Raw genomic sequence first — 121896 nt, 5'->3', positions numbered from 1 at the left:
GCTACAGCGACGTAGGACCCGCAGGAAGAGTGGTGGGCAGAGGCCAGAACACGCGGGCTTCCCCCGCTCCCCCTGGGAGAGCAGTAGAACACCAGGCGCCAGGGCCAGCTGGCCCGAGTCTTACTTAACTGCCTCTGCTCTTCATCTAGACGTTGGGGAGACCAGTAGCACTCAAGGACTGTGCACATTAAACGCGCTAAAACCTATTAGCACGAACGGGGACGACCCTACTTGCCAGGAGCTCGCGCTTCCCGGATCGCCTCCCAAGCGCCGGCAGTCGCTATGGTAACGGCCGCCCACTTCCGGAAGGAGTACGGCGCGCGGTGAGGCTCATTCCCGTCGCAGCCCCAGCCTGTTGACTGAGGGACTGCACCCTGGCGAGTTGCGGGCGCTATAGAGGCCAGCTTCAGTATTTCTCGCCGTGTCGCCCGCTTCAGCGTCCCCGTGGCCGCCCGGAGCCTACTCTTCGGGCCTGGACGCCAGGCCTGAGGCCGTGGCGCCATGGACTTCTCCAAGTTCCTGGCCGACGACTTCGACGTGAAAGAGTGGATCAATGCGGCCTTCAGGGCTGGCCCGAAAGACTCGGCCGCCGGGAAGGCGGACGGCCACGCAGCCACCCTGGTGATGAAGCTGCAGCTGTTCATCCAGGAGGTGAACCACGCCGTGGAGGGTGAGTCGCGCGGGGGCCCGGCCCCCCAGCCCCTCCCCTGAGCCCGGCTGGCAGAGCTGGGCTGGGGTGCCCTGGCCGTGCCCGGATTGGGCAGTAAATAGCCCTGCAGACCCAGATCCAGGAGGAAGCCTCAGCCTGCTGCTGCACTGTCTTTAACACTTGCAAATTTTGCACATTGGTTTTCTTTCTTTTTTTTTTTAGGGGGGTATTGGGGGTACCCGGTATTGAACCCAAGGGCGCCTAACCACTGAACCACACCCCCAGCCCTTTTTTTGTGTGTGTTTTATTTAGAGACAGGGTCTCACTGAGTTGCTTAGGGTCTCGCTAATATGCTGAGGCTGGCTTTGAACTCAGGATCCTCCTGCCTCGGCCTCCTGAGCCGCCGGGATGAAATAATATTTTAATGGATCTTTATGTTAATGGGAGAAGATAGGCTGGCCAGAATGGAAACTTCAGCCATTTTTTAAAGGATAGTTAGTTATAAAAAATAATATCCATCAGTAGCCACGTCAAATACTTCCTCTGTTTGACTTTATTTTGCTCTGTGTTGATTCAGTACATTCCGCACACCAGCCCTCTGCTAGGCTTTGTTGGAAAAAGCAAACACATTGCTTCCGCTGAAACTGAATAGTAAATAGAACTTTGTTTTATAGATAAGCTCATTGTTTAAGGAAAGGAACTAGAGGTTTTCTTTCAGTGCAGATTCTTTATTGTACTTTGCATTTTTTTTTTTTTTTTTTTTTTTTTTTTTTTTTTTTTTTTTTAGTAATTAGGGAGCATCTCCTGTCTTGTATCAAGAAATGGGTCCTGGGGAGGAAAAGTTAACTCTCTGCAGCTTGCTGCCTGTGGGGAAAGTATGTAAATAGTTAAATTTTAATGAAGGGTGGCTTTAAGGAGACTAGAACCTGGAGCCCTGAGAGCTGGCGGAAAAGTGCAGTTATCTCTTGTCTGGGAGAATCATAAAGGGCTTTCCCTGCAGTAGGCCTTGAATGAGAACTTCCTAGGGCAAAGGGAGGACATGAATAATAGTATAATAACAGACACTTGAGGACTTGGTATATCACATGACGTTCTAAGTGCTTTATATGTGTTAAGGAAGTGGGAAAGTGGACTACAAAACCATTTCTTCCACTTTGCCCTCATCTTTGGGAATATTTGGAAATTTGTGAGAGCCTTTTTAATTGTGGGGAGGTAGCTCTGTGATAAAGAGCCCCTGAACAGCTGGGCATGGTGGCACACATCTGTAATTCCAGTGGCTTGGGAGGCTGAGGCAGGGGGATTGCAAATTCAAAGCCAGGCTCAGTCATTTAGCAAGGCAATAAGCAAATTATTGAGATCCTGACTCAAAATTAAAAAAAAAAATCAAAAATTAAAAAACCTGGGGATGTGGATCAGTGGTTAAGCACCTCTGGGTTCAATCTGGTACCAAACAACAAACAAAAACATTGCTGGGTCCTTCCACTGAATGTTCATGATTGTGAAAGAGAGATGATAATGAGGCTCCAACTAGGGTAATGGCAGTGAACATAGTGAGAGGTAGGAACTTCAGGATATTTTTAGGAGCAAGAAAGGGGAGAATTTGCTGATGGATTCTGGAATGAGGGATAAGAGGGAGAGAAAATGAAGGATTATAGCAGATTCTTGAACTAAGCCACGGTGAAGTGGACATCCATAAACTCACCATCTAGATTATGCAATTAACATTTTACTGTTCCTGCTTTACCACGGATCTGTCCATTGATCCATTCCCTCTATTCATTGATCCATCTAATTTTTTTGGTGTATTTCAAAATCAGTTGTAGGTATATATATTGGTATGTTTCATTTCTTGAAGTTTCAGTTAGAACCCGAAACAGTAGAGTTCAATATTTATTTACCGTTTTCTTTTAGCTAAAGTTTACATAGGTGAGATGCATGGGTCTTATCTGACGAGTTTGCCAAGTTTGGGCAAGTGTATTCAACGACTATAACTTAGACTGACCCCAAAACATAGAATGTTGCTGACACTCCAGAAAATGCCCTGACCCTTCAAGAGGGAGGCAACCACTGGAAGAGAGAGGTTTTTTTCCTCTTTCCACATATTTTATTGGTATATTATAGTTGTACATAATGATGGGATTTGTTTTACATTTGTACATGCACACATATAAGAATATGATTTGCCCAATATCACTCCCCAGCACTTCCCCCAAAGACAGAGTTTTTTTCTTTGTTGTTGTCGTTGTTGTTTTTGTTTTTGGTACAAGGAATTGAACCCAGGGACACTTAACCACCGAGCCACATTCCCAGACCTTTTTTATTTTGCTTTGAGACAGTCTCACTAATTTGCTTAGGGCTTCAAGTTGTTGAGGCTGGCCTCAAACTTGCATTCTTCCTGCCTCAGCTTCCCAAGTGTCTGGGATAACAGGTGTGTGCTACCATCTGTCAGAAATAATTTTTAAGATAGATATAGGAATCAGCTAAATTTGGGGATGCTAAGGAGAGGGAAAAAGAGGTTCACAGGAGGTCAGCAGGACCTGAAGAGTGACTGAGGTTTAGCCAATGGGAGACGTGGCTGAGGCCATGTCAGCCCTGTTGAGTCAGTTGAAGAAACCTTCACATGTTCTGACCCTGGTCCCTCAGCCTTAGACCCGTACTTGGGTCAGTATTGCTATTTTGTGGCAGAGTTGAATGAGCAGGTTTCTACAGCACGTCATCAGGATATTAAGGTTCCATTCAGTGCACGGGTGGAGCAGGAGACTGTGGACTCCTTTGCTTGATTCCCAAGTGAATTGCTCTTCAAGGGCTAAAGGGTTCTGCTGGTGACCTCCCAATCCAGATTACACATCATGGTCTGCAAAGATTTTCAAATTGTATTCTATACTTGGAATATTCATTATAAAACACAGATTCTTTGATCTCAAACCAAACCTACTAAATAAAAGTCTCTGGCCCATGGTCCCGGGACCTGCATTTTAACCATATCCTTTGACACTGGTGCTCGGTGGACTACATTTTGGAATGACCATGAATCAGCATTGCTACTTTCTCATAATACTTTTGACTATTTCATAAAATTGTTTAAGTGGTAAAGCACCATCACCTGGTCATGGATGACATCATTTTTGAAAGGACTGCCTGAAGAAACCAGTCATGTCCCTGGCATGTCCCTGTGTAGACCACAGAGTGGCCACCTAGACTCTGGTGCCATAGTTCTAGGGGTACAATTTGCCTTCTCAGTCTGATGAGGGGAGCAGAAGGAGCAGGCTAGTGGTTCTTATGTGTGGTCCTGGGGCCAGCATTGTTGTTTGAAGATGGATTAGAAATGCAGATCTTGGGTCTACCCCACACCTACTGAGAGAGAAACTGGGTAATTCTGAAACAGGTTCAGGTTTGAGAACCACTGGATTAACTAGAGACTCCCCACTATTTATCTGCTGCAACCTGGTTGCCGTGGACTCCGCTCGTCAACTAGGGTCACCCTTGACCTTCATAATCCCTCAAACTTATAAAATACCTGGATTCAGTATGTGACTCACTTTGTTTTCAGGGTCTGCAATATGGCAGCCATGGTACCTAGGAAAGTGTTACTTATCCTAAGAATTGCCAAAAGTTACTGGGCGTGGTGGCACATGCCTGTAATCCAAGATACTTAGGACACTGAGGCAGGAGGGGGACATGGACCTTACTAAGGCCTCCTCCCCTCCCATCCTGTCTCCTGCCTGACACTTGGCGCAGGCTCTAAAAGCTGTGTGATTTGTATTGCTTCAGGCAGTTTTCTCTCTGTTGTCTCTCATATTTCAAAGTTATCACTGGTGATTGCTCCAATTTTTACCTTTTGTGCATGTTGCTGTTCTTGATTTGTGCTACAGAAACAAGTCACCAGGCCCTTCAGAACATGCCCAAAGTGCTCCGTGATGTTGAAGCTCTTAAACAGGAGGCATCTTTTCTAAAAGAACAAATGATTCTTGTCAAGGAAGACATTAAAAAATTTGAACAGGACACATCGCAGTCGATGCAGGTATTTCGGCTCCTGCCCTATGTGGGGATTCTGGTTTTTGGAAGGTGTTCACTCTCACAGGGGATGGTGGACAGCACAGCATTGCCAAAGGCCAGCCTGAACTCAGAATTCTAGCTGTCACTTTAGTCACCTTCCAGCTTCGTCCTTTCCACTTACGTATCTCTTCAGCATGCTGAGTAAAATTGACTATGTGATTGGTGCTTTGGGGTACAGAAACTACCCGAAGAAGGAGCATGCCACGAGACTCATGCTTCAGGTCACTGGGGGAAGGTAGAGGAAAAGGAACCCTGCTTCATTTTTGCTTCATTTCCTTTTAGGTATTGGTGGAAATCGACCAGGTGAAGTCCAGGATGCAGCTTGCTGCTGAATCTCTTCAAGAAGCGGACAAGTGGAGCACGCTGAGCGCTGATATTGAGGAGACATTTAAGACTCAAGTAGGCATCTTATTTAGGGGATGTTGGAAATTCATTTAGGTGAGAGCTTGAGATTTGGGGAAAGCAAGTGCGATAGCCTCTCATCAGAATATCCCCAACCTCCAGGGATGTCATTCGCAGCAGACAGAAATGTTCAGACGTCCTGTAGGGAAAATCTGAAACTGCTCTCAGTTCTCCCTCCGCACACTTTGTACACCTTGCCTGATGAAGCCTCTTGGTCATGGAGAGTGAGTGGAGGAGAAGCCTCAGCCAACATGCCCCCGCCAGGGGTGGTGTGCACAGCTGCAGTTCAGCTACTTGGAGGCTGACACTGGGGGATGGCAAGTGTGGGACCAGCTGGACAACTTAGACCCTGTCTCAAAAGGAAAAAGAAGGCCTGGAAATGCGGCTGAGTGGTAGAGTGCTTGCCTAACGGGCATGGGGCTCAGTCCCCAAGGACTACAATAAATAAATAAATAAATAAGGTTTCTGGTTGTAATAATTAACATTAGTGGTTTACTATTTTAACTACTAATGTCAATTAGTCGTTTAAATACATCTTGTTTTTCTGCCCTTCACTCTCCTGATACTTGAAACTTAACTGCCCACAAGACCAGCAATATCCAGCTGGACTCTCCTTAGCATTTGGCATTTCAAAAACTGAATTCTGTTTTTATTTTTATTTTTTTCAGAATTAGGCATAGACCCCAGGGCCTATGCATGCTAGGCCAGTGCTCTACCACGGAGCTACATCTCCAGCCCTTTTTATTTTTTATTTTGAGACATGATCTTTTTAAGTTACCAGGCTGACCTTGAACTTAAGATCTTCCTGCCTTAGCCCCCTGAGTAGTTGGGATTACAGGGGTGCACCACCATGCCCGGCTGAATTGTTTATTTCTCTCCAAAGCCATAAACCATCACTCTTTCCTGTGTTCCCCATCCTGGTTAATAGGGCCATTTTCCATCCAAGCATTTAGCCTAGAAACGCCAGAAGCCTTAACTGCTCCTTCTTTCCTGTTCAGTTATATCTGTTCTTTATATCTCTGCTAGGATTCTAGTCATGCTTTTAATCATTTGTTCCTGGACCATTACGACAGCTGTCCATTGGTCTCTTTGCCACACTAATTTATCTTCCACATGTGACCAGGGGGATATCCTAAAGTATAAATTGGCACCTGCCATTTCCTTGTCTCCCTCCCCTCCATTTTAACTTTCAGTGATTTCCCATTCTCTTCTGGATAGATTTTGAGCCCCTAATAGGGCAGCCTATTTCAGGACAGGTTGTGGCTTGCCTTTCAGCGTTTCCCTGGCTGCCCCCTCCATGTCTGTCCACCCACCCCGTGACTGTTCCAGACCAACGTGCCATCTCCTTCCACTCTTCAGTTCTCTGCCTGAACTGTCCTTCTGCTTTTCTTTGTATCAGAGTGGACCTCCGCTCGTCCCTCTAGGTCCAGTCAGAGCACCACCCTTCACAGCTCTGCCCTACGACGGCTCCTTGACTCTCCAAGGCAAAACTGATTGCTCCTGTAACACGTGAGCCATTGTTCTGAAGTTGCATCAGAATCTTTCTATCCCACTGAGTTGTGAGCACATCTTTGTAATGCGACCTTACTCATCTGGGAGTCTCAGATGTCTGATACAGTGTCTGATACATCACAGCTCATTGAATGCTGGAATACTATCACGTAGTACTTTCTTAATTATTTTTCTAATTAAAAAACTCATTTATGTGTATCTTACAAGATTTGAGGAATTCAGTACACAAGGAAGGAAAGAAAATGTTTCATATTTCTAGACCCCAGAAATATACTTTTTAAGTCTGTAAAGGATTTTTTAAAAATAATTTTTATAACTTGATTTATTTATTTATTATGTGGTTTGAAGATCAAACCCAGTGCCTCACCCATACTATGCAAGCACTCTACCACTGAGCTCCAGCTCCAGCCCCTATTAGGTATTTTTTATACATGTTTGTACACTTTTTTACTTAGGTATGTATTTTTGTATGTATGCAGATGTAATGACTGTGTACATTCAGTTATACCTGTGTATGACTAATATATATGTATGTATTACATATATTACATTGATGTATATGAAACAAAATTGGGACTCGTGTCTATATACTTTTTTATAGTGTTTATTTCATTTAATAGTAAGTTGTAAGTTTTTTTTTAATATTTATTTTTTAGTTGTAGTTGGACACAATACCTTTATTTAGTACATTTCAAAAACATAATTTTGGGTGGCTGTACAGTATTCCATATACCATTATGAGTGACCCATAATTTATATTTTATTTGTTATAATAGAAGATTTATGTTGCTTCTAGGCTTTGTTATTTTAACACTACAATCACATTAATTATAATACAGCGATATCTCTATATCCTTTAAAGAAATAATCATTTCTGGAAGAGAAAATACCAAGTTAAATGATGTGAGTATTTTTAAGACTCTTGTCACGTTGCTGTTGGAGTAAGTCAGCAGACATGTATAACACCAGAGTGTCTTTTTTTTTGGCATCTTCACCAAACAATAGCTATCATAATTTTTTAAAAACTTTCCCAGTTTTTTAGAGAAAAATGGCACATTCTTGTTTTAATTTGCAGTTATTTGAGTACTAATAATGTTGAACATAATGTCTATTGGCCATTTTATTATATTAAGAGTTGCCTTTTCCTGTATTTTATTCAGTCCCAATTGAGGTAGCTGGAGTCTTTTAAAATAAATACCCTCTATTCTCATTTTTTTACAGGATATCACTGTGATTTCTGCCAAGCTAACCGGCATGCAGAACAGCTTGACAATGCTTGTGGATACACCAGACTACTCAGAAAAATGTGTGCACTTAGAGGCCTTGAAGAACAGACTGGAGGCCCTGGCCAGTCCTCAGATTGTAGCAGCATTCACTTCTCAGTCTGTAGGTGAGTATGGCTCTTTCTTGTGTCTGCACATTTCTTTATAAAGGTAAGACTTTCTGAGTCTTCAGTCTTGAAAATGTCTTGATGTTGATTATATTATAAGACTGGAAGTAGCTACGCACCATGGCACATGTCTCAAGAGGCTGAGGCAGGGGGATCACAAGTTTGAGGCCAGCCTCAGCAACTTAGTGAGACCCTATCTCAAATGAAAAAAAATTAAAAGGGCCGAGGATATAGCTCAGTGGTAAAGCACCCCTGAGTTAAATTCTCAGTACTAAAAAAAATTTTAAAAAGGGTGAGGGGTATAGCTCAGTTGTATAGCTCTTGGGTACTATGTGTAAAACCCTGGGTTCAATAACCAGTACTACAAAGGGAAAAAAATGGAACTAAATTATAACTTATGATGCTTATATGTTTTGAACATCTTATGTGAAATTTTCAAACATACAGAAAAGTTGAAACAAATGTCGTGAACATACTCTCTGGATTCCAGCATTAGCATTATGCTGCAGTTTGCTTTATCACGTGTCTACCTACCATCCATCAACCCATCTTAGTCTTTCTGATGCCATTTCAAAGTTGCAAACATTAGTACACTTCAGTCCTAAATACTTCAGTATTCATATCAATAAGTACAGTTCAAAATTAGATTATAATTATTAAAGTTTATATTTAGAGAAATGTACAAATCTTAAATGTGACATTGGAATAAGTTTTGACCCTTATCAAGAATACTGTGATGTTATATTATTTTTCAGCAGTTGAGTTCTCTGGTAGAATTGTGTATATTTATATATGCAATATGAGGATTTGATACCTAGGTAGTGTATCCATCACCTCACATAGTGTTTTAGTCAGCTTTTTCACTGCTGTGACTAAAAGACCCAACCAGAACAGTTGTAGAGGAAGAAAAGTTGATTTGAAGGTTCACAGTTTCAGAGGTCTTAGTCTATAGATGGTGGCTCCATTCCTCGAAGCTTGAGGTCAGGTGGAACACCATGGCAGAAAAGTATGGTAGAGGGAAGCAGCTCACATGGTGATCAGGAAGCAGAGAGACCACTTGCCAGAGAAAAATAGATACCCCAAAGCCAGGCTCCCACTGCCCCACCTCCTCCCAGCCACACCCACCACTTCAGTTGCCACTCAGTTAATCCCTATCAGGGATTAGGTTAAAGATATAACCCAATCATTTCTCCTCCAAACCTTGTATTGTGTCACATGAGCTTTTGGGGGACACCATGTCTAAACTGCTACACATAGTTACTACTTTTTCTTTCTGTGCTGAGAACACTTCAGATTTACTGTTAGCAAATTTCAATTACACAGCACATTGTTAGTAGCTGTATATTCACCATGCTGTGTATTAGATCCCCAGAACTGACTCATCTGTTGACAGTGTGTACCCTTTGACCAACATCCTCTATTTCCCCCACCTCCTGTCCCGGCAGCTACCATTCCGCTGTCCTTCACTAAGTTCAGCTTTCATAGATTCCACACACAGAAGTCGTCATGCGTTGTTTGTATTTCGTTGCCTGGCGTATTTCACTTAACATGATGCCCACCAGGGTCATCTGTGTTGCTGCAGATGAACACTTTTTTATGACTGAAGGGAGAGCTTTCCTAATTAATCTGGGACAACATAAACCAGGACTGTCCAGGGCCAGTTGGGACAAAACTCTTGGAGAAGGGCCCTCTGGATAGTTGATAAGCAGTGTGGATGAGTGAGCTTAGCCTCCTGTGCCCGTGGTCACACTGCTCCCCTAGAAGGCAGTTTCTCCCCTCTCTTGGCTCCAGAGGTAAAGCCTGGAAGGTCTGGCCCCCTTCCGGGTAGTGAAGCCTTATCAAATTGCTGTCCCTTCACTTCAGCTCTGGAGAACTGTGTGCCTCTGTTTCCACTGTGAATCTTTCTCTTTAGTTCCTGGGTTATGCAGTAACTCCAGAGGCAGCAACAAGGCACTGTTGTGTTAGGTAAGATTTATTTATTATACCATCAAGTGAGCACTTAGATAATTTTTAAAAAATAAAAATTATTACCAAATTTATTAAGTGCCTTTTCAGCATCTATCAGGATTAATTTGTTATTTTTATTTCCACTCACCTACTAACTGATAAATCATAAATAACATTTCGAGTATGACTTCATTCTTGCATTTTAAGAACAAACCTTGCGTGTTTACTCTGTGTGTGTATGTGTATAAATGTACTGCTAGATATTTGTTAATCTTATTTAGATTTTTTTTTATTGAGATACCATAAGTGAATATCTATGCTGGGTTGTGGTATCATGATTGTGTTGGCTTCTTGGAAGCCACCTTGGAAAACTTTCATTTTTTTCCTTCTTGCTCTATTAGTATTTAAATAGCATTTTTATTAAATTTTGCCATGGCCCCATTGAATGACTTCTATCTCAGTTCAACTTGGGTATTAAATATTATGAGTTCTGCTTTCTTTTTGTTTCTATTTGCTTTAGTATGTCTTTGCCTTGTTTATAATCTTCAGACTTTCTGAGATATTTTATTTTAGAGTGGTCTATTACAAATGACACATAGTTGAATTTTACTTTTTTTTTCTAATATATATAGTTTTTAGTTGTCAATGGATCTTTTATATTATATATCTATGTGGTCCTGAGGATCAAACCCAGGGCCTCACACATGCCAGGCAAGTGCTGTACCACTGAGCCACACTCCAGTCCAAATTTTGTTTTTAAGTCTAGTCCTTGTATGTCTTTTAATAATAATTTTCATCCCATCTAGGTTTTATTTTTTTAAACAGAAATTTCCAGTCTTTTATGTGTCTATTTTTATATTTTTTGCTTGTATGTTTCTTTCCATTCCTTTGTTCTCTATGCTGTATGATTTCTTTATAATTTTTCTCAAAGATAATTTGAAATACATATATATATATATATATATATATATATATATATATATATATATAACTTCATTTTAGTTTTACTTGTGATGTTTAACTTCAAAAAGTAAGATGAAAATTTTTCCCAGTTTGTCAACTTCATACATGCAGTAATATCTGATTCCCCTACTCTGTGTACTTATGTTCCTCTTTCTGCCTCTTGCCCTTCCCTGTCTCCCCTATCAGATAATGATTTGCAAATATTTTCTCTCATTCTGTGGGATTAGTTCTTTCCCTCAGCCCTGGGGACTGAACGCAGGTCCTTGTGCTTGCTAGATAAGTTGCTCTACCATTGAGTTATATTACTAGCCTCTGCTTTTTTTTATACATATAATTTTTAAAGTCTGAGGGTTTGGCTCAGTTGCTCACACAGGCCTCAAACTTGGGATTCTCCTGCTTTAGCCTCCTGAATATCTTATTTTTGTAAGAGTCCATCTTTTTTCTTATGGATATCCAGTTTTCTGAGCTGAAAAATTTTCCTTTCTCCTTTGAATGATCTTGGCATTCTTTTTTTTTTTTTTTTTTGGCACGAGGGTACCAGGGATTGAACTCAGGGGCGCTTAACAACCATTGTGAGCCACATCCTAAGCCCTTTCTTGTATTTTATTTAGAGACAGGGTCTCACTGAATTGCTTAGTGCCTCGCTTTTTGCTGAGGCTGTTTGAACTTGTGATCCTCCTGCCTCAGCCTCCCGAGCTGCTGGTGTTACAGGCATGTGCCACCGTGCCTGACTGATCTGGCACTCTTGTTGAAAATCATTTGACCATGTATATGGGGGTTTGTTTCTGGTTCCACTGTTGATCTGAATCCACAGAATATAGTCTATATATAAACTATATAAAGACACATAGTTTGTATGTCTATACTTATGTTAGAACTACACTGTTTTCATTGTTGTAACTTTATAGTAAGTTTTTTTTTTTAATTAATTAATTTTTTTAGTTGTAGCTGCACACAATACCTTTATTTATATGTGGTGCTGAGGATCGAAACCAGGGCCTTGCACATGCTAGGTGAGCATTCTACCACTGAGCCACTACCCCAGCCCCTTAGTAAGTTTTGAAGTCAGGAAGTATGAGACTTTCATTTTGTTTTCAAAATGATTTGATTATTCAGGGACCCTTGAGATTTCATATAAATTTGAGGATGGATTTTTTGTTTATGCAAAAATTGTGAGATTTGGGGAGGAATTGCATTAAATCTGTAGATCACTTTGACTAGTATTGACATCTTAATGATATTAAGTCTTCCAATCCATAAACATGAGATGTCTCTCTGTTTATTTGTGTCTTTAATTTCTTTCAGCGGTGCTTTGTAGTTTTCAGTGTATGTCTTTTAGCTATTTGGTCAAGTTTATTACTAAGTATTTTATTCTTTTTGATGTTAGTGTAATTGAAATTTTTTAAAAAATATTTTTTTAAATTTTAAAAATATTTAATAATGCTCATTATTAAATGTAAAGAAACAACTTGGTTTTATGTATTGATTTGATTTTGCATCCTGCAACTTTGCTAAACTTATTATTTCTAATAGGTTTTTTTTTTTTTTTTGGTGGTACTGGGGGTTGGACTACCTACTACTGAGCTATGTTCTCAGCCCTTTTTATTTATTTTTATTTTGAGACACGGTCTTGCTAGGTTTCCCAGGTTGACCTCAAACCTGTGATCCTCCCAACCTCAGACTCCTGAGTAGCTGGGATTACAAGTGTGCATTACTGTACTCAGCTCTAAGAGGATTTTTGCGGAATCTTTAGGGTTTTCTATATATAAGATTTTGCCTGCAAACAGAGATAATTCTTTTTTCCTATTTGAATTATTTTAATTGTCCTTGCTAACTACTCTGATTAATACTTCCCTTAATACATTCAGTAGCATTGGAGAGAGTGGACATCCTTTTCTTGTTTCTAATTTTAGAGGAAAGACTTGGAATAATCTTCACCATTGAATATTTTGTTAGCTGTGAGCTTTACAAAATTATATGGGCAGCCGGGCACAGTGACACACGAAATCCCAGCTGCTTGGAAGACTGAGGCAGGAGGATCACAAGTTCAAGACTAGCCTGGGCAACTTAGCCAGACCCTATATCAAAATAAAAAGGGATGGGAATGTAAACCCAGGGGTGTTCTTGGTGGTACAGTGCCCCTGGGCTCAATCCTCAGTGCCCCAAAAATGTAATGAATTGAAAAGAGAAAGTATATGGTTTTCATTATGTTAAGGTAGTTTCCATGTATTTCTAGTCTGTTGAGTGTTTTAACATGAGAGAGTATTGAATTGCATTAAATGCCTTGTCTACATCAATTAAGGAGATCACCCCCCCCCCCTTCATTTTGTTACTGTGGAATAGTAATTAATTCTTGCATTGTTAAACCATCCTGGCACACAGGAATAAATTCCACTTGGTCATGGTGTATAATCCTTTTTTTAAAAAAATATGTTTTTAGTTGTAGATGGACACAATATCTCTGTTTCATTTATTTATTTTTTTATGTGGTGCTTAGGATTGAACCCAGTGCCTCACACATGTGAGCCAAGCACTCAACCACTGAGCTACAACCCTAGCCCACTGAGCTACAACCACAGCCCTGTATAATCCTTTTAATGTTATCAAGATTTCATTGAGAATTTTTGTGTCAATATTTATCAGGGATATTGGTCTATAGTTTTATTGTAGTTCTTTGTCTGTTTTTGGCATCATGGTAGTGCTAGTCTCAAAATAAATTAGGAAGTGTTCCTCTGTAATTTTTTTGGAAGAACTTGAAAAAAATTGGTGTTAATTCTTTTTTAAATGTATAAAAGAATTCACCAAGAAAACCATCCAGTTCTGAGCTTTTTGTTTTCAAGAGACTTCTGATCACTGATTCAATCTTCTTATTAGTTGTAAGTCTATTCAGAGTTTTTCTATTTCTATAAAGTTTATTTTTTTAAGAATCATCCATTTTATCTAGGCTATTCAGTGTGTTGATATATAATTATTTAAAGTACTCAGTGTGATCCTTTTTATTTCTGTGGCAATGGTAGTAATGCTTTCTGTTTCATTTCTGGTTTTAGTTGTCTTAAGTCCTTTCTCTTTTTCATAGTGAATCTAAATAAAGATTTGTCAAAGATTCCTTTTCAAAGAATCATTGATTTTTCTCTTTATTTTCTTATTCTCTATTTTATTTATCTCTGCTTTAATCTTTATTTTTTCTTTCCTTTTGCTGTCTTTGGTTTTAGTTTATCTTGTTTCTTCTTAAGATTTAGAGTTAGGTTGTTATTATTATTATTATTATTTTGTGGTGCTGGGAGTGGAACCCAGGGCCTGTGCATGCTGAGCAAGTGCTTTACCATTGATCTACATCCCAGCTGAGGTCTTTTTGGATGTGTTTATAGCTATGAATTACTTTGCTTAGTTGCTTTCACTGCATCCCATAAATTTGGTATATTGTGTTTTCATTTCCATCTGTCTACAAGCATTTTCTAATTTTCCTCAGAATTTCTTCTTTAACCTAATTGCTGTTTAAAAGCTTGTTGTTTAATTTTCACATATTTTTAATTTTCTAATTCTCTCTCTACTGTTGATCTCTAGTTTATTTCTGTTGTGATGAGAAAAGATGCTGTATGATTTCCATGGTTTCCACCTTTTAAAATTTATTAGCACTTATTTTATGGTCTGACTTATGGTCTGTCCTGGAGAATATTCCCTGTTTACTGGGAAGAACATATTTTGCTGTTTGTGGCTCTCGGGTCTAATTGGTTTAGATTGTGGTTCAATTCCTGTTTCCTTATTGATCTTCTCTATCTTGATATAACTTCTTTTTTTTTCTTTTTTAGAGAGAGTGAGAGAGGAGAGAGAGAGAGAGAGAGAGAGAGAGAGAGAGAGAGAGAGAGAGAGAGAGAATTTTTAATATTTATTTTTTAGTTCTCGGCGGACACAACATCTTTGTTTGTATGTGGTGCTGAGGATCGAATCCGGGCCGCACGCATGCCAGGCGAGCGCGCTACCACTTGAGCCACATCCCCAGCCTTGATATAACTTCTGCACGTGCCATTTGCTGTTTTGGCAAATTCTGCTTTATTATTCATTTAAAGAAATTCTACTCTATAGGGTAGATATTTTGAAAGTTGTGATTATACCTTGAGACAAGGCACACACTGTAGCAGTGTTGTTTAAATGTCCATCTAAACGTTAGTATGTCAGAGTGTGATGGTATTATCAGTAGATTTTTTCTTCTTATTCTGTTTTCCACTTTTTCTTCCATGAACATGTTTCTGATAATGCTGAAAAACAATGCTATTTCAACAGACTTCAACTTAGTGCAGTTATTGAGTGTCTACTGTGTGTGGTGCTAATTTCTGGGGACAATGAAACACGATAGGAAATGTTACAGCTTTCCTTGGAGCTTGTGTTCGTGGATGAGAAAGACAGATATTATATAAGTAATAAATAAAACAATGTAGACTGAGATTATTTCTGTGAAGGGAAGGCATGACAGGACTGCAGGAGGAACCTAGTCTAGGTTGGCTGAGGAGAAACCAGAAGATCGTCTTAGATACAGTAAGTACAGAGACCCTGAGGCAGTTAAGAGCTAGGTTTGTTCTTGGCACCTGACAGACAGCCTGCTTGTTTCAGTGTTTTTCAGTTCATATAAATACTGGATTGACACGCCAGATGAAATCGCTGCTTTTGTAGGCCAGAACATTGGATGCCACCACTTCAACCTCTGCTATAGTTTGCAGTCCTGCAAGTCACTAAAACTCTCTGGGCGCAGTTTTCTTGCCTACAAAATGAGGTCAATTATCAGTTATTTTAGGTACTTGTCGCTAATAGTTTGTGATTCAAATCAGGGCCAGGACTAGGTGAGGCAAGTGGTTGTGTGCTTGCACAACCCTGAGAGTGATAGCTTCTTTAAATTTCATACCCCAGGCTTGCCCCCCAGCCCAGTGCCAACCCTGATTCTAGTTCATTTTACTGTTCAGATGTGCTGATTGATTTGCTGATGTATAATGTCAGCTCTATTTGTGATGCTTGTCAGGGATGCTTGTTCAACCACTGAACTATAACCCCAGCCCTAGAACCTATGAAATTTAACCTAGTGAATTATTTCTCTTGGCTATACCAGAAAACCTGGTAACAGTCTTGTATGTGTTTTATGTTGTTCTTTAGATCAGTCCAAAATATTTGTGAAAGTTTTTACTGAAATTGACCGGATGCCCCAGCTCCTTGCATACTATTACAAGTGTCACAAGGTAAGAAGCTGCAAACCATTACAATTGTGGAGTGCTCATAGCTCTGGCAACAGCAGTTTTAGACTTAAGGGCTGTTTTTCTTCCCGTTAACCAGAAGGGGGCACTCTTGGTCCAGCGTATGGACACATCTAATTGCCAGTTGGAAAACATTTCATTAGTTTTCATCCTCTTTTGTATTTACAGCTGGATTCATTTAGATGGATTCAAACAGACTTGAAAAATTGTTTTAATTTATTCCCATTTTTGTATCTTAAGGGAGATTCATGTCTTAAGCTTTATTGTGCCTTTCAGCAAACTGTAAGACTTTTTTAAGTTTTGTGGGGTTGATGAAACTAGGTTACCAAAACACTCAGCAGCTTCCTGGGCTGACCTCCAGTCCTTGAAGCCCAGTCCTTCAAGCCCCTGTGTCCTGAAGCAGTAAGGAGAGGACATGAAGCTTTAGCACCAACTCACAGCCACCTCTAAGGTCTCTTCTGAAGAGCGCAGCGCACTGGGTGGAGCACCCTGGCGTGTCTTTGGGGCAGGGTAAAAGGAGAGAGGTACTTGGAGGTGACAGATTCAAGGTTTGGATGATTATTAGAGGAGATTACTGTTTTTGTTTGTTTTCTGCCTTTTTAGGAAAAAAAAAGTGAATGGATTCAGTGGGCACTTGGCTCGGGACAGCAGGCAGCAGTGCTCACTGGGGTGGTGGAAGGGAAGGGCAGTTGGAGCAGGCCGCTTATTCAGTGTACCCAGCAAGGTCCTCTCTGTTGTGCCTCTGCAGGTGCAGCTTTTGGCAGCCTGGCAAGAGCTGTGCCAGAGTGACCTGCCCCTGGACCGCCAGCTCACCGGCCTCTATGACGCCTTGCTCGCTGCTTGGCACACGCAAATCCAGTGGGCCACGCAGGTAACAGCTTACTTGGTTTTTAGGGGAATGGGTAACTGGCTGGGAGCACCTGCTCTCAGCTGCAGAGCCCCACGGGAAACGTCCCCATCTGTCACCATCACCCAAGGGGTTAAAAGACAGGCTTGGAAACCCAGGGCAGTGAAGTTCTTAGGTTTTTATCACTCTTATCCGTATCTTAAGTGGAATCTAATGTGACAGTGCTGCCTATGGTTCAGCAAGGGAGCCTTTGGAATTCCTGGAAGCCGTTATCTTCACATCTGAAGGCAGGAGGCCCCTAGTCAGGCGGTGGTGGGGTGAACCAGCTGTTCATATCTTAACCTCAGGTAAAGCTTACCTGGCCTGCAGTCACTTTCCCTTCTCTCGTGAGACATCAAGAGTTAGAGGAAGAGTATAGTGTTGAGGGCACCCTCTGAGCAGGGGCAATGAAGCAGAGGGTTCAGGAGGAAACTTCCCATCCCTTACCCTCCCCAGGTCTCTAGGCGTTTCCACACGGAGGGGAATGGAGCGTCACTGGTTCGTCCGCAGGCCAGGAGGGCAGCAGACCCTCTTCTAGAAGGGGAGCAGCCCGAGTACTTGGGGTGATGACGGACTGGGCTTATTGGTGGTGTGGCTTATTATTTTTCTTGTCATTAGTTGTGGATTGCTCTTTAGATGTTCATCAGTCATTTGGTGGAATAAACTCAAATGTACCCGAGAGATTCCCTGCACAGGGTCATGGCGTTGAGGATGGCTAAAGCCCTTTTCTCCATCCTGGCCTCTTCTTCCTTGAACTAACCTAATTCAAACTTCGGTAGGTTTTGTTTGCTTGTTTTTTTAAGGAGAAAAAGAACCTCAGTGTTTTTTGTGTGATCACGAGTTTTCAGCAGGCCTATCTGCTCACACCCGTTTACCACCCGGGCCTCTTCTACCACTTCTCAAACCACAGGAGAAAAACGGCTCGTGCCTGTACATACAAATGCCCTTCCTCATCTGAGAATCATCTAGGAGAAAGAACTGGGGCTTCTCAGACTTCTGCTTGGTCCTCACTGTTGGTTTTGAAGGCATAAGTTTATGCTTATTTATACCTTTGGCCGTGGCCTGTTTTCTTTACAGGATGTGAGCATGTCAGGTGGGCTTTCATCTCCAGAAGCTCAGCAGAGTGCAGGTGAGGCCAAGGGCTGCAGGGTCTGTAGGTGTGTCTCCTCCACATTTCTGTTCCCCTAGGTTTTAAATGAACCTTTTCCCGCCTGTTGCTGGGGATCAAACGAGGGCCTTGCACATACTAAGCAGGTGCTCTAACTGAACTGCACCCCTGGCCCTCCCCCAGTATTTTAGTATGAAAAATACCCAACATATAAAAAGGCTGAAATAATTCTACAGTGAATACCTGTGTACCTACCTCACAGCTGGACAGTGAACATTTTGCTGTTTGCTTTGTCACAGATTTATCCTTCTATCCATCGTCTTATCTACTCATCAAACCTTATTTTTTGATTCATTTCAAAACAAGTTGGGATATAACATTCATTTAAGAACACGTATATGTATATATATATGTGTGTGTATTATTAACTAGAGTTCAAGTATTTTTTTTTGAATTTTTTTGAATTATGAAATGCAGTGATCTTAAATATACCATTTGATTAATTCAAACAAATGCAAATTGATGTGACCTTATCCTCTTTCTAGACACGAATCATTACCATCCACCTAGAAAGTTCTCTCACACTTCTTCCCCGGGCAGCTATTGCTCTGATGTTCCCCCCACATAAATTAATTTAGCCTGCTGTGGGATTTCCCGCAGATGGAAGACACCCTGTGACAAGGCATCTTTATTGTTGTGGCAAGGTTTCTTTCATCTGGTGGGTTTTTGAGACTTACTCATTTGTATGTATTGCTAGTTTGTTCCCTTTTATTGCTGAATTCTGTTACATTCTGTTACATGATGTGAATAGACATCATTTAAAAAAATTTTCTTTAGATGTTGATGAACCTTTATTTTATTCATTTATTCATATGCAGTGCTGAGAATTGAACCCAGTGCCTCACACATGCTAGGCAAGAGCTCTACCACTGAGACATCGTTTTGTTTGCACATTTTCTTATTGATGGACACTTGATCTACTTGATCTCATTCTAGTTTGGGACTATTATGAATAAAGCTGATATGAACATTGTTCTATAAGTGTTTTTTTTTTTTTAAGACACATATCTTCATATCTCCTGAGTAAACACCTAGGAGTGGAATTCTGAGATCACAGGACAGGTGTATATTTGGATTTATAGGAAACTGCCAGGCCTTTTTCTAAAGTAGTCATCCTTATTGCACTCCCACACAGTGTGAGAGTTCTGATTGCTTCCTGTGCTTGCTAACATGAGGTGTTGTCTTTCTTCTTAATTTTAGCCATTCTGCTGGGTGTGCAGTAGTGTTCCATTGTGGTTTTAATTTGCATTTCCCTGATGACTAAGGGCGCTAAGCACCTATTCATGTGCTTCATGGCCATTTGGATGTCTTCCTTTGTGAAGTGTCTATTCAAGTCCTTTGCCCATGTGAAACATTGGGTTGTTTGCCTTTTTGTTATTTAGTTGTAGGAGTTCTTTATGTATTCTGGGCACAAGTCCTTTGTCAGATATGTTCGTAGACATTTGCACATTTTCTTCCAGTCTGTGGCTTGAAAGAGGTTTTTATTTTTAATTTTTTAACTTTTTTGCAATGTTGGGGATCAAACTCAGGCCCTTGCAGGTGCTGGGCAGGCACTGTGCAAGCACTCCATCACCGAACTACATCCCAGCCCTGAGTAGAAGTTTCGATTTTGATGAAGCCTATCATTTTGTTTTTTCTTTTATGGTTGTTGCTTTCTGTATCCTAAGAAGTCATTGCTAGTCCTCAAGTTTCAAGGATATTCTTCCATGTTTTCTTCTAGGAGTTTGTTTAGCTTTTAACATTTAGATCTGTGGTCCATCCTGAATTAGCTTTTGTGTGTAGTGAATGCAGCTCTGGACTATCTTTCTGTGGCCCAGGTTGATAAGACTGGTTTAACTTAAATGTCTTGGGGGGTGGGGGCGAAGTTAGACTATGGTTGTATTCCACAGAGTTCTCATTGGTTGGTCGATATGTGAAGTCATGTTCTAGACCTCTAGTGGCATTTTTTTAAAATGCATATTTCAATTAAGACCCCTAAACTCCTTATGTTTAGAGGTTTCCCCTTTTTTTTAAAGTAACTGGACAGGGGCTGGGGATGTGGCTCAAGCGGTAGCGCGCTCGCCTGGCATGCGTGCGGCCCGGGTTCGATCCTCAGCACCACATACCAACAAAGATGTTGTGTCCGCCGAGAACTAAAATAAACAAATAAATTCTCTCTTTCTCTCTCTCTCTCTCTCTCCCCCTCTCCTCTCTCTTTAAAAAAAAAATAAAAAATAAAAAAAAATAAAGTAACTGGACAAAAAAGATTCTGTGGCCATTTCGAAAGAACAACAGAAGTTTACAGACTTGGAACTTGGGGGCTCAGTGATGACCCTTAGCTGTAGAAAATAGTAACTAGATATGGAAAAACTGGGCTGGAGGTGTAGCTAAGTGGTAGGGCATTTGCATAGCATGTGTGAGGCCCTGGGTTGGATCCCCAGCACTGCAAAAACCAGACCAGAACAAACCAAACCTGATGAATTAAGTTTCATCAAAATTAGAACCTCTGCTTAAGTCATAGACTGGAAGAAAACATCTACAAACATATCTGACAAAGACTTATATCCATAATATATAAAGTACTCCTACAATTAAAAAACAAAAAGGCAAACAACCCAGTTTTTTAAATGGGCAAAAGACTTGAATAGACACTTCACAAAGGAAGATATATGAATGGCCAGTAAGCCCACAAATAGGTGCTCAGTGCCCTTAGTCATCAGGGAAATGCAAATTAAAACGACAGTGGGATACTGCTGCACACACCCACCAGAATGGCTATAATAAAAAAGAGTAACAATACCAAACTATGAATAATGGCAAATCTCGCAATATTTAAAAATATAAAATATAAGAGAACTTTTGAAGTAAATTTAAAATAAAGAATTTGGTGGACCTGGGCGTGGTGGAGCACGCCTATAATCCCAGTGGCTCAGGAGCCTGAGTCAGGAGAATCGAGAGTTCAGAGCCAGCCTCCGCAAAAGTGAGGCACTAAGCAGCTCAGTGAGACCCTGTCTCTAAATAAAATACCAAATAGGGCTGGGGATGGGGCTCAGTGGTCGAGTGCCCCTGAGTTCAATCCCTGGTACTGCCCCCCACCCCTACCCCCACCCCACAAAAAAAGAATTTGGTGGTGATACATAGGATGAATTGCTAAGGAGAGTTGGGAGACAGACAGCCTTTGCCTGGTAGGGATGATGCTGGTGTTCAAGTTGATGAAGGAACAATCGTTGAAACAATTGTTAGTAACCAATAAAGGGATTCAAAGAAAGGAAAGTCAAAAGGGAGATTTTCATCCTGGTGAGTGGAGACATTATTGACAGAAGTAGGAAGTTGAAGGGAACACCTGTGGAGTTCAGTGGGGACATGATGGATTCTAATTTTGGGTGCTTTTAAGTTCCCAAATGTCAGTCTAACCGTGACTTCCAGTAGATGGCTGGATGACTGCCTCAGGAAATACAGATTGGAGCATCTGCCACAAGTTGGTCATTTTATAATTTATTGGATTTGATTGTTTCTTTCCCCCTATTTCTTTGTCCCAGACTCTAGCAGGGTGGCACTATGTGGAGTCTAATGTAGGATGTATCATGGGAAACAAATGTTCTTTGCAGTTTTGTAAATTCTCTGAGAATTAAAAAAATATATACATATTTTGGACCATGTGCATGGCCATCCTATAACCAGTTGCTAAGGTTCTTTAATCCTTCTCAGGTTAACTTTTTACACAGTGTAAGATCCGGGGCCTGCCTTGTTCTTTTGCATGTGGACATCCAGTTTTCTGAGAACCATTTGTTGCCATGATTATGCTTTTCCTATGAAATGGCCTTGGCACCCAGGTTTAAATCAATTGGCCTTAGATGTCTGGGTTTGCTTCTGGGCTTTCTGTTCTATTCCACTGGTCTGTGTGTCTGTCCTTATGCTATCATTATACTTTTGAAGAAGTTTTCAGCCACACTTGAGGTATTGGGATTAGGACTTTACTTATAAATTTTAGGGGGACACAGTTCAGACCATAATATTCCCCTTTCTTCATGAAGCCAAACAGGGCGAGTCTTTTAACTTTGCTCTCCTTTTTCAAGACGATCTTGATTACTTGGTGTACCTTGAGCTTCCAGATGAGTTGTTTTTGTGGTTGTTCCTTTTATGCACTGTGCAACCCACTTCAGTGCCAGCAGCCTGTGGACACAGAGGCCAGGCAACGGTTTGGGGGCATAGTTTGCTCTGGCATGGGACACTATGAGAGGCCCCAGGGACAAGCCTACATAAATCCAAACCCATGCATTCAAATGAATTTTTGAATGGATTTTTCTATTCCTCAAAAAAAAAAAAATACTATTGGTGTTTTGATCAGTGCTTGCATTCCATCTGAAGGTGACTTTGGGTTGTGTTGACATCTTAAGAACACTAGGTCTTCAGATTCATGAACATGGGATGTCTTCACTTATTTGTCTTCTTTCATTTCTTGCTGTTTTGTAGTTTTCAGTGTATAGTTGTTCAGCTTTTTGGTTAAGTTTATTCCTAAATACTTGGTTCTTTTTGATGCTATTGCAAATGGACTTGTTTTTATTAATTTCCTTTTCAGATTGTTCATTGTTAGTGTGTTGACAGACAACTGATTTTGTGTGTTGATATTATTACCTGCAACATAGCTGAATTTTAACTCTTAACAGTATTTTGTGGATTATTTTGGATTTTCTACACATAAAACCATGTCATCTGTAAACAGAGATCACTCTGTTTTCAATTTGGACACCTTTTATTTCTTGTTCTTGTTCTTTTCCAGTTGCTCTGGCAAGAATTTCCAGTACTATGTTGGATAGAGTGGCAAAAGCAGGCTTCTTTGACTTGTTCCTGAACTTAGAAGGAAAAGCTTTCAGTCTTTCACCATTGAGTCTGATGTGAGCTGGGTTTTCACCTATGGCCCTAGCATCTGGAAGAAGTTTCCTTCTATCCCTAGTTTGTTGTATGTTTTGTCATGAAAGGGTATTTTGTTAAATGGATTTTCTGCATTAATTGAGGTGGTCATATGTATTTTCCCCTCATTCTGTTGGCATGATATATTAAATTGATTAATTTTATACATTGAACTGTTCCTGCATTCCAGGAGTAAATCTCACTTCACGACAGTGCATACTCCTTTTAATGTGCTGCTGAATTCAGTTTCTAGTACTTTGTTGAGGATTTTTGCTTATACATTTACAAGGGATATTGGTCTGTGGTTTTCTTGCAGTGTTTCTGTAAGACGCCGCACCGCACTAGGAATGGGAGACACCACACGACACAGATCACCAGAGAGGTTCTGCTTTATTACCAAAGGCTGTGGGTTTATATAGGTCTAAGGAGAGGTAGCAGGGCTGAGGTAGATAATGGGTCGCCCGTTTATTGGCAAGCTCTTCCATATGTCAGTTCCAGAGCCCAAGAAGTTAATTCTTATTGGGGCTAAGGTTTCCCACCCGCAGGATTTGAACATTGGCGCCGGCGGGAACGTTTCGCGCCAGTGAAAGAAAAAAAGAGGAGAAAGAGGGTCGTTAGGCACCATGTTGGGGTTTTTCTCTGGGGTGCTGCTGCCGTTATATGTTTTCCCAACAGTTTCTATCTGCTTTTCATATTGGGTTGATGCTGACCACACAGAACGAGTTAGGAAGTGTTCTGTATTAATTGTAAGGGAGTATCTTGGACTGGCAAGTTTAAGCAACAGAAATTGATCTCCTCATGGCCCTCCCTCCAGTCTCATTTCTTCATAGCCCTCCCTCCAGTCAATTTCTGGTACCATGTAAACACCGCAGGAAAGCATTTAGTAAATTTGTAAATAGGAAGGCACTGGTGGGAGGGGGTGACATTGTCCATCATTCCAGACACCTTCCAGGTCCTGCAGATTTGCTGTGCTTTCTGAGCACGTTCACTCTGCAGTGAGGGGACCTTTGGGCTTATAGCTCTTGACTAGTCACTTTTTACCTGTTAAGGGGATTTCTTTGAGTGATCCAGAAAACAGCTTCTTTAAGAACTCTGTCCTGTTGGTGGCGCGAGCTGACACAGCTGCCTGTTTCCCACTGCAGGTTTTCAAGAACCCTCACGAGGTTGTGACAGTGCTGCTGATCCAGACCCTGGGGGCCTTGGTGCCCTCCCTGCCTATCTGCCTCAGCGCTGGCGTGGAGAGGGCGGGACCCGAGCTGGAGCTCACCAAACTGCTGGAGTTCTACGACACCACTGCCCACTTTGCCAAGGGGTTGGAGGTGGCACTGCTCCCCCACCTACGTAGGCATTCCTTCCTCCCTTCACCGACTTGTCTTTACTTGCTGTTTTGCAGCTTCTGGGGCCTGGGTTTGTTTCTTTTTCAGGGGACTGTGCAGAAAGGGGAGGATTCCAACACAAATGGAAGGCTGTCCATGGAAACTGCCCTTAGGGAAGTGGCTGTAATATACTTGTCTAGTATCCCGGGTATTGTCTAGTGCTTTCTCGGCTCTGGGAACTGATGGACCTTCTGCTGTGGCTTAGCATGTGAAAGAGGCAGGTAGACGCAGGTGGCAGGAACTGGCAACAGGCTTCCTGGGAGGATAGTGTTCTCTTCATTTGAGTCACGAAACCTTAGTTCAACCTCAAAAGTAAGTTTGAGGGGACACTTAGGTTGTAGGGGCTTCTGAAGGGGCAACAGCAGGTTTGTCGTGACAGCGGAGCCGTGTTAGGACTACGGGTAGCTGTGTGGAAAAGGGCTCTCTTGGTGGCTGAGAGAAAAGCACTCACTCCTCATTCCCTTTGGGGGGATGATGCATGGGATGGTGCGTTTTCCCAGCTGTTTTCCGTCTGTGTTAAAACCATTGTAAATTTTTAGATATCATAGACCTCGTGACACATGCTGCTGTCAAATCAGGAAGTTGCTTGAGGAAGGCCTTGTTCTGCCATGTGGCTGCTGTGTGTCACTCACTTCGTTTATTTAATAGTTATTCTCTTTAATGACATTTGTGCTTAATTGCCTGGACATTCCAGGGAGTGTGTTTGTTGTTCAGGTTCCTGATGAGTCAGAGGTGTTTTTGGCACACTCGCCTTAGGTGTGGGAGAGGCACGGTGGATGTGGGTGGCTTCCAGAGGACCACGCTGCCCTGGCAGGTGGCTACAGAGTGTGCAGGCCGTGGATCCTGCTGGAGCAGAGTGGGATGAAGGCAGGGCAGGGGACAGGTTGCATTCCGCCCACGGCCATGGACTTTCCTAAGCGAGGAGAACCACCCTCTGCAGAGTCAGATAGAGGAGTGCTTTGTCATCGGCCATGGGAGTTCAGATTTCTGACAATGGCTGTGGAAGGTTTCAAAATAATGTTTTGTTTTACTTTTAATTGAAAAATACTTTGGAAACAAAAAATAAAAGAGAGGCTAAAAGTGACCCATAGCTTCATCACTCGGAGTCACTGACAGCATTGCATTTCTTCCTAGTAATTCAAATGTAAATGCAGGTTGTTTTAAGCATTAATAAAAATATTTAGCATGTGCTATATATTTTTATGGTGCTGGGAATTGAACTCAGGGCCTTGTACATGTGAGGCAAGCACTCTACCAACTGCCCCAGCCCAAGACCTGTTTTTTTTAATCTATATTTTTTTAGTTGTGGATGGACACAATACCTTTATTATACACACACACACACACACACATATTTTTAAATTTTTTAAAAATTATATATTTAATTATAAACAATTATATTTAATTGTTTTTTAAATTAATCTTTTTTTGTACAGGGGATTGGACCCATCTGTACTTTACCACTGAGCTATATCCCCAACCCTTTTAAAATGTTTCCTTCTGAGGCAGGGTCTCACTAGTTGTTGAAGCTGGCCTTGAACTTATGATCCTCCTGTCTCAACCTCCCGAGTTACTGGGATCACAGGCGTGCACCACCGCACTTGGCAGTGGCTTATAATTTTTTAGCCACTATTAGAAGTACAACTGTTATGAACTATATTACCCATTAATGTTTAAACCTAATTCTGATTGGTCCTTAGGATAAATTTTAAATTGTAGTCATGAAGAAGTGGAAAAATTGAAACATGTTTTTCCTACTTTGCTCTTTAGAAAGTTTCTGCCAATTTTTGTATAGTAGTGAATAAAGGCACCAGGTCGTTCCTGCCTCTTCCATCGTTGTCAGATTCTTATACAGTTAATAATATATCATTTTAATTTACTTCAGCATTAGCAAGTTTGAAAATTATATTATAAAAATGATCTCTTTTTCTTTTTTGGTTGCTTATTTGCCTGTTCTGCTTGGAGTTTTAATCTATTTCTTGTTAATATCTTAGAGTAATTTATTTAAAATAGTGTTATTAAATATGTTTGTAAAAAGCAACAAAAATATATGTTACATAGTCTCCTATATTCCTATTTGCTAGAAATAACCATGTTTAAAATTTTGACATGCTCCTAAAAGATTCTTATGTAGTGGACTTTTTCCTATTGTTTATCAAATATATTTCAGATATATTTTCTAACTTTTATTTTACCTTTAACATGTTTCTGTTATTTTACTAACAAATACCCATACATGATATAATTTAAAATATAAAAGATATGGAAAAGAAAGCAAATTTTTAAAATGTAACTTAAGTTGATTTTATAGTTAACAAGCAATATGTATTTATTATAGATAAATCCTGAAAATACAAGGAAGGGGAAAAAAATCATCCTCAACCTGCCTTCTAAAACAGCATTTTGGGATTACATATATGTGCAGATTTTGTGTATGAGTATCCGTATGTTTATATTCTTAAATTTGGTTTCAGTAGAATATTATTATCACACCCAAGAACTTAATTTTGATTTCATATTGTCAGCTAACGTGCAGTGGGTGCTCGGGTTTCCCCAGTTCCACAGGTGTCTGCATAGCGGCTTCCCCACCTCTGCCTCACACTGACCTCCAGTTCACGTACATACATTGCCTCGATTGTCCTGTTTCTGTAGATTAAAATCTCTTTTAATCTACAACAGTCATTTCATTTTTCTTTTGTTTTTCATGACATGGACGTTTTTGAAGAAGAAAAAGTCGTTTTCTTATGGAATGCCCCACATTCCAGGCTTTTATTAGTATATTTATCTCAAACATTTTTAGCAAAACTGTTGCATTGATGCTGATGTGACTTCCCATTGCATCACCTCAGGAAACACATAATGTCGAATTGCCGGTGACAGGTTAGATTAATCACATTGTAAATGTATCCTCCAGATCTCCCCATTGTCGTTACCTTTTCCTCTTTGTAATTATTAGGTAATTTGTGGGGTGATACTGTGAGCTCATAGGAATATGCCATTCCCCAAGAAACAATTGCCCAGTGATATCAGCACCCATCCATGAGCCTTGCCTTAATGAATTCTTACAGTGCTGATTGTAAAATAGTGATTTCGTAATTATATCATTCATTCTACAATTATCTGCTGGCATTCTCTTATGAAGAAGAATTTCCCTTTCTGCCTCTTTTTTTAAAAATATTTATTATTTAAGTTTTTTTAGGTGGACACAATGTCTTTATTTTACATTTATGTGGTGCTCAGGATCAAACCCAGTGCCTCATGCATGCTAGGCAAGCACTCTACCACTGAGCCCCACCCAGCCCCCCTTTCTGCCTCTTTGATGTCACTATAAATTCATGGATTTTTAAAAATATTTTATTATTTTTTTAATACTTACAAAGAAGCCCACTTGATGGACAAAAATTCATGGATTTTAAAAAATCCAGTGTGTTATGATTTAATTGTTACCATTCTTTTTTTTTTTTTTTTGGCAATACTGGGGATTGAACTCAGGGCCTTGTGCATTTGAGGCAAGCACTTTTCCACCTGAGCTATATCCCCAGCCTCCTCATTGTTACCAATCATTTTGATGTCCAAATTATTTCATTTTTGGACTGTGGGTCCCCATTCAGCTGACTCTCATATCTTTTTGGCATGTCTCTAATCAGTCTTTGAATGCTTCCTTGCTTTTTGGCACAGACTATTCCAGAAGCACCTGTGCTTTCCTTTACCCCTCACCTGGAGTCAGCTGTTTTTCCAGGGAGACTAGTTTCTTCTGGTGAAAATTGGTATTTAGAAATGAGAGTCTGAACACCATGGCTGTTCATTGTTGCTGAGGTATCATTACTTCTAGGCTCTTTTGGTGGACAGAGCTAGGAAATACATATTTTTAAAAAATTGGCAATTTATACTGATATTTCCCAGTCAAATTTAATGCTATAAAATTTTTACTTTTTGCTCTTTCAAGCCCACTTACATCTCCCATTTCCTGCAGTGAGAATCCTGGTTCCCAATCAGGATACACACATACACAAATATATATGTAATTATTTTTCATGACCACATTCTGGATAGGTCAACATATTTTTAACTTACTCATTCAAACACCAGAGGACTGTACTGAAGTTTAGACGCTGAGGATGCAAAGATGAACAAAAGCAGACACCGTCCCTAGAGTACGCAGTGGGAGAGAATCAGGTCGTCACACTTGACGAATGTATGATTACAAAGTGAGATGAGCACTATCAAGAAAACAGGTGGTCCTAAGCATTTATAAACAAAGAAAGATAATTGAGTCCAACAGAATCAAGCTGGTTGAGTATTGAAGGAATTAGCTGATGAAAAGAGGTAGGGAAGCAGAGGGTCCTTCCACACAGGAGGCTCAGCGTGGGACCAGAAGTTCCTATGAGGCTGGAAGCCAGGGGAAGAGTGAAGGAGGAGGTGGCAATAGAATTAATATTAAAGATGTGGCATGTGGCACATTTTATCTACTCAACAAAAGCCTTTTAAGATTGTTGGTATCAGTTCCCTCATTTTGTCATTGAGGGAACGGGCATCTGAATGCATAACCAGGGCCTTCACTCCTAATTGCCACCATCTTCCACTTCCTGAGGTCAGGCTTTGCAGCTGAAGAGCAGTAGAGATCTTTGGGAAGAGGCGAGTAGGGCAGAGATGTGGCCAGGCTTCTGTTGGGGAGTGCTCTGCCTTCGGTGTGGAGGACAGGTTGGAGGGGAGCAGAGATTGTGAGGAATCAGTCAGCAGGCTGCTGCACTTACTCATCGTCTTCAGATCGCTTCCACAGCCCTGTCCTGGCAGTGTGTTCGTGAACATTCTTGCTTGTACACTGTGTTCCTGCACTATTGTTTGCTTCTTGGGTGTAATCCTTAGAAGTTGAATTGCTGCACTGTAGAATAAGCACATGTACACTTTGGATACAAACATGTTTTAAATTTGTATGTAACTGAACTTGGGCTCTCCTGTTTCCCTAAAGTCCAAGGACACTTGGAAGAGTAAGACGGACTTCCTTCAGAACCTCTCTCTGCAGCAGAACCTAACCCTGACCAGAGTTTTCACTGAAGGGATCCTCAACTACCAAGGGTTGTAGGATTAAGGGGATGGGTGTCTTAATTGTCCTTTCAATTGTACTTTCAGCACACAATGCACAAAACCCAAATGTATCCAAATATTTACTGAAATGAGGTTGAAGAAGCTACCTGGAATGATCAAAGCAGATTAACAAAATGTAGACACCCCTGAAGATAAAACAAGAAGAGTTCCAGTAGTGTACCTCTCTCCCGTTGCTCTGTAGCAATTAATTCAGATCCTTTGTTCATTATTGTTTTTAATTTCCGATTCCCTAAAGAGGAGCACAACCTGGTGAAAGTCGTGGAGCTGGTGGATGCCGTGTACGGACCCTATAGACCCTACCAGCTGAAGTACGGCGAGATGGAGGAGAGCAACCTCCTCATCCAGATCAGCGCTGTGCCCTTGGTAACGTGGCAGTGCCACCACTGGCCATTTGGGAAGCATTCTGTGCGCCGATCTTTCGGCCAAGTCTGGCAGAGGGTTGGGGGGTGAGGTCAAGTATACAAAGAATGAGCTGAGCGGGGAGATGGCTTTCAATCCTTACGGGCTCTTGCCATCCAAATGTAAAATGAGGCCGCAAATATGCTACCAGTGTTCCATTTCAAATCCCTCATAGAGATCTAGTAAAATGAGAGGCCTAAATTCTTTGGAAAGCTTACTCTGATTTAGTAACTTTTTTTTTTTAATAGTTGTAAATGGACACAATACCTTTATTTTATGTATTTATTTTTATGTGGTGCTGAGGATCGAACCCAGTGCCTCACATGTGCTAGGCAAGTGCTCTACCACTGAGCTGAGACCCTAGCCCCCTAGTAACTTATTTTTAAGGGGGACTTCTGTTTATGGAAGATGATGTGGATGGCACAGGAGCTTAACATCCATGGACAGTGCTTTCAGGGGACTGTGTGGGCAGGAGAGAGGGGATCAAGCACCTCTCCTTTTAAAGGTGATTTTGTTTTCATGTCACTTGAGGTTGTCCAGCATGAAGTGCGTTGACATTTAGGAACTGATCTTACAGAAGTTAAAATCTGCTACCTCTTGCTATTTCCCCATTTTACCTAGAAAGTTCCTTCTGCTTCAGTTACTTTCATGCTTTTGAGGGAAACATTTTCCTTCTGCTACCTTTTTATTTAGAGTGACTGATGTGGAGAATTAGAGTCCTAGCTTGAGAGCCAGAGAAGGAAGTACTATCTTAATAATCACAGGAAAAGGGGAAAGAGATGTAAAATGTAGGGACAGCCTAGACATTTGGTCATACTTTTCTGCCGTGAGTTATTTCTGTGGTGTCACTGGCCATATCAACTGTCCTTCTCCATGGGGCTCGGGCTCTAGAAGAGCTGTCCTGGTTGAGGACAGTATTTCCGATAACCTCAAGTGATTTTTTCCAGAGAGGAGAGGGCTGGGTGGGCTGCCTGCTTCGTGTTGTCTGTCATGGTATTCTTGAGTCTCATGTGGCTCTTGCTTGTCCACCTCTGACCAGGAGCACGGGGAAGTGATGGACTGTGTGCAGGAGCTGAGCCACTCCGTGAACAAGCTCTTCAGTCTCGCATCTGCAGCTGTTGACAGATGTGCCAGGTTCACCAACGGCTTGGGGACCTGCGGCCTGCTGACAGCCCTGAAATCCCTCTTTGCCAAGTAAGGTTGGGGAAACTAAAACAGGGTAGGCCATGTTGGAAGGCACTGTCTGTCCCAATTAAAAATACACGTGTTCTTTATCCCTGTTGTAAACACTGGAGAAACACTTGTACCTGGGCCCAAGAGGATGTTCTTAAGGATGTTCATTGCAGCATCATTAGTAAAGGCGGAACATTTGAAGAAACCTAAATGACCATCCATTAGGCAGTGGCTAGATAAGATGCGGTATATTCGCGAGGTAACCCTGTGTGGCAAAGTAGGAATTAGACCTACACATATCAACATGGACAGATCTCAAAACAGTATTCAGTGAAAAAAAGCAAGTTGCAGAATCATGTAGAAAGTTAATATATTATGCAAAAAGAACACACAAAATGTAGGGTCCATTTTCTAGAGCAAGATTGCAGTTTTTCTAAAAAGAAGCAGATAGTGAATATTTCAGTCTTTTGGGGTCTTGCAGTCTCTGCTGTAATAGAGACCTTTGCAGCATAGTCCTTTTTGGAGGCACTGGGGATTGAACTCAGGACCTTGCATATGCTGGGCAAGTGCTCTACCACTGAGCCACATCCCCAGCCCTGCACAGTCTTAAATAATGCAGAAAAAATGGATGTGGTTTTGTTCCAATCAAACTTTACTTACAAAAAACCAGAAGTGCTGTCCTAGTTCCTTTTTTTTTTTTTTTTTTTTGGTGATTATAGATGGACAGAATGCCTTTATTTTATTTGTTTATTTTTATGTGGTGCTGATGATTGAACCCAGTGCCTCATGCATGCTAGGCTAGCGTTCTACCACTGAGCCCCAGCCCCAGCCCCCTTGGTCCTTTTTTTAATACTTTAAAAATGTATCTCATATTCCTATCAAATAGTAGTGGACAGACTACAGCTCATGAATCAAATCTGCTCTGCCATCTGTTTTTATAAATAAAGTTTTATTGGAACACATCCATGCCATTCACTTGCCTGGGACATTTGGCTCCTTCCCACTGTGAAGGCAGAGCTGAGTAGCTGGGACAGAGACCTTGTGACTCAAAAGTCCAAAAGTATTTCCTGTCTGGGAGCTGGTGATGTAGCCCAGTGGTAGAGGCATGCCTAGCATGTGCAAGGCCCAGGATTTAATCCCCAGCGTAGAGAAAATAACAACAACAAATTTACCATCTGGATCTTAATAGAAAAAGTTTGCTGAACTTTTACCCCGTGTTAGGCAAGACACTCCAAACAGTGGTTATCTCTGGGGAAACTGAGACTGTAGTCATAGGAGATTTAGCTTTTTTAGTTATTTTTTATTTTTTAAAATCAATGAGCACAAACATATATTCCAATATAATTAAAAATATAAAATAAGCAACATAAGCATCATTCTGAGTGACAGAAGCCAATCACAAAAGTCCATATTATGTCCTTCCATCTATATGAAATGCCCGGGGTAGTCAAGTCTGTAAATAAGATTTAAAAAAGTAGATTTGTGGTTTCTTGAGGCCAGGGGAACTGAGAGAAGACAGCAGATGGTTGCTAAATGGTGTGGGTTTCTTTTTGGGCTGAGGAAAACGGTTTAAAGTGTGGCCGTGGTTTTACAACTTTGGGAATACACTAAAAACTTGTTGGATTGTGTTCTTTAAAATGGGTGAGTTCTGTTGTGTGTGAGTTATATCACAGTAAAGCTGTTACTGAAGGGTCTGTGGGTGTGGCTCAGTGGTAGACTGTATGCTTTACATGTGCAAAGCTCAGTGTGCATGCCTGCGTGTGTATGTGCTTAGGCACACACACACACACACACACACACACACACACACACACACATGCTGTTTCCCAAAGGAAAGGAAAATAAAGGGAAAGTTAAATTTCATTTTGTCAGAAAGAAGAAAAAGAAAGCTGTATAAGGCTGGATCCTCTGACCTGTTTAATTGAGGTACAAGGGTCCTCAGGAAGTTACAGGCTCCAGTCTTAGTTCATAGACAAGTACGTTTTTATGCTCTCCGAGGGACCTTCCCTCGGCAGTGTGTTCCACAAGGAAGTTGCCCTGAGTCTCAGAACTCCCCGTATTGAACTGAAGCAGTTTTGCTGGGGGAGTTTAGAAAGCTCTTGTCATTCCAGAAATACCAAGCTCACCCCTGGGAGATCTAAGGGCTGTTGAGCCAGAGCGCTCGGTCACTGCCGTGAGCTGTCACCACCTTCACAGGGCAGCTCCAAGTGTCGGCATTAAGGCTGGAACTGTGCCCAGATGAGCCCAGATGTGTTCCCAGAAAAAGAGAAGCAGCAGCAACAGCAGCAAATTTAATCAAAGTTTTAACTCTTTCGTGTCACTATCAGGATTTTGTGAATGGAAAGTTTTTTTTTTTTAATATTTATTTATTTATTAGTTATTGGCGGACACAACATCTTTGTTTGTATGTGGTGCTGGAGGATTGAACCTGGGCCGCACGCATGCCAGGCGAGTGCGCTACCGCTTGAGCCACATCCCCAGCCCTGGAAAGATTTTTTTTTTTAAATTTTTTTAGTTGCCAATGGATTTTTCACTTTATTTGTTTATTCATATGTGGTCCTGAGGATTGAACCCAGGGCCTCACACTTGCTAGGCAAGTGCTCTACCACTGAGCCACAGCCCCAGTCCTGGAAAGATTTTTTAAAAAATATTTTTAGTTGTAGATGGACACAAGACCTTTATTGAGTTCCTTTAGCTTTTTATGTGGTGCTGGGGATTGAACCCAGTGCCTCATGCATGCTAGGCAAATGCTCTACCACTGAGCCACAACCCTAGCCCTGAAAGATTTTTTTAATTTTGATCTAAGAATTTTATTACGAAATAGCAGAAATGATGCTTTTAGAAATAATTCCCCCTAAAATATGAAAAGACATAAAAATGTAAAAGTCTTCTCCCTTCCTAATCACTTTTTAGACCTCATGAGTAACTAAGTTTTGAACATTTTGCTTTTAATTTTCTGATTCTTCCCTACGAACTTTAAGGAAAAAAAAATTTTAACAAACTTTAAATGTTGTCTCCACATGAAAGGTGAGGTCTTGAGATTTCTTAAGGCTGTTGCTCTAACTCCTGCTTCTCTGAGCTTTTGCTTCTTACAATTTTGCTTTTAGTTCTTCTGTTCATTATTTGTTTACTTTGTTTTAAAAAATAATATCCATATTAAAAATTCAAACTGTATGGTGAAATCAGGTCATCTCCTCTAGGAGGGAAGATTTACTAAAATAGCTAAAGTTTATACAATTAGTCAGGAAAACCAGGTTGAAGCTAACTCGAGCAGGGTTCAGATGGGACGTGGTTCACTGGTGAGGTGGGCTTGGGAGGGTGTTAGGGGCGCAGGGGGAGGGAGGAGCAGACGGGCCTGGCTTGAACTAGAGGGAAACTGTAGAATACAGCAGGCCATGTACTGGCCACAGAACGAGGGACTTGGCAGCTGTGGTGGGTGGGAGGGCCCTGGAATGGGACCAGCCTGGGCTCAGGTCCTGGCACTTACTGGTTAGGATCTTGAGCATGTCACCAGTCTTTTCTGAGTCTTAATATCTTCCTTCTGAGTAAATTGATGATAATAATACCTTCTTTCCATGGTGGTTTTGATATTAAGCAAAGCTTGTAATTAAAATCCCGAACAGAGCAACTCTGTGTGTAGACATTTGGAAATGTGCATAGTGAGAGAGAGTTGGAGAGTTTGAAGACAAAAATAATGTGGTAAAGGCTACCCTTTCATCTGAGATTTCATGATAAACCCATTTTGAGTTCCAGATGGAAGGATAATGAGATATCCTGTCTGCTCACCTTCCCCCGGGACGCTGTTAGGAACTTCTGCAGAGCGTGGGGACTGTGCATGGCATATTCTCCTAATGCATGCTTGTCATAGTTGCAGGGTGTGACACAGTTGTTTACCCTCCCACAGCTGAAGCTGGTGTTCCTGGGCATTGCCCTGCTAATTTGCCCTTGAGGCCCAGGCCCCGCCCCCTAACAACTAATTCCCTCAGGGAGCTGTCCCCTCTCTTGATGGGTAGGGAAGGTGCCATCCCTGGAACATGAGTTTTGTAGCTTTCTGCTTTAAAGCCCGAAGCCTGTGTGGAGGGAGGAGCAGTGTGGCTTGCAGGTGGGGTCGTGGTCTGAGGTACTTCCTTCCATTGGCACCTTGAAAGGCCTTTCTCTCCACTGCACACACATACTCTTCAGGCCCTGGGCTTCATGTTCTACCTCCCTCACTCAGAGCTTTTGATTTAGAGGGCAGAGAGGGAAAGCTGCTTGCGATGTACCCAAAGTCACAAGTTTTTTGGTTTCCAAAGGTCAGAACCCTCACTTTATCCTTGCCACCACCAAACCCGCCCAAGGACATGAACTGATGTGTTAATGTTCCAAGAAATTTAAATCCTTAGAAACACCACCCATTCCGCATCAACAGTCATTTTATTCTTTCCAGAGAATGTATATTATGTCATTTATTTAATTTTATCACCACAACAACTGTGTGAGGTGATACAGAAGACATCATTAAATCCACTTTAAGGATGAGGAAACTGAGGCCCAATGACCCAGAGGCGCTTGTCCAGCAGTGCCATGCAAGTCTGTCATTCATTCAGGAACTATTTCCAGTGTCTCCTTTATGCTCTGCCCAGTGCTAGTTCGTCAGGACCCATCATAAATTATAGAGGCACAGTCCCTGATCTTACAGACCTCACAGGCCCCCACAGCAACACGCACTGAGCAAACACACACTAACTGAGTTGTTTGATTATAGTGTGGAGGGTGCAAGGAAAGAAGCTTGTTCACTCAGTGAGGGCAGGCTGTGGTCCATGAGGGAGGGTCTTCCGTTTACCATCCTGTGCTGATGAAGCCGGGCCCTTGCCTGCTGTGGAGGTGTGGTCATCTGCTGTGGCCTTGGGTCTAAATTCAGGGGATTTGCTTGCAAAAGTACCCTGAATGTCCGCAGCTACCCCGCAGTGTCCTGCGTCACATTTGGTTATTACAGTAGACACATGGCTTTCAAAATAGTTCTTCAAATCTGCTTCCAAAGACATGCATCTGTTAGAATGAGGGGAATTTACCAGCATCGTCTCTTGTCTGAATGTCATTGGAGTTGACTTAGTGGCTGTCGCCTTCCTCTTCATCTTGAGCATCTCTCAAGGCTGCCCTGCCAGGTGGTTAGGATGGTCTTGCCACAATGAGAAGGCATTTTTGTGGTCAGAGGTTTGTTAGTGATCTCCTCCCATGGTGGGAGCCACTCGCAGACATTCTCAAGGTAATCAGCAATTTGTCCAAAGCTGTGGAATTGCAGGCGTCTTTGGAGTGGCGGAGTTTATTCACATACCTGTCATTTTTCCGCTTCCCTCTAGGTATGTGTCTGATTTCACCAGTGCTCTCCAGTCGATACGAAAGAAGTGCAAACTGGACGATATTCCTCCCAACTCCCTTTTTCAAGAAGACTGGACAGCTTTTCAGAACTCCATTAGGTAACGTGGGGGTTGCAATTTAAGCATGGGCCTAATTGTACAATAAATGTGTTTATCAGGTGTTTTTTTTTTTTAATCTCACTGCCTCTTTTATGTATTTATTTTTCTAAGATTACTAGGGATTGAATCCAGGAGTGCTCTACATCCCCAACCCTTTTAATTTTATTTTGAGATAGGGTCTTGCTAAATTGCCCAGGTGACCTCCTGCCTTGGTCTCCTGAGTAGCTGGGATTACAGATGGGCGCCACCAAACTCGGCTTTTCAACTGCCTTTTTAAAAAAGCTAGTACTTTGGATTCCAAAAACAAGTCAATAAACAAAAAACAAACCAAACCAACCAACAGCAGCAACAAAACACCAAAAGGACTCCTCCACTCATAAATTAAAGTTCTTAGGAAAGCTTTGTCTTCCCTTTTGTGAGGGGTGCTGGGGATTGAACCCGGGGGCCCTCCACCACTGAGCTACACCCCAGCCCTTTTCATCTGTTATTTTGAGAAGGGGTTAACTAGTTGCCCAGGCTGACTTGGGAGTGACAGTCCTCCTTCCTCAGCCTCCTGAGTCCCTGGGGTTACAGGAGTGTGCCACTGTGCCCGGCTTCATCTTCTTTAATGACTTAATTTTTTATGTTTGTTGTGAGGTTTTTTCTTCTAGCCTGCAGCTTTTTCAGCCCTGAAATGATTTGTTGCTTATATTTTAGAGGATGAACAGCGGTCCTGCCTCTGGATCTGAGAACCACACATTCTGTGGTATGACAACACCGTGTGTCCTGGAAAGGGTCACACAAAACTTTTGTGAGAGGCACCCAGGTGACCCTCTCAAGCCATTGTCAGTGGCCAGATCCTGGGGAAGTCCTGTGACCTGTGGGCCACTAAGTAGGTGCCCTGTTGCTCCAAGCCTGTAGGTAGGTGGGAGTACAATCAGGAGTGGCCTGAGAAGGTCTGGCCCTGGACATGTCCAGCTGGAGGGTACAGACTGTGGCCCATGGCCAGATTTGCCCTACAGACATGTTTTTTGATCATAGCATTTAAATTGGATTAGTCACCAACACTGACAAACCAGATTTAACATCGCCCAAATTTCTAATGTTGCCTACAAAATTGGATGCTCTGGTGTTATCATGCCTGCATTGTCACAGTGTGGCACTGCGGTGGCAGCCGAGGTCCCTGTGAGACTGGCATGTGTTCTCTGTAGTGCCGAGGTTCTCTGCTCCCAAGTGGCCTAACAGCTGTTCTGTTGGCTGAGATAAAAAGAAATCTCATGGATGCAAGTTCTAAAGGGACTAGCCATTCTTCGTCTGGCCCACGTCACCCACTTACATTTCTTGCCTGGTCCCTGGCCCAAATACTGGTGACACATGTAGTGTGCACAGCCAGGCCCACTGAAGGCTGTCTAGAGTGACCCGGGACCACCCAGGACCGTGTTGGATCACCACCTCGTGGACTCTGTTTTGGACTTTTAATTTTTAATGACATGTGATGTTCTAGAGGTTAACTGAGTCCCCTGTCATCTGTGGTGGTGTAGCACACAGGGACATATTCTGCACAGGTTTTTTCTGTGCACCTGAGGCTAGTGGAATATTTTACTTTCTCATAAACCTTTCTTATGATGGAATGCCCAGATACCCTGGTGACGACAGGTGCTTTTAGAGAAAGTTAAAAGTTAACTAAAGATATTTTTAATCCTTGGATTTGTCCTGACCTTATGAGTTTGCTGTTGAAGGGCTCTAGCTGGGGTTTAAGGTTTGGCGTAAAATTACTTGGAAATTAAAATATCATGAAATACAGACGTGATGGTCACTAGGCTTATTTCTGAGAAGCAAATGGATTAATCTTCATCTGCCTTCACGGGCTCAGAGGCAGAGAGAGACTTCTAGTGTCAAAACAGTTCTATGCCTTATAAATAGTAGGCATCTAACAGATTGTAAGTAATACATATGGATTTTAAAATTATACAGAAATTTCCAACCCATTTTCTCAAAGATAAAGCCCAATGTTTTTGGAATGTAAAGTCACTTGGATAGAATTGTGGTTCATACTAGTAACATGGAAGGTATTGGAAGGGACCACCATTTACCTTTATATTAATTACTAATTAGTGAAATGGCTCAGGTGGTCCAGCAGAGGGTTCATGACTTCACCAGAGCACAGCTCCACCAAAAGGAGTGAATAGTTAGAATTTTTATGAATGAGACAATGTTTGTCTGGTAAATGTTGGCATTCCAGGTACTTGAACTTGAAGTGCTTTTTGTTTTGTTTAGGATAATAGCCACCTGTGGAGAGCTCCTGCGGCAGTGTGGGGACTTTGAGCAGCAGCTGGCCAACAGGTAGCAGTGGGGTGTCATGTCGTCCAGGCCCTGGGGTTCTTGGTTGGAGGAACTTGATCCAGTACAGTACAGCAAGGGCAGCATATGGTCAAATCTGAAAGCTCATGAATTGTCTGAACCTAGATACAAGGTGTCATTATCGTCATCATTAAACATTTATTGAGCACCTATAAAGGGCAAGGCTGTTCTTCTGGCACCAGTCATGTGATTTTGGTTAGCTGTGGAGGTCTCAGCCTAAAGGAGGAAACAGTACATGTTGTTTCCAAATCGTGTATGGGCTGGGCGCTCACTGATGTTTGTCAAGCCAGTTATTGGGCTCCGAACACATTTCCCTGTAGCCAGTGTTCCAGTGGTGGGGAAGGGCCCGGGCCATCTCACAGAGCAGGGAACCAGACAGCCTTCCCCAGCCTGCAGTAAAAGCCTGTGCAGCAGGTGCGTATGCAAGGAGAATTTGGTCCCCTGTCCCCCTCTTCTGTGATGTTGCTAGGGCTTTTACATCACCCTGAGATGGCCCCGTTGGCCCATTTTTTTCCGTTCAAAGGGTGCCAACTTCCCATATTTCCATCTTTCTTTCAGTGGTTAGAGTGCTTGCCTAGCACACACGCACACACTCTGGCTACATCCCCAGATGACCCCCTACCCCTTTTTTAAAAAATTTTAAGTCAGTGTCTCACTGAGTTTCCCAGGTTGGCTTGAACTTGTGATCCTCCTGTCTCAGGTGGGCCTACACCTGTGTCCCCTTCCCCCTTTATAACATTTCCTGAGCTTCACCACTAAAATGAATCCCCCAGTGGCTGAGGAGGTGGGCACTTACCACTCTAACCTCATTTTTATAGGCAAAGGGACACTGAGGCGTAGACTTTGCTATAGGTAATAACTTTCTAAGTTAAAAAAAAATTGTAGAAATAGCTTTGTCCGAGAGGCACTGACTTGAGCCTTGATGTCGCCTGAGTCACCAGAGCTTGTGAGCATCCCTCATGTCACCTTGTGCTGGCATTTCTCTGAGTATATCTATCAGACATCTTTTCTCATCAGGACATGCAGGGTTTCCTTGATCTTTACCATCCAAAGGCTAAGGCGGGTCCTGTTAGGAAGGTGAGAGGGAGAAGAGGGTGAGGGTGAACCTCTCTAGCTGCGTTTTGCATCCCTGAGAAGCGAGAGCCTGGCTCCACCTTGGCTAAAGATGAGAGCAGCCTCTGAAGGGGGTGATGTCATCCTGGCTGCTCTGAGCCTGGAAAGGGACAGTCGCCATCCGTGTTCCTGTCTGGGAGGCTGCACAGCCTGTGTGGCATATGTGGTGGCCGCCTGTAAAGCTTATCTTATCTCCCCATCAGTCTCCCCTTTGGATCCCACACTCTCACCAGGACCACTCCCCGGGGCGCAGAGCAATCGCTCAGAACACTCCTGTCTGCGGCAGTGATAGCCGACATTGCCACCAGGCTCTCACCTCTTTGCAGAAGGAGTCATTTTGTGATTTATGGCCTGAGTAAAGCAGGGCTGGGTTGGGTGTCACTGGAGAGATTCTCTAGTCCTGGGCAGCTTGGGTGAGACACAGGGAGATTACTGCAGTTTCTCTGTGTGTTCCTGTGTCCACCACTCACTTTGGAACACTGGTACAGAGGCCCCTGACTATGGTTTTGCTCATAATTTTTCAACTTTAGGATGGTCTGAAAGGAATGCACATCCAGTAGAAACCACACTCTGAATTTTGAGTTTTGGTATTCTCTGGGCTGGTGATGTTCAGGCTACCATCTTCTCTCACCATGTTGGTAGCAACAGTGAGGCTCAGCTACCCTTAGCCATGTGGTCCAGAAGGGAAGCTACTGGTGCTCTGTGGTGTGCTGCGTTGTGAGCAAAGATGACCATTAGGTTGGGTGGATCAGATGCACTTTGTACCTGGGACACTTTCAACTTATAAAGGGTTGCTGGACGTAGCCCCATCGTAAATCTAGGGGCATCTGTATTTCATCAGGAAAGTGTCATAGTAGGACAACTTGAATGGACAACCAGGTTTTAGGAATCCAGTGTAAGTGTCCAAGTTCCTAGGGCAGAAGAGTGGGCAACAACTTATCGTGAAAAGGAAATGAGCTAAGGAAATAGATGGAACTGTGGCTTTCCCTCCTCGGTGCACGCTCATGCATTTCCCTGGCAAGCAGCTAGCATGTGGGACGGTGCATCCTGTGGGTAAAGAGGCATGTGGCAAGTCGTCACTATTCTCCAGGGACCAGATCACCCGCTGCCCTGCCCAGTGGTCTCTGTGACTTTAGTGTTGGTTGCTCATCCCGGCAGCTGGTTATTCCACACTGTGATGCGCATATAGCAAGAATGTTCTACATAGAATGTACACTGCGTCCCAGACGGCAGCATGTGAGAGCTGCCCTTGGGTAGGCCGTGTGTCCATTAGGAAGACGGTGTCCATTAGGGTGTTCAATAGGAAACCGAATCACCTGGCCCTACTGCGTGCCTGAGGTCCAGTTCCCTCCTAAGTAATGAAGGCTGTCTTCATTCCCTTATGAACTGGACCTTCATTCTGCTGCCTCGTTTGATGTCTTACAATTTAGAAAGGAATAATCTGACTGCTCAGAGAAAAAGAGCTCCTTAAAAGTAGCCCGGGGCGTAACAGCCATCGCTTTCATTACAGGATTCTGTCCACAGCGGGGAAGTATCTGTCCGACTCCTACAGCCCTCGGAGCCTGGCTGGCTTTCAGGAAAGCATCTTGACAGACAAGAGGAGCTCTGCCAAGAACCCGTGGCAGGAGTACAATTACCTCCAGAAAGACGACCCTGCCGAGTACGCCAGTTTAATGGAGACCCTCTATACCCTCAAGGTGGGAGAGCAGACGATGGCGTTCTTGCAAACGAAAGGTCCTCCTTTGTCACCCACCCTCTCTAGGTTCCAGGCCCTCTGTGTGTCCTGCCACCACTTCTCTTTCTCATTCATGTTGGGCTTTTAAGGAGCTAATCACCCAAAAAGGTTGAAACCATTAAGATGCTGCTGGGAGGGCGATGGATCTTTCTTTTTTTAATTAATGAATCAATTAATTTTGTATTAATAAGGTATATATAATAGCAGGATGCATTTTGATTCATTGTACACAATTACAGCACAGCTTTTCATTTCTCTGGTTGTAGCGTTGCACCATTTTGCCATATGCATGTCAGACAGAGCTGATCTCCAGGATATATAAAGAACGAACAAAACTTAACACCAGAAAAACAAACAACCAATCAAATGGGCTAAGGAGCTGAGCAGGCTCTTCTGAGAAGAAGACATACATTCGATCAACAAATTAAAAAAAAAGTTTGACATTTCTATTAATTAGAGAAATGCAAATCAAAACTACTGTAAGATTTCATTTCACGCCAGTCAGAATGGCAGCTATTAAGAATACAGACAACAATAAGTGTTGGTGTTGATGTGGGGAAAAGGCACACTCGTACTTTGCTGGTGGGTCTGCAAATTGGTGCAACCACTCTGGAAAGCACTATGGAGATTCCTCAGAAAACTTGGGATGGAACCACCATTTGACGTAGTCATCCCACTCCTTGGTCCTTGGTCTATACCCAAAGGACTTAAAGTCAGCATATCACAGGGACACAGCCACATCAGTGTTTATGGCAGCTCAATTCACAAAAGCAACTTAGAGGCCCTTCGATAGATGGATCTTTGTTACTGGTAGAAGCCAGGTTGAGACTGTGGCTCTGCACCATGGCCGGGGGCTTGCTGTGTTTCGTTCCAGAGCAGACCTGTCCACAGGATGGGTGGAGCTGGGAGCCCCTGGCCCGTGTTTGGTGCAGTCCCCTTTTATAGAATGGCAGGAGGGACCATATGTATAGGCAGGAGGACCCCAAATCAGCATTTGGAGAAGTCACTGCTTCCCCAGAGATGGGCCAGAGAGACCCCAGGAACCTCTGTGCTGTGAGTTCCACCACAAGGAGTCTGGAGGACTTGGGGATAAAGGTCCCCTCCTCCCTTCTTTGAGATCTTTATTTGTCTGCTGTAAAGCTCCCTTTAACTTTGCACTTTGGGCCTCTTGGGTTCAGAGATGGGAGAACTTCCCAGCAAATCGGATAAGTCACAGGGTTTCCTGAAAATGGCTCCCAGGGTTGTAAGAGGGCAGTGGTCATCAGATCCAGAATCCTCCCCACCTCGTGGTCTCTCTGTCCCACCAGATGCAGTCTCCAGTGCTCCTGACCAGCCCAGAGCTCTGGGGTGAACTGCACGGTGAGGTTAGACACAGCTGAGGCTCCGGTTCTCCCTCCCAGGGTCTCCCTGTCTCTGCACTGTGGCCCACAAACTGGCTGCACTTGAGCTTGACAGACATGCTTCTTAAGGCAATTCTGTAAGCTCATTCATCCATGCTTCTGAAGTTAGGTTAAAGCAGCTCTGTTTATCTTTATTGCTAATCTGATTCATGTCTGTTGTAATCAGTTCATTTGTAATAGCAAAACTAAGGTTACATTTTCCATCTCTGTATTTTCTCAGGCTGTTTGGCATTCCTTGGGACTCACACAGGTTGTGCATAACCTGGCTTTCAGCCAAGTAACTTGACCTGACCTCCCTGGGAATCAGGGCTCTGTCCATCACTCTTGCTTATGTGTGAAGCCTCTGATCGTTTTTTTCTCCTCCTCCTCTATCCCTGAGGGAGGGTCACAGGTTGTGTCTTCCTAAACTGCCAATCCATGAGCCCAAAATATTAGTCCAAATGCATCCGACTCACCTTGGGAAAGTGAGTCAGAGATTTAGGTTCTAGGGCTCCAACCCTGCAGGACTCGGATTCAGTGGTCTGGGATGTTTCCCTGGGACCTGGGGCGCAGCCAAGCTCAGGCACTGGTGTACACAGAACCCCTTTCACTGTTTTGCTCTCAGTAACTCTCAACATGAGTAGCTGATACCTTGGTTGGTTTCAGGGCCTCACAAAGTGCCTTTTGATTTTCTTGTCTAAGGAAAAAGGCTCCAGTAATCACAACCTGCTGGCCACACCACGGGCAGCCCTGACTCGGCTCACCCAGCAGGCCCACCAGCTGGCCTTCGACTCCGTCTTCCTGCGCATCAAACAGCAGCTGCTACTCGTTTCCAAGATGGAGGTGAGTTTTCCTGTGACCTTGGTGATTCCCCCCAGGTCCTGCCTCCTCCTCAAGCACATTTAAGTCTAGCCTTAACCCTCCCGACTGCACCTGCTTCAGGAGGATCCTACATTGATTGTCCTAGGCTGCATAGGGCCACGTTGTCATTTCAACTCATGGCTTACCCATGAATTTCCTTTATTTATTTATTTATTGTGGTACTGGGGATTAAACCCAGGGGTGCTCTACTACTGAGCCACATCTCCAGCCATTAAAAAAAAAATTTTTTTTTTAAATTTCTTGAGAGGGTCTTACTAAGCTAGCCTTGACCTTGCAATCCTCATGCATCAGCCTCCCAAGTCCCTGGGATTATAGGAGAGCACCGCTGTCCCTGGCCTTAGCATGAATTTCTTATCTTAATTGTAGTTACTCAGATGCTTTTTTTGCAGGATGTGTTCTAGGATTGCTAGTGTGGCTTGATTCATTTTCCCCCGCTCAGAAAGCACAGCCTGCCTTCCCGGGGAGGAAGGGAGAGGGTGTGCCACTGCCCGGCTCAGGCCAGCTCAGGAGGCCGTGCTGCCTTTTGAGTTTGAATTGTTTTCATGCCACAGGAGAGTCTCTGGAGAATTGGTCCTGGAGCTTGGCTCAGGAGGGCGCCTTATCAGATCTGATCTTGTGTTTTTGAGGAGGCCTTGGAGGGTTCTGCTGCGTTCTCTGAGTTTGGTTGTTTCTGAGTTGTCTCGCATGCTCGTCCTGCACCCTCCGCTCTTTCCTGGTTGTCCCGACCCCTTTGGAGGCATCGCCTAGGAGTCCTGGGCTCCCCTTGCTCTGTCTCCTCCTCCCACCCAGCGTAGATCTTACCACTTTCCATTTGGATTATGGGGTGGGACTGCCCCTTGCTTAATCAACTCCTAAGTACATTTGGATTCCACTCTTTTGAAAAATAATCTTTTGGGAAAGACTGAGTTATGGGCCTTTAATGTCCCCCGAGGAAGCAGCAAGAACTTTCATGGTATGATTATGCGTTCTCTGCCGTCTGCTGCCCTCCAGAAAGCACATGAGGCCAGGAGCCTGGGCTGCTGTAAGACATCAGTCTCGTCTCACCACCTCTCTGGGTACCAGAATTTCCATAAATAAAATGGCTCAGCTTAACTCCATGTTTGTAAGGTTCTTCTTGTGCTTGAGGTTCTGTGGTTTTCATTCTTCCTTAGGGCCAAGGGGTCTACTCCAATCACATTTCTCATTCTGGCATTGAAGGCAGGTGAAACTAGATGAGACTGGAGCAGAAATGATGGGCTGCCTGGCAGCTTTGCTTCCGCGAGTATTCAGGGCCTGGTCCCTGCCGTGCGTGGTCGCGTTGCTTCGCAAGACTGAGGTTATTCGTTCTTCTGAGGTCTCCACCTCCTCATCTATACCATGAGGGTTCAGTCGTTCTCACGTACAGATTGGTGAGGACTCATATGATAGAATGTAGCACAGCCCCAGCCCCAGAGTAGACGCTTATTAATGAGCAGAAATTTTCTTCCTTGCTATGATTCTTTTTAAACATTTTTTTTTTTAGTTGTAGATGGACACAATCATTTTATTATATTTATTTCTTTTTGTGTGGTGCTGAGGATCAAACCCAGTGCCTCATTCATGCTAGGCAAGTGCTCTACCAGTGAGCCACAACCCCAGCCCCTTGCTATGATTTTTAGTCTTAAAAGAAATGACTTGATTTTTAAAAATAAAAATTATGCATATATTCATTTTCAGAAACTCAAAAAATATAGGAAAGTGCAAAGAAATCCCTTCAAAATTGCACCATCTAGAAATGATCTGGCAATCTGGACTTCTCTTCACATCTGCTCATGCTGCCAGATAGAGTCACAGATAGATCCATAAGAAGAAATGGAGCTCTGCTGTACATGCTGATTTTTTAAAAGCAAAACAAGTACAATATAAGTTTTATTTGAACTTAATGGGAAAAAAAGAGAACAAATGAAATTGTTGAACTTGAGATCATTGTTTTTTTCATCACAAAAGATATTAGCTCTCTGAAGATATCTGCATGGATAAGAAAAAAGTTGATGAGAACTCTGAAGATTGGAGTCATTACTTTTTGTTAATTGTGTTTCCATTTTAGACAGATACTGACACTGATCCACCTGCTCTGAGCGCTGAGGGTATTAGCTTTCCTTGTATCACTCATCTCCCCTGCTCTGCCTCAAGATTTGGTTGCTATTATTATTTTTATTTTCTCAAAGCTTAAGATATTGACCTTCTGTTCTGAAATTAATTCCCTCAGTTATTTGGTCCGACTTTTACATTTCAACAGGTTTCTGCTTCCCACCTGTCCTCTCCCCTCCATTTCTGCATTCCAGAGTTCTTTATTATATGATTCAGTCGCGGCGGCTGGGATCTCACCTCTGGGCCTCACCGCAGCACCAAGGGCCACTGGGAATGGGCCCAGCAGCTCTGGAGATTAGAAGGAGTTCTCTGAGAGCCAGCACAGAGCACACAAAACAAAGGCAAACACTTGGGCCTGAAGGATCTGAAAATTAAACCCTGGTCATTAGATGTTTGCTTTTAACATTTGCTGTAAATTGTGTTGCCCTTTTATGTTTTAAGACTATAAACCAACACCATATCCAGTTTCAGAACAGATCATTGACATTCATCTGTATTACCTGGTGACAGATGGGTAGAAAAGCCCATTTGAAGGGCATTTTAAATAAAACTTGAACAATTAAGAAATAACCTACCTCATTTCCCTGTCGCCCTCCTCAGGTCGCCTTTCCTGCCTGGCCTAAGCCTCTCCCAGGCTCCGCACTCTGTCTCTCCCCTTTCCACACTTCTTCCTCGCTCCCTTCTTCCTCCTGCACGGATCCCATTCTGATGCTGTTGCTCCTGCCATCTCAGAGCCCTCTCCGGCCTCCAGCCCACAGCACCCATCCCTTGGTTGGATGGTGGCCACGCTGGTCTTTGCCCCCACAGTGGTCCTGCCCTGCCCTGTGGCACCGTTGTTGGTCTTAACAGGAGCCTCGTTTCCTGCCTGGCGACGTCTCGGCCTCCTCTCTGTGCCCTCTTTGCCAGTGAACCACCAACTGTCACTGGTCTTTCCCAGCAGTTTCCATGGCTCCTGCCATCTCTGAGCCGCTTAAGTCTTTTTGTAAAAAACTATCATCTAAAATTTAAGGACTCTAAGAATAATCACAATACTACAATCACCCCTGAAAAAGAAGAACGTGGCTCCTCCATATCATCCACCAGTGTGCACTTTCCAACTGTCTTATAAATGTCATAGTCATTTTAACTGAATCAGGATCCAGGATCCTGCACAGGGGGATTGACTGGCATGTCTTTTGGGGTCTCTTTTGAACTATAGATTTCCTTTCTGTCTCTCTCCTGCCTCTGACTCTTCTCTCTCCTCCTCTTCCTCCCCCTTTCCTCCTCCTCCTCCTTTTCTGCCTCCTCTTCCTCCTCCTCCTCCTCCTCCTCCTCCTCTTCTCTCTCTGTCTCTCTTTCTGTTTCTTTCTCCCCCCCGCCCATTTCCTCTTGCAGTCAATGTGCTGGAGGTAAGATCTTCCCTAGTCTGATTTTCGCCTTCCAGCCTTACTCCTGCCTCAGGGCACTGCATACATCCTATGGCCAGCCCTTCTCTGATCACCCTGAGCTCTTGCTTGCCTGAGCTCTTGCGGGATAAAATCTCCCATGTGACCCTGAAAGCTCTCATGGACCCGTGCATGTGTGTGCACAGGGTGGGGGGCAGGCAGCGTGGGCCTATCAGGGGGATCTTGCTTCTCCAAGGAGCTTCCGAGGACAAGGGCAAGTCTTAGATTTCTTTGTATCTGCTCCACAGAGCTTAGCACGAGACCTCGCACTTCACAGGTACTTGGTGAGTGTGGATGGTTAGAGTTGCTTCTCAGTGGGTTGAGTTACTTGGGAAAAAGGTGGGATCTTTTGAAATGAAAGAATTCTCAAACAAGAACAAGGAAACCTCAAGAGGTGGAGAAGGACAGAACTCACCCACAGCAAAGACCAGGAGACCCAGGAGCAGTAGAGTCGGTGCTGGCGGGCACAGAGTCCTGCGGGCTGAGCCCGGGCTGGGAGCCCAGTGGGGGGGTGGACGTGGTCATTCCATTCCCGGAATGCTACTTAAAGGATCAAGCAACCGGATCAGGCATCAGGTGGCTGCTGAGAGCAGCTACATGGTGACCTCAGGAGTCACTCCCACGGGCCGCCAGGAAAGGACCTGTTTTCCAGGCTGCCGTTAGGGCAGCTCAAGTGGGGTCTGGGAGGCCAGCCTTGTATAGGAGGGGTGCCCAGCTGGGGTCTGTGAGCGCGTGTGGGGGGTAGTTCACCTGCAGGGTGCTGAGAAGCTCCAGCAGCAACGTCCGGCATGTTTCTGCTGTAACTGGCCAGAGCCATGTGGAGGGGCTGAGGTCCTCGTCCGTCAGAGGGTCATGGAGTCACGGAGAGGACGGAGGGTGGCTGCTGAGGCTTGGAGGCTCCATCCTCTCCCTTCCCTCTGAGCCTGAGTCAGTGGAGAAATAGATCCAGAAGGCAGATAGGAGTACAAACAGCAGCTTTAATTGAGGCAGAGTCGCTTTGGGGACTGCCGTTGGGCTAAGCCTGCAGCACAGGGTCTTCTGAGCCTCCTTCCCAAGATGCAGGATTTGACATGGTCCCTGAGACGGCATGTGGGGGTCCCATCAGGGTGCCAGGGTCCACGGCGAGGAGGCTCCCTGTACCCAATGACTTCTTGTCTGGTGGCCTCACCACGTGGAGAAACTCGGATCAGAGGATATCTGACTCTCGTTTCATGTGCCCAGTGAGATAAAAGGGAACCGAGCCACCCAGTAGTTGGACTGAGAGGGGGTGTTCCCAGCGAGAGAGAAATGATTACTTTCTCTGGGCTTCAAGGAGATTTGAAGAAGAGAAACCCCTGGCCGCTGGGTTGTTCAGAGGTCAGTTCTGATCGCAGTTGACCCCTTTCAGGCAGGCTGCTTCTTCGAGTGCCTTCGTGTGGCGTTTCCAGCACTGCCAGACGTGCCCTCAACGGCTTTCTCTCCTTCCTCCCCTAGAGCTGGACCACAGCTGGCATCGGCGAGACCCTGACCGATGACCTGCCCGCCTTCAGCCTCACCCCTCTGGAGTACATCAGCAACGTAAGGGCTTCTGGGTGCTTCTCCAGGGTGGTCTCACCTGGTCTTTTGTTTCTGGCCTTCTAGGTAAGGTGCTCACTGCCCCTTGGTGTTGTCTGCACCCGTGGTTTTGGACAGCAGAGCCACACAACCACTTCAGGCCCTAAGACATTTTTACCCCGTTCCCTCTCTCCCAATATGAGATTGGCCATTTCCTGAGGGCTTTAGATTTGAGAATCCAGTAAGAACTTAGGACCTGGGAAATCAAGGAGCCAGTGGTCACATTCTTCTGTCTTGTCTTAGAGAAGAGCAGTGCGTATTGTTTCTGAATTCAAGTTCAGCACACAGTTAGTGAGCTCCTACCCTGTGCCAGACTCGGTGCTGAGTACGTTTGTGGTGAACCTCACGGCACCAAGCACATCTCTTAAGAAGAATGGTAGACCTAGAAGCTTAAAGGGAAAAGAGAACGGGAAATACCTTCAGCGGGGGAGGGGCCTTAGAATCATTTCTGCCTTCCCCCCCCCCCCAGGAATTGACGGTCACCCTGGTCATCTGCATATGGCCTTTCCTTCCATTCCTTCCTGCAGCCCCGCTCCCTTGCTCCTAATTGTCAGTGTGCGCAGATAACTGACTGTACAGGAGTACACACCCCGGCCATGCATACCTCACATAGTAAGAAACTTCTGGAGTGTTGTAGGTTATCTACCCGAAGCTCTTAGAATCCAGCTCCTGTGTAGGTTGTGACTTAATTGTAACAGATAAGGAATTCGAGAAGCGATTATTGTAAGTTGGAAGTAGTGAACGGCAGCTCCGCTCTGCAGCGGGGGAAGGCTCGTGTTCAGCGGGGGCTTGTTTGCAGCAGCACGAGTTTGCGGGGGCCATCCTCCTCCTGTGTCCAGGGCACTGCCTGCCATCCCGGATGGACGAGACTAGCTGTGGGTGGTCTTTCCAGGCATTGGAGTGCTTATATCTTCAGGATTAGGAGGACAGGCATCATGCTCTAGACTGATTCAGAAAGTGATGTTTCTGGAAAGGACGTGAGAGCCAACTGCCTTGATGCTAAGGTTGAAGAAATGAAGTGTAGGGAGTGAGGAAGCTGGATGAGACCCAGGTCCAGGCCCTTGCCACCCATGATGCCCTGCCGTGTGGTGGAAGTTGTCACCCCTGGAAGCAGGAAAGGAACCTTTATTAAATGTGCACCAAATGCCAGGACAGTGCTGTGAGATGGTCCATGGTCTCAGTTTTGTCCAGTAGCCTCTTTCCTAGGAGTGGCTAAGGCTCTAGGGAACAAGAGGGCAGCCGGGAGGGAGCAGCCACTCACCCAGTAGGGACGCCAGGTGCTTTATGTGCATATCACACAGTATCCATTTCACCTTCTCAGCGGCACTTTGAAGTAGGTCTTGATTCATCCTCATATGAGCAGTGATGACACCAAGGTTCCAACAGAGTAAGTCACCCAGGGTCGCGCAGAGGTAGAGCTGGGGCTCAAACCCAGGCCTGTCTGATCCCAGAGATTTTCATTTTCCCCAGGCATGGGATGTCAAGAACAGCTTACTGATTATGTGAGCATAGTAGATAAATATCCACAGGTGTGATGATAAGCATCCATTTCCACACCGAGTTCCAGAGAATAAATAGAGGCAAGAGTTCCCAAGAGAAAGCTGGAGCCATGGGATCTGTCTAGGAACGACGGCTGTCCCTATCATCTAAGGCCAGTTGATAGAAGTTTAAGATGTCAGATTATTAAAATGTCGAGCTTTGTTGAAAATTTTTTTTGCCTTGTTGGTAAACCATCACCCCACCCCACTCCCCCCAAAATCATGTGAGCATCATAAAGGGGTGAAAATGAGAGAAGACCTTGGAAATTTAAAAACCACATATATACCAGCTATAATAATATGACACTCTATTTCAAACAAAACTGGGCCCATGGATTTAACCTGAAAGTTTGGTACCTAAAGGTACCAAATTCAGGAATTGGCCTGGGTCTTTGAACGTAGCAGGTGCACAGGAAATGCTTGTTGAATGGAATTAGAAGGAAAATCCAACAGCAGAAAGTAGTATCTTTCCTTTCCCCCAGCCTTGTGGGGAGAAAGATGATTTGTTGCCATTTTCAAGCTGAAATGTACCATAGTGGTGGTTGCAAGGTAAGAGGCCACTTATCTGGTTAGCGTGAGAGAGTGTGCTAAGTAAATGAATGAAGAGGAAAGAAAAGAAATGCCATTCTTCCCATCTGTGTAATTCTTTAGGGGGACACCAATCTAAGAACTGTTTGTTGGCAACACAGACCACTGAACGCTGAGACCATGCTAAATGGTGGGAAGTGAGGGTGGACATCCCAGAGGCCTCTGGGCTGGGTGGATTGTAGATTCTGCATGAGCTCCTGGAGCCCTTGTTCTGAGAGGCGCTTGCCACGGTGAGGTGTGTATGAAGCCCGATGGAGAAGGTCCTTAGTACCACTCTGACTTGCAGCTTGTGGAATTAAGTGTCCATAAGGTGAATGTCATAAAATATGTCACAAAAAAGAAAAGCAACAACAGTCTCAAAAGACCTTTCTAGAACGTATATATTGTTGTAACCCCCAAATCAGCCTTATTTTGAGATAAAATATATATTTACCTTAAAACACAAAACAATTATGAGCTGTAATAGAAATAGGTGCGTCAGATATACCCGTGATAACTGTCACAGGAGTATCTGACAACACAGGACAAATGCTGCAATGATTGTGGGCTTGTCCCAAATGTCACATTACCTGACCATTTGTGATTCCCTGTCAGCCAAGAAAGTTTTGTCAGTCTTATTATTACTTTTTGTAATTGTAGATAGACAGAATGCCTTTAATTAATTAATTAATTAATTAATTTACTTGATGCTGATAATTGAACCTCTGCCGCTGAGCTCAGCCCCAGCCTGGTTTTGTCAGTCTTTACTTTCTAGTTTGTGTTGTGAAAACTACATATTTCTTTCCAAGTGAGTTTGCAGTTATAAGTGGCTGTTTTCAAACAGAACCCCTTCCTTCCCCTGTTGGATGGTCTAGATGCAGTGTGGAAGGCAGGCTCTGAGTCCCTGCTGGGCCAGCTCTGGTTGGCGTGCACACTTCCTGGTTTTCCTTGTGCGCAGGATCGGGAACTTCTGTGCACACAGTGCTTCACGTTTCACACAGCACCTTGGTACCCACCACCTCCCTGGGAGGCATTGTGTGAATATCGGGGCCGCTGCTGAGAAGGGTGAATCCACAGTCCCCCGCAAACTGCCATTGGCTTTTTTGAAGGTGTCGCCATAGCTGACATTGCCACACACTGGTGCTCACCCAACTCTGGCCACTTTGTCTTTCTGTTGTTGACTCTGCACAAGTGTCCCACGTAAGTAGTGCCCCTATGCGTCAGTGTCCGGCTGAAAGTGCATTCTTTTGTTTCAGATCGGGCAGTACATCATGTCCCTGCCCCTGAATCTTGAGCCATTTGTGACTCAGGAGGACTCTGCCTTAGAGCTGGCTTTGCACGCTGGAAAGCTCCCGTTTCCTCCTGAGCAAGGTAAGAGGACCAGGGAGCCACGACTCCTGTGGCCAAGGGACCAGTGACCCTTGAGGCTTGTTTTTAACACCCTCACTCCTCAACCAATGTCTCTTTCTCAACCCCACTTAAATAGTTGTCAGAGTATTCAGTGGAGACTGAAAAACGTCAGGGCCACTGGTTGCTCCTGCGGCGGCACTTCAGCAGGGCAGAGCTCCGGCCAGGCTGTTGGGGAAGGAACTGGAGGCAGGGCAGCCCTGGAGGAGTGCGGAGACCCTGCAGTGGACCCAGGGTCCCTCAGCTGGGGAGGTGGTGCCCAGGGTCCTGGGTGATTGGTGGTGGCAGTGAGCTCACAGGATGGGGATCTGCTGAGCATTCACCTCCCTCGGCTCCCTGACATGTGGGCCTCGTGCCATGTCACGTGCCACCTCGTGGGAACAGATTTGCTTGGTCCGTCAAAAATCAGCTCTCCCCATAGAGGCAACGCCTCCTGTGCAGATGTCTCCAGCCTTAGCTTGCTGCTGACTCCCAAGGCTCCCCAGTCTCTAAACTGACCAGACAAAAATATAATACATTTAGATACTTCCTTTTTGTTATTTGGGCCTGACAGATTTGAACAGGGATCATGAACTTATTGATCAAAAAATTATCCTAATTTCTAATATTGGCCCCCCGCCCCAAGGAGAAGCAACCTGGTATGTGGAAGATTCAGCAGCTCATAGGGAGTTTCCACACTGACGATAAACTAGTCACCCCAGAAGGCTAGAAACTGAGAATGCCAGAAGATAGCCTAAAATTTTAAAAAAGCAGGATGATTGTTACAAATAAGTTGGATTCAAATCAAAAGGTAGCAGATGGGACCTGGGTGATTCTTTTATGTTGATAAAAGGTGAGTCCTTCAGTAAACCTGCAGTAGTCACATACTCTTCAGTGTCAGATGACAAGGCACTGAAATACACAAAGGATAAACCATGTAATACATACCTGATCAGTCATACAATGAGAATTTGACAAAACTACAGGACTGTGGGGAGACCTCTCCTTTAGGCTTTGGGACATCAAAAAGAAAACTTACTTAGGATGCGAAGAGGAGTTGAGCAGGATAATTGGTGTGCTTAATCGTCAGAACGAAAGCTTTGGGTCCCACAGAGAACAGACATTGTTGTCTCATGTCTATAAATCATTTGCAAAAATGATACAAATGAAATTTCCATAGGTTTCATAGGGCCGTAAACAAAAGACACTCATTATTTTTAAAAAGACTAGTACTTGCAGTTCATATTTAAAATGTGAAACTTACTAAGCTAAAATATGGGTGGATATAATATAATCTTAGGGGAGAGAATGGAAGACCTTTTGAAATGGAAGATAGAAATTTTGAAAAGGAAATTAAGAGGTAAATGGTCAACTGGAAGAAATAGCAACATATGTGACTAATGATGGTTAATATTACAGATCAGAAAGACAAAGACGAAGCCCCCACAGAAAAATAAGGGCTGTATTTCACTGCATGATCATCACCATTATATGAACACATATTCATGAGTATTTTGAATATGCTAATCTTGCAGCAAAGATAGTTTAGTAAAAAACGATTTTTAAGTAATACCAGCACAATTAAAAGCTTGGGCTGGGGTTGTGGCTTAGTGGTAGAGTGCTTGCTTAGCAAGTGTGAGGCACTGGGTTCGATTCTCAGTACCACATATAAATAAATAAAAATAAAGGTCCATTGACAACTAAAAAAAATATAAAAAATAAAAAAGCTTCACATAATGGTCGCACTCCACTTGCAAAAAAATCGGGCATAAAATCTGACAATTATGTAGAGAAATACAGTAAATAACATGAAGGCCTTCACATAACTCCCCCAAATTAAGATTTATTTAACTTTATTAATCTTCAAGTAACTGCAAATGAAAATGGAATATACTATTTTTAACTGGTCAAATTGTGTGTGTGTGTGTATACTGTCGGTCTTCTGATTGTGAGTTCTGCATCTGTGGATTCAACCAACTATGGATCAAAAATATTTGGGAAAAAAAAATCTCCATCTGTACCAAACATGCAGGTTTTTTTCTTGTCATAATTCCCTAAACAATAGCATAGAAACCAGGTATATAGTATTGGGTGCTGTAAGTAATCTAAAGATTATTTAAAGTACACAGGAGGATAGTGGAGATGATATGCAAATACTATAAGAGATTTAAATATCTGGATTTGGTATCTCTGGGGTTCCTGAGATCCATCACCCATGGATCCTGAGGGATGCCATGTACATACTAAAGCCACTACATTTAGTATTGGCAATAGTGACGGATAACAGTTTATATTGTATAATTTGAATTTCTGCAGGGCTGTTTGACAAAAGATCAGAATTACCTTTTAGATTGTTGCTATGTAATTATGCTCATAAAATAATCATGAGTTCAGGTACAAATATGTCAAAACAAATCCCACTATTATGTATGATGACTACGCCACAATAAAAACATGGAAAAATAAATGATCACGAGTATAACTATGAATTTTCACCCCGGCACTTTTTATAAAGGCAAAACATTGCAACATTATGAGAAACTACAGATATTAGTTAAAATTTTCTAGTATATCCATATAATAAAATGCTATGTAGTCATTAAAATATTATAGAAGAATATTTAATGACTTGGAAAGGGGTTCCCAGTGTATTAAGTATACCATATGCCGTGTGGTTCCATTTTCAGAACTGCTGTGAATATAAATGTAAGAAGAAAAGACTAGAGAGCTTTGATCCACCTCAGGAAATTGGTATATCTGCCTGGGAACAGTCTGGCATTTCTAATAAGAGTGATAATGTGCTGACCCTTTGGCCCGTCAGGTTTTATTCCTGGATACAGATCCATATGTGCCCCAGATACATCATAAAGGTCTTCATAATGATTTGGTAGTAGCCCAATCTGGAAGCAACCCAGGTGTCCATCAGCATTAAAATGGGTACATGCATTATGATATGGCTGTCCAACAAAATCACTGCACCCTGGAAAGCAAGGGAGCTAGAGCTACACACAGTGGCATGGGCAAATCTCCAAAGAGTTCCTGTGACCCAAAGCCAGGCAGCATGCTGGGGTGGGGTACCTGTGGGGCGGACTGCAGGGCAGAGCAGGAGGCCACCTCAGACCTGGCCCAGTTCACACCTGCGGTGGGCACTTGCAGGGCCATGTGGGGCCTCTTGGGCACTGCAGGGGCCTTGCTCTTGCCCAGGGAGGTGTGTTGTGGCCAGTGGCGTTTAGTTGTTCTCTAAAACATTTGTGATGTGCTTTCTACCTCTGTCCTGTGTACAATGTAGCTCATGACTTAAACCAGAAGAAAACCAAAGTGAAGAGCCTGTTGGTGGAGAGTAAATTGGTAAAGGCTTTCTGAGGGTGGTCTTTATCAAGAGTAAAGCAAACACACCCTTTGAGTACATACAGTGAGAAAGCCCTGGGAACAGGCCTGGAAGAATCCGTCCCAGGGGGACCAGGGGCCTGGCACAGGGCGTGGGAGCAAAGATGTGAAGGATGGTTATTTTACTCATATTTCTGTGCCTCCTGCGTTATTTTACAAGAATGTATTTCTCTGTTGTGTGCAAGAAGTATCTGTACTCTAGAATGTTAATTATTATTATTGAAGGACTCTGTGGTCATGTCAGTGATTTTTATTTTCAACTATTTTCTAGTGTACTTTTAAGTTTCATTTATTTATTTTAATTTTTGGTGCTGAGGACCAAAGCCAGGGTCTGCTCACACTTAAGTACCACTGAGCTATGTCCCTAGCCCCTTAAAATGTGCTTTTAAATTAAAAAAAAAAAATGTAAACATTTTTTTCATAGGAATTTCACACACACAAATAGTGTCACGAAGCCCCAGGTACTCAAAGCCCAGCTTCAAAAATGGCCCCTGGTTTTTCTATTTCTCTCATGTTTTTCACTAGAGTCTTTGAAGCAAATCTCTTAATCATTTAACTCATACATCTTGCTTCTCTGTGTCTAGATTAAGGATTAAGTGCTGGTTCAGATTCCTTGGCAAACTTGTGGTGCTGTGTGTACTCTGGTTTCATCACAAGGAAGGACAGAATTGCTTCTGTTTCCCTAGAATCTGTGTCTGCGGGCGGGTGGGGCTCCGTGGTGGGGCAATTGCCCGGCATGCACCAGGCCTGGGTTCCATCCCCAACACTGCCGAAGAGGGAAAAAAAAACGAAGATAGAGTGAGCCAGCCATTGTTTCCCTTCACCCATTCATTTACTCATTCACCAAGCAGATGTGTGCGAATTGTTTACTGTGTGCTGGGCATGGGTTGGGCACTGCCCAGGTGGCCACCCCAAGTGGATTTCAACATGGTTGAAAACATAAGAACATCAAAAACAGCCAGGCTGAGCGTTTCGTTTTTTCTTTATTTTTTGTTTTCCTTTCTCAACATTTTGTTATGGAAGTTTTCCAACATACAGAAAACTGGGAACAATTACACAGTGAGCATCCGACAGCACCTGGTGGTTTCTAGGTTTTAAGAACTGGGTGGTGAGCAGCCAGTGGGAGCCTTCTGTCACAGGGAAAGGGCTTTCTCAGAGAGCTGCCGTGGAGGGTTTAAAGACCTTGACGAGGCCTTTCCCCACAAGGACACTGACCTTTGGGAAAGTTAAACTGTCCCGGGGGCCCCCTGCCCCCCGTGCTCGCGAGCACAGACACTGGGCTGTAGCAGTTGTTTTCAGGAAACCTCAGACCTGTGTCCTTGTCATGGTCCAAGTGCTGGCTGGCAGTGGGGCAGGAGTTGTGGCTTGGGCTGAGGACAAAATCGCTGCACAGCGTGGGTGCAGAGGTCCACTCACTCCCTGGAGGCCTGGACCGGGGGCTGTGGCGGGTGGCTCCTGTTCTGGGGCTGAGCCTCCTCTGTGTTCGTCTGTGGGCAGGTGCAGACTCATGAACTGCTGCCACTGAGTGGAAGAGCCATACCCACCCATTCAGTAAACAGGGACGGTGCAGCGCTATGCCCAGTGTGGGACCTCCTCTGCCTGCTTATCCCCCTCCCTCTGGACTGTCTCCTAGGGCACAAGCCTTGGTCTCTTGCTCATTTCCCTTTCTCCTTTTCATCCATTTTTATGTAGTTGTGTTTTTCCATTGCTGTGACAAAATACCCGAGAAAATCAACTTATAGGAGGAAAGGTTATCTTGGCTCACAGTTTCAGAAGTTCCAACTCATGGTTTCTCACTGGCCCCGTTGCTCTCGGCCTGTGGCGAGGCAGAACAGCATGGCAGAGGACAGCTGCTCACCTCATGGCAGCCAGAAAGCAAAGAGGAAGAGGCCAGGGACAAGACAGCCTTCAAGGTCACATCCCGAAGGACTTACTTCCCCCTGGAGGCCCTACCTAACTTCCCACCTCCTCCCAATAGCCATTCAATGAATTCATCAAGGATCAGAGCCCTTGACCCAGTCACCTCCAGAGGCCCCATCTCTGAATCTCGCTGAATTGGAGACCAAGCCTTCAACACTGTTGGGGGACAATTGAGATCCACACCAGACAGTGGTCACCTTTCATCTCCAGCAGCTCTCAAACGCAGGTGCTCTCTGCCATTCCCTTCAGGCCTGCGTCTTCCACCATCGGGTCAGAAATCCCTCTCCCACACCAGCTCCCCTGCCCCAGCAGCGCCCCGGCCACGTGACACCAGCCCAGCCGCCAGTTTCCAAGGGAAACCTGAGATTGCACGTGTTGCCCTTGTGCTTATCTGCCACCAAGCCCTGATTGTCTTTTTAGCCTTCTAATTTAGATTTGTGGGGCAGGTGGGTGTGTAAACAAGATCACGACCTAACACGGTGCCGCTTCTCCATTTCCCACACGTCCCCCGGCGCCAAGTGCAGGTGGCGGTCCTCACGGAGCCTGGGCCGTGTGTCTTTGGTTTTAGTGGTGGTCGCAGCAGGACCTCGGTGTGCTCTTCTTCACAGTCGGCTTCATACTCTCCCCCTTTCTCTCTCTTCTTTAATGTGGCTCTCACGTCTCCCCTTCTTTCCTTTCCTGACAAGTGTCCCTCTCCCTTGGCGGCCAGGCCATCTCCCTGGCCTGGAGCGTCACCTCTCATTCTGCCCTGCTGCAGCCTGACCGGGTCCCCTGCAAGGGCTTGTCGTGTTGCAGCCTCACTGAGATCCGCAGGGGCCCCCTGTCCTGCCCCATCAGGCAGCCTCCTCCCCCACAGTTTATTCCCGTTGACCCTGTGAGACACTTTCCTCTCCTTGTGATCCTTCTAGAACTAGGAGCTGTCACGTGTTGAGTTCCAAGTGTGTGAGCACCTTGCAGGGGGCCCTGCATGTGGCTGTAGTTCCCACAGTAGTCCTGGAAGTCGGGGCTCTTGCTCTCTACTGTACAGGTGGCAAACACAGTTGGGGGGGGGTTGGGTAATGCTCAGTCCCCGGAGGTGGGGTTGGCCTTGAGCCTGTCACACGTGACGCCTCTGGTCCCTCCCACTCCCACCTAGGCCCCCTCAGGTTGGGGCTCTTCTCTCCCTGGTTTCCTCTCCTGCTGTCTGTCTCCCTCCCTGATTGTGGAAGTCCCCTGGCCAGCGTGGCTGGGCTTGCTCTCCAGGCCTGCGCAGGCTCTGACTTTTGTCCTCGCCTGGTTGTTTTCGTTTCTGGATCCACATTGTGCTTTCTCAGGACCAGTTGACCTGAGGTTTCCTTGTTCTCTGTCTCCGGCGTTTTCTTCCCATCGAGGCCATAGCTCCCTGGCGAGTTTGCACACTTGGCCCACTCCTGCTGTGGGCCAAGTCACAGAAGAGGTGAATTTTTCCCGAGTGAGTTCTGGGTTGCTTTGGTGACCTTCTTTCCTCTTCCAGGGGATGAACTGCCCGAGCTGGATAACATGGCCGACAACTGGCTGGGCTCCATCGCCAGAGCCACCATGCAGACCTACTGTGACGTGATCCTCCAGATCCCAGAGCTGACCCCACACTCAACCAAGCAGCTGGCCACCGACATTGGTGGGTCCCATGGGCAACTCGCCCTCTTGCCCTCCAGGGATCTTATCCCAAGTCCTGGGTTTAGCTTCAGTTCTGGATTCATCTCTGAAGCTGGCCCTACCCTGAGAGGTGCAGACTTCATGAGCCTGAGGCCCAGAGCCATGAAGGGGAGCTCCAGGGAGAGGAGTCTGAGCGCGAGGCAGCCTGGCCCTGCCGGGCCTTCTGTGCTGAACCTTGTGCAGTCCTGTGAGGCATGTGCTCTTGCATAACAAGGCCGTAGTGAGGGCTGCTGGGTGGGCTCCCTCAGGAGACAGGGCCGAGTGCCTCCTGTTCCCAGCTGCACTGGTTGCTGCTGGCGGGTGGCAGGAGAGAAGTTCAGTTCCCGGGATTCTTTCCATCCACTTGCCTGCGCTTAAGCCCAAGGCAGTCCTGGGTGGTCAGGAGGGAGGTGGAGGGAGCCTGAAAGATCAGCCCCCTGAGGACCTGGTGAGTTTGGACATGGGCAGCTGCAAAGCGGAGCCAGGCTCAACTCCTGCCTCTCATTTTTCTGCAAAAGAAATAGAAGCGAGGTGCCATCTTTTGGGTCCCTGGGTGGTTAGGGATGCTGTGGGGCCTGGAGTCTCGCTGCCTGGTTCCCTGCTCATTTCCTAGTCAGCTCCCAGCAGTTAGCACAGGAGAGTCAGCTGTTTGGCTGTTTCTCTGGGAACAGCATTCAGAAGACAGAGGAGGAAATTCAGACGCCGTCTGGTATTCCCCGTGAGCCTGGGCTGGAGCACCCCGAGAGAAGCAACCAGAACTCGTGTGCGAGTGAGATTCGGGATTGCCCCTGGCTTTCAGTTGTCCATGTTGTTTCCCCCTCCCTGTTAAGCTTCAGATTTATGGTTTCACTCATTCTGCATTGATTGAGTGCCTACTGTGTGCCAGCCATAGTGCTAGGAGATGAGCTGCAACAGAGACTTAGATGGTTCCTTTGCTCATTGAGCCACATCGTAAGGGGACGAAGCTGGGAGGGGGACCCCCTGCGTGAGGTGTCAGGGTGCAGGATGGGGGAGTGGCGAGGTCCAAGGTGGTGCAGCCTACCTGGAAGGCATTCGGGTCAGGCATGAACACAGCCAGCAGAGGACATTGATGGCCAAACAAGAGAATGTCACAGTAGACCGCCGGCTCGCATTCTGCAGCTCCTGGCCTGCGGTCGAGTGGAGCGCAGTTTGGAGGGTGAACCCGCCAAGGAGCAGGTGCCTGGCTGAGCTTCTTTCCTGGGCAGCAGCTCATCCCGAGTTGGCATGAGTCAGCCTCAGTACAGCAGCCACCTCTGGGGTTCCTGCCCTGAGCAGGGCCTTAAACAGAAGACACAATGGAACATCCAGGCCTGGCCTGCAGCTCCTGTCTAGCCAGAGAGAAGGGACAGGCAGTGATCAGAGGTGACGGGGACATTCTAGACAGTGCACCTTCCCCATCCCTCAAAGCAGGAAGAAGGTGGAGCTGCCCTTGCCCACCTGCTGAAGCTTCCCTGAGGTTGGGGTTGGGCCCGCCCAGGAAGGACAGGCAGCACCCAGTGGTTGATCACCTCTGACACACTGGTGCTTTCATGGCCTCTGTCCCTGCTGGCCCCAGACCTGTGCTGCCTTGGAGATGCTGGTTGTTAGAATCACTGGGGCTCCTTTTCACAATGATGGAACCTTGGAGTCCTCTCCTGGACATTCTCATGGATTTGGCCCGGAGTGATCCGGTAACAGGAACCTGCAGCATAGCAGGCCACCGCCCCTGGCACTGCCCTTGTCTTCACTGGGGTGGTCACTGCTGCCTTGGGCCCATGTGTCCTGCCCTTTGGGTTCTGCACTGGGATGCACTGGGACAGGGACAGGAACCCAGGAGTGCCCAGAGCTCTGGCTGAGGCCCTTCTGTCCTTCAGACTGGCACTGGAAGGGTGTGGGTGGCATGGGGGAGGTGGTAAGGCTGTCATTAAATTTTTAACGTCTGACTCTGGCCAAGCTCTGAGTCCAGTGTGACTCTGCTGGCAAGGCTCTGCCTGGAGGCCTGCCTCCCTGGGGCAGAGCAGGTACCCAGCTCTGGGGACCTGGGGGGCTTCTCCCTCCTTGCTCAGGGGAGGCCTCGGGGCTCCGTCCCTCACACTGCTAAATCTGCCTCCTCCCGCCCCGCAGACTACCTGATCAACGTGATGGATGCCCTGGGCCTGCAGCCATCCCGCACCCTCCAGAACATCGGGACGCTCTTGAAGGCCAAGCCTGAGGATTACAGGCAGGTCAGCAAGGGCCTGCCGCGCCGCCTCAGCACCACGGTGGCCGCCATGCGGGGTGTGAGCTACTGACCCCACGGCCCATCGGAGGAGAGGCTCGGGGCTGGTGTGGACTCCTCTCAAAATCCACCAGCAATTAGGCACAGGTTGCTTTAAAAAGACTTGGTTCTTTTGTATAATGAAAAAGGTTGTACGTAAGAGGTATTTTATTTATTAAAAAGGACTTTTCAGATGATTTTTTTTAAATGATCTCATTTTAAAAATGGAATTAATAAACGAAATGAAAGAAGGCTGTTTCTTCCCCCCAGTGAGTCTCTGAGTGCTGCCCACGGGGTCCGTGCTGAGCAGCGGGCATGTGGCTGTGACGGGGGCGGTGAGCAGGGAACAAGGCCAAGTGCTGGCGGGAGGCTGCAGGGCAGGCGGGGGCCACCCCAGACCTTCAGGGTGCAGCTGTGCAGCAGGGAGCTCTGGGCTGGGCCCTGACGGGGCCCAGAGTCAGCAGGACAAGGCAGAGGGAGGGAGGAAGTTGGGTCAGGGGGGAGGTGGGGCGGCTGGGGAGGATTCTGGCTTTTTCCTTTTTCCTTTAGAGGTTTGTGGGGCGATGTGAACTGCATTCATTCTTTTTCTTTTTTCTTTTCTTGTTTTTTTGTCAGTTGCTTTCGTAACTGGTTAAGATTGTGTTTGGCTTAAAAGTAACAGAAAATAATGTGATTTGAGTGACGAGAACAAGGAGGAATTGACTTTCCTCAACAAGGAGAAGTCAAAGGCCTTGACTCATTCTGTGCCTGCACAGCCTGGAGCAGGACCAGCCAGGGTGATCTCCACCCTTTCCCGGGGCTGGACGCCGCCTCATTGCAGGGACCCCTTACACCTGTGCTCTGAGGAGAGGAAGGCGGGAGGGGCAGCAGAGCAGCAGCGCTCTCTTTCCCCTCGTGAGGGCAGGGGCTTTGCCAGCAGCCCCGCCCAGACTTCTCCTGGGCTCTTCCTGTCTCCCCAGCGGCCAGGGATGCTGGGAAAACAGCAGCAGGACCAGCTCAGCCAGCGTTGCTCAGCCTGGCACTCCTCATGCCTTGGGCTAAGAGCTCGTCCCTGTGGGGCTGTCCCATGTCTTGCAGGGGGTGGGGGGAGGCAGCGAGCCCAGCCTGTGGCGCAGACAGCAGTGGCGGAGCCCTAGTGGCCTCCTGAGGATGTCTTCAGAAACTCCCTGAGGGGCACACTCACTGCAGCATGGGAAACACTTGCCTAGCTCGATCAGGAGTTGCTGCTGGGCTGGGCTGATTGCCTCCCTGCACAAAGCCAGTTTTCCTTGGCAAGGAAAAGGGGAGTAGCAGCTGTCTGTCTCAGGGGCCGTTCATTGGAAGCGAACACTTCTCGGGGTCCCTGGGCCCGGCTAAGCTTCACTTCCTCTGGATTCTCTCAGCTAATCCTCACCACAGCTGTGGAAGGCAGAGGTATTATCTCTGGTTTGGAGAGGTTTGGGGTCTTCCTGGGGTCACTCAACTACCAGAGCTGGGGCTTGGAGTGAGCCTGGTGACGATGGCATCTGCACTTCTGACCCATGCCAGGCAGCCTTCCTTGTGTGCGGTTGAGGGGACTGGACACCTGGTCCTGGCGGGTCAGCGTGCTTGTGCCTGTTCTGTAGAGCTGCACCCTGCGCCTCCGCAGGCTTCCAGGGCCAGGGTCCCCTGGGACTGTTCTTGCATCCTTGGAACCAGCCTGCCTGCCCAACACAGCACCCGCTGGGAACCCACACTGAGAGCGACATTTGGGTTTCTCACGTGGTGGATCACAGACTGCCCCTGGCAGGAGGCAGGCCTGGCTCCTTCCTTGAAGAAGCGAGAGCTGGAGACCTGAAATGGGACTTGTGCTCCTGGAAGATGGAAACTCACCATGGTGACCTTTGTGCTGCTCTATGAGAACCACAGAAGAGATGTCTGGAATGGTCGGGCTTGGGCTGGACGTGGCTTTACCACCTCCCGGCTGTGTGACCTCAAGAAAGGCACTTCCACTCTCTGTGCCACTTTCCCTAATCTGAAAACCAAGGGTCATAATGGTGCCCAACTCAGGATTATTTGCAAAGCCATTGAGATACAGTGGAGGCAATGGAACCCAGTAAGTTCATGATCAATGCTCATCTTAGTCCTCCAGCGTCTATGCCCTCACTTCCCTTTTGTATTAGAAGTGAGAGTCATCGAATGCCATTTTCCAGACAATTGGGCATTGCCAGCCTGAGTTCTCATTCCTAAAAGGCTCTGGGATGGCCCCAGGGGAGAGGGATGCCAGGCTGCTTGATGGAGCCTGCCTTCAGAGATGGGGCCATCATCCCAAGGCCTAGCCCCACTGAGAACAAGATGGCAGGATGAGGCCCACCATCAGCCTAGTCCCCACTCACAGCCCACAGGCAGCTCCAGAATATCTCTCAACAGATCCTCTTATGCTGTCTGTCAGGGCTGCCCTCCATAGATCCCCCTGGGGTCCCCGGGCCAGGGAGCACCTCCCGCCCCCTGTCACAGTGATGGGTTCAGGATGAGCGTGTGGCCCAGATGGATCCAACTGAGCTTCTTCCTTAGAGCTCTCACGGGGTGCTGAAGGAGAGGGAGCTCTCTTTCCTCTGTTGCTGAGCTCAGGGGGGCGGAGCTGGGTTGAGGGACGTAAAGACGTTCTGGAGGAGCAGAACATGGAGAGAGCCTGTTTAAGGGGACATCGATGCAGAAACACCAGCTCCAGGGAACCCTGCACGCAGCCATGCTGGGCCTTGCCTACAAGAGCTAATAAATTCCCTTCAAAGCTTAAGCCAGTACAGATGGACCTGTGACCTTGGGCTGCAAAAGGAGGTGATGATCAGCACCTGCTTGTCCACAGGTCACCCAAGATGCCGGAGCTCCCATCCGGAAATGATGCTGTTAGGGCCACTGGCACCGCAACAGGCAGCTGGGAAGGCGGCTTTGCCACTTCTCTGATTTCCGTGGTTATAACTGAACACCACAGGCTGTATCATTTATAAAGAATAAAGGTTTATTTAGGTGAAGGTTCTGGAGGTTAGAAGTTCAAGATCGAGGGGCCTGCATCTGCTGAGGACCTTCCTGCTGCATCATGACATGTCAGAGGGCGTCCCATGGCGAGACACAGCAGGTGTGCTGACTCGGGTCTCTCTTCCTCTTCTTACGAAGCCACTAATCCAGTGACCTTCCATTGGTGCCACCTCCAAGAACCATTAACTGTGAATGTGGGCTAGGCTCTGAAGCTGGAGCTGCTTCAAGACTTGAACCTGGTGGGTGGCAGCAGGGGGCTGGCTGCAGTGGTCAGCTGTCTAGACCGTCAGGCCCCCTTCTTTGGGAATTGCTCCCTGATCTCTTCCTGGGAAACCATCAGGTTTGTCAGATTTAGCAATAAAAAATCCAGGACGCTCACTTAAATTTAAATTTCAGAAAAACAACAAATGGTTTATTAGTATATGATAAATATTGCATGGATATACTTATACCTAAAATCATTTTTATATTTATCTGAAATTCAAATTTAACTGAGCAGCTTAAATTTTCTCTGGCAACCCTAGGAGCCATTTCCCATTACCTGGGACCAGGTGATTCCGCTGGGGGCCAACCAGTCGGTCAGCCTACCCAGCTGGACCACTCATTGGTTCAGAAACAGGCACGTGACCCAGTCAGGGGCCAATGAGTGTCAGCCTGGGGGCTGCAAATGCAAGGAGAGGTGGCCTTGGGGGAGCAGAGGGAGACCCAACGGTTTGAGCTGCTTGAGAGTGTCTTGCTTTAACCCATTTCGTCCCACTGTCCTTGATGTGAGACACTACAAAAATCTAAACATAGTATGCAATATACAATTATTAATAACAATTTATGTTAATATGAGCTCTAGACTGTGACTTCTAACCTATTTTAATGCACCTGTGTCAATTTCATTGAAACATTCACAGAACTGAAAACTTGAGACTTGATGGGTTAAGCTGGTTTGAGTTGCTGTCTCTGTCCTTGTAACCCAAAGAAATAGTTGGGTGGCATTGTAGCCATTAGCTGTGGCACACTGTGATCCCAGCTGCTCGGGAGGCTGAGGCAGGAGGATCGCGAGTTCAAAGACAGCTTCAGCAACTGCAAGGCACTAAGCCACTCAGGGAGACCCTGTCTCTAAATAAAATACACAGTAGGGCTGGGGGTGGGCTCAGTGGTCAAGTGCCCCAAGTTCAATCCCTGCTACCCCCTCTCCCCTGCAAAAAAGAAGCCGCTAGGCCTCTGCTTCAGGAAAAGCTGGAAAGGAACTATAGGAATCACAAGAGAGAGACACTCTTGACCTGCTTAAGACCTTGGCTCTGAAGCCAGGATAGATGCCCTTCCTGTCCCAGGCACGCGTGAGGACCTCCACTGCCCACTAAGACAAGGAACAAAGCTGGACGCAATGTCTTCCACTTTTATTTTGTAGAACAACGTATGTGCCACCTGTAGGCCCCCACTCCTGGTGCTATCCCTGTCCCCCCCTCCACTGCTGCCTTTGCTAAAAGCCTGTTCACAGAGGTCAGTCAAGGCCAGTAAGGGAAAGGCCACCGATTCTGGGGAACATGGTAGACCCACCTGGCATCTCTGGGGCAGTGACTGACACTGGCCTGACACCAGGAGAGGGGTCTCTAGAGCCAGAGGGCAGGGCAGGTCGGCCCAGGACAGGAAGGGCAGGAGCCAGGTGAGAACCCAGTTCTGGCATCCTGCACCGTGACCCTGCGGACCCTGCAGCCTGGGCCTGGCAGTGGCTACTGGCCTCTCTACGGAGGGGGCATGGGCCCTGGACACTGGTGGTCCTGGCTCTCTGGAGAGGGCACCATACAGCAAGGCACTGAGCCACGGTCTCAGCTTCTCAGCTTCAAGTTCGTGAGCCGCCCTGGGTGGGCAGGGGCAGGGTCTAGATGGCGTCACCCTCACTGTCAGACTCAATGGTGTCCAGCGGCTGCAGACGCAGGGAGTCGTAGTTAGGGGGCGGGGTGCCCGGGATGGGCAGTGGCTGCCCGTTGGGGTAGCCCTCGGCCTGGCTGGCGGGGTCGGGCTGGAAGCCAAAGTTGGTGTGGGCCTCCACCAGCTCGGCCACGGTGGGCGGGGGGCTGTCACAGGGAGCCCGGGCCCGCCTCCGCCGCAGGCTCCTGAGGAAGGCCACCAGCCTGATGATGGTGATCCACAGGAAGTCGATGATGATCTCCCCAAACTCGATGAGGCACAGCACGGAGCCCCCCATCCAGAAACCAAACTGGCCGCCCAGGTTGGAGAGCAGCCAGACAATCTGTGGGGAATGGGGGCTGAGAGCCTGGCTGGGCGGAGAGTGGGCACAAGCTCTTGCCTCTCGCCCAGCTCAGGGGTTCCTGTGGGGTGCGCAGTTGACTGGGAAGGGAAGGGGACAGGGTGACCACCTCAGCCCGGGGAAATAGCTCAGCTGGCTGGAGGGACCTTCCTGATCGCCACTCTTTGGGGTGTCAGGAGCCTCCCCAAACTCACGTTGTTGGCTGCTGACTCCTCGATGGTGCGATAGTTGAATTCTTGGAAGTAGATGTTGAGCTTGACGATGCCGTTCCTGCAGAGGCAGCAGGAGGGGCTGGGACCGGGGGCTCCCTGCACACCCCGGGGAGGGAAGCCACGGGGCCACCCGGCCCTCCCCTGCTCTGACTTGCTCACACTGCCAGGAGTGTGACCAAACAGGTCACCTTGCCAGCCTCCCTGCACCGCGGGGCCACAGCACCTACCCTGTGGACCCCTGTCCTGCCATGTTCCTGAGGACACTCTGGCCTGAGACAGCCCCAAAGATCAGCTCTGAGCTCCCCTTTCCCCAGGTCTAGGGTGGCCAGGCCACATTCAGTGACCCGCCCACATTCGGTGACCCTGCATAGAGTGCTGAGGAGTTCTGCGGGGATTAGGGCCCCTGGGGCAGGAAAGGGTGGCTAAGAGGGGGTCCCCCCTATTCATGTGTGTTCTTTGCTTCTTATTTGAACAGTCCCCATTTCTCACCCAGTTCCTACATGGACCCCCCTTATCTCTCAGGCACACTGAGGCTCCCTCCCTCCTGTCCCTGAAGGGGAGGGGGCTCCACAGACCCTCATCGCTATGAGCCCTTTTTGCATCTGTCTGTCTGTGGGCTTGAGCATCCTGGTGCTATGGACTGTGTCTTCCCTGTGCTCAACACACATTTGTGCTGCGCAGGTGGAGAGAGACGGGAGGGATGGGGGTGAGGGATGGGGGAGGGGCTGGTGAAGAGCATGCTCCTCCTCCAGGGGTTGGAAGACCCCATCCTCCTGGCTGCCTTCCTCCCTCTTGCCTTCGGGGCTTCCTTCCCTAGCCTTGCTCCTGGATCTGACCCCCTCCCCCAGGCCCTGGCTCCTCCCCTTCCCTGCTTCCCAGCCCCCCAGGCTTCAGGCTGACCTGCTCACAGTGATGTTGGGGCTCTGGTCCCGCTCCTGAGACAGGACGTGGAGAATCCAGTCCTAAAACCCAAGAAGGCAACTAAGAACAAAGTGCTCACACCTCACATTCCCCCCATCGCGGTCCATGGTCATCGTGGTCCATGGTCCATCATGGTCCACGGTCCATCGTGGTCCATGGTCCATCGCGGTCCATGCTACCAGTGGGGAAGAGGAACACAGCCCTGCACTTTCCTGAAGCCCCCAGGGACCGCAGGAAGGGGCCGTAGGAGGAGGCCGCGGGGGAAGCTGCGGCTGCTGTTGGCAGGAGGGGAGCTCGGGTCTCCAGCCTCTTCTGGGCAGGCCTGGCCAGAATGGACCTTGTCCCAGGTCCATTCCCACCTCTTGAACTTGCCGTCCCCTCTGCCTGGGCTCCTCTGGCTCTGCCCACCACTGGCTCAGCCTCTGGATTTCAGCTCAGATGTCGCCTTTGTAGAGGGGCAACCCTGACCCCTCTGTGTGCTCTCCTGCTTACTCCCTCACAGCCACCATTGACCTTGATCTTACTTCTGTGTATGTGATAGACAGTAAGCTCCACGAGGGCAGGACCCTCGGGCCCATCTCATCCTCTGCAGTGTCCCTGGCCCGGTGCCTGGGGAATGTTGGTGGGAGAGCAGAAGGGAGGGAAGGAAGGAGGAAAATACCACCCCCCAAAGATTGGGACCTGTCAGCCCAAATATGGGGACCAGGAGAGTGGCCACTCCCACCGTCTCACCTCGGAGGCCTCAGAGGGCCAGTCAGCCATGGAGATAGTCATCTTGTACTGGGTGTCACTGGAAGACAGAAGCCAGCCCTGTTGCTGTCCTGCCAACGTCAGCCCCCCTCCCTGCTGGCCCACGGCAGTGCCCACGTCCCCTGGCCACACTCACTTGCAGGACTCCTTGCACATGCTGATGCACGTCTCTCTCAGGGCCACGCTCATCCGCAGGTCTAGGTAGCAGTGGGCTGGGCGGGAGAGAGGAATGGCTCAGAGGGGTGGACGGTGGTCTAGGGCTCCACCCTTCACCCTGTTCTGCCCTCCTGGCCCGGGGCCACCCGAGGCCTGGGGTTAGATGGAGATGTGGTGTCTCAACCCACGCTCCCTGGTCATGGGGAATCATTGCCACCCCGACTCCAGCCACCTCCAGCCATTTTGCCGCAGCCTAACCCTGGGATGCTTCCCTCGGGTGTCCTACACCCAGCTCGGGACCCCCTGGGGAGCCCTCTCCATCTCTGCCCGTGGATGGGGTTTTCTCCTCAGCCCTGTTTTGTATTTTATTTAGAGACAGGGTCTCACTGAGCTGCTTGGCACCTCGCTTTTGCTGAGGCTGGATTTGAACTCACGATCCTCCCGCCCCAGCTTCTTGAGAGGCTGAGGATTACAGGTGTGGGCCACTGCACTTATGTTTGTTTTAAGAGGTGGCAGGACCCCTACTGCTGACAATACTCAGGTTGTTGGATTCCAGGCCACCAGGGCTTTCAGGCCTGGGCTCCAGCTCCGTGGGAGCCCAGCAGGGGCTCCTTGTCCTGTGATTCCAGGGGGCAGCCCTTGGAGGACATCACATCAGGATTCTATCACTTTCTCCTCGGGCCCAGCATGCCACCGAGAGACCCAGCGATGCCACTCAGACATGGACACACCTGCCGAGCACGCACACGGCCTTGTGCACATGTGTGCACCCAAGCCAGGATGCATGACACAGACACTGGAAGCCACCTGTGCCCGAGCACAGCACGCACAGACAGGTCCTGCCATCCCCAAGTGCTCCTGCACACTCAGGTGCAAACACAGATACGCCCTTGCACACGTGCTTTGGAAAACACAACCACACACACACCGTGCTGTCTCCCGGGCCCATTCCCAGGCTCATGCCTGTGCTGGCATTTGTGTGGCACACAGACACATGCCCTGGAGGACTGACGGACTCCCGCTCCTATGTGTTTCAAGCAGGCACTTCATGGAGTCGGGGAGACAGGGCTGAGTTCCTGCAGACAGGCCGGGGATGGGTGGTAGCAGGCTGTGGACAGAGGTGGGGCCGCCCTGGCACACCCCAGGGCCCTGCTCGGGGCACCCAGCTCTCCTCTCTGCTCTGTGGGCACTGGCCCCAGCGGTCGTGAACCTGCACTCACCCCAGTCTGGGAAATCCTGGTTGTTGCAGTAGCTCTCCCCCTGGGGCAGTGGGTACAGGTAGTGGCCGCAGCTGCAGTTATGGATCATGTGGTCTTGGAAGCAGGAGTGGAGACAGGCCTGGAGGTTGGGGAGGCAACACAGGCCTGGCTAGTGATGTCCCCTCTCTGGTGGCAGGAGAAGGACCCCAAGAACTTAACACCCAGGTCAAGGGAGCTGGGGCTCCGGAGAGATGCCCTTTGGCCTAAGATGCAGGCTTGAGATGACCACATTGTGGTGACGGACCCTGTCATTGGGGTGTGGCCGTCCTTCCTCCTTGGGCCTCATAGCAGATCACTGAACCCCACAGAGAGACCCAGACGAGGCCCCAGAAGTCCAGGACTCTCCATAGATGGCACCCCATAAATGACACAGCAGAAGTGGCTTGTCCCAAACCACAAAGCTCACACCTAGGGCACCACCTCTCCTCCTCAGGTACCAGCGCCCTTCCAAGCTCTCTACATCCAGGGACCCAGAGGGCAGCTTGAGGAAGCCAGGCCTGAGCACCTTCCTCCTGGGGGAAGAGCCAGGGAGAGCCGGAGAAGGACCTCTGACCGCCCAGAACAGGAGAATGGGCAGCTGCTCTGCAGAGTGTCCCCTGGTGGGGAGCGAGGAGAGGGCACACGGCGCACCCTGCCCTGGGGCTGCATGTGGTGAGTCTCCACTCTCTGGGCCCCAGCACGCTGCGGGGTGTTCAGGTCATTGTGACCTGGCTTCAGCCCACTCAGGGACCAACTATGTGTCCTAGGGCAAGTGATTAACCTCAGCCTCAGTTCACTCACGGGGAAACAGGGTGACAGTCACCCCTGCTTCCCGGGCTCCAGAAGATTCTGCATGGCATCAGGCCCTTAGTCAGCGGATGTCCACTGTCCTGACTCCCAGCTCCCATGGACTCCTGGCTCCAACCCTGCTCCTCTGTGTCCTCCTCTCCTGCTCCCCCAGGTCACTGTGTGGCCTTCCTCTCTCCCTGAGGGGCTTGTGGGGTCCCTGCAGGCAGCGGGTGGGACTTACAGCAGATTCAATGGCATGGCCAGGACCTGGAGCCTGGCCCAGAGGAGGCCATGGGGTCCGGCTGGGCGCCCTGACTCTGGTGAGTCTTGGAGGAGCTGGTTTCCCAGGAACGAGGCCTCTGGAGCTGGGGCCTCCTCCTCCATTTTCCCACTTCCCCTTGCTGCCTGCCTGTCTGTCCAGCCTGTCTGTCCAGCCCTTCCGAGACTCAGAAGATTCCCAGAGCTGTCCACAGCAGGCCAAAGGAGACCCATCCAGCCAGCTTGAGTGTGCAGTGAGACAGCTGGGCAAGTGGGCAGTGGCGGGTGAGGTGGTGGTGGTCAATTTCCAAAGGGAAAACACTAAATGTGGGTTTCCCAGACTTGGAGGCAGGCACGGGGCTGCCCCTTGTTGGACTCCATTTCTTTTCTATCAACACAGACAGGGATGGAAGTGGAGACCAGGTCAAGAAGGAAACCTCCAGCTGCAGCAAGGGAGGCTGAGAGCAGATATAAAGAGGGACATCCCAGGTAAACCGATGAGGTGTTCAGATTGGGGTCTGTAAATCCAAATGTCCCCATTCCCCCATCTTGAAATGGGAATAATAGTTTCTACATCCTAGGGTGGTTGTGAGGATTAAATGAGGTAAAGCATGTAAAATACTTGCAACAGCGCCTGCCCAACACGTGATAAGCCAACTCATTAACATATTATTAAAGGCTATTAGTACTCTACTTTTGCCTGGGAGGTTTGAAGGGATCAGATGATGATATGATGCATGCAAAGCACACAATTGAGAGCTCAGTAATGTTCGTAATTTTTTTTCCCCTCTTGGGAGACCCCAGAGCAAGATCCTTTCTAATCTTGGGTTCCCAAGGGCACATCTGCCCAACTGGGGACTTGCAGATAGCCCGCCCTGGGCCCTGGTGAGAACCCAGGAACTGTGCCTGTGGCTACCTACAAAAATCCAGCCCAGCCAGCCTTGCTGGGCCGCTCTCAGAGACCTGAGGCCTGCGGCCGGGAGACGTGGACAGGGGCCCCAGGGTCCAGGGTTCTGCGCAAGCTGCCCACCTGGATGGAGTAGGTTGTATTGTAGTCGCTGTAGAGGTTTTGGACGGCGACGTCGGAGCCGTTCACAGTGCACGGGCTGTAGGGCTCGCCCATGCGCTGCAGCTTGTCCTGGGGCAAGAGAGGTTGCTCAAGAGGACCCCTGATCACCCCTGGAAGGCCCCCTCTGTACGTCCCCCCATCAAACTCGGGGGGATGCTCAATGGAGAAGGGGAGCTGTAGTATTCGCAAGCGCCAGAGGGGGCGCCAGAGGGTTCAGCCTCCGCCGAGCGGGGCTCGCTGCAGGGTTCCCCCAGGGTCAGGGGCCTGGGAGGCAGGGCCAGGGCTGGGGCCCCGGATCCCCTCCTCTCGGCCAGGTTGGCCCTGAGCAGGTGGGCTTCCACCGTCAGCCGCCCTCGGGCTGCGCTTGCGCCCCAGCTGTACCACCAGCACGCCGATGGAGGTCTCTGTCCCCGTCATGGCATAGATGCCCTCCTCTCGGATAAAGGGGTACGTCCTCTGCTCGTGAAGCAGCAGCCGGGCCCCGGCCGTGGATGCGAGGAAGGGGACATAGTCCTCCTGGCCTATGTCCAGCACCAGCTTCAGACCTGTGGGGAAGGTGGGGGTGAGGGGAAGCCCACCAGCCCCTTGTCCAAGCCCCCTGCAGCAAGGGGTGCCCCAGGGTCTGCGGAGGAGCCGGCAAACTCCAGACCCCAGATCGCCCCTGTCCCCTCCTAGGGCTGTTCCTGGCCTACGTCCCCAAAATCTTTTCTGCAGGACAGGTAGATCTTGGAGACACAGCACCACCCACGCAGCCACCCAGCCACCCCACCCTGTGCCCTCTCACTCAGGTCCTCATTCTCCCGATTCAGGGCCTCTGAGCTCCCAGCTCCTTCCTGGTCTGGAGGCTGCCGGCCTCACCCTTCACCTGAACCTCCTGCTCTGGCTTCAGATCAAAGCCCGGTGTCTCTTCCTGCAGAAGTGACTGTCCACACCGGGTCTCAGGGGCTTCCCTAGCTCTGAAACTCTCCTTCCCGGCTCCTGCCTCCCTTGTGTGATTCTCTCTTCCTTCCCCACTGGGCCCTTCTTGAGGGATCAGACCCGACCTTCTGTGCCCCTTAGTCCTGGGCTAGGTGGGCACTGGAGCGAGTCCCAGGGCTTAGGACAAAAAGGGCCGGCATGGCCTGAGCCCTGGCCCCATGCTTAGAGCTGTGTGAAGTGCTTTAGGGACCCGATGCTGTTGGATGCTCCTGGGAGGCCCACGAGATGGGCACTATCATTATTCCCACTTAGAAGAGCAAACAAGGCACAGAGAGGTGAAGGGACCGGTCCCAGATCACTCATGAAGGAGGCGGGGCCGCTGGGTCCTCACCCAGGCTGCTGGCTCCTTGTTGTGATGCTCTGCCCCATGAAGCCAGGGGTCCCTGGAGGACAGTGCTTTAAGGAACGGGGGTCACTGACCCCCTCTTGGCTAATAGCCCTGATGGTCACTGAATGATGACCTGCTTCTTGGTGGGGGGGGGAGGGGAGGTCACAGTCTGAGGGGTGGGAGGAGGGTTGGCCCCCACCTGTGTCCAGCTCACAAGCCTGAGAGCCACAGCCTGCCAGCCTTGCCCTGGGGGACAGGCCACCGCGCTGGCCCCAGGGAAAAGGCGCCTAGGGTCAGCCATTCTGTCCTTCCTTGCATCCTTTAGTCCTCCGCGCCCTGTCTCGTGTGCAGTGTGTAGGAGAGACCGAGTGCATGCCCTGGACTAATGGGTGGTCTGGGGGAACCTGTCCAAAGGCTTCTCAGAGTCAGTCCCCTGCGCACGTGCAGCATTTTCTGCTTCCCAGGCCTGGCCAACCAGTTCACCGCAGGGTGACAGAGTGACTCACAAGGTGACCTCTCTGTGGGGTGCTACCAAGAGCCTCTTCTCCCAAAGAAGAGATCCTGAGCTCAGGATCACCCGGGGAGTGAGGGGTGGGGCTGGGATTCTACCTGGCCTGGAGCTTGACCTTGAAGCTGCACCTCGTCCCCAGCCTCATCTTGGGAGGCTGCAAAACGGGACACCAGCCCCTCCCCCAGGGGCGCGAGCGTGGGGAGGGGAGGGGCTGAGAAGGCGCCTGGCCCCGTCTCCCCAGCCCCCAGGCAAACAGCAGGCGCTCCATTATGGCCACGCCTCTCTGCTCTAGCCCAGGTCTAACCCTGAGCTGGGGTCAACCACAGGGGGCCCCTTCCAGTCCTGCGGGGCAGAGGGCTTAGAGCCTCCTGGATCTGGCCTCTGGATCCAGAACCAGGACTCACCAAATTCACTCCCCGGATTGGCAGAGGGGAGCGCCTTCTCCGTCATGCCCCAGTTGAAGATGTAGCAGTTGCCGTAGTAGGGGTAGAAGATGGCCGTGAAGTTCCTGAGAGAAGAGCCATGGGCTGGGGGAGGCACCGGCCTGCCTCCCCAGCCTGCAGAGGGATCCCACCACCACGGCCCGCCCTCCCTGCGTTGCTGAGAGGCTCAGAAAGGGAGAGATGAGCAACAGGCCATTCTGTCCATCCCCCTGCAGAAACCAGAGAGGTGACTCCCAGGATCCCTTGGAAAAGAGGGAGGAAGCGAGTCTCAGGAGTCGGGGCACAGGCTCTCTGGTTTAGCCATGAAAAAGAACTTTCTTAGGCGTTTGCATCTGGTCTCATAGACACCTCCAAAAAGACCTGTCCACATCCTAACCCCCGGAGCCTCTGGATGAGACCTTGTTTGGAGAAAGGGTCTTTGCAGATATAACCAAAGATCTTGAGAGGACATTATCTGCGGTGATTCAGGTTGGCCCTAGAGGAGAATCTCCTGATACAGAGAAGCCCACCATAAATGCTTTAAAAATACTTATCAACGTTTTTATATTGTTCTTTTATATTTAGTCAAAACAAATATAAGCTGGGGTGCAGCTTGGCACATCTGTGATCCCAGCAACTAGGGAGGCTGAGGCATGAGGATGGCAAGTTGAGGCCAGCCTCAGCAATTTACTGAGATCCTGTCTCAAAACAAAAAAAGGGGGGGTTTGAGGGATAAGCACAGGAAATCATGTTAAAATTTAACCGCTGTGCAGAACTGTCTATTAAGCCTTATATTCCGCAACACTTATTGAGCAACTTCCCACGGGCCAGGCCCATGCTGAATGTTTCTGCACACACACAATCTCACTTCATCCTCAAAATAACCTCATAAAGTCAAGGGCTGTTTTCACTGATTTTTCCCGATAAGGAAGCCATTTCCTGTATCTTTCATCTCAGCCTCTGGGTCAGCAGAATGAGGTGGGTCCAGCCCAGGAAGCCGAGAAATCAGATCTGGGAACTGTCCTGGGCTGGCTCTGTCGTGTCTGACAGGGCTGAGCTGCTTTCTCTGCCTCTGAGCTTTGCCTTCCTCCTTGGTGAAAGGGGAATGAGGAAGAAACCACATTTTTTCACTCAACAAACATTGACTGAGGTGGGTCCCGGGCTAAGGCAGTGAGGAGAACTGGATAGGGCTGGCCTGAGAAGCGCCTCCCACCCAGACCCCTGCCAAAGCCTCTGTGTGGTGTCCCCACCGCCCCCCTTGCTGCCTGCCAGCAGTCAGGGCCCATTGTGGACAACTGTCAATCAGACAAGCCACGCCCCTGCTCAGCCTTCCCTCACTGCTCTCAGAATAAGATGCAAACTCCAGCCTTGGGTTTCTACCCTCCTCCACCAGATGTTTCCAATCCCAGCCCCTTTGCACCTGCTCTGAGAACTCCCATGGCCCCTCCCTGATATCAAGTGACAAAGGTTGACGATCCGTTCCTAGAACCTCGGCTCTGACAAATCATAACCCACCTCCCCAGCCTCCCTCATGCCCGCCTCTAGATTTCCCCAATCGAAGGCACCCCAATGTGACATCATCTTGCTCACTTGTCATCTGCCTCCCTCCCGCTTGGGCTGTGAGCCCAGTTTGGCCATGTGACCTTGTATCTGAGTTTGGGCAGCTCAAGGTCAAGAGCCGGGTCCTGAAGCTGTCTGACCTGGAACTCTGTCCCTTAGCAGCCGGTGAGCTCGGGGACTTCAATGCTCTGTGTCTCCCTTTCCCTGTCTATTACTATGTCCCCAGGATAGTGGCACCAGCCACCCTGCGGGACTGAGGTGTTAGACGCCTAACAATGTGTGTGACACTAAAGTAGTCGTGGCTGTTACAGCTGACATCGCTGCTGTGCCGGGCCTGACACAGGACACAGACCCTTAGTAAATATTTGTTGAATAAACTGTGATGTGTGATAAGGGCATCTCGGAGATAAGCCCGGAGGAGGAACACCCAATTCCCCGTGGGGACAGGGGACTGACAGACGCAGCCAGTGGAGGTGGCAAGGCCTAGGGACAGGGAGGGGACAGGGCCGTCAGGCAGGGGCACCGCTTAGGCAAAGCCTGGGGGGAAGGAAAAGCTGTGGGCAGCCCCTGGACACCGGGTGGGATCCGGGCTGTGGCCACAGGGGAGGGGCCGGCAGGACAAACCAGCCAACGCCAGGCGGCTGACCCCACCCCGGCCACCGGACACAGTGTTCCCAAGGAGCTGTGTGGGCAGATGCAGCCTGGAGGAATCGGGGTGCGGCCAGGTCCCTCCTTTCCTGGCCTCGGCCTCGTAGTGGGTTTTCTCCTCGGTGCCAACTGTTTGCTTGTTGATCATGCTCTTGGCCCTGAGAGGCTGCTCCCAGCACCGGTCCCCTCCAGTTCCAGAGCCAGGTTTCCCTCCAAAACCCTCTCCTGGGACAGGAACCAAGCGGGCACAGGGACACCAGCAGGTCTCCAGAAGAGGCAGGGAGAGACGGTGTGCAGGGGTTGCCTGAAGTCCCAGCTCCTAGGGAGGCTGAGGCAGGAGGATTGCCAGAGCCCAGGAGCTCCACGTTAACCTGGGAAACACAGCCAGACCCCGCCCCCCAAAAAAAATCCAAAAACTAGGAAATGGGCCATCTCAGCCGGAAGCAGTATAACAACTGGGGTACTGTGTGGTTGGAAGTCAGCTGATCCCTGAAGCAATAAAAAAAATTTTTAAAGGTGTATCAATGCCCAGATCCTATTTTCTAAATACGATTCTCAAATAAAAGGACATGGGGATCCTTGGAGAAATGGCTCAGGCGCCTTGTGATGTCAGAAGGTAAGGAAGTGCCAAAAATAATTTTTTTTTTTTTAAGATTGGGATATATCAAAGGATGCAGGAGGTAACTGGAGGAGCTGTCAGTGGCCAACATAAATACTGAGGTGTTGAACCAGAGCCTAAATATAAAGGTGTTCATTTTGGTATAATTAAATGTTTGAATGAATAAATAGAGAAGAAAAAAAAATCTCTCTTTTTATGCAGGAGATTGAACCCAGGGGTGCTTTACCACTGAGCTACGCCCCTAGTCCTTTTATTTTTTTTAAATTTTGAGACTGGGCCTCCCTGAGTTGCCAAGGCTGGCCTTGAACTTGTGATCCTCCTGCCTCAGCCTCCCGAGTAGCTGGGACCACAGGCATCCACCGTGGGGCCTGGCAAAAATAAATTTTTCTTAGAGGAAAATTCCAGATCCTATCTATGCCTCTCTCCAGGAGAGGTGGAGCTCGATTCTCTCTGTCCCTGTCCACCTGTCCTCGTCCCCATAGTGTAGGCTGGACTTAGGGACCCCTTCTGGAGTGCCCAGGGAGGGGAACGTGGTCCCTCTCCTGTGGAAGCTTGTGTTACCCCAGAGCGGAGGGAGGGTGCTCATCCTGGGCCATGCACAGAGAAGCAAACACCGCCCAGAACAGGTTTCCCCACCTGGAGGGCTGGTCAGGGTCTAGCTGTGGCTTGAGTACCCCTGAGTACTATGCCCCAGAGAGAGAGGTTGGGGTCAGAGTGGGGGCGGAGGGTCACGCTGTTGGAGCCCAGCATAGGGAAAGGCCGAAGGATGTGCTCCCGAGCCACCTTCTAGGGCCCGGTGGGGAAGGCCCGGGTCTGGTCAGCTCTGGGAGGGAGAGACAGCCCACAGACAGGTTGGGGGAAATTTCTGGGCCAGGCTGGCTGGGGGGTGCCTTTCACGCAGAGGGCTGACCGGGAGGGAAGAGAATGGGTCTTCCTTTCCAACAAGTAGCAGAGTGACGTGGGGTGGGCCTGGCCCTGGGCTGCCCGCTCTGCCACTGACCAGCTGTGTGACCTCAGAGAGGTTACTTAATCTCTCTGGGCCTCAGCTTTTCATCCTCTATAAAGCAGAGGATGGGGAAAATAACAGGGCGTTTCTCGGGGGCTTCTAGACATAGGGTTAAAGCAGTTTTATACTGTGAAGCACTTACAGTAGCGCATAAGAGGGGCCCATAGATGCCAATAATCTGAAGTCCTTGTCACACACAGGTTTAGCAATAGTCGTGACTTGTTGGAATCCCGCCTGCAGCCTGCTAGCCAAGCGGTAGCCTGCAAGGCGGCCTGCGGCCCCTGATTTCTTCCACCTGTGGGGGGCCCCCTGCAAGTTCCCCGGAGGCCGGCCTCCCTGCCTCCAGCCCCTGCCACGGGTGAGGCTCAGCCTGTGACGGTGAGGCTGAGCCTGGCACCTTGGCCCAGGCACCACCTAACCCCCTGCAGCCCTAACCAAAGCACCCCCAGAGCAGGGGACAGCCCGATGGCTGGGGCGGCTCACCGGTGGCTGCAGGGCTCTGTCCCGAACAGGCAGGCCAGGATCATCCGCTGGGCCGAGTAGCCCATGGCCACCAGGTCCTGGCGCGGCACCTGCGAGAAGATGTTGGTGGCCTGCAGCACGTACCACTCGGTCACGGCCTGGGTGGCGCTGGTGAAGTTCCAGAAGGCGCACGCGGTCCCGTTGAGGCTGCACTGTGGGGGCCGAGGGGGTCCCGTGGGTGTGGGGGCTGCTGACCGGGCTCCGCCTCTGCGGGTCCCCAGCCACTGCCCCCAAGGCACCCAGCAGGGCGAGGGTGACCCTGTGTGCTCCCTGATCACACCCCCTGCGGCGGGTCACGGGGACCTCCATGCGTGGTCACATGCCCACACAGGGCCACCTGGTCCCCCACCCAGGGCCACACAGTGCCAGGTCACAACGGTGTGTGCTCTCGTCCGCCACCAACCTCAGACACCTGGATCCACACAAGCCGACCCCATTCACACTCTTGTGACCTCACACCCACGAGCCCCTGAGCCAGTGCCCCTGGGCGCACACTCACACGGTTCTCTGGAGGCTGCATGGGCCTCGGGGAGGCTCAGACTGGGGAGTCTGTCCTGGGGTTTGTCAGACAGAGCCACGGACCTCGCTGGGCCCGTCCAGCCCAGGTCACCGCAGAGGTGCAGGGTGGCCGTCCCCTGGAACTCGGCCAGCGGTTGGGCCTCTGTGGGCCCTCGCGGGGGACCTTCCTTCTGGGTTGGGGGGGTCTTGGCCTCCCAGTCACAGCCCTGCAGACCTGGCCAGTCCCGGGCAGTGTCCTCAGGCCACCTCGAGGCTCCTGCCTCTGCCTAGGAAACCGTGGCTTCCTCAACCCTTGCCCTGTCCAGACTCTATTGGACCCTCCTGGAGGGTTCCATTCTGCGTGAGCCCCAAGTCTGTGGAGGGGTGTTACGTGATTTGTCACTGTTATTGTCATTTAGTACCAGGGGTTGAGCCCAGGGTCATTTAGCCACATCCCCAGCCTCTTAAACTCAGGTTTATCTGCGACAAGGTCTTGCTAAGTTGCCGAGGCCTTGAACTGTGATCCTCCTGCCTCAGCCTCCCCAGCTGCGGGGATTGCAGGCACGCGCCTGGCGAGGCGTGAGTATCATCGTCCTCATCCTGGAGAAGCTGAGGCCCAGAGAGGTCACGGGGGGCAAAATGGCAGCACAGTCTTTCCTCACCCCCCAACACACGTGCACGCACACACACGCACACACACGCACACACACTGCTGCCCCTGAGAGCCGTGCAGCCCCCGGGGGTGGGCTGGCTTTTCAGACGAGAACCCAGGCTCTGGCAGCCCGGGAACTGCCCCTCCGGGCAGCAGGGCTCTGGGCAGAGCCGACAGAGCTCCTGGCCCCAGGCCCTTTGCTGGCTTGTGTGGAGACGTGGGGGTGGGCGAGGGAGGCTGTGGCCCCCAGCCTGGTCCCCATCCAGGTGGCTTTCCCCAGCAAAAGCCACGTCATCAAGGAGAAGAGGAACCCGTGCCCTCAGTGCGCCGGGGACCACTTACTAGTCTCATGGCCACTTTGCACTCCTGGGCGCTACACGTCCTTCCCGGGGCCGGGCTACTCCCCAGGAGGTCGAGGACCACGGGGTGGCGGGGGTCCCGCTCATCGATAAGGACCAGGGGTGTGTGGTTCCAGATGGTCAAGTTCAGGGTGCTGCTGGTGTTGGCCCGGCCCGGCTCGGGGGCCACCATCCTCTCCAGCACGGCCTCCATCAGCTCGTCCAGGTCCTTCAGCAGGTGCTTGACTTTGGAATACCTGGACGGGGAGAGGCCCCGTCGGGTGGGCAAGGGCGCTGAGCAGGGGGACCGGAACCTGGGATCCTCCTGCCCCCGGCGCGGTGCCACCAGGTCAAGAAGGATGCCCTGCCCGAGCGTCCTTCTCTCCACCCACCCACCCACCCACGTGCCTTCTCACAGCCCACTCATTCCTTCCTTCATTCACTGAGTCTTTAATGAACACCTACTATGTGCCAGGTACTGGTCCCAAGGGGACCGCTTCTCTTTCCCTGTGAAACTCAGTTTGGGGTCACTGATCGCTGGCCACGTGCCAGATGCCAGGCGCTTTCTGTTTTGCCACATTCTATCATTGTCCCTGCGCAGGGACAAGGGAACCGAGGCTCTGGGACGTGCCGTGATGGATTTCTCACCCCACGGCCAGGGAGCAGAGCCGAGATGGGAACCCGGGGTCGGTGGGCTCCTGTGGGCCAGGGGGTTCTGCTCGGAGGGGACAGAGAGGTAGGAGGGGGACAGGGCTGTGACTCGGAGGGTCCTGTTCCTCTAGCAGTGGTGACCAAGGTGCAGAGGGTGGAGGGCCTCGGGGCTGGCTCTAGGACTTCCCTCTGCTCCTGGGGCCTCCCGTGGTGGACGCGGTGCCAGAAATAGCCAGGGGCGTCCTCACCAGGCCCCATGGAGAGGGGAGGGCCCTGCACCCTGGTCACCCGCATCCATTCACATAGGACCTCGTCATCAGGGTCCCCAGGGCTCTGGGCACCAGCTCTGGCTGGAGGGCTTCCTGCAGCAGGGTCATCAAGCCCTGGACAAGGTCCACGGTCCTGAGAGAGGGCGCATGGGCCTCAGGCCCCACCGACACCGTGTCTCCAGATCAGTCAACCACTGGGCTGCGTCCAGGACGCTCAGGAGGGGGAAGGTGGTGGCATCACTGTGGCCGACGTGTCCACAGCTGCTGTGGAGATTGGTGGTCACTGTGCAGGCTCTGGGTTCAAATCCTGACTTGTCCCTTGACCAGTAGTAACCTCTCCAAACACCTGTTCTCTTATCGACAGAATGAGGGTGTCAACATGTGTAGCTCCGAGAGTTACTGGGGGGCTCACGAAGTCCACGCAGCAGTGCCCGGACGGAGCGTCTGTGGCTGCCATGATTCTTAAGGGTTCTCCTGAGCAGCTCCAAGGACCCACCGTAGCGGGCAAAGCCCTGTTAGGATGGGACCTCTGACAACTGGAAATGTAATCAAGAGGTGGGAATCCTTTTCTGGGACTTTCTTTAGGATGAGAATGTCCTCCATGGCTCGGCCACGTTGGCCCTCCTTTCTGTTCCTTGAACACCTGCCCCAACCCCCTGCCTGCCCCAGGGCCCTTGCATATGCACCGTGGCAGCCACTTGGGGCGCTATCTCACTTCCTCTTCACTTTTCTCTGACCAGCTGCCTGTCCTCAACCCTGATGAGTTTGATTCTCCCTGCAGGTCCCCTTCAGCAGCCTTGTTGTCAAATAGGGAAGGGGCAATATGTCAGAGCGGTTAAAAAGTGGAATCAGATCAGCCCTGGGTTCCCGTCTCACAGTGGCCCACTGTGCATCTCTGGGCAAGTTCATGCACCTCTCTGAACCTCCATCTCCTCACCTGCAGATTGGAGCTCGTACATACATAGCGCCCGCCTCTGGGGAAGTGGTGTGGGTCACAATGAGACCAATTCCCCCAAGGACACTCGGCAGCACGCCTAGCATACCCCAAGCTCTCCCTGGGGAGTTTAAAGTGTCTCCGTCACAATCATAACCAATCCCATATTGAAACCCGTTGGAGCCCGTCTGCTCTGGTGGGGGGAGGAGGTGGGGGCTTGATCTGGTCTCTGCGGCCTTCCCAGCGCCCAGATCAGTGCAGGCTCCTCGCGGCTGCCCGGGAAGCCCAGATGCACTTTGCAGACAGACACCGGGAGGTGGGAAGCCCGGGAGAGAGGGAAGGGGAAGAGGACCGAGGGGCATGCTCCAGGGCCCACCTACTGGAAGGGGCTGGCGTTGCAGAGGGTGACGGCCGGGAAGTCCATGGTCTTGAAGCCCAGGGAGAGCGCCACGCTGACCTCCCAGCCCAGGTAGGTCCTGATGAAGACGCCCCACTGCCAGCACACCAGGCCGGCGAAGAGCAGCGTGAGCAGCAGCCACAGGGCCTGCTTCTTGGGGCCCTCGCAGATGATGCGCTTGGGCCCGTGCGTGTTGGTGTTGTTGCAGTACCACACCAGCAGCTCCTTGTAGCTGTAGCCCGGGCCCTTCTGCAGCCGGTGCAGCCCCTTGAGCAGGTACTTCTTCACGTGCATGGTGGCCCCTGCGGAGACACGGGGGCCGTGGGACACCACCCTTCCTGCCGCCCTTCCTGCCCTCCATCCCTCCAACCGTCCCACCAAAAAAAAAAGCACTTATTGAGCGCCTGCTGTATACCAGCCACGAAATTGGCCCTATGGAGAGCCTGCTGTATACCAGCCACTAATTGCTCGATGATGAGCAAAACAGAAGTTTCTCGCCGCTGTGGGCATTCACACCCTACTGGACAGGCTACTTCTCAGCTCCTCGGGTGTTCCTTGTGCAAAACAGGGATAGTAATCATGCCAAATTCTATTATTATTATTATTATTGTTGTTGTTGTTGTTGTTGTTATTGTTGTTGTTGTTATTATTATTATTATTCTTTTGCAGTACTGGGGATTGGACCCAGGACCTCATTCATGCTAGGCAAGTGCACTACCCCTGAGCCGCACCCCCGGCCCCATCCTGTCTCATTCATAGAATCCCCCGAGAGGGTGAAATTGGGAGTCGCAGACAAAGTGCCAGCCATCCAGGGGACCTGGCACAGACCGGGGACTCCACGTGCTCGCTGCCCTGCCCAGTGGCCAGCCGTGGCTAGTGAACCAACTGCATCCGACGGCCAACTTCAGATGGTGACAGGCAGCCTTGGGGCCCTGTCCCCTGAGACCCCAGGGGCAGGAGAGGGCGGTGGTTGGTTCAGCACCAGGTGATGGCGTCTGGCCCTTTGAGCTGATCACTTTCTGGGCAGTCAGTTCCCTGGGCTGGGAAGTGACCATGATCCTCATCTTCCACCCGACAGGCTGCTGGGAGGCAAGAGCCACCGCCTGGACACTGCCTGGCCGGCCAGTGTCCCTGTTGTTGTTAGGCGGGGCAGGGGCTGCCCAGGTGACGGTCCCTGGGGAAGGGGCCCGGAGCCAGGGCTCGGGCTGGGGGGGCAGGACTGACGGGCCTCCCCGGCCACACTGGGGACTTGAGTTTTGTTGGGGGAGGACAGGGACTTTGGGGGTGTGGGGGGGTGAGGTCATCGGGGTTTGGAAAGAACATTCCAGCAGCTTCGCAGATACTGATTGGAATGGGGTGAGGCCGGCTGCCCAGCGTCAGGTGGCTGCTGTGGGTGAGGGAGAAACGCTCTCTGAGACTCCCAACGGTGAGAGGTGACAGGAAGACCGGTGTCACAGGGCCTGGTGGGGGTGGCTTCCCAGGAAACACAATTCCTCCCTGCTCTGTCCCCAGCCTGGAAGCAGGACACTCGAGATGGATTCCCACGGACAACTGAATTCTACCTTCGATGCAGATCAAAGGCCACCGCCTCCAGGAAGCTCTCCGGAGTTCACATGGGAATGACCCTCACCCTCCTCAGGAAGCCACTCCATGCTGGGGACACCATGGCAGGCAGTGTGGCACCTGCTGGCCCAGTGTCCTCTCCCCCTTGCTCTGATGTTGCAGGGGCACCCTCCTCCCCCGAGTCTTCCTTGGTGTGACTTGCCGGATGGTTCTCCACCCTAGCTCTGGGGGATGCTCCCGTGATCATTGTTATAAGGACCATCAGGATTTAGTTCCATCACTAAGTTAAAGAAAAAGTCAAGGAAGAGACCTCAACTTTTTTAGCCAAGACTTCTAAGCTAGAGATATTTGGCACCACAGGTATGGGAAGCCTGCCTGAGAATAAAACCAACACAAGAAAGCAGAGCCACAAAAGAGATTCCTGACAACACCATCTGGATCCAGCCGTGCCTGAAAGCAACTTATTCCTGGGATATGGAAACCAATACATTTTCTCTGTGTTCTTATGTCGGCTGATCCAAACTGGACACCTGTCATTTGCAGTCATTAGCATGTTAACAAAAAAAGAAATTCACCTGGTTTTACTCTGTTCTTTAGTTATTAGTGCCCAGGGCGCCCCCCACCCCCACATGAGATCTCAAACCCACTGAGGACAGCAGTTTTGCATCTTCCACAATGTCCAGCATGGGGCCTGGCACTCCATCAAACAGCTAAATAGATAATGTCAGGTAACCGTATCCAAACAGGGATTTTTCAACACCCACCCATGTTCAGTGCTGGCCTAATTTGGGGACACGGCAACATCCCTGCCCTTTCTTCCCTTGTGGAATGAGATGGGAGTGTTACAGGCTTCCTCTCCAACTCCGTGCCTCTGTCCTCTGATGGAAATCCAGCTCCAAGTACCTCCCCTGGCCATCATGGCTAGAAGATGAACGTTCAGACCCTCTCCCCTGCATCTCTGCTCAGCTGGTCCATTTCCTGCCCTGACATCATAAAATAATAATAATAATTAATAATAATAATAATAATAATAATAATTGTCATAGCAACAACTACAAGAGCCACACTGAAGTCCTATACCACCACACAGGCACCAGGCAAGAGGCTCGGGTTATTTCGTCCTCACACATTATTTTCAACGACTCTAAGTGTGCACGTGTGGAAAGAACAGGGCTTTGCCAGTCTCATGTAGACAAAGAGCCCGTTGGGTTCCAGCGAGTAGTTTGTGGGAGAGGTAAACAAAGGACCTCTCTAAAAAATCTCAACCTTTTCTATTCTCACTTAATAATTCTGACGCTTTAAAGGTGACCTTGTACTTCTGGCTTGTAGATTTGGATTTTTGCTTTAGGTTCCAAATAAAGTAACAAAATCAAGTCCCCCCACCCACCCCCAAAAAAGTGTATGTGGGGAGTGTGTGGGGGGCAGATTTAAAGAACTATATTAAGTAAACCGTAGTATGACCTGTAGCCAAAGTTGTGAGCACTTGGAAGGTAAGTAACAGGTCTGTTAAACGCAGGCTGAACTTTAACCAGTGTGGTCCCTTGGGTCATTAGCCAAGTGAAAAAAATAAATCAGCAAACACTACAAACAGCCTCAGATTTCACCTCCAAGTGATAAGGTCTGTGTTTGGAGTGTATACACAGTTGGGTGGAAGAGTTTCCATCAGTTTACAGTTTAAACCAACCCAGCAAAGTGGAAATGGAGTCCCCGTATGGACCTTGCTGATGGGCAGCCCCTGCCCGAGCCCCAGAGAGTCCCAGACGACTGTCTAGACCTTGGCCATGAACCTGTGACAGCGTCACTGGCAACAGATTCCGATACAATGTTGCACACAGCAGTGTTTGTTTTCTTAGAAGAGACAACAACTGCTCCCTTTGGGAAACATTGTTTCCCCCCACCCCCACCCCCACCCCCACAATTTGATAACACAGAGCCCAGAGCTTTGGCCCAAGTATAATTGTATGTCTGAGCTTCTTATTTGGACAAAATCCAAAGCAATGCTATTGTAGGGTCAATTTTTATATTCCTCTTGTGCACGAGAGATTGCAACTGGATAACTCAAGACCAAAAATGTTTTATTGGTTGTCACTGTTTGCACAGTATTTATTTACTTAAATAATTTTATAATTCCCACTTTAAAAAAAAAAAAAACTTCATTAATTTTCAAGGCATATGATTCACCCATTTAAAGTGTAAAATTTGTATGCTCATAGAGTTGTTCAACTAGTGCCACACAATCAAGATTAAAATATTTTAAATATTTATTTTTTAGGGGTAGATGGACACAACACAATGCCTTTATTTTTATGTGGTGCTGAGGATCGAACCCGGGTCCTGCCAGAGCTAGGCGAGCATTCTACCACTGAGCCACAATCCTAGCCCTAAAATATTTTAAAAAATTTTTAGTTATAGATGGGCACAATACCTTGATTTTATTTATTTATTTTTATGTGGGGCTGAGGATGGAACCCAGTGTCTCACACGTGCTAGGCAAGCGCTCTGCCACTGAGTGACAGCCCCAACACCAAGATTAAAACATTCTGATGGTCGCAGTGGCACAGGCCTGTCATCCCAGAGGCTCGGGAGGCTGAGGCAGGAGGATCGCAAGTTCAAAGCCAGCCTCAGCCAAAGTGAGGCGCTAAGCATCTCAGTGAGACCCTGTCTCTAAATAAAATACAAAAACAGGGCTGGGGATGGGGCTCCATGGTTGAGGGCCCCTGAGTTCAATCCCTGGTACCAAAAAAAAAAAAAAAATTATTTTCTTCCCCCAAAGACACTCCCTACCCACCAGCAGCTGCTGCTCCTCTCTTCACCCCACCTCCGCCCCCTGGCAAACCTGGATCTATTTTCTGTCTCTATTTTGGACATGTCCAATAAATGGAGTCAGACACTCGGTGGTCTCTGGGGACCTGCTTCTTTCACTTGGCAGGTCGTCGGGATTCACCCCGCCATAGCTAATGCTAGTACTTCATTTCTTTTACTGCCAAGTACTGCTCCAGGTTATAGATAGACCGCATCTCATCTATCCACTCATCGGGCGATGGGAATTCGGGCTGCCTCTGCTCTGGGGCTATTCTGATAATACCTCCCTGGACGATCACAGGACAGTTTCTCTCCGGTGTTTACCTAGGGGTGGATATACCCACTGTCCGTCCTGCAATTCCATGCTGAACCTTTTGAAAAATTGCCAGTCTTTTCTGAAATGATGGTACTATTTTACAGCCGTGTACCAGGCTTCCAATTCCTCCAGATCCTTGATGATGCTTGTTATTTTTATCTGTTTTTTTTTTAAGAAAATTATTACATTCATCTTTGTGGGTGTGAACTGGTATCTGACTATAGTTTGGATCGGGCTTTTCTTGATAGCGAATGATGCTGAACATCTTTCCATGTGATTAGTGCCATTCTATCAATTGCACAGTCCATATATCATCTTTGGAGAAGTGTCAATTCACATCCTTGGCAGATTTTTAAATTGGATTTTGTGTCCTTTTGTTATTGGGTTCTAAGTGACATATATATATATTCTGTATACAAGTCCCTTATCAGAAATAGGATTGGCAAAAATTTTCCTCCATTCTGTGTTTGTCTTATCACTTTCTTGAAGCACAAAGGATTTTGATGATTCTCAATTTGTCTATATTTGCCTTATTTTTCTTTTGGTGGTGCTGGGGATCTAACCTAGGGTCTAGTGCATGCTAGGCAAGTACTCGGCCACTGAGCTACATCCCAGTCTTTTTTTTTTTTTAATTTGGAGACAGGATCTTGATAAATTGCTAGGTCCTTGGTTAAGTGGGAGAAAGGGGCTGGCCTCCATCTTGTAATCCTCCTCCTTCAGCCTCCTGAGCTGCTGAGATTACATCTGTGAACCACTGTGCTCAGCTATATATTTTTTGTTGCTTATGCTTTGTGTCCTACTGAGGATCTATTGCCAAGGTCATAAAAGTTTATTCCTATGTTTATTCTAACAGTTTTATAGTTCTGGCTCTTACATTTATGTCTTTGGTTCATTTTTAATTCATTTGCATGTTGTGTGAGGCAAAGGATCGACTTTACTTTTTTTGCCTGTAGTTACCCACTTTCCCCAGCACGAGTATATTCTTGGCCCCATTTAGTTTGCTCCTTTAGTTTTTTTTTTTTAAATGTAAATTAAAGAAAACTTAAATAAACAGAGAGATATACCATGTTCATGGATCAGGAGGCTCAACATGTTAAGATGTGGCTCAACATGTTAAGATGTGAATCAGCCTCTACAGTCAACTCAATCCCAATCAATCTCTAGACCCAATTACAATAGAAATCTCATAAGACCCTTTGTAGAAATCAACAAGCTGATTCTAAACCTTATATGGAAAAACAAAGGAACTAAAATAACAAAAACAAAATAAACCCACCCATATGCAAAATTTTAAATTTTTTTTGAAAAAAAATTAACAAAGTTGAAGGATAAATACTATCTAATATCAAGACTTACTATCATGTACAGTAATCATGACAGTGTGGTATTGGTATAACAATACACATATTAGCTGGGTATTGTGGCTTGTGTTTGTAATCCCAGCAGCTTGGGAGGCTGAGGCTGGAGGATCACAAGTTTGAGGCCAGCTTCAGCAACTCAGAGAGGACCTACACAGCTTGATGGGATCCTGTCTCAAAGAAAGAGGGGAGGCTGGGAATGTGGCTTGGTGGTTAAGCACCCCTTTAGTCAACCCCTGGTACCAAATACACACACACACACACACACACACACACACACACACCCCAATGGAACTAAATAGGGAGTCCAGAAATAGATCTACAAAGGTACCAAGGTAGTTCAACAGAGGAATGATAGTCTTTCCAACAAAAGATGCTGAAATAGGTGGATGTCCACATTCAAAAAAATAATAATCTCAACTTGTACACTATGCTATGTACAAAATTTATTTGGAATGGATCAGAGACCTAAACACAAGACCTAAACTGTCAATTACACACAAGAAACTCTAGGATAAAACTTGTGTGAACTTGGAGCAGAAGAGGGTCTTTTGGATAAGACCCTCAAATTATGCATCACCAAAGGGAAAAACTTGTAAATTGCACTTTCTTGGAATTAAAATCTTCTCTTTAAAATCTTCTTTCAAATATACTTAAGAAAATGAAAAAGCATGCCATGCATCTGGTGGAAATACTTGTGATGCATGTCTGATAAAGAAATTATGAGCAGGATATATAAATAATTCTGACAAATAAATGAGAAGACAAAAGATTCTGTGTGTGTTTGTGTGTGTGTGGGGGGGGGACATGGAATAGCAAGGTATGGAATCAACCTAGGTTTCCATCCATGGATAAAGAAAATGTGGTATCTGTACACAGTGGAGTATTAGTCAGACATAAAAAAAGAAAGAAATCATAGCCTATTCAACAAACGGTGCTGGGAAAACTGGAAATTCATATGTAGCAAAATGAAATTAAACCTCTATCTCTCACCCTGCACAAAAATCAACTCAAAGTTATTCAAAGACTTAGACACAGAGACCCTGTGCCTAATAGGAGAAAAACTAGGCCCAAATGTTCATCATCATATTGGCTTAGGATCTGACTTCTTGAACGAGACTCCTAGAGCACAAGAAGTGAAATGAATAATCAATAAATGGGATGGATTCAAACTAAAAAGTTCTTCTCAGCAAAGGAAACAATCAATACCGTGCTGAGAGAGCCTACAGAATGGGAAAAAATCTTTGCCACATGCACCTCAGATAGAGCACTGATCTCCAGGATATGTAAAGAACTCAAAAAACTTAGCACTAAACAAAACAAAACAAAACAAAACACAATAACCCAATTAATAAATGGGCTAAGGAACTGAACAGACACCTTACAGAAGAAAAAATACAGTTGATCCACAAACATTATGGAAAAATGTTCAACATCCCTAGTAATTAGAGAAATGCAAATCAAAACTATTCTAAGATTTCCTCTCACTCCAGTCAGAACGGCAGCTAACAGTAAGTGTTGGCAAGGATGTGTGTGTGGGGGGAGGCACACTCATACATTGCTGGTGGGACTGCAACTTGGTGCAGCCACTATGGAAAGCAGTATGGAGACCCTTGGAAAACTTGGAATGGATCCACCATTTGACCCAGCTGTCCCACTCCACGGTTTATACCCAAAGGACTTAAAATCAACATACTACAGGGACACAGCCACATCAATGTTTATAATAGCTCAATTCACAAGAGCTAAACTATGGAACCAACCTAGACGCCCCTCAACGGATGAATGGATAAAAAACAATGTGGTACATATACACAATGGAATATTACTCAGCCTTTAAGAAGAATGAAATTATGGCATTTGCAGATAAATGGATGGAACTAGAGAATATCATGCTAAGTGAAACAAGCCAATGCACCCAAACCAAAAACTGGATGTTTTCTCTGACAAGCAGATGCTGATCCATAGTGGGGCAGGGGTATAGAGAAGAATGAAGGAAATTTGGTTTGTGTAGAGGGGAGTGGGGGGAGGGGGAGGGCTGTGGGGATGGGAAAGGTGGTGGAGTGAGACGGCCATTATTATTACCCTATACACATGTATGATTACACTACTGGTGTGACTCAGCACCATGTTCAGCCAGAGGAATGAGAAGTTGTGCTCCATTTGTGTACAATGTGTCAAAATGCATCCTCTGTAAAATAAATTTTAAAAAGAAAGAAATCCTGTTATTTGTAGTATTGTGAGCGAAACTTGAGGACACTATGTTTAGCGAAATGTCAGGCATAGAAATATCATGTGTTCTCACTTATATGTGGTCACCAGAGGTTGGGAAATGTGGTGGGGCAGGGAAAGGGAATGGAGAACAGATATAATTGGTACAGGGTGCAGTTAGACAAGAGAAATAACTTTTCATGTCCTATAGCACAGTCGAGTAACTCTGGTGGACAAAAGTTAATTCAATATTTAAAGAGAGCTAGTTGAGATGACTTTGGATATTCCAACAAAAAGAAAAGACAAATGTCTTTCTTGATCTGATCATTGCACATTATCTATGGGTTCTTAAATACCATGTTGTACCCCATAAATATATACCATTATGTGTCCATTAATTTTTGTTTATTTGTTTGTTACTACAGATTGAACCCAGGGGTACTTAACCACTGAGCCCCATCCCCAGATCTTTAAAAAAATGTTTTATTTTGAGACAGGGTCTTGTTATGTTGCTTAGGGCTTTGTTAAATTGTTGAGGCTGACCTCAAAATTGTAATCCTCCTGCCTCAGCCTCCCGAGTCACTGGGATGACAGATGTGAGCCATGGCGCCTGGCTAAAAATTTTTAATATATTAAAAATTTCACTAAGTTCACTAATATCCTTAGTATTAATAATGATGACAACTAACATTACTAGTCCCATTTTATGACTTGAACAAAATAAAAATCATCTTCCTAGTTAATTCTTGATTGTACATGTGTAATAACAATAAATATATACACATTAAAAATGGGCAAAAGACTTGAAATGACACTTTGGTAGAGAGAAGAGATGAATGGGTCTTAAACACACGAGAAACTTCTCAACATCATTAGCCATGTGGAGAATGGAAATCAACACCACGGTGGGTACCACTTCTCACTAGAAGACCGATCATGCTTAGCATTGGCAAATGACTGGAATCCCGATCCAAGGCTGATTGGCATGTAACAGTGCTCACACTGAGAAAAACTCCAGAGGTCTCTTATAAAGTTAAATGTGCACTTATCATACGACCCAGCAATCCCACTGTTATTTATCCAAGAAAACTGGAAAACAAACTCACACCAAGATTTATACATATTTATATATATACAAAGCAGTCTTATTTCTAGTAGCCCCTAACTGGAAACAATCGAAATGCCCACCAGCACATGAGTAAATAAACCAATTATGGCATTTCCATAATGGAATACTATTTAGCAGTACAAAGGAATCCACTGTGGACACATGGTGTGGATGGATATCAAGAGCACTAGTCTGAACATGAGAAAACAGACCCAAAAGATGACACAGGCTATGAGTCTGTTTGTAAGAAACCCTGGAGGAGAGCTCATCCACAGCAGCACAAAGCAGGTGACAGATTGCCTGGGGCTTGGTGGGTTGTGAATTGACTAGAAAATTCCCCAAAAGAGATGATGAAAATATTCTGGATCTTTAGCCGGATGGTGGTTCACTGGATGTAAACCTTTGTAAACATTCAACAGATGACACCCTTACAGGGGATGCATCTCGTGACATAGGGGTTGTGTCTTCATACACTGTTAACACTTTCATGGCCATTTCAAAATGATGAGATTCCATGTTTTAAAAAATTTAATTTTTTTCATTTAAAAAAAATCAGATCTGACAACTGCCCCCACATGGTGACATTCTGCTAAATTTGAAGGGCAGCTGTATATCCCCCCCCCCCCACACACACACAGGTAGATGGATCACGTACTCTGCAGTTTCCCCACGCCCTACTGTTTTATACCCAGCCCACTATACTCATTTTTTTTTAATGAGCTATTTTGGCTTATGTGGACATCTCACTTGGTGAGCCCTGTAAATTGTAGGTCAGACGCTTTCATTAAAATCCCCTGTACTTATTTTTGTAGCACAACCTCAATTATCTCAGGATGTCAGGCACTATGAGTTCTGGGGAATCTAGGCTCTTAGAGTTAATTGAAGGTTAACCTGAAAATGAATTTGACTCTGGGTTATTGAAAAAAAAATCCTGTTTCTGCCTCTGCTCGGGCAGCCACAGAGCATGACTGGGTTCTTTGTTCTCAGGCACCTGGCCAGGTATCAGAGCCAGAGGTGGGGTGTGGGTGCCAGGCTAGAAAAACTGGAGCGTTTTTGTTTTTGTTTTTGAGAGATGGAGATGCTGCCCAGGCTGGTCTCAAGCGATCCTCCTGCCTCAGCCTCCCGGGTGGCTGAGACCATTGGTGTGCACCACCACACTCATCTTGAAGGAGCTTTGAGGGACCCTCGGAATCACTCCAGAGGACTTGACCTACCTGGCCCATAATTTCTAGTTATAAATTCAAATATTATGTGCATTTCCAGGACCCAGAGTTTGGTCTCGACATAACTCGCTCAACCAAAAGAACTAGAGGCTTCTCTTAGGAAATTGGCTGATACTAGGTTTGATAAAAATGCATAAAATGTACAAGATGATCCTGGGTTCCCTCGTCTTATTTAAGAGAAAAGGGAAATATCAAAGATGACCGAGGTCAGTTGAAAGGACTCTTTGAAAAGGTTCTCACTGGGAAAGATGTTTTATCTTTTAAAATAATAAACTTAAAAAACCCTGCAATGAATTAAAACATATTAAATGTATAAAAATTCTATAATTTTACAATGATTGATAGCCAAAAAAATGGCACAAAGAAGTAAAACATTCGTGCTATTAATAAACAAATGTCACTCATCAATGTGCCCCGTGATACAGTTTACTAGCAGCTCGTGTATTCAGTAGACTTCTTTAATTAATGCAAGGGTTTGGAAATTATAGCCCCAAACTCATTTGAAGGCCTGTTTTTGATGCTCTTGAGCTAAGAGTGGTTTTTACATTTTTTAAAAGGTAAGGAATACGAGACATCCCAGCGGCTCAGGAGGCTGAGGCAGGAGGATCGTGAGTTCAAAGGCGGCCTCAGCAACTTAGCAAGACACTAAGCAACTCGGCAAGACCCTGTCTCTAAATAAAATATAAATAGGGCTGGGGACGTGGCTCGGTGGTTAAGAGCCCCTGGATTCAATCCCTGTTGCCAAAAATATGAGACAAGGGGGTGTGTGGTGCAAAAATCCCCAAGTGTTAACTAGGTGGCCCTTCACAGAAAAAAACAAACAAAACAAAACAAAACAAAAAAACCTTGCCCAAGCCTGATTCACTGTGTTCTGTTTTTTCCCATTAAATAATAATAAAAAATTTCAAATGGGGTTTTCATATGAGTATTTGTAAGTTTGATTTTATTTCCCCCTAAGATGCCCGTTACTTAGATGTTTTCCCAAACATCAATCATCTGAATCTCACATTCATGATTTTTGCTAACTCCCTGGAAAACTTGTGTCATTATTTACTTAATATATAACATCACAGCAACTTTTTGTGTGTGTGAGAACTTAGTAATGCTATATCTGTGAAATAACAAGTGCGACGTGTTGAGGCACTTTTCCTAATATCTACTGAAATACCTCCTCCTCCTCCTCCTCCTCCTCCTCCTCCTCCTCCTCCTCCTCCTCCTCCTCCTCCTCCTCCCCCCTCCTCCCCCCTCCTCCCCCTCCTCCTCCTCCTCCTTTTTTGGTTCAAAGATTGAACCCAGGGGTGTTTAATCATTGACCCCCCCATCCCCAGCCCTTTTTATTGTTTTTATTTTGAGAGTAGTTCTCCCTAAGTTGCTGAGGCTCTCACTAAGTTGCTGAGGCTGGCCTTGAACTTGTGATCCTCCTGCCTCAGCCTCCGGGGCGCCGGCATTACCGGTGTGCCCCACGGCTCCCGGCTGAAATGCCTTCTCAACTATTTACGGAGGTGTCCCTCTGAGCCACTTTGAAAGTCACCTTCCTTTCCCGCCCTTGAGGGAGTTCTCTGTGAATGGTTCCCACTGGCTGAAGCCAGGACAGAGCCCAGGACACACCACCTCTCTCAAGGCACGGCCCTGTGTCCCTTTGGATGGTCCTCTTAAGGGTGTCAGGGCCGGAATCACGACGCCCATTTCACAGAGAACATAAGGAGCGGGCAGAGGGACTTGCCCGCGGTCCCTGTGTGTAGGAGGCAGCTCTGGAAATAGAAACCAGGGTGCAGGCTCCCTGCCACCTCCCACCCACGCCGCCTCTGACCTCAGCACCTGTGCCTGTGGGTGTGGGAAGTCTGACCTGTGGCAATGGGCGGCTGTCTCCTCCGTGGGCACCCTGCCTCGTCCACCAAGGCTCCAGTCCCTGGCAGCTCGAGGGGCCTCCTGGGAAGCCAAACTCAGCAGGACTGGGGGAGACGGTAGGAAAGGGGGCTGCCTCACTGTCCACCAGCAGAGGAGGAGACACAGGGTCCTAGTGGAGCTGATCACTGGTGGAGCATGCTGCCAACGTACTTAGCTAAGTGAGAGAAAGGGCAGGGCAGGGCATACAGTTGTATTTTTTTTTTTAAAGGAAATCAGAAGTATGGAGATATCATGTGTGTGCATGTATATAGTCAGTTACCGATTACTCAAAAAAAAATTGGCTCTAGGAGTGGACTAAGAAGAGGAGCTAGGTGCCTAGGGTGGAGGTGGGGGCCAGGCCAAGAGTTTTCTTTCTTTCTTTCTTTCTTTCTTTCTTTCTTTCTTTCTTTCTTTCTTTCTTTCTTTTTAATGAGCCTCTCCTTTTGCATCTTTGGAATGTTGGAGCATCTTGACATTTAATCTTTTCATCGATTCACTCAGCAACGATTTACTAAGCACCTACTTTGTGCTCTGCACAGTTCCAGCGGCTGGGCTTCTCTTAGTGAACAGGGTGATAACACCCTGCCCACAGGAGACCAAGTAAGTATTTAAAAAAGCAATTAAAATTTAAAGTTGATGCTGATCAGATATAAGAAAAACCTGTCGGCAGTCATTAGATTTGCAAAGATGACAGCGTTGCGTCACAGCGAGGGTTGGCGAAGCTCTGAGGAACAGAAGAGCTTTGTGTGCCAAGAAGGTGGAGATGGTGCAACCGGACGCTCCCTGTCACGTTCAGAACGTGACCGCCGTGACCCTGTGGTCCCACTTTTTGTGCATGTGCATGAGTGTGTGTGTGTTACTGGTGAGGAAGGGCACGGGTGTCCGTGTGCGTGCGTGGTTGAGGATATGGATTAGGACGCGGGGACCTCCTCAGACTGGGACAAGGTCAGGACTGTCCCTGAGGGGGGCCTGGGGTAGAAGCAGCCACCTACAAAAGGTCCTTGATGCAAAGGGCAAGAAAGGGCAGCCGGCTGCTGGGCCCACGGTGGCCATCTGAACCGGGATCAAGAATGGACCAGGGCAAAGTCCCACGGTGCCCCCGTCTGCAGGTAGCTGAGCGTTGTCACTCCCGGCCTCTGGGTGGCTGGAGTGTCCCTGTGACTTCACTGCAGCTGGGGGTGCTGACCCGCTCGCTGTCCACCCCACGACGTGGAAGAGGCACTTTAAGTACTTCACTGTGGCTTTGAGATGCTAAGGGTTTAGGACAATGGTGTGCGATGTCCTCTGTGGAGGGCCCCACACGGGCCACTCCTCTACCAGTGACCACGCTCATGCGCTCCGTGGAGACTCCCTTTGGGGTCCCTGCCCCACCTTCTGGGGTGACGTCTGGGTGATGCTGCTTTGCTCCCTGTGGGGACATTGTTGGTGGCTATCCCACTGTTTCGCTGCGCGATGGGGCTGGGGTGGGGTCATCCTCTCATCCTGGGCCGGCCCTTCTGTTTCCTGAAGGAAAGGACTCTACCCGGGACACCTGTAGATTGGCATCTGCATGGCTTGCAGCTTGAATGTCCCCTATATGCCCGAGTATCAAAGGTGCGGTGCCCAGATCTTACCCGCCAGCTCATTGGGAGGAAGTGGAGCCTTCAGGAGGTGCGGCCTAGTGAGGTCGCTGGGGGTGTGCACTTGAGGGGAAATTGGGTCCCCGCCTCCTCCTTTCCCCTCTCTTTGCTCCTAGGCAGCCATGAGATGGAGTGGCCTCCCCCAGCACGTGCTCCCACCATACTGTGCTGCCCCAGGCCCAAGCCACCACGGACTGAATCTCTACGGCTGCGAACCAAAGTCAACCTTTTTAAACATTAAGCGGCCTCAGGCATTTTGTCACAGAGACAGAAAGCTGACTATCAGGGTCTCCCTCGGTCTTCATTTTCTGCTCTGTGTAACGGGGATTCTCGTGTCCGTGCCTCTTGGTTGTTGGCAGGATCCAGCCAGATGAAGCGTGGGTGGCACTGGGCCCCGTGTCTGTCACAGAGCAGGTGTCAGTAAACGGTTGCTACGCTTGTTTTTTTTTCGTTATGTTATTATTAACATTTTATGCAAGGGGCAGAATTATTCAAAATGACCCTGGGTGTTCCCTCGGGATTGTTGAAGAACAGCTGGACACCTCTGTGAGCCAGGCAGTGGACCCTCACCACATGCAGGATATACCAGCAACTCCATCTGGGACTTTCCAGACTCTGGGACGACAAGCAACAAATATCTCCTGTTTCTAAGCCACTGAGTTATGGGATTGTCTAAGAGCTGCCCCTAGAAACTAGGAAGTGGCCCGAGTTTCCTAGAAGGTCAATTGCAACAAGCCAGAGGGGCAGGGAGCCCCACCCTGTGTCCTCCGGTCCCTGAACGCTCTTTAAAACCCCGGGACATCCTGCAGATGACTTAGTCCCAGCCCTTTCCCTTTGTCGCCAACGGGCCACTGGGCCTGAACTTGGTATCTGGGGTGTTGGGGAAAGAAATCCCGTTAGGCCAAAGCTGCAGGCCCTGAACAAGATCTGGGCTGCTGAGAAGGAAGACAGGGACCCTGACAAGCCAGCAAGGGCCAGGCAGGGTGGCCAAGCCCACGGGACACGGAGCTGCCACCATCGACACCCCAGCCCTGGCCACCTGTCACAGCAGACAGTCCTGCCGGAGCCGTCTGGCTGGGCCCGGGTTATCGGATGAGAGCTCAGAGCGGCTGGGTGGTGGCAGGGGACACGGGCGGTGTCTTGCAGGGTCAGGTACCGAGTCCCTGGATGGCCTTGCCTGGTCTCCAGATGTGACCCGGTCACTCCGGCTCCCTCTGCTCCTAGCCCGTCCACCTTCCAAGGCCCGCCGTGCGGCGGCTCGGGGGGCCTTAACAAGGATCAGGGTCCTCAGCACACAGCACACCATGTGCTCCTACCCCGGGGACAGTGTGTGAAAGGCGGGGGCCGCAGGACCTCAGGAGGGTGGCCCGGGGTGGGGTGGGGGGACATGGCTCAGCATCCCCTCTGGCCTTGGCCCAGGCCCCTCTGCGCCTGCCAATGGCACACAGTGACCAGGTGTCCCCCGCATCTGTGGGATGTCTACAGGACAGACCCAGGACGGCGGGCACTTTCTGCCTTCCTCTGGTTCCATCGAGGGACCCGCTGGGGAGGATCGTTCAGGTGGAGTCCGTCAGGTTGGAGGATGGAGATGGGCCCTCGTGTGTCCCTAGGGCTGCCCGCAGCAGAGGGGCGACTTTTCCTAACTTGCTTGAAGGCACCCTGTAGGTAGCAGGGGGCCGTCCCCAGCATCTGCTTCTGCCCAGAGTCGGGTCACCAATGTTTGGCTGAGCTGGGTCATACTATTTTTTCTTTTTTCTTTTTTTGGTACCTGGGATTGAACCAGGGGTGCTTACCCACCGAGCCCCCTCCCCAGCCCTATTTTATATTTTACTTAGGGACAGGTTCTTACTGAATTGCTTAGACCTCGCTAAGTTGCTGAGGCTGGCTTTGAACTCGCGATCCTCCTGCCTCAGCCTCCCAAGCCGCTGGGATGACAGGCTATTGGGTCATATTTTTCAAAAGAAGAAAATCTTCTCAATGGCCGGAATATGAAGGTGAATTCCCCCCCCCCCCGCATATGGGAAAAGGACCCAATCAAGACAGTTTACAGAAAAGACTCACCCATGACTCCCCTTATGGGGGAGCTGGTCAGAGCTTGGGTGCCGGAGCCAGGCTTTGAGTGTGAATTCAGTTAGGCTGTGCAAACGTGGGCTAGCTACATGCTGTCTCTGGGCCTCTGTTTCCTCGTCTACATAATGAAGGCCCCAGCCTCCAAGGGGGCTTAGAACAGTGCAGGGTCCTCAGCACCACCCATACCTGGGCTCTTACTGGCTTTTAATCTTTGTGTTTGATTTGTTCTCTCTCTTTTTAAAAAATTTTTATTAGCTTTTTGTTCTTTCAAAGGCCTATTCCAGTGGGAAAAAAAAAGACATATTACCTTCCAGATCCATGAAGGAAACGGTAGCATTCAAAATCAACAGGACAGTTCCCTCGATGTCTGTGACACTTTGGTGGGGACACATACACGATATTTAAGGAGGGGAGAGGGTGGGTTTCAGTGTGTCTGATGTGTGGCCAGGTGAGGCCCACAGGGGCAAAGCCCAGGTGGGGGCATCCGTGTGGCATGGCCCTCGGTGGCTTGTCCCTTGGCCGGTGCCAAGACACCAACCGTTTGGGGGTCAAGTTGATGCAGCCGTCATTTTTCCTGACTTCAGAGTAGGGTTTGGTCTTTTAGAAACTTCATCTCAGGGACAGATTGGGATGAAACCCTTGATTCCGAATTTTTGGAAACTTTAAAAAAATTTAAAAAAATTTTTTTTAGCCTTTTATGGTAAAAGTTTTCCCAAGGCACACCAGAAGTACCTGCAGCACTCCGCCCCCCAGATCAACCTTTTTTGTTCTTCTCCTAAACCTTCTCTGTTTTGCTTCCGCTCCCTGCTCTTTTCCAAGAACCCCCTGACATCAGGTCCCGTCACCCTGATTCCTTAGGTAGCCCTAAAAGAGAAGGCCATTTTCACAATTCTCGTAATTGTACACCATGAGAGCACTTGCCACGGCTAATTACCATGGGGACTTATTTTGTTTAATAGCGGAAACTATCAAGCTCAGGAGGAAAAGGACTACAAGATAAGGATCCACACATTTGAGGACATCTGGGGGACCTTCCCGACAGAGACACACCCCTGTCCTGGGGGGCCACATACCACCTGTCTCCTGAGCCACTTTTCTCAGGTCTGGCAGAGTCTGAAGTCCAGAAACATTAAATAATAATAATAATAATAGTAATAACAAGACTCCCACATACTTAAGTAGGGCCACCGGTCATAACAGCTGGGAGACGACCTGATGGTCCGAATCAAAAGGAAAATCTTAGACATGCAGATTCACTTAGAAATCTCACTTCAAAAATAAGTCCCCGCGTCACAGCCTGGGCGAAGAGACCATCTTTGGTGGCTCACAAGCATCTGTCCCAGCCCGTTCCAAATCGACGGGAGCAGCTTCAGGGTTTGGGGACCTCAGAGGTGGCATCCACATGGACCGCTGATTTCCAGAACCTTCTGGATTCTGCAGAACAGCTCAGAGGAGAAGGGCTGAGCAGCTTGGCTGTCTCTACCGTCAGAGGCGGACCCAGGACTGCAGCTGACATTGCTGACTGTCCCCGTTCCTCGGGGACTGTACAAGGGCCACCTCTGGGTGCCACCACAGTGCTCCGCTGCCTCTGGGCGCCAGGGACACTATCATTTACTTACTATGGTTTCTTGAAGTTGACTCCCTGCTGTGTTTGCTTAAATACCGGCTTCAGCTCGGGGCCTGAGCAAGAATGTCCCCCAAATCACAGGTTGGCTGCTCCTGGTTACATGGGCCTCCTGACCCCCCCCCCCCCCCCCCGGGCAGAGACCACCCACGAAGAAGATGAAAGACGTTTCTCCCCACGCACCCCGCTCCGCACGGGGTGACCAACTCAGGAGCAGCCCCTTCCTCGTTTTGCAAACGCACAGATGACATAGAACACCCTGTCACTTGTCACTCGAGAGACGGCAGGACAGGCTGACCCTGGCCCTCCAGCTGCCGTGTGGGATCCTTCCAGAACCTTCTCTGTGGGTTTCTTCGCCCTGGGCCCAGGAGTGGACAGGTGTCCAGCCCAGGAGAATCCTGACACTTGTCCTGCACCCCAGACAGAAGTTCTCAAATTCCAAGACCTCGCTGTGGCCACAGCTGCGGGGGTGGGGGGGAATCTTCCCACTTTTAACTTTTTCAATAGGTCTTTTTTTTTTCTTTCTCGCACTAGGGACCCAACTGGGGACCTTGCACCTGATAAGCAAAGGCTCCACCACAGGGCTCCATCCCCTGCCCTCGAAAGCTGCCTCGGTTATTTCCTGGTTCACCTCATGGCTAAGAACTGCAGCTGGGTTTGAAAGGTGACTCCCTCTGTGGATGTCACCGCCTCTCTGCGGGGCTTCTCCTCCGGGACATGGATGCTCACAGCAGGAAAACTGAGATGCCCAGTTGGAACAGAAGGGTTCACGTGCTACGCACAACACTGGCCCACGGTGGAATATTGGGAAGTTGTTAAAAAAAGGTTTAAAAAGAATCTGTGATGCACACCTGTCATCCCAGCCGCTCAGGAGGCTGAGGCAGGAGGATCTCAAGTTCAAAGCCAGCCTCAGCCAAAGTGAGGCCCTAAGCAGCTCAACGAGACCCTGTCTCTAAATAAAATACAAAATAGGGCTGGGGATGGGGCTCAGTGGTTGAGTGCCCCTGAGTTCAATTCCCAGTAGCCAAAACCAACAATCAGTCTGTGGATTTGTATGTATTTGTGTGGATAGAAAAAAAATCCTATCTTCAGGGAGCAGGCTCTTGGGTTAGTTTATTTGTAACTTTGTAAGTGAACTTAGATTGCTTAGCTGGGTAGGGCACATGCGGGTAGTTCCAGATCCCAGCTACTCTGGAGGCTGAGACAGGGAGAGGCTTGAGCCCAGGAGTCTGAGACCAGCCTGAGCAACGTCTTGAGGCCCCACCTCAAACAACAACAGCAAAGTAATAATAAATGGAAGATAGGTTTTTTTTTTCTTTTTATACCAATAAGTGTCGGGGCGGGGGAGCCTATGCCAGAAAGCCATTTGAAAAAAATCGAGATTGGAAGGACGACAGGTCCTCCTGGATCCCTGGGTTCTGCAACCCACCTCTGACCCAAAAGGATTTCAAAATAAATGGCGTGTGTCCTGAGCAAGCTCTGAGTTTTTTTTTTTTTCTGATCATCATTCGCTAGACAATGCACTCTGACACCTGTTTCCTTGGAGTTTACGGCGTGTTGGTGTTCTGAGAATCCAGAGGCGCCTTCGAGTATATGAGAGGATGTGGGTAAGCCGTGTGTAAATATGACGTCATTTTATAGGAGGAACCTGAATGTCCCCGGATTCTGGGCCTGGAACCAACCCACTGGGGGTGACGGAAGACGACAGTATAAGGAAAAATGGTTAGGGAAAAGTGGCTGGAGGTCAGCAGAAAATACAGATCTTAATTTTTTTCCCTTTTCAATATTAAACTTTCTAGAATTTGGGAGGCAGTTCAGGGAAAGGGGTTGGGGAACAGTCCGGATTGCTTGGGATAAAGGTTCCAGTATTTGGTGAACAGGGGCTTGCAAAAGAAGTTAAGATCAAACGTCCATGTTAGCTTGTATTCTGATATTCATACCTTTTCCCCCAAAGTTTCTTTTACTTTTTTTTTTTTTGGTTTTGCACCAGGGCTGCTTAACCACTGAATCACATCCCCAGCCTTTCTTTTTCTTTTCTTTTCTTTCTTTCTTTTTTTTTTTTTTAATTTTGAGACAAGTTCTCACTGAGTTGCTTAGACTAAGCTGTTGAGGCTGGCCTCTAAATTGTGATCCTCCTGCCTCAGCCTCCCTGGTTGCTGGGATTACACATGTGCGTCACCACACCCTGCTCTACTTTTTTTTAGATTTTAAAAAAAAATTAAATAAGAAACCCAAAGGAAAAGGCATTCAATCAATTAGAAAAATGTGCCTGGGGTCCCTAGCAGCAGGATCCTTCTCTCCACAATTCCTGGGGGAGGGCATTTCCTGCCTCTTGGGGACAGGGTGAGCCAAGGAAGAGCGATGCAGGGTCAGTGGCCCCGGCACCTGCGCTTCCGGGACGGCCCCATCCTCCAGGACCGGCTGATGGTCTCGCGCCCTGTTTGCTTTCTTTATGGCCCGAGTTCTGGCGACACCAGGTTTTATTCTGAACAATCACAATTTACACAGGAAACACCTCGCCTCCCGGGCCCCGAGCCAGGAGCCGTGTCATCGCGTCCTCGGGCACAGGTGACTTGGGGGTGCCCGCGGTGAGCCCTGCACCCACAGCCCTGCCCTTGCCCAGCTGTGCAAGTGGCCACTTGCCCAGGGTGGGTGGTGCGTGCTGGTACCAGGGAGAAGAATGTGGCCGGTTTCCTGGGCTCCCGGGTCCCCCCTGCCCGGGCTGGGGGCAGCTGGAAAGGAGAGCTTCAGCAGAGCTTTGCAAGATATGAGAGAGAGTGTGTGTGTGTTTAGTGGGGGAGAGGAAGGGGAGGAAAGTGGTTCTTTCATTGGGAATAAAATGTGGTGCCCCTGAGATCCCATCTCACCCATCAGAACGGCAGTCATCAAGAACACAGCAACAGTAAGGGTTGGCGAGGATGTGGGGGGAAAGGTGCACTCGTACACTGCGGGTGGGACTGCAATCTGGTGCAACCAATCTGGAAAGCAATATAGAGATTCCTTGAAAAACTGGGAATGGAACCACCATTTGACCCAGCTCTCCCTCTCCTTGGTCTATACCCAAAGGACTTAAAATCAGCATACTACAGGGACACAGCCACATCAATGTTCATAGCAGCTCAATTCACAATAGCTGAACTGTGGAACCAACCTAGATGCCCTTCAGTAGATGAATGGATAAAGAAAATGTGGTACCTATACACAGTGGAATATTACTCAGCCCTAAAGAAAGATGAAATCATGGCATTTGCAGGTAAATGGATGGAGACCATCCTGCTAAGTGGAATAAGCCCATCTCCCAAAACCAAAGGCTGAATGTTCTCTCTGATATGTGGATCCCAACACAGAACAAGGGAGGGTAGAGAGAGGAAGAAGAGACATTCACTGGATTAGACGGAGGGGAATGAGGGGAAGGGAGAGGGTGGGAATGGGAGGGATGGCCGAATGAACCCGGCATTGCTGTCCTTGGTTCATCTGTGAACAGACGACCCGTGGAACTCCTCACCACGCACAGCCACAAAAACGGGAGTCACTCTCCATGCATGTCACACCCTGCTGCCAGGCGTACCTAGAAAGACTCCACCCTGGGTCATTATCAGGGGAGAGCAAGAGGGCAACCCTGGGGGGCTGACCCTGGGGGGCTGTCAGGTGGCTGCAGAGGGCCATCCTTGTCTTCAAGCCTGCACCAGGGCTGGGAGGGAAGTCCCCGGCTCCGTGCGAGGGACTTGGAGTTTGGGCTCAGTCTCCTGTGGCCCAGCTCTCTCCATGTCACATTCATCCCAGAGACTTTCAATGGCTCCCGATGTCTTCAGGGTAAAGGCCAAACCCTCAGCTGGCTCTGAAGACCTCAGGCCACCTGGCCCCCGTCAACAGGCCTCCCTCCGGTCATTCCCTTCAAAATGGGATAGTGGTCAGGAACTTGGGTTCGAATCCCAGGTCTGTCACTTGCTGTGTCTCCTGGTGGAATTCACTTTCCCTCTCTGTATTCTGTTTTTTTTTTTCCTGTCAAATGAGGGAGAAATAGTGCCAACTTCACTAGATTAGTGTGAAGACTAAATTGTATGTCTGAAGTACCCAGCCCAGGATCTGGCAGAGAGAGAGAGAGAGAGAGAGAGAGAGAGGAGATTGATTTGTGCCTGGGGGCAACTTCTCTTAACTGTGTGCAGGGGGGAGGCGAGGGGCTGTCCCCCGACCACCTTGCACGTGGAGCTGCTGATGGGCTGCTATGTGTCCTCCTCAAGTCCACATGCTGCAGCCCCACCCCCGGGACCTGGGGATGCGTCTGTATTTGGGGACAGCAGCTAAAGAAGCGACTAGGTAAAAATCAAGGCTCTGCGGCGGGTCTCCCTCTGAGCTGACCGGTGTCCTTGTGAGAACAGAAAATCTGGACGCATGAAGGAAACCTGTGACCTGGGCAGGGAAGGGAGAGGCACAGGGCTGGGGTCGGGCAGAGGAGACGGGGACTTCCTTCTGAGTCCCACTCGGGGGACCTGGGCATGTATTTTTAAAAATATTAATAAAATCAATAAAAATAAAAATAAATAAAAGATGCATTAAACACAAAAAACCCATCGATAATTTTAAAATGGGTTGAATGTTGAGCTGATCGTACACTGTATTAATATGACTCTCACCTGTTCCTTTTTCCGTACATGGCTTTCAAAATGTTTTCCATTGTTTATGTGGCTCCGATTTGTGGCTTGGGTCACATTTATGTTGGACCACCCTAACCCAGCCCGAGGGCCGGCACAGGAGGCCCTGATATCTGGATTGACTATCAGAATGAATACAGTTGGCGCCAAGTAGGTGAGCGTGAATACAGCTGGTGCCAAATAAGAGCTTCTGGCCCACAATCAGATTTGTGTCTGGAAGACCACGGGGCAGGGGAGGGAGGCTGTGTCAGGGCAGTTTACATAATGACCACACCGTCAGCCATCTCTATCAGGAGGCCGTAATAGTGACCGCAGTTTCTTGAGCACCTAGTACGTGCCAGGACCTGCCAGGGTCCGGCAGGCACATCAGCTTGGTTAATCCCCAGTCAATCCCGCGAGGAACGGTTCCCTCCACAGCCCAGGACTGCCCAAGGTCGCCTGGTGGAGGGCAGGGTGTGCACATGGACCTTCCCCTGTGGACACCAGCTCCACGCAGACCGCACCCAAAGGGGCTCCAGGGAGCCCCAGGGTGGCAGCCAGTTCCTGCTCTCGAGGATCCAGGAAGAGAGCGCCACCATTCCTAATCTCTGATCTGGGGAGGCTCAGCCATCCAGAGCCAGCCAGCCCTCTGAAGTTCAAGGTCTCGGGGAACCGGTCCTGGCCCCGGTGGTCATTCTTGTTCGAGGCAGTTGTGGTGGATGGCGCTGGGCCCAGCCTGTCCCCGTAGCTCTGGCAGCCACTGTGGTCTGTGGGGTGTGCCCTGTCCCCTCCCACCGGGGGCTTCAGGCCACAGATCGCGGCCTGCGTCACCCAGGCCCACCCATCGGGGGCTCAAATCTGTGTGAATCATTTCATGGTGTCTAACACCAGGTCTTCCCAGGACCTCCCTGGGCAGGGCCTTGGCTGGAAGCTGCAGATCAGATCCCTGGGATGGGGAGGGGTCCGCAGCCCACGAGCAACTGTGTCTTTCCACTGTGGGTCGGAGCCTGAGGAGGCCGCTCTGGTCTGGGCAGAGTCTCAGGGCAGAAGCTGAGCAAGCCTGGGCTCTCCCCGCCAGAGCTGGGGGTCCGGAGTCTGATTTTATTTAGAAACAGGGTCTCACTGAGCTGCTTAGCACCTCGCTTTGGCTGAGGCTGGCTCTGAACTTGCGATCCTCCTGCCTCAGCCTCCCGAGTCTCTGGGATGATTGGCGTGCACCACTGCACCTGGTAGAATCTGCACCTTTTCTCATCTTCTGCGGTGCTCAGGATGGACCCCAGGCCCCGGGCATGCCAGGCAAGGGACCCACCCCCGAGCTCCACCCCCAGCCAGAATCAGCACCTGAGCCAGGACTCTGGGTGACCCCTGTGCCCGGTGACATTTCCTGACCATTTGAGCAGGAAGCTCAGGCTCCAATGCTTTGGGGGACCTGGTGACGTCATTAAGCAAGGCCAACTCAGATGCAAAAGATTGTTCCCATTTGGAAATGCGAGCTCCGCGGGGCTGGAGCTTGCAAAGTTCTGAGAGAGTCTGACGCCAAAGTGAAATGGGTCGGTTTACAGATCACAAGGGCCGTGGGGGCAGATCTCAGGGATCAGGCACGAGCTCCGTGTGCTCAGGGCTAGGAGTTCCATCCCCTGTGTCCCTTGCTACCTCCCCCAAATGACAGGGCGGATCACTCAAAATAAGGCCTTTGGGGCACTGGCTGGGACCCAGCCCTCAGGGCAGGAGGGTGCTGACTCTGGGTCAGGTTTCTGGCCTTGGGCAGGGCTGGTGCAGGGCTCCCCAGCTCCGCTGCCTGGAGGAGTCAGCAGGGCCACTCTGATTCCCTGGGCCTGGGGTTTGCCAAGTCCCCGGTGACTCCAACGTGCGGGCAAGTTGGAGACCCCAGGTCTAGACCCCCAGTTTGCAGGGGACAGCAAACTCTATCAGTAAAAGCTCAGACCCTAGCCACGGGCTTTTCTCCCGATGCTCTTCAACCAGGTGAAACCACTCTGAGTTCAAGAGATGGCCGGCCGGACTTGGCCGTGAGCCGTGGTCTGCAGATCCCTGGGCTCAGGGGATGCCCGGCGGGTGCAGAGGCCGGGATGGTGGGCTGTCCCTTCCTTCCTGGTATCCCCCGCCCCTGTGCCACCTGGGAAACCCGAGTAGCCCTTGATTATGAAAAGCTCATGTTGACAAGGCCCCCGTCGAGTGCTGACTTGGCCTGGATCTGCTCCAAAGGCTTCAGGTTGGGCCCCAAATCCTGCATCACCCTTACAGGACTGCAGGGAGCTGTCCTGTGACAGGTGACGATGAGTCTCGCCCCCCCCAGCTGATGAAGTCGTTGAACCTTAGAACTAGGGACTGTTTATTATGGAAGACAGGGAGGGCTGGTATACCTCTGTGTGTATTATTACATACCCATTTCTTTTTAGATAAAAATGAGGCACAGAGACATCAAGTAATTTGCCCCAGGTCACACAGTGACAGTGTCAGGGCAGAATGGAACTCAAGTCTGCCTGACTCCAGGGCCTGCTCTCCTAATTACTTTGCCGTATGGCCACCCCATAAAATTTGTGTTGAGAATTGTCACTAATCCACCACCATCTCCAGTCACTGCAACGCCCAGACTCAACCTTCTCAAGGACAGCAACCAATCGGCTTGGTTTGCTTGGGCAGCCATCCTGGGCTCTTCTGGTTCTTGATTGACATTTAGATGTCATTTATCTTTCCTCTACTTTGAGCTGCAGCTAGAGCTGGGGCACCTAAAGTTGTTCTGCACTCTCTCCAAGGAAGAAGGAGTCTGGCAGAGCCGCCCGGTATGGCTGTGTAGGTTGAGCACTGCACGACTCTAGAGGCTCATGGATCATGTAGTCTGTGTGACCGATGTTCCTGGAGTTGTGCAGCACACCACCCGCTCAGCTGTTCATGGCTACCCTTGAGGCTGGAGGGAAGAGGCCCAGGACTGTCTGACATCAAAAAGAAAGAAGTCATCCAAAAGGGAATCTCGCCATGGGAAAGGCCGCCATGCACCGTGGGGTCTGTGCTTACAGCTTTGGGGAACCCTTTGGGTCAGGAGCGGGCAGTAGCTGGCGCTTCCTGGGGAAGCCCCATCCAGCTCCCTGTAGCTCTCGAGCAGTCAGGCTGCAGGGCCAGGTCTGGACTCTCAGTCCTGATCCAGGAGACAGCTCCCCACTCCGCGCTCCACGCCCGGGCCCTCAAGTGGTCTTTCCAGCTGCCCACAAACTGGCCCCGGGGCCGTTCTCACGCCGGCGACACCTGCACCTGCTCCTCCAAACCCAGGCTGCCGGGAACTCCCAGCCAGTCGCCCTGAGCCATTTCCGTAACCGCTGCCCCTGGCCAGCGTGTTTGCCTGTGTTTGTTTTGCTTTTACGATTTGAGCCAGGCGCTGGGCCAGGCTTTCCCTGCGTTGGCTCCTGGGTCCCTTGCCACCACCCTAGCAGGCAGGATCTGTGGTCACCCCGTTTTACAGACTGGGTCTCTGAGGTTCAGAGAGGTTGGGCCAATTACCCAAAGTCACACAGCTAGAAAGCAGCCGAGTGGGGAAGCAGATCTGTGATCTTTCAGACCTTGGGGCCCAGATTCCTCACTATCTTCCTAGAGTCGCGTTCTCTGTCCTATGTCCCCATCTGTGGTTGGGCCTTGGGTCTGAGAAGCCAGGTGAGTGATCATCATGTTGCCACTTGCCATGACGTTGGGCGAGCGGGTGGTGACGATGGGGGTGACAGAGATGTGGGTGATGGGGGTGACGGTGAGCATGACAACGTGCCCAGCGTTCTCACGTGCAGGTGACACAGGCAACCCAGACCAACCACTGCCCCCTCCGCCTGCTCCAGGGCTAGCACTCCCCAGGAGGGTCAGGTCAGCTGGGGTTCCTGTGCCCTAGGGCAGAGCCGGTCCCTTGCACCCATGGGAGACACCAAGAGGGAGGCGACCTCTCTGTTTCCTGCTGAATCACCGTTTCCCGTCAGACTCTGAGTCCAGTTTTGCTTTTGCAAGTCCTGGGCCCTGGGCACGCACTGCCCGGCTCATGCCAGGGTCAGGCTGGCCCAGGAGCTCAGGCCCAGCCTCCCTGGGCTCTGCAGAACCCCCAGGGCCACCAGGCAGGAGGAGGCCAGACCTCCAGGAAGTGGAGGCTGAGACTCTGACGTCCCCAGGAGAGGCGGTGAGATGGCAGCCACATGCACACGGGGCCTGGTGGCCCTCTTGGTTGGGGGAGACTAGATCTTCACCCACACAGTGACCCCGGGTCCCACCCAGCAGATTGATAACCTGAAACCTTACCCTTGGCCACAGGTGAACCAGAGGCTTGTCCCAGAAAGCCATGTCCCAGAGAAAGAATTTCCACCCCTCCTCCACACTCACTTCTCAGATGACACCAGGAAGCAGAGGAGGGACAGGTTGGGAGGGGAAAAAAAAGTGGGCTCTGCAGTCAAACCGCCTGGCTTTGGATCCCAGCCTCACCATTGGCCAGCCCTGTGTGACCTTGGGCAAGTTACTTAATCTCTCTGAGCCCCATTCGTTATCTGCAAAATGTAGCTAATTACACTACCTGTTTCTCTGGACTGTCGTGGGGAATACACTGAAATCGTGCCGAGGGAGAGCTCAGTTTCTCTGGGTATAAAATGGGGATGATAAATAATTACACCTACCTGAAGCAGTTTGATGAAATAGCATGGGCGCCTGGCATGCGGCATATACGTAAAAAACACCTGAGGCCCTGAGTTCAGTCCCCAGCGTCAAATGATAATAAAAAGATCCTGCCTGTTATTGTTATTGGGACGCCCTGGGACCCCTGGGTGGAGTCTGAGGGTGCTGGGAGCAGGGGGGTGTGGCCTGGGTCTAGTCTGAGATTGGGCACCCACCTGTCCATCATCCATTCAGCAAGTGTTCTTGGAGCATCTCCTGGGACTTGGGGATTTGCTGAAATTCCCAGGAAGCAGAGGGACGGCCCCAGGAGACGCTCCCTGGACATCTGCTGAATGAATTCGTGAATTGCAAACAGAAGGTGCTCAGTATTGCAGACTGGCTGTCTCCCCTCCTCCCACCAGGCCAGATGGGACCCTGTGCACCCCTCACCCCCCCTGGGACCTCCAGTTCTGCCGTCAGCTCACGGCCCAGTGAGCCGCCCCCTGACCCCCGGTACCAGCGGGCCACAAGGCCCCATGAGGCTCAGCCAGGCTCCTGTTCCCATGGCCCATGCGTGGCCACCGACCAGCCTGCTGACCGAGGAACATGGCTTCTCCCTGACATGTTCCCGGGACCCTGATTGCCCTGAATTCTGCAGTAAAGGTGTTCCCGGGCAGGTGGCTCCTCCACGGCCTGCCTCCGTCCTCTCCTGGACTTGGGCAATGACCAGAGTGGGACTCCTCAGCCAGGAGCTGAGCCTCCGAGGACTGGCCCTCCCGGCCTCTGCTGTGGTCCTCCACAGGTGGGGTGGGGTGGGGGACATCAGAGGTGGCTGGGCCACCGCTCTGGCCTCTGTCTTAGAGGGCAGGGATGGCCTGGGAGCAGCTGAAAAGAGCCCCCGGATGTGACAGTGGGTGGACTCTCTGCCCATTGGGCTTGGACTAGCAGAGTTTGAGGCCTGAGTCGGTCCCAGACTTTGGGCTCTGCAGGGACTTCAGCCAGAGATTGCAGCCAGAGGGGCCGGAGAGTCTGTCCTCAGCCACAGGCAGACAGAATAGAGATGTGTGTGCGTGTGTGTGCTCGTCGGTGTGCATGTTACACATGGGTGTGTGCGTGTGCATGCGTACATGGGCCTGTGTGTGTGCAATGGAAAAGAAGAAGCAGTACCTCCCAAATTCAGATCCTATACAGTTTGGGACAAGTGACAGGAAATTGAACTTAATCTCTGATGGCAATTCATAGAAGAGTCTAAAATAAAAGCCCCTCCCAAATTTTGGGGATTCAAACCTCCCTCAGTGGCCTACCCAGGCAGTAGTTTAAATCAAGGAGCTGGTTTAAACACAGCAGTGTGGACGGCTCTGTATAGATAGCTGGTGAGGGTTCAGTTGCAGAACGACCAGATGGGTTATGATATTTCTGTTGCCCACCTGCCCATCACGCCCACCAGGATCAAAGGATTTTACATATTCCCCCAGGCAAACATAGAGGACTGTACAGGTGTTGGGAAACGTCTAGAAGGAATGCTCCACATTATGAAGAGGGTAGGTCCCTTTGGGCAGCAGGGAGGGCAGGGGCTGGGAGGTTGTAGGGGAAGGGGAAGGAACAGCACTTGGGTAGGTAGTTGGGACCCTTGTGGTTGACAGGGCTACAGACTTGCTCAGACAGATCCTCTGGGGACTCGCTGGGAGCCACTGCCAGGGACAGATACCAACCTGGGCTGTCCTGCCCACACCCCTGGGGAAGGTGGCGAGCTGTTGCGTTTCTTGTGGGTGCAAAAAGCCCGCCGCTAGCTCCCTAAACCGTGCGCCTGTTTCTCCTTGGGCGCTCTGCGCTCCATGCGGCGCAGGGCGCGTTGCCACCACCCACTTTGTGACAGCGCATCTAAGCCATATGACATTGTCCGGACCATAAACGCAGCCCTCGGGAGAGTATAGATTGCACCGGGTCCAGACCCCAGCACCTCCCCAAAGTGGACCTTCAGAGAATTAATCCAAGTCCCCCCAGAGCTGGGCTGACAAGGTGCCACGAGGAAGGCATCTGACTGTCTGGGTTCCTATCCGCGCTCAGCAACTCGTCCCGGGCGGCGGAAGCTTCTCCCCTCTCCGACCCTCAGTCCCCCCTCTGTAACCTGGGGACACCCCGCAGGGATGCTGCGTGCGCTCTGCCTCGCGGCGCCTGGCACGAACTGCGCGCTCTTGGGTTTCACTGTTGTTATCTCTCACGACAGTTCACCACGCCCATTCGGTAAGGGACTCTGCCACCCTCCCTGCCGCCGTCCCAGACGCTCGGGCGACCCTGGTCCAAGCCAGCCTGGCCCCTCCTCCCCTGTCACTTGCCATAGGTCCCCTTCTTGGTCTTTATGCACTTCCTGGGATCATTCCCCTCTGCTCAGAGGGCACGCTAGGGGCGACCTCCCCCTCCATCCTCTCCACCACCTGCCATCAGACGGTTCAGCCCCGGGACGGGTCCCCGCGGTGGCCGAGCGCAGCGTCGCAGACAGGCACTCAGGCGCCCTCCCGTGGGAAACTGAGGCTGGACACCGGGGCGCGCGGCGGAGGTCGGGCGCTGGAAGGCGCGGCGCGGAGGGGCGCGGGGCAGCGGGCGCGGGCCCAGGTGCGCGCCCCGGGGTCCTTGTCGTACCTGGTTCCGGCGGCGACTCAGATGTACGCTGTTGGCAGCAACTGCGGCGGGCGGCGGGCGGCCGAGTGGCGGTGGCGGTGGCGCTGGGACACCGCGACAGAGCGCCGCGACCAGACGGAGGCGGACGGAGGAGGCGGGGAAGCCCCGGGAGCGTCCGCGGGCGGAGCCTACCTGTTGCCACCAGTCCGGCCACCTGCAGGATCCTGGCTCCTCTGGCCACCTCCCTCGCCCCTCAGCAAGCTCCAGTCTGGCACCTTGAATTGTCCCCACATGCCGCGTCCAAGCGCCCCCGACACCCCGACGCGCACACACTCTCCATTCTAGCAATGTCCCAGGTATGTCCACATAGAGCCTTCTCTGTGCGCCCCGCAGAACCCTCCCCTACACACCCCATGCCCCACATATGAACTCTCCCTTTGCCCCTGCATGCACCTGTCCCGCTCACTTCTCCAAAAACACACCTGTACAACCGAACTCCCATCACAGGGGCATCCCTGCAGGTACAGAGGGTCCCCTGGACACGTTGGGGATGTAGGGAGGCCCGTGCAGTTGATCTCCTTAGAATGTTCCTGCACAACAGCTCACATGGAGGTTTGAGCCTCTATTTCCCCCCTACTGAGCCCACTACACCTGGGGCCCGTCCTCAGGCAATAGCCAGAGGGCCCTGTGCTATGGTGGAATGTGGTTTGTCCCTTCTGAAACCCAGCTGAAATTTAATCTTCTCAAGATGTTAAGAGGCGGGACAGGGTGATTAACAGCTCTGCCTTATGAATGGGTTAATCCACTTATGCCATCGTCTGGCTCAGCGGGTCATGTCCAGCGGGTCATGTCCAGTGGGTCTGCTCTGAAAGCCAGTTTAGCTGGATCTCTGGGGAGCTCCCCAGCGCCCTGTCTCTCCCCACATAATGCCCAGTACTACTTTGGGACTCTGCCAGCCAGAAGGCCATCTGCAGATGCACCCCCTTGACCTTGGGCTGGAAGTGGGAGTCAAACTAAACTTATTTTCTTTATGGTTTACCCTGGCTGTGGTACTGTGCTATTAGAAACAAGAAATGGAGGGAGACACGTCAATTCCTCTAATCTTTGCTTCCTTCCCTTCCTCCTGCTTTCTCTCCCATCAAGTCAAGATTCTAAGCAGGGTCCTTCCAGTCCCTCTTTTTGGAGGGCTCCACCGTTCATTCCCTGGGTGGATCTCCAAGGATGGTCCTAATGTACGAGTTCTCTAAAGTTTTAGTCTCAGGAATCCCTTTGTCCTTTGAAGACCCCGGGGGAGTTTTTGCTTCTGTTGGTGGTCTCTGTTGATACTTTTCCTATAAGAAACTGATGCTGATTTCCAAGCTATTTCTAGATTCATCACACTATGACAATAATAAACCCATTACATGTTGACATAAGTAAAATACTGCTACAAAAATTTTTTTCCAGAAATAAAAATAACAAAATAGCATAAAGAAGGGCATGTTTAGTATTTTTTTTTCAAATCTCTTTAATTTCCAGCTGGATGGTGGCCTGAATTCATGGGTTTGGTCTGCTGCAACATGTTGCTTAGTTAGAGTTCACTGTGGTCTGAATGTGGTTTGTCTGAAACTCAGATTGATGTGGAATTCCTACTGTGTGGGATTAAAAGGATTCGTCTCACCCTCTTAGTCTGACTGTGGTGTTGAGAAGGAGGGCCTCTGGGAGGTGATCAGAGCTAGATAAAGTCATCAGGGTGGAGTCCCATGATTGAATCCTGGTGGCTTTTAAGAAAAGCAGAACACACACACACACACACACACACACACACACACACACACACACACGCATGCACACACACTGGATTCCAGTCTCTGGCTATGTGATGGCCTGTATCACCTTCTGAATCTGCCAGCAAGACAGCAGATGCAGCTTCTCTGCCCTGGCCCAGAACTGTGAGCCCAAATCAACCTCTTTTCTTGATAAGTTACCCAGTCTGTGCCACTGTGTCATAGCCACAGAAAACAGACTAGCACACCCACCATGGCTCTTACACTTTCAGTGCAAATATTCTTTTCGTGAAAAAGGTCAATAATTATCTTGGTGTTATAATGAAAATAATTTGGACCTCATGTTCCTCTTGAAGAGGTCTTTGGGACCTCCCAGGAATCTGTGGGTCACTAATGCTGCCTTAACCTATACAGATGTGAACCTATGAAATCACGGATATTTGACTATGATTTGCCTATGAAAATGGACATTTCATATGGTTCAACTCAATATTTGTTATTTGGGGGAATTTTCCCTCTGGGTCACACTGTTTTCTTGGCTGGTTCTGTTGATGGACATCGTCATAATGAATTCCCTGTGGGACCATGTCACCTTTTCTTGCAGCATGATTTCCGAAGTGGAGGGTGGTTAGAATTTTGGGGTGTCCGGGAACTCCAGACTAGCTGACGTCAGGCTGAAAAATTTTAACGGGTTGATTTTAAGCAACTGTGAACAAAGAGGGTTGTGTTCTGGTCGACAGCCTGGCTTACTGAAGAGCAGACCTGCTTTTCCCCTGTTTTGATAGGGACCCTAATCTGAAGGCATCAGAGTCTCCACATGGACTTAAGCCAGGTGTTTGAATTATGAACCATTTGGCCAAATTTTCTTTTAAATCACACTTTTTTTCCCCCTAGATGAAGATATATGGCCTGGATTATGGCAAAATCAGGTGAGTTCATGTGTGGATGGGTTCATGACTAGTTCTGGGGGTAGGAATCTTTAAGTGCCCCCTCGTCCCCCCAAAAAACTGTTCAAAGCCAACCTCAGCAAAAGCAAGGCACTAGGCAACTCAGTGAGACCCTGTCTCTAAATAAAAATACAAAATAGGGCTGGGGGTGTGGCTCAGTATAATTATTTAATAATAATTATTAAAATAATTATTTATTTAAATACTATTGTAGAAGAACAGCCCTCATGCTTTCTTTAATTAGTGTAATTCTAGGATATTGATAGAGATATGAAAGGGAATCCAAGATCAACCAGGTTGGCCCTGCTGGTCAATGTGGTGTTGGGTGTTGAAGCCATAAACCTTTATAGCTGCAACTTAAACATTCTGCATAGGAGATAAGATGAATATGATTTTGGGAGGCACGAGGCATACATTCATTCCACTTCAGGTACTGGCATATCATTTAGCTCTGAGCTCACTATATACATATATATATATATTTTTTTAATTTTTAATTTTTATTTTTGGTTGGGGGATGGTACCATGGATTGAACTCAGGAGCACTCGACCACTGAGCCATATCCCCAGCTCTATTTTGTATTTTTATTTAGAGACAGGGTCTCACTGAGTTGCTTAGCTCCTCTCCGTTGCTGAGGCTGGCTTTGAACTTGCGATCTTCCTGCCTCAGCCTCCTGAGCCCCTGGGATTACACTTCTAATGTATATTTTGATCTTGGGGTGTTGATTTCATTCTTCACCACCATTTCAGGGTTGGAGCCCAGAACTAGCAACCAGCATGTGGTATTCTTATTGGGAAGGTGGTTTGTTTGGCGCGGGGCGGGGGGGGGGGGGAGGGCATGACCCAAGTCAAGGTCATCCATGGCCAGTGAAACTCTATAAGAAGACTTTTTCTTTCAGATCTCAGGAAGTCTTGCTGGCTTAGGAGTTGTACAGATGTGGAGCGACAGCTGGGAACAGGCGATATAAGAGTGGATCCTACCCAGAGAGGCAAACTGGGTCCTGGCATTGTCACCTGACCCACCTAAGGGCACATCTTAAGTCAGCTCTACCCCTCGGTCATCTGGGCGCAGGGGCTGTAAATTTCCTTTTGCTGAAGCCACTGTGGGATTTCTGATGCTTGCAACCAAAAGACACCTGGCTGATTCTGGTGAAAATTTCATCCAAATTGCAAAAGAAGGAAGTCAGCAGGGACAGCTAATGCATCCTTTTACAGCAACCTGACAGACTGGAATGTCCAGCCCCAAATTAAGAAGATAAACGACTACAACAAGCACAAATGTAAAGCCTCCCGGTCCGGGCTCCAACCAGCACCATGGAGTACAGAAGGGGAAACTCCAGCTTGGGAGTTCCAGAGCCTCTCAGAGATGCAGTGCCACCTGCAGGTCTGGAGGCCCCACGCACTGCATCTCAGGCTTGTTTGACAGAAATCTTATCTGAGACCCCTGATCAAAGGTAAGTCCCTGGATCTTGTGTCTCATTCCTCCAGGTCTTGGCAAGCTTCAGTCCTCCTCTGCCTCTGACCACGACACAACAGGATACCAGGAGTCTCCTTTAAAAAAAAAAAAACTCCAATACTTCCTAGGCCCTCTCTCCACGCCCATTACTTTTAGTAATGATTTGCATTGCTAATCACCGCCCCCCCCCTTTTTGAAGGAGCTCTGGGATTGAACCCAGGGGTGCTTAACCACTGGGCCACATCCCCAGCCCTTTTACTTTTTATTTTGAGACAGTCTCTCCCTAAATTGCTTAGGGCCTTGCTAAATTGCTGAGGCTGACCTCGAACTTTTGATCCTCCTGCCTCAGCCTCCAGAGCTGCTGGGATTACAGGTGTACAGCACTAGGCTAGGCTTACTAAACCTCATTTATCCTCCCAGATAGTACTATGAGGTAGGTTCTATTTTCCCCCCATTTTACAAATAAAGAGAAAGACTTGAACCAATGTTTAAAAATCAGGAAACAGCATACAAAAGCGGATTTCCTGATTCTATGGAAAATAAGCAACCAGGAGGTGTGGGCCAGATGGGGTTCCTATTCCTGGGTGGCCTGGGTGGAGCTGGAGGCCCAGTAGGGACCCTGGGGACACTCAGGGACACTCAGGTCCCCAGGGTCCCTGCTTGGCCTGAAGTCAGTGTGCTCGTGCCCAGCCTGAGCCTCTTGTTTCTGCTCCCGGCGCACCCAGGCTGCCTCCGGCCCACTTTCCCCTGTCCCTGGCCACTCAGCCACCAAGGCTTCTGGCCCCTGCCAAGCCTGGCGGTTTTCCCTTTGTTCCCAGAAATCCAACCACAGGCCCCAGATCACACGGGACACAGCCAGGCTGGCGCTCAGGCCTCGCCTGGGCACTCGGACCTGGCACATACCTTTCCATTTCTCTTCCCACTGGCCTGGCTCCCAGGACCTTGACCTGGGGACAAGGAGGCGAGGAGGCGCTGAGAACAAACATCGATGCTTGGTCTTGGAGGGTGTCAGTTGCATCTGGGAACCTTGAGAAAAGGCACCTCGGTCCTTGCAGACTTTAAAATGCTCTGATGCTGTACAATGCTGAGAAAGTCCTCAGTGTGTGTGTGTGTGTGTGAGAGAGAGAGAGAGAGAGAGAAGTAATAATGCATATTCTGTAATTTTCAAACTGCTAAATGCTCTGCTGCAGTAAAGAAAGAGTAAGATAGAACCCAAAGGGACCAGTGCAGAAAGATTCAGGAGAAATTTCATTCAGTCCACAAATATTATTGAGCTTCGATTATTAATTTTTTTTAAAACATTTTTTTTTAAAAATAGTTTTTTAGTCACAGATGGGCCTTTATTTTATTTCTTTGTTTCTATGCGGTGCTGAGCATGGAACCCAGTGCCTCACACGTGCCAGGCAAGGGCTCTGTCACTGAGCCACAACCGCAGCCCATCAATCATGTATTTTAGGCTCTGGAGATACACCTGTAAGCCAAGACTGACAATATGCAAATAAGGAAGACTGAGAATCTTCTAGAAGGTAATAACTGTTAAGGAGAAAAAAAAAAAAAAAGAAATCCACGTAGGCCCAACAGGACACTCTGGAGGAGACTGAATTTTTAGGCAGTAAAATCAGAGAAGGAGACTTATGAGCGAGGAACTCAAGGATGGGAGGAAACCAGCCCCTCAGAGGGACCAGCAGGTGCCAAGTCCCTGAAGAAAGCAGTGTGGGGAGGAAATGAACAGGAGAAGTGACTGAGAGGGAGGTCCACTTGCGGAAGGGCCTTGGAGGACAGGGTAGGGACTTTGGTCTTGAGTCAGAGTGAGAGGTGGGGATCTTTAGAGAATCTGAAATGATGTAACCTGGCTAAAAAAAAAGTTTGCATGTAGTTTTTATTGTTGGTAAAATATATATGACCTGGAACTTGTCATGTTAACCATTGTCAGGGCACGGTTCGGTGACATTAAGGATATTGACGTTGCTGTACCAACATCACCTCCATCCATCTCCGGAAGCTGTTCCTCTTCCCAGATTGAAACTCTACCCGGGGAACAACAGCTCCCAATGTCCTCTCCCTACAGCCCCCTGCAAATGCCATTCTGTGTTCTGTCTCCACGAGTTTGACTTCTCTAGGTCTCTCATGTAAGTGGGATCAAACAATATTGGGCCTTTTGTACCTGGCTTCTTTTACTTAGCATACTGTCTACAAGGTTCATTCAGGGTCGAAACTGTGTCAGAATTTCTTTAAAAATATCATTCTGGGGGCTGGGGTTGTGGCTCAGCAGTAGAGCGCTCAACCTAGCCCACGTGAGGCACTGGGTTCGATCCTCGGCACCCCATAAAAATGAAATCAAGATACTGTGTCCATCTGGAACTAAAAAGAAATAAATATTAAAAAAATATCATTCCACGGCATGGACATACCACAATTTGTTTATCTGTTCTTTTGTTGATGGACACTTGGATTGTTTCTAGTCTTGGCTGTTGTAGAGAGTGCTGCTCTGAATATTGGTGTTCGCTATTTGAGTCTCTGTTTTCAATTCTGTTGGTATGTCTGACTGAAAGTTTAAAAGACTCACTCTGTAAGAACCGTTGAGAAGGAACCATTCGGGCAGCAGGATTGACATAGGGGCCAGGGCGGGAGCCATAGTGGTGGTGGGAAGTGGTCAGATTCTGGATATAGTTTTCAGAAATAGCTGACATAATTTTTTGAGGGCTTATGGCTTGGATATGGTTTGAGTGTGATTCCCAAAAGTTCATACATTGGAGGCTTGGAGGTGGTGGGGCTTTAAGAGGTGGAGTCCAGTGGGAGTTCACTTGGGGTCATGACCTTGGAGAGGGTCTCATGGGATCTTAAGTTAATTCTTAAGAGAGAGTAGGTTATAAAGGAACAAGTGGCTCCTCTTCCCCTTGCTCTGGCTTCCTGTCTCACCATGTACTCTAGTCTTCCGGCTCCCAAACCCTGTGATGCCATCCACCATGAGGTCCTCACCAGAGCCAAGGTGACATGTGGTTCCCTGGAACCTCCAGAACTGAGAGCTTAAGAATTCTCTTTCCTCTATAAAGTTCCCCAGCCTCAGGTATTTTGTTATAGTAACAGAAAACAGACAAATACAGATTGGATGTGGAGTATGAGAGAAAAAAAAAACCACAGCAGAACAATGCCTATGAAATAACCTTATTTGTTACAGCGGTGCACACCTGTAATCCCAGCTGCTCACAAGGCTGAGGCAGGAGGGTAACCTGAACCCCGGAGTTTGAAGTCAACCTGGCTAATACAACAAGAGCCCATCTCAAAAACAAAAACAAAAAACAAAACACACCCCTCACCAAAAAAAAAAAAAAAAAAAAAACTCAAAAATCAAACAAAACCAAATATAACGATAACAAAATAAAATCAAAACAAGCAAAAAACCTTTTATAAAACAGTAATATAGGTTTTGATGTATATATATATATCAATATATATGTGTATATTTATATCAATATATATGTATTTATATTTCTCTCTCTAGACATATATATTGATATAAATGCAGAGACAATGTTCTAGAAGAATACATATCAATTTGTTAGAAGGGCTTACCTCTTGAAAGAAAAAGGAAACAGGGATGGGGTGGGGATGTGGTCAATGAATTATTTTTTTTTTCCAGCCGGGGATTGAACCCAGGGCCTCACACAGGCTTGGCAAGTGCTCTGTCATTGGGCTGTATCCCCGGCCTGGTCCATGAGAATTCTGTCCTTTTCTGTATGGATTTTTTTTTCCTAAAGGAATATATTCAGATATCACTTATGTATTCTAATAAAATCAAACCCCTATTAGATAGAACTTATGCTTTTAAAAAGAATAGGAGGGGCTTGGTTTAATTTGGGACCAAGTCCTTTGAGACCTTGGCGTGTTGAATGAGTCAGATTCACCTCTGAAGCTATTTAAATGCTACTTAAGTGGCTTGGAATTACTGGTTCGTGCTGGGAAGGAGGGCAGGAGACCTTCATTTGGCATGGTCTACTGAAAGATAAAACTTTCCTCGTGAGCGAGGCCGGCGGCCAATGATGGGCCTGGCAGAGGCTGAGACGGGTACAATCGTGGGGCCTTAAAACTGGAGTCCAGGCTTGGATGTCTATTAATCTCAGCAACAATAGTAGCAGCAGCAATGGTTTATGCTTACGAAGCATTTGCCCAGCCAGTCGCTCTTCTGAAGGTTTTATAAACTAAATCATTGAGTCCTCTCCGTAGCCTGGTAGCTAGACATGATTTTGGGCCATTTTGAAGTGTGTGACATTGAACATGGGATTGTGGGAAGGTCGAGATCAGGTGCATTTATGTTCATCCTTATCTTGCTCCCCTGGCTGACCATGTCCAGATAGCAGCAAAAGAGCACTTCTACTGACCCAAGTCACATATTTTTGTAAAAACTAATCAATTGTCTCTGGAGGATTCTAGGGGTGATGGGTGGATCTTCCAACAGCCTCTGGTGTTAAGGGCCTTGTGTGTTTCTCTCCCCTTAGATCAGCTTGCTTATAACTGTCAAAGACAGCAAAGGTACAGGAGGTCACTTCTGTGATTACATTGTGTTAAATAAGACCTAAGTCCTGGCCAACACTTGGATTATAGCTTCCTTGGAGACCATGAAGCATGGTACACAGCTAAATCTTGATGGGATTCCTGAATCTGAGACATAATAAAGGTGCATTGTTTAAGCCACTAAGAGTGGTGATTTGTTATTCGGCAGTAGCTGACTAATACACCAGGGAACCAATTCATTAGTTTCAAAAGTTATATATAAAGGGTCAGAGTCAAGCATGGTTTCTGCCTGTTCTATACAAATGAAACTTCAAGAAAACTAAATAGCTAACTGGGGGAAGTTTACTTTTATAGATATATATCTCAACTAATAAAAGAAGGAAAAAATAAAACTTCAACACTTCTCAACTACTAATGAGTCAACGGATCTAGGCAATGAGCATTGTACTGATATCATGAGATGAAGGACAAGTGGACGTGACACACTTGTGGACATGCACAGCTTTATCCTTGACAAAAAGAAAAAAAACACAAATTGGAATCTAATTAGATATCTAGATATAATTGCAAATTTCCCATCAATCTAAGGGAGAGAGGATTAAATGACACCACGGTAATGTCACCAGCGAAATCTATTGGAGAAGTTTCTTAGAGGTTAGAAGAGCTAATTCCA

The 121896-nt window shown here is 48.4% G+C and overlaps 2 protein-coding genes across 4 annotated transcripts; one reads left to right on the top strand and one right to left on the bottom strand.

Moving 5' to 3' along the window:
• Window positions 1–300: 300 nt before the first annotated feature.
• COG7 (component of oligomeric golgi complex 7) lies at window positions 301–62363 on the top strand. 2 transcript variants are annotated; one of them, XM_081300143.1, is made up of 17 exons: window positions 301–670; window positions 4522–4670; window positions 4988–5104; window positions 7841–8009; window positions 16062–16144; window positions 16908–17030; window positions 24246–24444; window positions 29821–29948; window positions 31024–31178; window positions 36497–36613; window positions 38870–38935; window positions 41577–41763; window positions 43883–44023; window positions 49069–49152; window positions 52550–52664; window positions 59479–59622; window positions 61764–62363. In XM_081300143.1, the coding sequence occupies exons 1-17, from the start codon at window positions 502–504 to the stop codon at window positions 61928–61930; spliced, it is 2313 nt and encodes a 770-aa protein (XP_081156269.1). In that variant the 5' UTR covers window positions 301–501; the 3' UTR covers window positions 61931–62363. The 2 variants fall into 2 exon arrangements, 1 of the variants encoding a protein (XP_081156269.1); XR_014022774.1 differs by lacking the exon at window positions 52550–52664 and having other exon boundaries at window positions 61764–61904.
• Window positions 62364–66763: 4400 nt separating this feature from the next.
• Window positions 66764–83181, bottom strand: SCNN1B (sodium channel epithelial 1 subunit beta; the record flags this gene model as incomplete). 2 transcript variants are annotated; one of them, XM_081300292.1, is made up of 12 exons in its annotated part: window positions 66764–67135; window positions 67348–67423; window positions 68266–68327; window positions 69019–69076; window positions 69173–69248; window positions 70413–70530; window positions 72508–72615; window positions 72928–73091; window positions 74768–74871; window positions 79102–79292; window positions 80633–80885; window positions 82863–83181. In XM_081300292.1, the coding sequence occupies 12 exons, from the start codon at window positions 83171–83173 to the stop codon at window positions 66764–66766; spliced, it is 1893 nt and encodes a 630-aa protein (XP_081156418.1). The 2 variants fall into 2 exon arrangements, with proteins under 2 accessions (XP_081156418.1, XP_081156419.1); XM_081300293.1 differs by lacking the exon at window positions 72508–72615 and having other exon boundaries at window positions 82863–83173.
• Window positions 83182–121896: the final 38715 nt, after the last annotated feature.

Source organism: Spermophilus citellus (genome assembly GCF_964194105.1).
Source record: "Spermophilus citellus genome assembly, chromosome: 6".
NCBI lineage: Eukaryota > Metazoa > Chordata > Mammalia > Rodentia > Sciuridae > Spermophilus > Spermophilus citellus.
This window is presented reverse-complemented; position numbering and strand designations above follow the sequence as displayed.

What these genes read in the sequence shown, in the direction of transcription:
- COG7 (XM_081300143.1), top strand. Translation starts at nt 502, where the DNA reads ATGGACTTCTCCAAGTTCCTGGCCGACGACTTCGACGTGAAAGAGTGG. An exon ending in AGACCCTCTATACCCTCAAG is followed by an intron (nt 41,764 to 43,882) that starts GTGGGAGAGCAG and finishes TTCTTGTCTAAG; the next exon opens with GAAAAAGGCTCCAGTAATCA. An exon ending in TACTCGTTTCCAAGATGGAG is followed by an intron (nt 44,024 to 49,068) that starts GTGAGTTTTCCT and finishes TTCCTCCCCTAG; the next exon opens with AGCTGGACCACAGCTGGCAT.